Source organism: Microtus oregoni, unplaced genomic scaffold (genome assembly GCF_018167655.1).
Source record: "Microtus oregoni isolate MIOR12 unplaced genomic scaffold, Mior012 000006F_ref0000085, whole genome shotgun sequence".
NCBI classification, from domain to species: Eukaryota; Metazoa; Chordata; class Mammalia; order Rodentia; family Cricetidae; genus Microtus; species Microtus oregoni.
In genome coordinates, this window is record NW_024543065.1 from 7,938,895 (window position 1) to 8,083,073 (window position 144,179).

Below are 144,179 nucleotides of genomic sequence, written 5' to 3' on the forward strand. Positions count from 1 at the left end.
TGCTATGAACTTTCCTCTCAGGACTGCTTTCATAGTGTCCCATAAGTTCGAGTATGACCCTATCCTAGAGCAATACTGACGAATATCTTGCATATCATCATAGAATCTTCATCTGGTGATGGATAGAGATGGAGACAGAGACCCACACAGGAGCACTGGACTGAGCTCCCAAGGTCCCAAGGAGGAGCGGAAGGAGGGAGAACATGAGCAAAGAATTCGGGACCACGAGGCGTGCATCCACCCACTGAGACAGTGGAGCTGATCTACGGGGAGCTCACCAAGGCCAGCTGGACTGTGACCGAAAAAGCATGGGATAAAACCGGACTCTCTGAACATGGCGAACAATGAGGGCTGATGAGACACCAAGGACAATGGCAGGGGGTTTTGATCCTACTTATTGTGCTGGCTTTGTGGGAGCCTGGCCAGTTTGGATGTTCACCTTCCTAGATATGGACGGAGGGGGGAGGACCTGGGACTTGCCACAGGGCAGGGAACCCGGACTGCTCTGTGGACTGGAGAGGGAGGGGGGGGGAGAGGAGTGGGGGGAGGGGGAGAGGGGTGGGAGGAGGGGGAGAGGGGTGGGAGGAGGGGGAGAGGGGTGGGAGGAGGGGGAGAAGGGTGGGAGGAGGGGAGGGGAGGTGGGGGGCTGGGAGGAGGTGGAAACTTGTTTTTTTGTTTATGTTTTTTTTCTTCTTTTCGCAATAAAAAAAAAAAAAGAAATCCAGAATGACTTCACTGAAGTGTTCTGAATGTTGGGGGAAGTAGCAAATAATTGTCCCGAGCACTGGCCAGAAGCATGGACATATGTGCTGTGACTTTCCATAATGTCAGGATTTATTGAAAAGCAATAAATTCACAAGGTTCCGTGGGTTCATTGACAGCAATTTGCCATAAAAGTCTTCCTACCTTGGAAGTTTGGTGGAGGTGAGTGAAAGTTCTTTACTACTTAATTACAAATATTCTCTTATACATAGCACACAGTATGTAGCTGAAGATGGAAGTTTCTGTCCCATCCAAGCCTACAGCCATTCAGTCCCAAATAAACCCACAAGGCTTATATTAATTATAAACTACTTGGCCTATCGCTCAAACTTATTAATAACTAGCTCTTACAACTTGAATTAACCCATTTCTATTAATCTGTGTATTTCCACAAGACTGAGGCTTACTAGTGGGGCATGTTAGTCCTTCAGCAGCTACATAGCATCTCTTTGACTCCTCTCTCTCTCTCTCTATCTCTGTTTGGATTTCCTGGCTTTACTCTGCTAAGCCATTGACCAAAACAGTTTTATTCAAAAACCAATAAAAGCAATAAATAAACAGAAGGACATCCCACATCATCTTCCCCTTTCTGTCTAATTAAAAAGGAAGGTTTTAACTTTAACATAGTAAGATTACATATACAAAGCAGTTATCAAGCAAAAATTATAGTTACAATATGTTGTCCTTTCACATTGGCAAATTAAGGAAAAGACTCTATTGTCTATCCTATCTCTGTGAGTCTGAAGTTTTATATTTAGTCTAATATCTATCCATCTGAACTATACCTCTGTTCATCTAAACAATCTAATATGACAATACATTTGACTATTGAAGATGTCTATCTATTAGTACATAATTTCTATTTCTACATTACATTTTCCAATGAGTCATGTAAGCATAATACCTTAAACAGGGGAAAAATATACATATAAACAAACTGACCTTAAATTTATATCAAAAAACCAAAACCCATGCCAATGTAAAATATTTATTTCTATATCATATCCCCGTGTGTTTCTTTAGAAAGAGTTTGACTGTGACAATCAACCATTTATAATCGACTCCCTTTAAATAAGAACAAACATTTATAAACAATATTTGGGATTTTGGGTGTACTTTTTAGACTACTTCCTGCTGATTGGGGGCACAGTTAATCAAGCCTTTCATGGGGTATCCTATGTGGTTGGTTCATCTCAGCCAGCAGTCCTGAAGCTGTTGTGAATGTTGGACCACCTGGGTCATTGCTTCAGAGGAGGTCTTGTTTGATCAAATCATATCAGCCAGTAAGAAATCCACTTTCCATCCTTTGCAGAAACAAAAGCAGAACCTCTTTTCCAAAGTAACAAGTAACCCTGTAGATCTCCAGACATAATCATAGGTTACAAAAGGAATACAAGTTAGAGACACTGCAACATAATTCAATACATTTCATAAACGGTCGAGGACCATATGGGAGACGTGGTAGGTGGCAGATAGGTGACATATGGTCTACTTGGCCGTATCAACAGCAGGGAACAGATCCAAGCTGGGAGTCCTTGGTTCTTGGTGTACTTAGAATGGTGTGGGTCCATGTCATGGAAATGCTAGATGTCCATCAGTTTTTCAACTCCAGACAAGGAAACTGCACTCTTTATTAGATATGGAAAGCCAAATTTTTCTCGTAATACTTTAATATGCCCACGTGTCCTCAAATTTCACTGTTCTCCAGTAAACTGATAAGGAGGCTCCCCTTTCACCCTCAGGAATAAGCTATTTATCTGTCTTGCTGCAGGGGTAGCATCTGATAAATGATACAGGTTCTAGGTCCACCCAGGGACTACAGTCATCCTTCTTCCTCAAAATGGAGTCAAAGGCTGCTTGTCAAAGGAGCTTGCATAGCCTAGAGCCATGCATAGCCTGAAAAACCAAGATTTTATATAATATAGAGTAACTTAAAGTAGGGCATACCCTGGTCTGAGCAGGATTATTCTATTTAGTAATACAATATTACTCTATTAATACCATTCTATTGAGCAATATTTTCACATCTGGTGATATCTGTGCTTCTGAATTAAGAAAGGGACTTTTTAGTAAAAAAATCTCAACTATTTGATACGTGGAATCCAAGAGATTTCTATTTTAAATATTGTGCCTTTGGTGGGTATATAGTAATGTATTACTTATTTCTCTCCTCATCTTCTTGTTGTGTTTACTCTAAGAACCCCATAGGTAAATCATCCTCTGGGACCCAGGGAGGTGGCTCAGGGGTTATAGGTGTGTATCGTTCTCACTGAGAACTCAAGTTTGGGTCACAGAATTTACATTGTGGCTACCTCACAACTGCCTATAATTTCAGCTTCCGGGAATCCCACTCTCTTCTAAATTCATGGGTTCCTGCACTCATATGCACTTCCTTAACACATATACATAATTAAAACTAAAATCTTAAAACCCCTTCTGTATGCTCAGTTTCTGCAAACTTCTAATCCTTCACAAGTACCCATGAATAGTAAGAAATTCAGTGGGGGCAACTCTCCTAAGGATATGAGTAGCATTCCTATAGTATCCACAGCTTATGATCATATAAAATGACCAGTTCTGCATTGATGATCTCACCTCTCTGATGCCCTAGTCATTTCGGGTTCTAAGAACATATTTCCAAGGGAACCACATGTTATTGTATAGTATAAGTCTAATTGTTGTCCAGAGGAAAATATGAGAGAAAATTTATACATGGGCAAATTGAAAAATGTCTACATTATATGTTTGTTTAAAACCCGAAAAGAGCTAGCATTTAAAAATCTTGTTAGTCCAAATTTAGGAGTCACAGCCTGTGCCCAAACTAAGTTTGGTTGTTCATTCTCAATAAGCCATTTAAAGGGGCCAAATTAATAGTAGAAAACATACAATGGAGATTTACTCAACTTGACCACATTAAGAGAAAAAAGACTTTGCCCCAACCTCACTCTCAAGGTCCTGAAGTGAGATTTAAGATGAGCTCTAAGCCATCCTGGTCAAGGTGTGGTCCCACCTGCTGCTGACTCTTTATCTGGCCATTAGTCTCATCTTATGAGATGGTCTTAAAAGTTGTTAGAGTTCTATAAAATCTCTTTCATGGCTGGTGTCTTGTCTTCTTTCTAGAAGGAGATTCCAATAGTTAGACAGATTGAAACACAATTATCTCCTCAGAATATCTTTATTTCTGCTGTACTGAATAAATTATTATTATTAATGACTTAATTAAATGACTTATTCAGTTTAAGATGCACAGGATAAGAAGGATTTGAAGAAACATAAGAGGGATAGAAAGAAGGTAATATTAGAAGACAACAACCTCAAATTTCCCAGAGCCCATCTTTCCCAAATGACTTTAACCTCTCCATCCACTGTAAGGCTGTCTGCCCTCTTCCATTGTTTTAGCGATTTTCTAGGAAAGTTTTTATGTTCACTGAGATATTTATTACTTCCAGTGAAGACAGGAAAAATCAGAGACTTACCTCATTTGCAATTCACTCTTGAATTTTATTAATTTTAATGAAATTCAGAAGCTTTAACTTATTGTCAGTTGCAGTTGATTGATACCTTTGGCTTAAAGAATGTATGATTTTTCACTTAGTATTTATTTCTTTTCCTTGGAGCAGTTATACCTATGGTTATTTCCATATAAATATGATGGTGATGCATTATTCATGTTTGAAGTTATGACAATTTAGATAAAACACCAAGAGTTTCTTTAGCCAGTGAAAGTCTTGTGAAATTTAAGGCATGATTTCTTGGAATCAGAGAGGAGTGTTAGCTTAGAAGACCTTGTCATCCAAAGACAGAAGACAGGGTAGTCATCATGCTGAGAACTGACTAAATGTGATTCTAATGTCAGTGATATGGAAGACTTATGCCTGCACCTTAGCATTGCAGGATTGCCTTCCCATGTTAACCATCACAGGCCAGACCAGTGCTGTCACACAAAAATAAACATTACAGTTGCCAAGGAAACAGAATCACCTTGGAGATGATTAACACCACTAGGACTAAGAGTGAAGGCTGCAATCAATCATGACCAAACAAAGAGCGGCAAACATTTTTCTAAGGCATAAGAGACAGAGGTTTCTTTCTGAGACCACTTAGAATCATAGCGATGTATTTCTCTGTGAATGTGGGACTACCCTAGAAAATGGCTACACTTCTAACCACTGAGCAACTTTTTGCAAGGCCTGAAAGTGTTTTTGAGGTTTGGTAGAGAAGGTTCCAATTTGCAAACACTTTGGATTAGTATCTATTATGTTTCTTGTCTTTGAGAATCTTTTGACTCCAAATGATCCTATTTGAAGTTCTTAATGCTTGTGGATTTTACAAAACTGGTCTAGCCTAAAAGGACTTTGCCAAAACATCAAAGACACAATACTTTCACCAAGAAAGGTTGGCAGTGGATAAGAAAGCATTGTTAGTCTTGAACAAAAGACTTCATACTTGAATTTAGGTAGGGTGACATATTTTTGTTGTTGTTACATGGTGTACCTTGTAGAGATCAGGCTGTTCTGGCTTCAAAGGACAAGACAATTATTATCAACAAAAAGACTGTCCCAATAATATACTTACCTCAAATTTTAGTGTTAGAGTGAGAGACAAAAATGCAGGTCATTATGCTTTTGCATGTAGAGAGGATTATGTTATAAAAATGTTATTCAAGTTAAATAATGACAAGGATTGTTCCAATTCATGCAATTTGCTTTTTGATACTCCCAACTGAACAAAAAGATGTGAGTATATGTCACGGCCACCCTCGTCCCCGCAAGGATGATGCGACCACCGGAGCTCTTCTCACTGCAGTTTATTCCAGGACTTTATTCACTTTGTCACTTTTCCCCTCTCTCTTCTCTCTCTTTTCTCTCTCTGGGCAAACCTCTTCCAGCCCTTAAGTAGGCATGGGCTGCCAACCCTGAACTGCCAGGTGGGCACTGCCCATAGGTTCACGCATATGCAGGCAGCTGATAATCATTGCGTGATCATAGCATAGGTCAGGCCTTAGCCATCTCGGGAGTTGATTATACATCTCCATCAGGTGTGACACCACGCAGCTCGCTACAGTTCCCCCTTTTGTCTTGTAAAGCCACAGGCAAGAGTAGAGGTCTGATCTCCGTTAGAAATGGAACACGTACTAGTGTTTGTCCAGGTGTCACCCACCCAGAGAACACTAGACCTGTCCGGTGCCTTTTTACAGAGGTGGGAGTTAGACACCAACCCACATGCAATCAGACTTGCTCTTACATCTCTAGCCAAACTTGGGGAGACTGTCCCGCTTCAATGTCCATGAAGACCTGAATGATCATTACTGCATTGCGATGCTGTGAAACCCTTATGTGACAAATGCACCATAGGCATACCAGGGAGGCAAGCACCATTAGCCTGTTAGGGCTCCTACTCCCGCCCACTCCTTCAGATGATCCATGGAGTGATCCAGGAGGATAGCTCTTCTGCCAGGCTGGTATCCATGCGTGTGGAATTTGCAGCCACCATCGTCACTCGCAGCTTTTCCAGTTGTTGTTCAAATTCACCAGACCAATTACCTAAAAGATAGCTAGACAATTCTTTAAATTTTTCATATCACACACAGCCCCAGATACTTCCATTCACAGCCAAGCTGAGCCAATTGCCACAGCCGCGGCTGTGCTTGCGGCAGCAGCAAGGGCAGTCAGAACTGGTAGCAGAGGGGCCAGCACAGAGGAGAGGAAGGGGAGGCAATCTTGCTTTCCCCTCCCTGGCTTTCCTCTGCCTGCTCCTGTCATTAGGAGTGGCTTTGCCAGGACCCCAGCTGCCATACCCCCGTGGCACATTCATTCTTGTCAGCTGAGTGCACGGAAGACACCTTCTCCCTCGTGCACCTCTTTGGCTTCCCTAGCAGCTCAGCTGATCCTGCTTCTGCTCTGAAAGGGCGCCGCTTAAATGTCTTATAGGGAATTTGGACGTTGTCAATCATCTGGCTACTTCCTGCTGAGCGGGGACTTTGATTCTTACGGGTTTTTACTACAATCTACTGCCATTTTCCAGTTGCGTGCTCGGATTCGGGTCGCGGCAACAGCAGGGGAGAGGCAGAGGCTCCTCCCCACCGAGCTGGAAGGTGGTGGCCTGGCTGAGCAGCCGCTCTGACCCTGGTTCAGGTCGGTTGCCCCAGGCTGGGACAGAGGTTCAGGCCAACGAGATCTTACCATGGGTTGTGCTGTGCTTCTATGCCCTGAGGCATCCATGCTGGGAGTGGCCTAGCATTCTGGCCTTGTAGGTCCTCAAGGCAGGTCCCGGTGCAGCTTCGCAGACCCTCAGTGCTGCTTGGCTTTCGAGCCCCTGGAGCTCCTTGACCTTGGAGCCGCAGCTGCTTGTACTCCACTACAAACTCTGGAGATCTTGATAATTCAAACCACATGAATATCACTCCCTTCCTTAGCATACCTTGTTCAGTGGCAAAATCCAGATCTCTACCAGGCTTATCCCAGGATGACACATTAAGATTGCCAGAGATGGCAAACCAAGAGGCAATTGTGTCACATTTAGCCAAAAACCTCTCCAAAGCGCTCCGTAATAGCTCGTTAAGAGCTAGAAAAATCAGGTGTGATGTTGGAGCACCCGTTCTAAAATACCATTCTTAAACCATCCACTTTGGTCGTGGCCCTCACTTTAAACTGTCCGCTTTGGTCGCGGCCCTATTACCCCCACTCTCCCTTCTTCTACCGGCGAGAGCGGAAAACCAGCTTTTTGTTGCGGATCCCCAATCTTTACCTTGAGGATTGTTTGGTGCACCCCTGACTACAGCAAGTTTTGGGCTCCACTGAGAGAGGTTTGGAGGTTCCCTGTATGACTTGTCTCCATACGGGCCACCAACTGTCACGTCTCTACCCTCGACCAGCAAGGAAAAATGCAACACCCGGAGCTCTTCTTGCAGCCATTTTCAGGACTTTATTCACAGCAATCTATCTCCTTCTCCTTCTCTCCTTCCTATCTCTCTCTCTCTCTGAGCAAACCTCTCCCAGACCTTAAGTAGGCATGGGCTGCCAATCCCGGATTGCCAGGTGGGCACTGCCCATAGGCCCACGCATATGCAAGCAGCTGATGATCATTGTGTGATCATAGCATAGGTCAAGCCTTAGCCATCTCAGGAGTTGATTATACATCTCCATCAGGTGTGACACCACACAGCTCACTACAAGTATAGGCTGATTATTAATGATGAGTAAACTGGGGTCTGTAACAGAAAACCCTGAACATCTTTGTTTCATTTAATAAGGAGATTTTCTCTTCACTTCCATCATCTTCCAATTTGGTATCCCGCTTATCAATTTTTACGCCACAACAAGATACCGTGGCTATCATGTATCTTAAGCAGATCAAATGAAGTGCATAATACCATCTATACAATATTCTTGCCAAACAACTTAGCAGATCAAATGACCACATGCAGGATACATGGAAGCAGAGAGTGCATCTCAAGGGGGATTCATAATCAGCTGTGTGCAGAATATGAAAAGGGATACTGGACAAAAGATTTAGTTTCTCCAACAAAGAAATTGAAGAGGAAAAAACAAAAAAGGAAAAGAAAGAACCCAAATGAGATTTAGGAGACATATTAACTAACTGTAAAATGTGAACATTATTTGAATTGTGATATGAAGAAATCAACTGGGACTACTAAGTAATATTTGATAATATTAAAGGATTGATGTTAAGTTTTTGCTGAGACAAATATGATGAAATTAAAAAAGGAGGAAGAGTCTGTGAGATGGCTCGCTGGATAAAGGTATTGCTGCCGAGCCGAATGACCTGAGTTTGATACCTGAGACCATGTGGTAGCAGGCGTTCTCATCTGAACCCCCTCAGATATCATGGCACATGCTCTCTAAATAAATGGATATAATTTAAAAACATGTAAATAAAAAATAATGGAAATGAAAGGAGACACCTTGAAGGACAAATGATGAAATTATTTACAAGTGAAATGATTTGCTTTGGATTAGTTTCAAAAATACAGCAGTGTCCAGTAACAGTGAAGGTGAAGCCTTTGCTTTGTAAAACCAACAGAAGAGACTTTGTTAATTAGCAAAACTGACATTAAAGATGGGTTTCAATATTTAGAATTAAAAATTTAGTTTTTTCTAATAGTGAGCTGGACGTGGAAGAAACGTGATGAATGAGAAGTAGACTCACCAGAAGCAATGGCTTTAATTCTCCATTTGCATGAACAGACCTGCAAGGGCCTCTTCATGCTCATCTTTCACTCTGAGAAACAGTACCTGAGGTTTTATTCCAAACTCTACGTTCAGATATTGGCTTGGAGGACCCTGGTACCCTGGGCTCATGCTCAAATAACCACATGCTGACTACAGGTTAGTCATTCTCCCTGGATGAGCCAGAGGCATTGTGGTCCTTACAGGGAGGACTTTAGACTCATTCTCCCCATGAACCAGGTTCTATGTTCCTCTGCTGTTTCTTTCTGTTTTGAGCAAACTGAGGGCGTTTCCACATTTGGCATGAACTGTGAAAATGCTACTCCTCTGGCTGCTGGAGGTCAGTGATGGGAAACCTGTTTGCTTTCTTCTTTTTTTCTTTATGTTCTTTTTTTATTGAATAATCTTTTATTTTTATTTATTTATTTATTAAAGATTTCTGCCTCCTCCCCGCCACCGCCTCTCATTTCCCTCCCCCTCCCCAATCAAGTCCCCCTCCCTAGTCAGCCCAATGAGCAATCAGGGTTCCCTGACCTGTGGGACATCCAAGGAACACCCACCTTCATCCAGGTCTAGTAAGGTGAGCATCCAAACTGCCTAGGCTCCCAAAAAGCCATTACGTGCAGTAGGATCAAAAACCCATTGCCATTGTTCTTGAGTTCTCAGTAGTCCTCATTTCCGCTATGTTCAGCAAGTCCGGTTTTATCCCATGCTTTTTCAGACCCAGGCCAGCTGGCCTTGGTGAGCTCCCTATAGAACATCCCCATTGTCTCAGTGTGTGGGTGCACCCCTCGCGGTCCTGAGTTCCTTGCTCATGCTCTCTCTCCTTCTGCTCCTGATTTGGACCTTGGGATTTCAGTCCGGTCTTTATTTTCTAATACAGTAAATGTGCATAGACAGAAAACATAAATTTATGTCTTTGAGTCTTCCATGCATTTATTAAGAATATAAGAGGTTCCTTATATTGAAAATTTGAAAGTTATGATTTTATTTGTTGTCATGCTTGCTTTGAGGGGCACTGCAATGCAAAATATTATAGAAGCACATATGTTTTGGAAAATTTGGATTTTTATCAAGTTTATGTAGCAAACTACTTCATCTACTTATTTACAGCTTGTCTACACTGCTAATTAGATGTTTATATTGCCATAGGGCTCTAAGGCAGTGTCTTAGTTAGAGTTTGTATTGCTGTGAAGAAACATCTTGACCACGAAAACTCTTATAAAGGAAAATGTTTAATTGAGGTGATGGCACTTAGTTTCAGAAGTCTAGTTCATTATCATCAAGTTGGGGAGCATGGTGGCAAGAAGGCAGACATGGTGCTGGAAAGGCAACTGAGAAGTGTGGTCTGTCTCACTGGGTGTGGCTGGAGCACATATGAGTTCACCTCCTCAGCTTCTTACTTCCTCCAACAAGACCACACCTACTCCAACAAATCCACACCTCCTAGTAGTGCCACTCCCTTTGGAGGCTATTTTCTTTCAAACCACCACAGGCTGGAACCCTGGCTTCATTATATATGTCAAAAGTCCAAATTTAATTAAATGATTGAATTGGCTTTTTATCTGAGATTGATAAATTGGAGGAGTGCCTCACAAAAAGCTTAGAAAGCTTCTCCCACAAGAGAGGGAAGCAAGTTTTTATAGACAGAGAAAGAACAGAGAAATCATGGACAGACTACAAAGGCAGAATGATCACTTTGACACAGGATTAAAACAGAATTGCCTAAAGTGGACTAATTCTGGCCCAGAGCAAATCTGACTCTGATTTCTCAGGAAGTCTGATAACGCACTTCCAGCTATTGGTACGGAACCTCAGCCTGAGTGATTCTACCCTGCTTTGGTTTATTGAGCCCAATTGGCCTCCTGTACATTTTGTTTTAGACATTTTATTTAACATAACATAGAAGCATGATACTAGTTACACCCACCTGTAACTATTGGTGCTTTAATCAATCAATAAATAATTTTATGGTTATGTGTGAACAGATAAGCTTAACTTTGTTTATGCTAATAAAGGACACCATAAACCTATGCTCAGGAGATGTAGAACAGAAGGTTAGAAGGCAGCAGGGGGCTAAGGGCCAGAAGAGATAGTGGAATCCAGGGAAGGAGAATTGATATGCAGACAATGAAAGCAGTCTGGAGATGTGGGCCTTGGGCACCTCTGCTCCCAGCAGTTCCTGAAAACAGTTCTCAGGCTGCTGTCCTAGGCCACCCTGCTTTCTGGTCTGAAGAAAAGGGTGGTCTAAGGGGAAGTAGAGCCTGCAGGGTGCAGTTCCCCTTATCCCAGCTCGCCAAGCCTCTTCTGGTTCACTGGAGAACAAAGACGTTCATTTCACAGGTAGAGATTAGAGGACTAGAGGGAACATGTAAGCAATCGATTGATGTACATGAGTAATTGTCTTACATTTTTCTTTTGGGAGCTGAGGGGATAGAGGATGGAGGATGACAAAGACTCACCATGGAGACGTGGAGGAGGCAGCAGCAAAGGCTCTGGGCAAAGGGATGCATACTGAATGCTTCCCTGCAGTTGTCTCCACGTTGGGTCTTCAACTTCCTCCCCTGCATGGTTTTTGCAAGTGTGGTTGAGAATAAATGCTACTCTGCACCCCAGAGGTTGAGGATGTCCTTTCTATTGGTCTTCTTTTAAATAAAGAATGATTTTAGTTTTCAGATATTCCACCGTGAAAGCAAAAACACTTTTTGGATATACACAGATCTACCCATTAGTAATGCCATGACCTAATATTTTTTGAGGGTTTGCACCATTTCAGAGTTTTCAAAACTGTTTACCTTTGCTCTTCCTGGCCCAATCTAGCTTCTGTATTTGGAGTCCAGTGTTGGGGCCCTAATCATTTGTGTTATCAGAGGGGTTCTCTGCACCCACACTGCTGGAGTAGGTCACAAAAGCAGGAGGAGGACCCAGGCTAGAGTGAAAGGGATAGTGTCCAGGGTGGAGCAGGTGCTGAAAGCCACCACATTGCCGCAGCCATGCCATGTGGCACAAGGGGATATGAGTTTTTAAGTCTGGCAAGATCCTTGAAGGGTAGGACATTCTCTGACTTGGTTTTGTTTCTGCAATATCTTACACAATACCTTGTGTACAAAGAGAGCTCAAAGGTGACAGAGACAGTTGTTATTCGATTGTAAATTCTGAGGGAATCTTACCTTTTAATTTGCACAGTTTTGTTGTGTGACAGAGTCAAACCCAGCCTATTTTTCCTACTATGACATTGGTCCAGGCTGCAATGACATCTTACATTCTCTTCGTTCTTGCAGTATTTACCCATTCACCATGCGGATCACCTCCGAGTTTGATTCCTAACAGCCCTCCCTCCATCCATTTCTTTGATGCTCAGAAAGTTTTATCACCACCTTGGAGCTGAGTTCCTCGGCCTGATTTTTGAGTCATTACTGGTCTCCATACCGTTCCAACCTCATCTTCTGCTCTTCCCCGGGTCAGACTTGACTCTGTGGCCACCTGTCCCTCCTGAGATGGGTGTGACTGCCTCCAGACTGCAGGCCTGAATCTTGACTGCATTGTCTCTGTATGAGGTTGTCTTTGAAACACTGCCTTAATTCTTTTAAGCCCTTCAAAGGCTACCTCAAATTGTTCTATCAGAGAACATTCTCTCTTTTTAACATTCCTTCAGGGTGTCAAAAGTACGAGTCTCCCTGTCGGCTCAAGTAAAATAAACAAAAACTGTCTGCATGTGCACAAGAAACTCATAGTTTTTTTTCTGCTCTGCTTATGAGAGTGAATGTTTGCCTTTGAAATTTCTATTTTCCGACTTTTCTGGTACCTGGTGTTAGTTCAAATGTGTAAAACTTAATTAAGACCAGATTTCTATTTTAGGTTTACATCCAAGAAATGAAGATAATTTGTATGCACAGGTAGTACTGACATTCCAGCGAGACTAGAGAAGGGAGATATGTCCCCTACTGAACCAAGGACCGTGGAAAATGCAACCCGAAACTCTCTAAATACTACCCAATGAAATGCAAATCTGTCTTTTTATTTCAGAGAGTAGAGGCCCTAAGATTAAAGTAAAAGTATATGGGGCTATAAGGTAATATAAAACTTCAAAGATTCTTGCCTATTCTTTACATATTAAATCCGTGTTTCACTTCAGAAGGAGCTTTTATATTTTGTTTTGAAAATGATATTCATAGTTTCTGAAATTCTTTTCCTCTTTGGTTACAAACTGAAATGAACAAGAACACCCATACGTTGTTGCCTTCTCTAAATCCCAGCAACTGGTTTACACCCCAGTGAGATGCCGATAGCCCAGTCATCCCAGAAACTGCAGAACCAGCCACACATGCTCTCCCCTTATTGGCAGATACTCTGTGGCAAACTGACTCATAAGTATGTGATAATTAAATTTAGCTAGTGTTTTTCACTATAGACTGAAATTCTATCATTACTCACTGACACTCAGCATGTACCAGCACTATGTAAGACCGTGATATATTAAAATTAATTCAGAAGTTTTAGGCTCTCTTCATATAATTCAATGATGTGGATCAATTGACAGTGGCTCTCATTCCAATAGACTCTTGGTTGGCTGTGGGAACAGAAGTAAGAGACCAAAGAGAGCACATATCGAGGGTGCTGTGAATCACACTCCTTTTCTTTCCCCTATCCTCTTGCCTTTCTTTGTAATTCTACACTTGCCATCTCATTGCAGAATGGTCAGTATAGAATGTTACCTCTCCTCCCACTTGCCAGTCAGCAAGCATTGGCATTTAACTGGCTTAACAGAAGCAAACACGCAAATAAGGATTGGAAGGGAAGAGTTCTGATGACTCACAGATGAAGAGCTAACTCCGAAGTGTTTGGAAGTAAGCTATATTTTTAGAACTAGACCAGACCATTTTGACAGAGTTTTGTAAGTATACAGCCATTTTGTGTCATAATTTATGAGTGTATATCTTTGCCAGGAAAAGTGTACAGTAAGAAAAGAATGGCTTATATTAAATTTGCCTTGAAAGTTGCTAAACATCTTTTTGGCAAATATAAAACAACATACAGTATTTACTTTCCAAAGAGCATATAATTTACTTACATTAGCTTGTAAGAGTATGTGGTCATGTTTTTACGATGACAATGGACAAGGGAAAAGTATAGTCTATGTTGAATACAATCTATATCTAATTTGATCTTAGATTTTAATGTCCTCTGCATTTTTGCTATTTGTTTTATCTGACCCTCTTGATATTTTATAACAAACAAATTATAATAAAGCATGTTTGAAAGAGTCTTCCTTCACTCTTTGAGAACTGATGGAAAGTCAATTTGCCTTCCCAGATTAACAGTATAAATTACAGCACACGGTTACATATTTAAAATTTGGAAAAGCTTTAGGGAAAATATACCTAATGGCTGCAGAAAACGCTTAGAAAAAGAAGTGATTTTATTGTTGCTATAAAATTCTCCCAAGAGATTTCAGTGGCTGACTTACAGTTACTGATCAACTTACAGTTGGTTGAGAACTTCAAATGAATGACCCAGTCTCTAGCCCTTAGGGTGACTGACTCAATGAGCTGGCTAATAAACACTGCTAAAATGTGATTTTAAACCAACTAAGAGTATTTTCTCACACTTCAGTAATTAAAAATTATGAGCTTGATTTTATTCCAAAATAAAGTATAAATGGAATGTCTTTTTGCCATGCATGGGTTTTCAATAAGCAAGAGAAACATATGGTGTTCTCTCCTCCTCTCCCATCTTCCAGATTGCACACCCCTTCTTGTTCCTGCCTCCTTCTATACAAGTGATTTATTGAGTATGGATTGAAATGCTTTTCAGTTCTAAGGTTCACACCGAAAGAGTATCATGGTATGACAGGATTTACAGGCATAATCTTCCTGGAAGTATAAAAAAGTTAATATATTAAAACACAAGAAATCAAACCTTAATACAAATGCTAGAGAGTTTTTCGTTGCAGGTTATGTGCCTTCTCTAAAATCAGTCTCTTCTCTACTCCTTTAAGATCCTTACTATCTAAGATGTGTTACTTTCCTCCCAAAATTCTAGATATTTTTCTTTGTCCTGTGTATGGAACTCCAAAGCTAATCATTACTGCACTTTGGAGACATGGTTTAAAAACCACAGAAATTTTTTCATTGATCTAAGTATGGGGAATCAAAGACTGGAAGTTTGGCTCATACTAGGGGTGCTTGCCTAGCATGTACCAGCCTCTACTATCAGTCTACACTCAGTCCTGAGTTCTACAAAAACCAAACAAACCTCAAGTGCTAAAAATCTAAGGTCATAGATGCAGGTCCTAATAGTCCTATTAACTTACATACTCCTCTAAATCCCAAATGCTTCTATTAGCAAATGATTCTGTATCTTGTACTGGAAATGCTGTAGTTTTGACTACAATAGAATACAATGAGCAATTGTGCTGCAAGCAAAGTTTATGAATTTTTGTGCTACACACGCTCCTTGCACCAAGGGGTAAAATATACACTGGTAATGAGAAGGAACCAAAAATACACATTTATTTCAAAACTATTAAATAATTTATAAGACAAGAAAGAGATTAAAGAAATAAAAGCATCTTTAATCATTTCTATAGTAAAACGACCAATGGACCAACCACTTTTCTCATTGCAAAAGGAAGCAATGAGAAGAGAAAAAAATATTCTAAGCTGAAGATGGGGCAGTCTGCAGTTTTCTGAAAACCACCTTATGGGTGTAAAAACAAGAAGACCCTGTCTGGAGAGGCTTCCAATAAATGGTAAACATTTATGTACAAATGCAAATGAGCTTATCTCCTCCCCTTGGTTGACCTAGTTCTGTCACTTTAAGATGTGTTCTTAAACACACCTGGTATGTACATCACCATCATCATGAGCTGAATCGTGTTTCTACCTCCAGTTCCTGTACTGAGACCTCATTGCCCCCAGTATAACTAAGAATCCAGCTGTATTTGGGGACAGTTATGTTAGTTAATGATATGGTTGCACTAGGAAGCAGCTGTTATGGTGGCCCCTAATGCAACTTAACTGTTATTTTTTTAAGAAGGAGGGAATTTGGGTGTGTACAGTGACACCAAGACTGCCCAAGTCCTTTGAGGACAAAGTGTGTTCTCACGCAAATGTGGCCTTCTGAAAGCACAAAGGAGGATCTAAGAGGAGAAGCAAAATGATTGACATGTGATCTCGGGCTTCCAACCTCTAGAACTGTCAGTATTCAGACCTCGTGGTAGCTAATAAAGGACTATGCTGTTATAACAGCTTTAGAAAGCTAACACCCTATCTTAAAACCACAATAACGATTGTGAACTTTCCTGTGAAGCAGAGTTTTTGTCTTGTGCAGCTCTGTGGGAAAGACAACAGAGGGAAACCAATGATTTACTTCAATTTGAATGCAAATCACAAAGAACGTTAATCTTCTAATGTGAGATTAGAAGCAAGGTTCTTTAATAATTCAAGATCACAGTTACGTGCTCTGAAGCCTTGCTATGAAGTATAAAATGTGGTAGCAGAAGTGAGGAGGGGAGGGACAACAGGGTGACTCACTGTAAGAGACAGGGTAACCTTGTTATTCTCCCAGTCAATAGAGAATAAGAGAGACAGTTCTCTGACCAATTTAAGTATTATAGTCAGCGGACGTCTATCTCTGGGCTGGCAAGGACACTGTGGGAGTCCCCTCTGTGTACTGTGATTACCATTAATGAATAACAAAACTGCTTTGGGCCTGTGGTAGGACAGAACTTAGGTTGGCAGGGAAAATTAACGGAATGCTGGGAGGAAGAAGGCAGAGTCAGGGAGAGATGCTATGGAGCCGCTGCCAGAGTCAGACATGCTGGAACTTTGCTGGTAGACCACGACCTCATGGTGATATACAGATTAATAGAAACGAGTTAAATTAAGATGTAAGAGTTAGCCAATAAGAAGTTAGAGCTAATGGGCCAAGCAGTGATTTAATTAATACAGTTTCTCTGTGGTTATTTTGGTTCTGGAAGGCTGGAATGAACAAGGGACCCTCCTTGCAACAGGACACTAACATTTAAAATGTTATAGAAAAAGTATTACTAAACTGGTCAATATTTTCTTTTTAAGGTGTATTATTTTTCTTATTCATGGTATGTTTCTGTGGTATATTTGTGTTAAATTAGAATTGTTTGAGAAAGTAACATAACACTTATGTTTCTCAAGTAAATTTATATGAAAACTCTTTCTTCTGACTTAAAATTAGCTTTATTTCTCCAAATATTTTAAATATCTGAGCATGGGTGCCTTTACAATTAATGGCTGCACTGTATTGTATGACTTATTACGTCAAAAAGTAATACTGCCTACCTTACAGAAGCTTTTGCCTTTTTCTAGAGATTATTATATTTACATTAAAATTATGAGTGCTAAACTAAAAAAAAAAGATATTATCAGTGCCAAAATAAACGTAGTGTTGGTCAGATATTCTATTTAAGACCTTGTTCTACAGCTGTTTCCTCCAGGATGAAAATCATCCAGCTTGAAGGAAAGCTCCTTAAGATGTGGGATGTTAGGAAGGTGAGACAACAGAACATTCTAAGGGGAGATGAAAAATTCCATTCTGCAGGGAAGCTTCTTCAGCTTGAGAAATAAGGAACTCAAAGGTTTCAGGAAATCCCTGAAACTGACCAGATACATTAGGCTCCTCCTTCTCTAAGCCTATGTAAACTGCGAGGTCTGTTGAGAGACTCTCAGACCTGCTGAGCTCTCTCAAAGTGACAGATCAGTCAAGCTGTCTGGAAAAGCAGAGACCAGACAAACTGCTTAGAAGAAGCAGAGACTGGCTGAGCTGCCTCCAAGAGGCTTAGACCAACTGAGCTACCTGGGAAGGACAGCCTTCAACCTGCTGAAGTGCCTGCAGGCTGTGTAGTATGCTATAGGTTTCCAGCTTTTGGGGTCTGTCACCCATGTTGTGGTGGGCTGTGATGTTTCTGCATCTGTAAGCAACCCCTCACTCATATTTTTAAAAGTAACCTAGATAAAACTCACCGATTCACCAAATTGGATTTCGGCAGTGTAGTTATTTTGGTTTGTGTTTCCTCTCTACCTGGGCTATGTAGACATTTGTCTGCTTCTCCCCAGAAGCAGTGTCATATGTACAAAAGACCTTATTCCAGATGTCCTTGAAAAGCTGCTGAAAAAAAACCCTGCAGTTGTGAAAGATGGATTTATGTTATCTTACTGCTGTAACAAATTAGGATAAAGAGAACAGATTCAAACATCACACTCTGGTTCAGCTCTAGAAATCCAAGGTCTACACCCTTTTCACTGGTTAAAGCCAAAATGGCCAAACTTGTTCGTCTGGCAACTGAGGGGAGAATCTGTTTGTTTTGTTCTTGCTTTCTCCAGTGCTTAGAGTTTACCATTCTAGCACAAGCGCCCACTTTCCACTCTTAAATCTGGGACCCTAATGGCTTTGATCACATCAACACCTTTGCAATTTTCCTAAAGCTTCCCTTCCTTCTTAAAAGGACTTTTTTTTTTTAATTGCACAATGCTCCTCCAAATGATCCAAGATAATCCACCCATTGCAAGATCTGTAACCTCTTCCTCTGCTCACATCCATTTTGCTAAGTTCACATTCACGCTCTAGGCATTGGGCATGGACATGCCTTAGGACATGCCTGTTCTTCCTAGAGTGGGTGATAAACTGGAGTGGGGCAGGAAAGGAATGAAGGCTGGAAAAGCTTTCAGATAACATTTCCATGTGGTAATAACACTTAGATATGTCTTCTTACTATGTATTTGCCATGGTGATTCTGAATCCTCTATAAAGGCTATCTCATATAATCTACAAAATCCTGGGACCAGGGCTAGTATTTGACACATACTGATGGATTCATATCAGCAAGTCGGAGAGACCACTCCCCATTCACAGTGAGAATGTGGCGGTGCCTGGGTTTATGCTCTTGGAACCTGGCTGCACCACAGAGCCACTCTGCTTCTACTGCAGTGTCTGCCTTTCCCAGTGATGGGATAATCAATGTGCTTTATAAACACAATAAGAAGCAGTAGATCCTTGCCTAAGAGTGCCAGAACTCTTAGAAAACACTTCATAGTTTACATTCTGACTCACCTGACATCACAGTTGAGGAATCCCAGCTCTGACTGGAAATTAAGAAATAAGTTGACATTGAAAGATTAAGTGTCATGCTTGAGGCTACACATCTGAGGTGGCAAAGATACTGAGAGCATGTTCTGTTTTCTCCATCTACTTTTGACTAAGGATTTTTCATTCAACATTCTACGGGCTACGTTATGGCTGAATCATGTCCCCAGTACCTTGCAGCTCAGATGACGACGATATTTGCAGAGAGATCATTTAAAGAAAGAAATGAGGTTAAATAAGGCCTATGGGGTAGAGATCACATCCAATTTAGCCGGTGTCCTATAAAAAGAGTATACCCAGAGGAAAGGACACATAAGGACATGGTGATAAGGCCACCATCTGTGTGCCTTGGCTCACAGAGGCCCCAGGAGAAACCAAGCCTGATGAGTCAATGAAATTTAACATGAAAAATGATCTCGAGATAAGAAAGTGTGAAAATAACCCAATAACACAAGTGAAGGGACCTTCTTCTAACCTCACCTTGGTCTTGGACAAGTAGCTCTGAAAAGAATGTGAGGAAAGTCAATTTTTAGTGTTAGAATGGTCCAATGTGTGATATTTTCTCATCACAGTGCTAGAAAACTTGTCCACTGCAGTTAGACTACAGGCCTAGAAACCATCTAGGCTGGAAGCAGCTAACCATGTCCAAGTTCCTGGGCCTTCTCATAGGCAGAAATGAAAGTTTGAAATTTTTTTTCAGTATTTATAAAAGCGTGGAAGTCCTATACAAAATACGAAATGAGCAGACTTCCTGGTTGGAAAGATGCCAAGTTAATATAGCAGCTGAGCTGTCTCATGCTAATAGTGACATATGAGTCTGATTAATTTAAATGTGAAGACTATTTATCATTTAAAAAGTTGATTTATTTGGTAAATAAAAACTTGAGGGTTTTTTTTTTTTTTTTTTTTTTTTTTTTTTTATGACAAGACCATTAGGCCTGAAGCGTTACATTCTCTTCTGAGTTGCTTTATTTAGATCTTCCAAGAGCCACACTGCCCAATCCTCTCCATATTTCTGTACCACTTTATGGGGTACAGAAATGCAAATGATGTCATGTGTCATGTTAGGCATGCTGGGAACCACTGTGCTGAAATCAGGGAGTCCTACTAACATTTGTGTGCTGTATGTGGGTATTGATTATTGTTATGGGAAGTCAATATAAGTATGATGAAAACCATCTCAAGATAACAAAGTATGAAAATAACCTAATAAAAAGATCACCTGGGTGTCTCTTTAACCAACAAAAGCAATATTAAAACAGTCAGTGCACTCATATACCACAATATTAAATGCCATCAAGAGAGTATAGCAAAAAGTTTGCAATACATTTTTAAGCAGAAATTACATTTTATTTAAAAATAATAGCAAAGGTATGAAGAACACACATTCTATGAATAACAGAAGTTTACTAAATGTTTTTATAGTAAAATATTGAGCTCAGTCTATTATAACACAAAGGCGTGAGGTTCTACGAAGCAGGGGTACCTCTCAAGAAAGGAGGTGTCTGTGTAAATACAGGGTGGGATTCTGGGGCACCATTCTTATAAATGTACCCCTTTTTGCTCTTCCTAGCAACAGCAATAGGAATGTTCAGAAATGTTTAGGCTTTGGGGAAAAACCAGTAAAATTTCCTGAGTATTCCATCTGACATTTAAATTTTTTTTTAAATTTTATGTGTGTAAGTGCCTATGTGTATATATGTTCACCATACGCATGCCTGGTGCTCACTGAGGCCAGAAGAGGGTGTTAGGTTCCCCCTGAAACTGGAGTTACAAATGACTGTGAGCCACCCAGGTGGGTGCTAGGAATGAAATCAAGGTTCTCTGCAAGAGCAGCAGACGCTCTTAACTGCCGAGCCGCCCTGCTAGGACCCCACTAAACAATTCTTAACACTGTCTTACCTTCCTCGAAAATGTGAAAAATGTCTGATGGAAACACCCGCTTTAGTTTTACTAAATACTAAAGTATTTATTATACTTAGTAGAGCTGATGGGTTAATATATTTGAGAACCACAACCCTAAAACTTTCATCAAGGTCTTTGGAGATAGCATAAGGTTTTCCATCACAAGGTTAATTACAAGGCAGTTTATCGAGTGATAGTGGTATGTAGAGATACGAAGACGTGCCACAGTTAGCTGTTTTCCAAATAATAATAAAAAAAATTGGAGAAAATAAGGCTATGGGAATGAGTGAACCCTCGACAACCGCAGATGGCTAGAGAAAGTTAGATACTAGCAAATAGGATTTACTTTCCTTAGGCAGCATTTTCTCTGCATGTATCAAGACAGAAATTCTACAAACTACATTGATTCATTCAATTTTCAAATTGGTTTACAGAGAAATGTTGATTCTGAGGTTATAACGTTACAACTAATAGCTTTTTGGCATCTATCCCTAAACCATGGCCTTCTTTTCTAGGCCATCTTTTTTTTTTCATTAAAATATCACTTTAACAGAACTGATGTTGAAAAAGGATATACTGCCCACAGAGTTCAGAGGAAGGTTCACAACAGATGGAATAGAAATTTGTTTTCGTTTTAAGTAGCACAAGCAATCCCATATAAAACAATAATTCAGAAAAAAAAATCACATCTTAAGATTGCACTCACCCTCGCTTATAAATACATCTATTGAGTATCTGACCTGAATGGAACACTTCTTGTCCACACTTTGGTACCCTACACTTTCTACACTGGCCACTTCATTCTATGAAGATGATAATCAGCGCTGGATTTAAAAGTAAAGCCAGATTCTTAATATGAATGCAGGTATTTTGTCTTCACGTCAACAAAAGAAACCATGCTTTCAAAGAGTGAAAAAAAAAAAAAACAGAATCCCATGTGATAATCTACAGTATTGTAGGGAAAAGGAACCCATACATACAGCCATCTTCATTACAGAATTAACCAGCCATTTCTAACACACTATCATTTGAATTTAAAAGGCTTACAACCAATGCTTTAAGAAGGAAAACACTGGTAAAAATAGTAAATATATATATCTCCTTGGAAGATGATCTATTATTAAACACTAAAACCTTGTTTCAGAAGTTCCCCGCTTCAAGTTGTTACTCAAAAACTCATCGTGTTCAAAGCTCAGGTTGTTATGGGATCTTGATATCATAAGAAGTTTCTCTTTGTTAGTAAAGTCTTTTTTGATCGCTGTTTGGGGAACCAGCAACCGATCCATTGGGTCCTCTTTGTTCTCCAGTTTCATATACCCTTTGCTGTTACTTCGATCCAGCCGAGGCCAACTCGGGTGTTTTCTTTGTTCTGCCTGCACCGTGAGTGTGGAGGGCCCCCGTTCTAAGTCTAGGGATTTGGAGTGAGAGGAGAGGAAATGTAAGGATGTATTGGATCCAAACTGTCTTCTAGCAGCTCCAGGAGATAAGAGCTGCCCAGTCCCAGGTCCCAGGGCCACAGAGGACTTGTATTGACTCGATAGGGACTCCCCAACTGAATTGTTCCTTGGGAGTAATGTGCTGGAGGCTTGGAAGGACTCACCAGTGCCGGGCATTGGGACCATCAGAGAATCCATTGAAAGATTCCTGGACCTGCTTTTGAGGTTGTCTGCCACCTCCGTGATGCTATCTATGCTGGGTTCATCAATGACACAGTTATTAAGTTTGATCACAGGCAGCGTAAAAGCACTGATGGATGATGAGACAATCGATTTGGTGTCACACTTCTTGGTGCTGCTGGTCTTGTCATCCGTGGTCTTGGATGGAGGTGGATAAAGGCCAAAGACAGAGACTGCGCTGTCAGATAGCAGAGGCGGCATGAGGTGCCCCAGGGTCTTACTTTCACTCAACATCAGCTCGTCCTCCTCCACCGAGCTGTCCACACGAAAGCTGTTCCGCATCCCTGAGAAGGAGGCCAAGGTGGTGGCTGCCAGCCTGGATGCACAGGGGCTGCCGTTCTGCTTCACTTCCGCGTCTCCCAGCAAGCCCGCATACAGGCCGTTGGCCTGCTTCTGCTCCTTGAGTCTCAGTGTGTGGATGTCAATGACTGTGGAGTAGATATCCCTCATGTGGATGATTTTGGTTTCTTTGTCGCGGTTCTCGTGAAGGATGGCGTTGGCACAGATGAAAATGAAGATGCCGATGCCCATGGTGAACGGGCCAAGCATCTTCATCTTGTCAGAGTGTAGATGCCGCTCAAAGAAGCGCACCACCACACCGCCCTGGTTCCGAACCACCTGTGTCTCATTGGTGGACAGAGTGGTCTCCGCGTCGATGACATGCTCCTTCTGGGGCCAATAGCCAAGGACTGCCATGGCGATCCCTATGATGGACACCAGCACTCCGAGAATGAGGAAAAAGCCGGATGGAGAATAAAGCCGGATTTTCCCACGCACCACCACGACGTCAGCTCGCGGGCGCCTGCGGACTGGTTTCTGGTCCTGAGCAGCAGGCGCTGGGCTGAGGTTGACATGTTGCTGGGACCTGGCAGAGTCCTGCCGCTTCAGGGCCGCCAGACCGGTGATGACTCCCCCAGTGGCTATCATCGCTTCCTCTTGTACTCTGAAAAGAAAGGAAACAGTGATCCACTGGTGTGTCTGGGGAGGCTTTGCAAGTCAGTTTGAATACCGTTTAGCCAGGACTCTGACTGCTATTGTTCCACGTCATAAAGACAGAAGAATAACTTTTAATTTTTACAGTTTGGGAAAGGGTTGTGTTGGCAGAGTAATGTGAATTTCCGGGGATTCTCATCTTTCTTCTTCTTGTAGTAACGCCATGTGAGCTCAAGAAATATTTTGTTTTTGTTTAAATAATTTTGTTACCTAATATGTTAAGCTGCCCCTTGGTCACAAGACACCCCAACCCCCAGGCACACACCTTTTCATCATTATTTAGGTCATTTTCAAGAAATGGGGTCTTGGGTAGGAAGACAGGTCAGTTGGTAGTGTCTGCCTTGCAAACATAAGAAACTAAATTCAGTTCCCTCCCCCACCTCCTCAGATCTGGAAGTTGTGGCACACACACACACACACACACATACACACACACACACACACACACACACACCCCACAGAATACTGCTCAGGCCAAAAGCAATTCTCAGACTTACCAAAAGAACACATTCCAAGTAACCATGGTGAAAAATCACCTACAAACCCTTCCTGACAAGCAAACAAACAACACCCCCCCCCAAAAGCCATTTAGTTTGTCTTTAAATTTTTATCTTCCTTATCTCTCTGCTCCCCTGGATTTCTTTGGCCTCTTTTTCTGTCTAATCCCTCCCTTCCTAAGTCTCCCTGTCTCTACACTGACCTTGCTATGTTCAATTTTGGCTTTTCTTCCACCACAGAGTAAATCATTACCCTTAGAGTCCTGCCCTTGGCTACTTGTCTTGACTCTCCCTTGGCATGCATATCCATTACCACATCTTCCACAATGGCCTTTAGGCTGATGAGTCCCCCAGTCTGTATTTCAGACCTTAGCTTGAATTGGATTTCACATTTTCAGCTGGCCCCTGGGGAACACATTCATAGCTACATGACGCTGGCATAGCTGAACTCACACCTACCATGCACATGGCCCCGTTGTCACACCTGGCTTTTTAGTGGAACCATTCCTTACTCTTGGCCCTGTATAATCACTTATTCCCTCCCACCTTTCAACTAGGCTCTAAATCATAGAAATTCCATGACTCATGGCATCTCAGTTCCACCTCTGTATTACGATCCCATTCTTCCCAGACATGCACAGCTATATTAACTATTATTGAGTAAGCTTTCAACTGCTTTCCAGGATTTGGGCTCTTTTTCCTGTACCCGCTAGTTTCCATGGAGGGGGCAGATTATCCCATGGTATACCTTTGCAAGGTACAATAGTGGGAGAAACAGACTTTACTGCCTACAGATTAATCTGGAATTTCAGACCCTACGGGTTTAGTCTCTCGGTTCCTTTTAGCATACACACAACTGAAACCTGACCAATATTTCCTGTTTTTCATTTATACTTTATGTCATGTTATTTCTGTGACTGTTAAGAATGTTTTAGCCAACCGAGTGCGGTAGTGCATGCCTTTGATACCAGCATCTGGGAGGCAGAGGTAGGTGAAATTCTGAGTTCACGGGTCAACCTTGTCTATAGAACGAGTCCCAGGATGGCCAGGGCTACACAGAGAGACCATGTCTTGGAAACAACAGCAAAAGAATGTTTCAGGAAGACCACGTGGACCTAACTCCCATCGGCTCCTGCCTTTGCATACTGACTTCTGGTTAATCATATGCTCCACCGCCTTTATGATGTCCTTCAGCTGACTAGACTCCCATATCCCACACAAGGTTAATTCCTCAAAGCATTTAAACAGCTTTCTAGGGCACTTGATATATATATATGTGTGTGTGTGTGTGTGTGTGTGTGTGTGTGTGTGTGTGTATATATTTAATGTCTGAATTCTCCATGCCTTGCGGTCAAATTCAGTTTTAATTGACACTCTTATTATTCACTATAGAACCTTACACAAAGTCACTCACTGTTCAAGAAATAGTTGCCAACATGATGAGCAAAGAGTGAGCCTTTCCCCAGAATTTTTACAAAATTTTAAAGAAGAAACAACACACAAACAAAAAGCAGCACTTTGTAAGTTGGTAAAATTTCTGTCTTTTTTTATAATAAAGAGTCATCATATGACCAACTTTAGTTGGGTATTTTGAGATTCTCTCGCTCTTGAGAAGTTTCTGAAAGGCATCCAATTTCATCTTCCAGGAGAGAGATGTCCTTTTGACTTACTTATGATTTCTGAGTTGTTCTTAAATAACAGGGTGGTGGACGGTGTGTACTATTTTAGTGAGCTGGCAAGGAGACCCAGCTTGCAGAGAAATTATAACTGGGATTAAGATAGTTTAATGTTGAGAGAACAAACAAGCGCATAACACATTATTCTAGTCTATGAGATTTATCAAAGTATACATACTAAGCTTAGACCCGCTCCCAAACCTTGGTTAAAATAATTTAGTGTCAACCTCTGTTTTCTGAAACCCAAGCTAGTTCCAAGTATTTGAAGGAAACGCTTAGTGTATCTTGCAGACCTCTAGCCTAGCTATTTCCATATGGCAATCTAAGGAAACAGTCGGAAATCTTTTCGAATAGATGGATTTAAGAGAGGAACAGAAATGAGTGTGCATGACTGTCTATACAGCAACCATAGTGAGCTGCATTCCCAAGAGGTGTCCTGGTCTTTGCCACTTGTGAAAAGAGTTCACTGGCACCATCGTCTTCCCCTTCCTGAGGATGGTTGGGAAATGGGGCTGAAAGAGAGAAAATATTCTAAGAAGGAGATAGGAATACAGAAAGATGGGGACTAAAGAAGAATGACTCGCTTCCACGTGAGCAAGCAAGGCGAGCATCCTAGGTTAGGAGGAAAAAGAAAGGAAGCCAATGTATAGAAAGCCAAACCAAAAGCTTCTAGAGCAGGTTGGAAAGAGAAAAAACTTGGTGGCTGTGGTAGAGATCATATCATAACCAAAGTCAATCTGCCTTGGTCAGGACTAAACAGGGACAAAAAGATCCCAAGGAACAGCAAATCAACATTTGGTGACAGTCCCCCCTCACTCGCCATTTAACTTGATTCAAAGCATTCCCACACATTATGACCCTGTCTCAACACTCAAGAGATCCAAACTAGACCCCAGGGGAAAAGCATAGAAGCAAATTTAGTCACTGCTTCGCAGAGCTTGAAACGTAATGGAAGAGCTAATAGACCAGAGGCAATCAGCCAGAGGTCACTCTGGAATGAAAGTTTCAATTACAAAACGCTTTGCACCGGGCTGCATACGGGGAGACAGTGTCTCACATCTATCACTGCGAGAAATCAGGTTAGCGTCATTTCAGGTGGTGTGGAGAAAAGCCAGCAGGCGGGACAACAGAAATACGGCCTTCCCTTTGGTTCACAGCATCCTGCTGCCACGGCAGCCACTATGAAGACTAGAAGAAAAAGGAGAGTTGGGCCTCAGGACACGGCATCGGCCTTTGTTAATGTTTCGCTCCCTTGGGCATCTTCAAAGGAGGTGCTCTAAGACATGAATACCAGAGTCGTTCATTACTTTAGGAAAATCAACATCTACCACTAGATGGATGGAGCTGTTGTTGGAGACAGACTGCAAGATGATGCTAGGGCTGTTCCACTATGTAAGCTGAGACCCTGGGTGAATTTACAGGTATCCCCATCTTTCAATTACAATGCCAACTGGCATTCGGTGTTCAGCAAATGTAAAAAAAAAAAAAAAAAAAAAAAAAAAAAAAAAAAAGCCACCTTAAATCTTCAACTTTTCTGTCCTACACTTATACACGTTTGCTTGCTTGTTCTTGTTTTTTGAGACAGGGCTTCTCTGGGTAGCCCTGGCTGTCCTAAACTTGCTCTGTAGACCCAGTTAGCCATGAACTCAGAGATAGATGCCTTCTGACTGCTAGGATTAAAGGTGTGTACCACCATGACCAGATTTAAATAAATGTTTAAAAATTTACATTACAGAGAGCTTAGGTAACTTGCCTAGGGTCGTACAGAGCTGATACTTTCATACACTGGGGATTAGCATTCCAGGTTTGCTTTCATCTGAGAATGTTTCCCCGTATTTTTTTTCTTACCCTAATTTGGTTTCCCATAATATTTAAAGGATGCTGTTTTCTCATAACTATGACTGGAGCAAGTCATTGTACTTCTCAAATTACAACCTGAGAAAAGCTATAGAGGAGGTGCAAGACTGAATGGGTGACTGTGGCTGAGCATCAGCCTCTTGCGCTTGTGCAGATCCCTCCAGTATCTCCAGCATCATCTCCAGCATCTCCAGCATCATCTCCAGCATCTCCAGCATCCAGTTATGGCCCCAAGAGACCACTCCCCATTCCCGCTCCTCATTTTTAGTATCAACCATTTTTGTCAGAGCCATGATGGGACTCATTTCCTCTGTGATGATTAATAATATTGGCAGGATCTCTTGTTTTAATATTAATATTGACAGGATCTATTTAGGAATCACCTACAAGACAAACCTCCAGCCATGTTTGTGACAGAGTTAGCTGAGGTAGGAGGACTCACTGCAAATGGCAAGTAGCACTATTCCATGATCTGGAGCCAAGAACTGAATAAAGAAGGGGGAGAAAGCTGAGAGCCAGCATTCATTGTCCTCTGCTTCCTTATAGCAGCTGTGCTGTGAACCAATTGCCTCTCTCTGTTGCCACTGTGAAGAAATAGGAAGTCTTGTGGAAAGAAGTGAACTGTCTTCTGAGGCAGCAATGTGGCAGTGTTCGTTCACAGCCTCTGGAGAAATCAGGGTGGCTTCCAGGAGGCAGTGGCAGTTAGTGGCGGCTTTGGCACACCAGCAAGACCTGTCCATGCAGACAGAATCTACTTCTTCCTTACACGTGGGCCTTACCCTAAGATTTTCATCATCTCTCTTGAAGTATGCCTATTATTTCCAATATAATTGACATTATTCTAGTCATATAGTTGGATTCTTATTCTTGTTTAGGGCTTAAAAATTGCCAAAATGGAAGACTTTCTGTCCAAGGGAAGTAAAAATTAATCTATGCCTTCAGGACCAAACACATTACATAAAACTCCATGTGGTACCACAAATGAGACAGATGGAAATATTTTCTGTTCAAGCTACAACAGTTTCAGGACTTTCTTCCCAGTAGAGACATTTCAAATTTTGAGTCTCTCTCTCTCTCTCTCTCTCTCTCTCTCTCTCTCTCTCTCTCTCTCTTTATGAACCTATATTCTTACCAGAGTTGATAGGGAAAGTTCCTATAGGTGACTAGCAGTTCAGTCAGACTGAGTTCAAAACCTAATAGGCTAAAATATAAGTCCTCTTTTCATGTACACACCAGTGGTTTTGGATGTGGATGCTAGACTCTGAGTGTCCTTCTTACATCACTGGTTAGTCATGAGCATCCTCAGAACCCACATAAAAGAGGAGAGAATTAACTCTTACAAATTGTCCTCTGATGCCTATATGCACACACATGCACGTGCATGTACACACACACACACACACACACACACGCACACGGTAAGTAAAGCAATGTAAAAGTAGTTCGGTTAATTATTCAAGTGTGGTTATTAGTAGTCTGTAGGGATTCAAGATGCCTGGAGTCTTCTGCCTCCAGAAACAATCCATTGGTTGCAAAGAAGAGAAGAGTTTATATGAGAGCTTGTTTTCTTTTTAATTAATTTTGTTTCTTCAGATTTACAGATTTATCTTAAAAATACAATGTGAGGAGAGCTCAGCCTGTTCACCGAGTATTTGCAGGTGGATCAAGTTTATAAGGAATTCGTTTAGTTCTACAGTCACCATTCTGTTGCCTTTGGGACACTAGGGTACAAAACAGACAGAATAATGAGGAAGAGGGAGCTCGGGGACACCAGTCTTAGAGAAGAAGCCATAGGGTGATATCATATGACAATCTGAAAAATGTCAGTTGTGTGTCAACAAGTTTTGCACATTCTGGAGACCTTTGCTGGTATTCGTGTTATTTGGTGTAGAACACTGGAACTAGAATAAAGTCCAAGGTGTTCAGAAGATTGGCAGACTGACAATCAAGTCACTAAACATAAAATGTAACACACTGGACCAAGTACATCTTGAGCTCCCAGACAATGCAGCACAGAGAGAAAGCACTTGAAAACCTATATGCATTCTTTGTCAGCAATGGCTCCTACAAAACCAGCCAGCCTGACAAAGCACAAAACACAGGCCTGAACCAATTATGAGCTGTGTGACAATGGCCGGGAACAAATGCTCTCCAAGGACTAAATGCCATGAAGCCCTGGAACACAGAAATCTCCAGGAGGCCACAAAGCAGATCCATAATGAGCTCAGAAAACACCCTGCCAGGACCCAGTGGGAGACACAGTCTGCAGGAACAAAAGGCATTAGAAGCCTATTTTTCCCAAAGTAGAAATAGGATCCCACCCAACATCTGAGCTATTCTAATCTGGACACTCTCTCGAGGAACCCTGTCACATTCTTCACTCACTCTTTCTGGACAGGAAGGTGACTTGAACTGTTAGGAAGGAAGCCACTGCTAAGGACATTACCAATTTACCAGCATGCAGGGTGTCGGCAAAGACGGTTCATCCAAAGAACTGAGGCAATAACGAACACAGACTTCACTTTTTATCCCTCATTACAGAGCAGATATAATATCTGCCCTCAGCAGCATGGCCACCATGATTTGTGGAGCAACAATGTAAAGAGAGACACTAATGAGTCTTAAGTTCCCGTTGGTATTGGGCCTGAGAAATCCAGAACACACTAGTGATGGTTATTGTCCTGAAATAAAGTCTGGAGAAAAAATGGTCATCTGAGCATGAGTTGCTCCACTTACTGCCACACAACTGGAGAAGACACCAGATCAGCAAGCAACACAGACGCATCCATCCTTCTGAGGATGTTGAAGGACTCATAGTCTACAGACAACCAATAAGCCGTCTTTCACCAGAGCAAATTCCCCATGCACAGTAGTATTAAAATGTACCATCCTGTATTAGGCACTAATCCTCTCATGAAATTTTCTAACCTATAATTTTTAAAGCATCATTTTGGCTGGAGAATTTTATTCTCACCACCCCTGAGTAAGATCCAGTCAGAATTGCTCTGAAAGCAAGAAATGAAAAAGTGTGAAGGGAGGCCCTGTGGAGCAATGACAAGACCCAGCTCCTCAATATTTGTAAGAAGAAAATTCTCTAATCTTCGGTATGCAAACTCCTTTAGCACTGAAGGACATACTTCTTGGCTCTTTCAGAGAAGCCACGCAGTTCATGACCGAATAGAAAGCGTACAGAAAGAATGGGGATGTCATAGGGATATATATGACTATTTCTGCTTTTATCATCGCTTCTCCCCTTTGCAATGAAGGGCTCAGTGGTAACAATATGAACTGAAGAGAACACAGATTTTTTAACTTCCAGATTTCACAGTGGATCTCAGTCAGTTATTCCTCATCTATATTCTTTCTTTGTGAACTACTTGCTCTAGACTGAATATTTGTGTGACTATGCCATATATTAACCTCCAACTCCTAAGGCAATAGCTTCAGGAGGGAGAACCTTAAGGAGGACTTTAGGCCATCAGGGTAGACCAACCATAACTGAAATTTTTGGTCTTCTGTCTAAGCCTCTTTTGTATTATTCCAGTAAGGAGTCTAGATAATTGATACAGAAAAATGAGTTGCTTACATTTCCGGAGCTGAGAGGTTCAAGGCCTCAAAGCCTGGCAGAGGTATATGGCAAAAAAAAGCAAGACCATGCCAGCTCAGTTCTTGTGGTTTAACTAGGAATGTTCCCCACAGGCTCAAATATTTGAATGCCTGGCCATTAGTGAGTAGCATTACTTGAGAGAGATTCAGAGGTATAGCCTTACTGGAGTGGGTGTGGCTTTGCTGAAGGAAGTGTGTCACTGGAGATGGGTTTTTGCAGTTTCTGAAGCCCTAGCCAGGCCTAATGGCTTGTTCTCTGGGCTCCACTTTTTATCCTGCACTCTGCCTACATGATGCCATGCTTCCTGTCATGATGATAACAAACTAAATCTCTGAAACCAGAAAGAAACCCCTAAAATTAAATACTTTCTTTTATAAGAGTTGCCATGGTCATGGTGTCCCTTCATTACAACAGAACAGTGACTAAGACATCCTCAATTATACTTCTTCATAGAGTCAACCCTCAAGACTGCATTGAACCTTCAAATCCTCACCTCAGAATGCCATTAACATTGGCAACTGAGAAGTAAGTTCTCAACATATGAGCTTTGAGGGGACACATTCAGACCACAGCATCTTATAAAAGAGACCCCAGAGGACTCACTCATGCTTTCTGCCCTGTGAAGGAAGATCCAGTGAGACCATTTAGGAACTTGGCCCTCACTGGCTATAGAATCTGCTGGTGCCTCCATATTGGACTTCCTAGTTTTTAGAACCACAAGAAAGCTTCTACTGTATATGTCACCTCATTTATAATATTCTTGTTATAATGGCCCCACTGAAGATGTTGCTATGGTAACTCCTGCTAAAAACCCAACAGTACCAAGTGAAGAGACAGTCTTTGTGAAGCTGTCCTGGAGCTTACTTTGTAGACCAGACTGGCCCCAAACTCACAGAGATCTGCCTACCTTTGCCTCCTGAGTAGTGGGATTGAAGGCATGCACCACCACCACCCAGCTCAAATTACTAATTTTTATTGAATCTTGCTAAATATAAGGATCCGTGACTTTATTACATCGCTGCAACATTTTATATTAAAATAAATGTTATTTTATATCATAGATATTTAGCATAGACCTTTTTTCTTGCCTTTTAGTTCCTATTTTCTGTGACACAATGTGTCTTCTTTACTGTCAAGCTCCTAAGGAGATGAAAATGAGGACTGTGCCCAAGTCTAAGCATGTTCAGTGTGAAGCAAGAAGCAAGCAACTCTTGGATAAGCCAATTGACTTCCTCTGCTCTTAGTCACGTGACTCATTTATGGGTTTTCTGTTGGCCTCCCCAACTCAGTCCTCAGTTTTATGCTCACCTTCAAGCTAGTCCGTCAGTCCCACGTGCACTTTGACAGATAGAGACAGGCTTCTTTCAGAGACTATTCACAGCCTTGGAGCCATCCTCTCATAGTTCATGAAGCAGCTCCCTTAAGAAAGAAGTCTGATCTGGAGCTGCAATGGGGGCTCCTCTATTCGACTCTGTTGTATTCATCTCGTTAGAACGATGGAGCCAAGTCGAATTCCTCCTTAACTTCAGGCGTTGAAAGCAAATCTGTTCTACTTCCTCAGCTTCTTTCGTGCTGTTCATCACAGCTTTTTCCCGCAGGGACCCACAGATGAGTCACTGCTGTAAAGGAGGCTTTCTGTGAGGACCTAATGTCCAGGCAAGGTGACAAGATGTCCAGAACTCACACCCCCATCCTAAACTTTTCTTTGTCAGATTTCACCTGGATGTATGAATGCTTGAAAATCCTTACAGTTTATTACAATGTGTTAACTCCAACAGAAAGCAATTCTACAAATTCAACTCACTTCAACCCAAGTTTTAAACATGCCTTCAATCTTGATTTTTTCCACCAAACACTTATCGGGTTATAATGATGGGGTTGGAGAATACATACACTACTTGAATAAATACTTAGAAGTTTTTACATTCTTGATCCTCAGTGATATCCAACCCACAGATGGCCAGAACTTACAATGCTCTAAGAATTTTTTCCTATTGGCTGTAGTGAATAGGAAATTAACCCGCCATTTCTATTTGTAGTAATTGATGAATCAAATTTTTGGCTTCAGCACACACAGGCCTATGAACGCACAAGAACCTAGAAAAGCAGTCATTGACATCCCCCTATACCAAAAACTACAAGCCAAGGGGATGTGTAATTTTATTTAGTAGCAGGAGTTGCCAAGACTTGTATTCACAATATCACTCCCAAGTTGGCTGTGCCTTCAAAATTAATTGGTTTTGAAATGGAGCTATTGACCTGGCTTCAATGTCTTTTGTACTGGAAGAAATTTACATGCTGTTGCGATAAGATATTTAGCAAAAAGCCAACTAATACACATATACACCTGTGCAACACACCACATGGACACATATACACATGCACACACACCACATGGACACGTATACACATGCACTCACACCACATGGACACGTATACACATGCACACACACCACATGGACACGTATACACATGCACACACACCACATGGACACATATACACATGCACACACACCACATGGACACGTATACACATGCACACACACACGTAAAAATCCTGGACTAGTTTTTGTATTTTTTTTTGACTAATGAGGACTCTTTTCCTTCTGAAATATGCATAAGGTACTAAAGTAATACTGTTAAGCATTTCCAATTTAACTTTTATGTTTAATATATACTTTGGTATATTTGGTGAAATATACTGAATCCAACACACTAGAATCCTACACCCTCTGAATTCCTGTGGGGCAAAGCACCCAGGGTGTTCTAGATATAATGATGGAAGAAACTGTGCAGCACAGAAAGTACCAGAAGGATGCAGTTGCCTTTGGGGATGGAAAGGGCTTTTGTTTTCATATCAGGGAGGAAGAAAAACAGAAGGGATGATAAGAACTTCCCAAGCAGGGCATACAGGGAAAATAAGCCATGAGCACAGGCCTAATTAGCTAGTCTGAATTAAAAATGGTAACAGTTTAGCCCCCAGATATGCAGCTGTTTATCAAATCTCCAAGCAGAACCCAGGATTCAGTGGTAGGGACGTCCATTTCCTTCATGGCTCCCCACTCAGCTCTACCTGCCCTTTCAGTGAACTGTGGTAGAAGTTCATTCCCTTCAAATAAGTTGAGGACTAGCAATTGCTTAAAGGGTCATTCATATTTTCTTTAATTTTATTTATGTGTGTGAGTGTATGAGGAAGCCAGATCCACTGGAGTTGGAGGTAGGAATGACTGTGAGCTGCCATGTGGGTGGTGAAAACCCAAATCAAGTTTTCTGTAATAGTAGTAAGTGCTCTAAACTGCTGAGCCATCCCTTAAAAGGGTCATTTTAGGATTTATTGAGATAAAGGTGAAATAAATTTGACTAAACTGAGGCCTACATAGGAGATCAAAGTAAGGATTGTATTAATGATGACTTCCTAAAAACGATGGACTCCAGAGAGAAAGATGTCTGGGCAAATCCTTTTATTACCAGAGTCCACCATCGCACAAGTTCAATTATTCACCCAGAGACTTTGCTGAAAGCATGCGATTTAGAAAGAAGAGTGAAAAATGAGAAATGAGACAGGAACCCAGAATATCTTTTAGGAACTCAACATGCATTATTGTATGGAGGCTTCAGGGCAATGAGGATGGAAAGCCTGTCCCATTTCATTAGGGATCAGAGGTGCTCCATGGTTTACTCAATGTCACAGTCATACAGGAGAAGAGTAAGGTTTCAAATCCAGATTTGGTTTTCTTAAAAGATATGCAATTCCTCTTTCATTGTAGAGCGCATTAACAGGCACCGAATTAGGGAGAGGGAGGCACAGTTCAAAGAAAACATCTAGAGAAGACAGATGAAGGGAAGGAAGAAGGGCTTACGACTATGAATTTAGAACTCAGTGAGGAGAAGTCAGCTATTTAAGGAGAGGCGTAAAAAAGGGTTATTTAAAGAAAGCAGTCCTAAGGATGCCTGACTGCCTCACTCACTCAGTGCTGTGCCCTCTGAGAGTTACAACAGCTGCTGAGGAGGACAGAACAAGTTCAGCTTCTAACCCTTATTTCATGTATATAAAATTATCAGATCTGCACGTGAGAGATTACAAAGCATCCCCAAACGGCAAACACACATTTGGCCAGTGTATGGCTGGAGAATGATACTGGAGAAAGCCAAGAGATGGTGGCACCATGGGACCTCTTCAGGGCCGTATGCATCTTTGCGTGTTGAGGCACAGTTTCTGGGAGCCGTTCTCTCTATTGCTGTGGTTTGGATCATGCATCTCCAAAGCTGAGGATGTTATAAATGGCTGTTGCCTCAAACTCATTGATGACATATTTATACCCAATCAATGTAGAGATTTGATTTTTTTGCTTTAAAAAACATTGTTTACTTATCTAACACACACGCTCACACAGAGGGGCATGCACATATCATGGCACAGATCAGAAGACAACTTGCAAGAGATCAGTTCATGCTTTCCACCATGTAGGCCCTGGAGATTGAGCTCCTCCAAGTCAGGTTTGGTGCAAGTGCCTTACTGTGTTGAACCATCTCTACAGCCCAAGACTTTGTTATTATTTTTAATAATTTGTTATATGACAAGCTTAATGCAAAAATATATTGTCTCACTTGATAGCGATGTTTATATAAAATTTTTCTTCTAAGTTTCATTATTTCAACAAGTAAAAAATCATTTGAAGACAGAAAGAAATGTTCAATAAATACATTGATTGCACAGAAAAAAAAGCAGTGTGGTGAGTTATTTTGTTTATTTGAAATTTTCTCTCTCTATTTCTCTCTCTCTCTTACACACACACACACACACACACACACACACACACACACCACACGTTTGAAGAACAGAAGCCAGATGTGCCCAGCTCTTTATATCCTAAAGTTGATTCTGCACTACAAATTCCCCTACTGTAACTACTGACATCCAGGAGTATCGTTATAGCGAAAATATCCAGATAAGTCGACTAGAAAAGTGTTCCTTTTATCACCTAACTAAATATGATTTTAGTCTTTATGATTTACTTATTAAAGTCCCAAATAGATCACTTAGAGTGTAGCCTTTCCTGTTTTGTGCATCTTTCCTCTAAGAGTGAAATTACTTTCTTTCTACATCAAAATCAATTTAAAAGCTGCAGCCTAAACGTAAAATGAATTTAGAGATTGAACCGCCCAACTAAATGACACAGTTCCTTGTATAAATTAGATGCTTTATGGCTGAAGCGACTCTTGCTCAATGATTTTCAAAAGGCAAATCAACTACTTAGATACTAGGCCTATAAAAACACAGTTGTGCACCCTTTTCAAATGGTCTGCTGAATGAGTCCAAATGTCTTTGCTACAAAGGAATCAATTGTTCACTATTTTTTGAAACGCAGACTTTAAAGGATGTGTCAGTGACCCCCTTGTCTTCCTGTATCTGTTATTCTGGAATAGGGTAATTCCTACACTTAGGAATTCTTTCTTCTCATGAACCAGGGCAGCATTTACTCAGATGCAGAAACAATGGCCTTGAAACAGTGGATAAAGACCTTGGGTCATTCCAACCATTCAAAGCCACACAGAACACTGCAATGAGTGGCTATTATGAAAAGATAAAAAGACAAGTGTTGGCAAGGACGTGAAGAAAAGTGAAGCCCTGTACACTGTTCGTAAAAGTGTAAACTGGTATGGCCATCAAGGACAACATACAGAAAATCTAAAATGAGGAGGAGGATGAGAACCATATTACACAGCAGCATCTCTTGAAAATATATCAGAGGGGAAATGACATCAGTCAGCCACTCATTGTCCACAGCAGCCAAGGAATGGAAACATTTTAAACACCCACTGAACTACCAATGACGAAGGATGAAGAAAACTTACCATGCACACACACAGCGGAATACAGAAGGAAAAACCTTCCGTTCATGAACATATGGTCGAGCCTGAGGGACATTATGCTAGGTGAAATGACACAGAAAGAAGATACTGCATAATCTCCCATATATCCAGTCTAAAAGAGCTGACTTTGTTTCAGAAAGTAGAATGGTGGTGGAGGATGTGAATGACAAAGCAGAAGGAATAGGAGGTGTGAGTCAAGAGGATAGTTTTCAAAATGCAGATGACACTTCCTACTGCATACACACCTGGAGTATAGTATGCATGCACCTGATACACAGAGTAGGCATAAAATTATATATATATATATATACATATGTACCATATGCATGATTTCATATTTATACATAAATAAATATTATATCATATATATGATATATGTAAACCATATGTGTGATATACGTGATCCTACTGATCCTGGGGACCTGATGAACAACAGCAGGAGATTAAACATTATAAGGAAAATAATGTAAGCAAGAGCCCTTTACTGTGCAAGACAACGATCTACGCAACATACCATAGACTGGCTTTATGTACAAATAGATGGGATACAGCATAATGAATTCATGCATTAATAACATAGTTACATATCACCATTATCCAGCATTGTACACAGTGCAGAAAAGTATATACTTTTCTACAGATGGCAGCTTGTTAGCTTTATTTACACCAATATCACCACTAATGGTGCAAGTAACCTGTTGCACCGTGACAAGACATGGGGCTACTACAGTGCCACTAGCTTACAGGAGATTTCATTTCATCGTAGCTCTTTGAGACCACTGTCAATCAAGCATGTGGCCCATTGCTGACAAAAAATGTGATTACTTGGCACATGGCTATCTACACAATTTCAGTTATAAAGCAAAGCTGAGCAAAAACTAGGACCTGAAAAAGAAACAATCACCAGGAAGCCTTGACACATAAGAGGAAGAAAACAATGAACTCAAACGAATAAGGCTGCCCCAAACATATGCCTCAAGATGCCAACACGGGGACAGGCTGAGAGCGCTTCAGAAATGGGAGTTCACAGGCACGGGTGTCACAAACAGGTGTCCCTTAGCTTCCACAAATGACCACTGTGACCACAAAGACTGAGGAGGAAATAACAAGAAAACACACGAACAGAGGACTTCTGGAGGCCCGGCACCGAGAACTCACTGAGCTTGCCCTGGTCTGAGCATAGTGCTTCTGCCTGCCGTGCTTTCTTCCCATTACTTAGAAACTAAGTTCCAGACCTTTCTGGACACTGGGGACAAGACTTAAAAACAAAAAACTGAAGAGTATGTTTAACACACAGTAAATATCTGTAAGGCAAATAAAAAATAGAATTTGAGCTCTCTTAATGGCATTCTAGCCAACAGCACTGTTTTAGAAGGCCAAGTTTTCTCCAACATACATATCTATATATGTAAATATATTTCTCATACATATGTACATATATATATTCAGGGAGATGGATATGTAAATGTAAGCAAAACCCCTTTACCTATTCAGCTGGCTTAGTTGTTTTCTCAATTTAAAATTTTAAATTTTCTTTCTTTTATGGAGAGGTATGCATGTATATACATACACATATTTCCTATTTATATATATTTATATTTCTCTAATACATATATATATATATATTTTGGTACAGCGGTGAGATCTGACTAAGACAGGTGATGTCACTGGGTTTAATGTCTGATTCCATTGCTCAAAGATATAAACGCAATTTAACTCATGAATCCACAAAGATTCCCTTTGTGACCCTGCTCTATCCTTCTTTCCACACTGCTGTATGATAAAACCACCTGGTGAGAGATTGTCCTCACTTAAGAGATTAAACCCAGTGTGGCTCAATTTGTGACCAAAAGGAGTGTGCAAGCCTGAACCCATGCCAACACCTGTGCATTTTCACAATACCACTAACATTCTGAATTGACTAGAAGCTTTGCTCCCAACTCTTAATAGCTGTGACTTCAAAAAAATGAGTGACCTACGACTTCAGAAATTGGTTGTAAATGGGGGATCTTGGACCTCTGTTCCTCACAGGTTGTTAGGAGTTAGGCTGAGTTTAAATGATTTGCAATAGCCCACCAGTAGAATTACTAACTTCAGCTCTGTGCTACTTGCTGAATTATGAGAGGATCTAGCAGGAGTAGGGGTCAGGATATAATAAATTTATATTCACCTTTCTAAGGATAAAACCCTCCTATTTGGTTGAAATAGATGGAAATGTTTCTAAATATAGGACTTATAATGGAATTCATTGTTCCAGGCTCCTCAAACAGTATTAAACAATGATTTAATTTTCTCTTCATGACTCAGAGTTGTTTTCCTTTGTTTTGATTCTGAATATGAGCTATGACATGGATTTCTGCAGTACCCTAAGAGCTGTGTGAAAATTCAAGATTCCTGGAGGAGCTTGTGATTAAGAAGAAGAACCAGGATGGAGCTTAGAAGTAGACAATGTGCTAAGCACAAGTTAGGCCCTTAATTCAGTCAGAAGCCCCAGCATGTGTGTGCATGCATGCATGCATGCATACTCATCACACACACACACACACACACACACACACACACCACATACACATACTAGTAGGCAGTGTTATTTTTCTACCACACAATGTAGTCTGTTTTTCCATGTAATTAAAGGTCTCAGGTGCCAGGAAAAAGCAAAAATGAGTTCACCAGGTCAACACCACCTCTGGTGCTGACTGCAGCTGCCCTTGGCTGCTAAGTTCTCACTTGTAGGGTCTAATTTGCTGTGGTCTGGAAAGGCAATAACCAAATAATGGATGTTGCAATTGTTAGCATTAATTACTAAATCTAGAATCTAGAATTCCCTACGAGATAGGACTCTGGGGAATTACCACAATTACGATAATTGAGGTGGGAAGATTGCCTGTATGGGTTGGGCTGTTTCTGGCTGGTATCCTGGACAGTGTCTGTGGAGAAGTCACACGCATTCACCCTCACTATAGATGGGATGTGACCAGCTACTTCAAGTGCTTGCTGCCTTGACTCTTCTGCCATGACTGTCAGTTATATCTTTGGTGTGTGGGCCAGAATAGCCCTTTCTCCCATAAATTGCTTTCGTCAGAATATTTCCCCACAACATCTAGCAAAGAAACTAATACAGATCCTATGTGAAAATTAAGAGCATGCAAAGCAGAGGTAAACACTTTGGAAAATCATCTATTTGAGGTGTGTGTGTGTGTGTGTGTGTGTGTGTATGTGTGTGGTGTGTTTATGTGTATGGTGTGCATAAGTGTATGTGGTGTTTATATGTGTGTGGTGTGTGTGTCTGTGTGTGTGTGTGATGTGTGAGTGTGGCGTGTGTGATGTGTGTAGTGTGTGAGTGTGGCATGTGTGATGTGTGTAGTGTGTGAGTGTGCTTTATTTGGTGTGTGTATATGTGGTATGTGTGCTGTGTATATATGGTATGTGAATTTGTGTGGAGTATGAGTGTAGTGTGTGTACAAGGGTATGTGTATGTGTGTGGTATGTGAGTGTGGTGTGTGTGGTGTGTTTGTGTATATGTGTGTGGTGAGTGTATGTGTGTGCGATTTGTGTACGTGGGGTGTGTGAGTTTGTGTGTGGTATATGTGTATGGTATGTGTATGTGTGTGTGTGGTGTGTGTGGTGTGTGTGTGCAAGCCATGCACATGTCTACTTTTTGGTGTTGCTTCATCTAATGAATAAAACCTGGAAATGCAGTTATTAGAAGCATTAGCGTTCACGTGATTAGACTTTGGAGACAGAGGTACATTGTTGTAAGAATATAATAAATATCTGCTGTAGATGCCGGCACTTTATAAACTTTCACCTAGATAACCCCTCCCACTTGCTCAGGGCACATAGATATAACTGAGGTTTCCAGCTGAAACCCTCTTTATGTGCTCATACACTGACAAATCAATTTCAATCTATGTAGATAAAACTACTGACATCACCACTACCTATTTGGCTCAAACTTGCATAATTTTATTTTTTAATTCAATCATTAGAATAATTCAACACCAACAATATCTCTGTGAGTTTCAAACCAGTCTTTCACTTATTTATTTTCATCTAACAAATATTTACTAAAAGGCTACTATGGGTTAAGGATTCTGCTGGAAGATTTGGTATAAAAATGACATGGTCATAATCTCTTGAGATCAAAATACTGAATAGAGAAAACAGATTGAGAAAATGATCACAAAATTATATATATATATATATATATATATATATAATGCAAATGTGAAGGTGGCATATACTAGTCGGAGGGGCTTTGAAAGTCAATTTTTAAATGAGCTAGTACAGTGAAGACAGGGAGCAACAGATGTGCCAGTACTCAAGTGAAGGCGGGCTGGATCTAAAGAGATGAGAGAACCCAATGGACTCGGGTGGTTGGGGAGGGGGGAAGTAAGGGGAAGACCCCTAAGGTCATAGTAAGGGTTTTGAACTCTACTTCAGAGACATTATGAGCAGGCAATACACACAGCTGGAGAAGATGAGATTTGCATTTTTTGTAAAAATCCCGCTGTTTTTCTGGTATGGTGGTGCATTCCTTTAATCTCAGCATTCCTGAAACAGAGGCAGGCAGACCAATGAGTCTGAGGCTACTTCTATAGAGCTAATTCCAGGACAGCCAAGGCTACACAGAAAAACCCAGTCTGAAAAAAAAAATGGAGGAGGAAGAAGAGGAGGAGGAAGAATGATAATGATAATAGCAATAATAATAATATGAAGACGAAGGAGAAGGAGGAGGAGGAAGAGGAGCAGGAGGAGGAGGAGGAGGAGGAGGAGAAGGAGAAGGAGAAGGAGAAGGAGAAGAAGAAGAAGAAGAAGAAGAAGAAGAAGAAGAAGAAGAAGAAGAAGAAGAAGAAGAAAGATCCTGCTACTGTATGATGGGGAGGCAGCAGTGTGGTCTTCTTACAAGGACTATTCCCAAGCCTCTCCATTAATCCAGGCATGAGAGATGAAGCAGGCAGTTAGTCATGAGGGAAAGGAGAGTAGAAAGAACACAGCTATTTAGAACACAAAGTAAAAAGACCTTGACATTAAATATGAGTGGTCAGATAGGGGAAGCAGTCAAGATAATGCCAAGGCTTTAGTAACTGGAGAATAAGGGCTTGTTTACTGAAATATGAACAAAAATAAGCAATTGGAGAAGCTTGGTTTTGAATGCTTTTGGTCCTCACATTATTAAAGATTTTCTGAAAACTAACCATATATACATAGACATACACTCAGAACAAACCTGTGATCAAAAGATAAGCATTTAATCTACTGATAAGAAAACTTGTTCCTTAATGATTGCAAACCAAAATCATGTTGATTTTCTTAGTGAAACGCAATCTTTAAAGATCTTTGATTCTGCACCCTGGTGTTAAAAGCTGACTGATGAACGAATACATATTCTCTCATAGCATCGCTTATTATGTAACTCGAAGGAGCACTGCCATCGTGATTAGTACAGAATCCTTATTTGCTTAGACTTTTCTGACACAGGATCTCACTATGTAGTCTCGACTGACCTGGAACTTGCTGCTCTCAAATCTACAGGTGATCTCCTTTCTCTTCTCCTGATCTGGGATTAGGGGCATGTACTAACATACATTGCCTAGTATGTAATAACTGTTATCCTATTAAGAAATTTATTAGTAGGCCGGGCGGTGGTGGTGCACGCCTTTAACCCCAGCACTCGGGAGGCAGAGGCAGGCGGATCTCTGTGAGTTCGAGGCCAGCCTGGTCTACAAGAGCTAGTTCCAGGACAGGCTCCAAAGCCGCAGAGAAACCCTGTCTCGAAAAAACAAAACAAAACAAAAAAAAAAGAAAGAAAGAAATATTTGCTCTGGGCATGGTGACACACACTTGTTATCCTAGTCTTGGGGAGTCTGAACAGGAGGAGCTCAAGTTAAAAGCTAGCCTGGGCTATGTGATATGACTCTGTGTCGAAAGATAAAACAAAAAAACAAACAAACAGACACAAAATGAAAATATTGACCCTCAATGTTGCTAATTCTTTTAAATTTAGTTTTCAAGTGACTCACCCCTGTGAAAATGAGGAATGTTCATTAATGAATCATATAGACACTATACTTCCACACACATGCGCAACACACTAACACACCCACACGTAGATCAAAATACTCCTTACTAAATATGTGCACAACCTCAACAACCCTTCAGGACTGGTCTTATGGACAGCAGAAAAGAAAAGGGGGTTTTGAGACACATAGGAAGAAGAAAGGTTATTCTGTAAGTAAGGAGGAGGTAGGGAATTTATTTGTATAAAAGGAGTTCAAAGGGAGTCTCAATGGGCTTTCAAAGTTTAAGAACTATCATGTTTTGGAGACTCTGACCCCTCCCTGCACCCCAACACCTCACTACTGATACATTTCACTGTAGAGGGCATTCTCCACCAATAAATGGCACAGTTCATGAAGAAGGAAGCTGCTGACAGTCAAGCCCATAAAGCTGAACTGCACTTGTCTGATGGCCTATCCCTTCAGGTTTAAACCAGATTTTTTGTCTCCACAGGTCACAAGAAGAGTGGCCATGTCATTTGTCTCTGCACATCTTCTCAGTCTCTCCAGCCTTGGCACTTTATTACAAGTTTAGTAGGGGAACAGACTATATAGTAAAAGGCTGCTTGTTTGTTTCCTGGCCACCTAGACTCCCAAAACAATCACTCAGAAACTATATTATTTGCAATATTGTTTGGTCAATAACTTAAGCATATTGTTAGCTAGCTCTTACATCTAGAATTAACCCATTTCCATTATTTTACATTTTACCATGAGGCTCGTGGCCTACTGGCAAAGTTCCAGCTGGCAGTTTGCCTCTTTCCCCTCTGGTGACTCCATGGCGTCTCTTACTCTGCCTTCTTTCTCCAAGCATTCAGTTTAGTTTTACGGCCTCCCCCATCGCCTAGCTCTACTCTGCCCTATCACAGGCCAAGCCAGTTTCTTTATTCCTTAACCAATAAAAGCAACACATATACATAAGGACTTCCCACATCAGATTTGTTCCCTGAGGGCAAACCTTTTTTCTACCCTCCTTTACCATTCCTATCTCCCTGGCTCTGTTCCTCTCACCTTCCTGATGCTAGCGTGTGAACACCTAGCTCCATAGAAATCTATTTGTAATGTGTGGTAGACATGGGCTCCCAGTTCCATTGAATTATCTATGAAATAATAAAATCTTTCACCATGACTTCAATTACTGAGTGAATTTGCTAATCTTAGAATCTTTTCTATCTCTTGTCCATAGGCTAGTATAGAAGTTCAGTATAACCAAGGAGGTGGGTTCCTTGGTAAAGGACCTGCCACTGAAGATTGAGAATCTGAGTTCAGATCCCAGCACCCATTAAAGACCAGGCCCTGAAGTATCAACCCTTAATCTCAGTACTGGGGGAGGTAGGAGTACAGGGGTCTTTAGCTAATTTGTCCTCTTCTCCAGATAGCTTGTGAACTCTAGATTCAGGGAGAGGCCCTGTCTCAAAAAATAAAGTGGATAAACTGGCAGTTGTGGTACATGCCTTTAAATCCCAGCACTCACAGTTTGAGGGTATCCTGGTCTACAGAGCTAGTTACAGGACAGCTAGGACTGTTACAAAGTAGCCCTGTCTAAAAACAAAAACAACCCCCCCAAAAAAAAACTAAGGAGGATAGAGAGCCATTGAGAAGCCGTCTTCTACATTAGAAATACATACACACACACAGGAACATGTGCATCCACATTCAAGAACACATATGTATACACATATACAAAACCTAAAAATAAAAAGAAAGATGGAAAGAAAAGAAAAAGAATAAAGGAAAAGTTCAGTATGCCACTGAAAAACAATGTGTACAGAGTAAGAAAAAATAGCCCTCCAAAAACACCTAGATATTTTTGGCTTATTCACTTATTTCATATCTCCTCAACTATATCAGAAATGGCAGTGACACTTTCGTTGTTCACAATTCCCTGGCACAGTGGCTGACACAGTATGCACTCACACAATATTGACAGAGTATAAGTGGGATCCAGGGATTCAGTCTCAGCCTGGGGACTTTACCCAAGCAGCACAAGCCCTCAGAGCTCCAGAGGCTATGAATTCAAGAGCAATGATGAATGAAACACTGCTGTGTGTCTTTGGGTAAGAGAAACTTCTACCCTATTAGTGGAAGTTCACTGGAGAGAATCATTTGAAAATTAGACTACTAATGACTTGCTAATAATAATATGTACATTTCCTTTTCTTCCAAGAGTTTCAGAGTGCTTCATATATCCAGTCTTCTTTAGATAATATAACTTTTCTTTCCTACATTTTTAACATCCCAATTACACTGACATTATCAAGACTTTCATTTAGAAGCTTTTTCTTGTTGTTTTCTTAACAGTAAATGACATTAAACAATTTTTTACTAAGAGTCAAAGATACCCTGATGCAAATAAAAAACAAATTATGCTAGGAGAGACAGAATTTAGTGCCCAAATCGTACTTTCTGGATAGCATTAGTTCTGTGCGTGAAAATTCGAGGCTTCTATTTGGAAGACATAAGATAACAACAACCTAAACAGTTGATGTTCCAAAAGCTTTAGGCGGCAAAATCTGAATTGTTCTAGGTTAAAAAACAAGGTCAAAGTGGCTAATACAGTGGCGTGGGAAGTCCTTCTGTATATGGGTTGCTTTTATTGGTTAATGAATAAAGAAGCTCTTTTGGCCTTTAATAGGACTGATAGAGCTAGGCGCGGGGAGGGACTAAACTGAATGCTGTGAGAAAGAAGAGAGAATCAGGAGAAGCCATGTAGCTCTCACTGGGGTCAGATGGGTCAGAACCTTGCTGGTAAGCCACAGCCACGTGGCCATACACAGATTAATAGAAATGAGTTAACCAAAGATATAAGAACTAGTTAGCAATATGCTTAAGTGATTGGCCAATCTGTGATTTAAATAATATAGTTTCTGTGTGATTATTTCAGATCTGGGAAGCTGGGAACAAACGAGCAGCCTGCCCCCAACAGATTGGCATCCAAACGAATGAGCAGCCTACTCCCCCAACCGTACAGAGGCAGGCAAAAGATGAGGCTGAGGTAATGGACAGAGCTGGTTGCTTGTGCATGCATGTGGCATAAGAATCCTAAGGTTTGTTAAGTGTGTTGAAACACAGTGATGATTTGAGCTGTTATGCAGGCATTTCTCTGATATCTCTGAGGATAATGGATCCCAAAGTGGCAAGGATGGAAGCAAGACTTAGGTGAAGAATTATGACTGATATAGGATTGGGAGAGGGGATGATGAAAAGAACAAACCACATGATGCCGTGAAAGTCTACAGAATGAACCAAAATGAGACTTAGGGGACAAGGGACAGAGAAATATATATATATATATATATATATATATATATATATATATATTCACATACATGCACACACAGACGTGTCTTCACACATGCAAACACACATACACACATAGAAAAGGGAGAAGAGAGGTTAACCAAGGATATTTCCAGAGCCTTGACTGGAGGCAGCTGTGACATTTATTGGGGAAAACAGAGAGGAGGAATATTCATGTTGGGGGAACAATAAAGAAAAGTCACGTTAGGGAAACTGAAATTCAGGTGTGATCTCACTGAGTTTAAGAAGCTGTTTAGAGCTCCCTAGGCCTGGATGTAGAAGGGAGGGCCTTGGACTTCCCACAGGGCAGGGTGAGAGAGGGAAGAGGGGGTGTGGGGGAGCGAGAGGGGATTGGGAGGAGGGAAGGAAGTGTCAATAATTGAATGGGAAAATAAAAATAAAAAAATAAAATAAGGACCTACCACAAAAAAAAGAAGCTGTTTAGATGTCAACCCGGAAGAGTCACGTGGATGCTGGCAACAAACCATGAAACCCAGAGAGTGCCACTTGATATCTACAGTGTGATGACTCACAGGCTTCACCATAGCAAGCCTCTCTCTCTCTCTCTCTCTCTCTCTCTCTCTCTCTCTCCCTCTCCACAACTGAGACAAAGGGACAACCAATACTAGATGTAAGACTTAAAGGTAGTTCCAGGGCCAAGAGCTAGTCAAGAATGTAAATTCCAGAGCACAAGTATATATTCTATACATAAAATATAAAGGCCTATATCAAGAATAAGAAAAAGAAGAGAGGAGGAGAAGGGGAATGAAGTCAGGGGATGTTCAGGGTGGCTCAGAGGGAAAAGTGCGTGGTCTGGCAACCTGAACCTCTGACCCTATATCAAGGTGGGAGAAGAGCACCGACTCCACAGATGATGCTTTAACTTTGATGCATCCACTGTGGCAATGCACTGTCTCCCACACAAACAATAGTAATTGTAAAAGGGGGAGAAGGAAGAAGCAGAAGAATATATTCACAGAAATTCAATGTAATCTGTGGTAGTTAAAAATGGAAATCAATAGGAACCTTTTCAGGAACAGGCTTCTCTTAACCATGTGATCACAGTGAGCATCCTTATCCTGCCATGAACTAAATTATTTGCCCCAACAACCTGAGGATGCAGCACCACACTTATGAGGGTCTTGACAGTCTGAATCTAATAAAAAGAAGCAGTAGAGACACTCAATTCAAGAGCCTTTCTATAAAGTGGACATTTGGGTTTGAGAAGACAAGACAAAGAAAACATTGATGGACATTAGAAGAAATGACCATTAAATGGTTCTAAACTGGGATCCTTTCACTATAAACGATTAGTGGGCCAATGAGAAAAACTCCACTGGAATCTGGGGATTACACGATAGCCCCAGGGTGAGCACTTTGGATCTAGTGCCTATGCTGTAGTTTAGAAGAAAACTTCTCTGTAAGAAGGGGACGGTGAAGTCCTCAGAGCTAAAGACAAGCTGCTTTCAAGTTACCTTCCACTGTTAGTGAGAACATCTTTTCACCATATTCGCAAAGTTTCTAGAAGAAGTATGACATAAAAACACCATTTTAAATAAGTGGCAAGGCTTTCACTGCACACCCCATCCATTCATTCCTACACAGCAGCTACGGACTCGGAACAAACCTCAAGTGTCAATGTCGGATGCCAGAACGATTTTCCAGAACTTCCCCCCTTGAAGCAGCCAGCTATGTCCAAATTACTCTAGTGTCTCTGGTGCTATAATAATACTGATAACTTACTATAATTAAATAAGAGGGTCATGACCCCCCAATTCAATCTTATCACAATTAAGACATAAGTTCATCAGCATTTCTCTTGGGCTTTTGAAGTACTCATTCTTGTCATATCGGCTGTTTACCAGTTAGCTCTTTTTAAACAGGAGAATTTCCTACCTTGATCATAAACACTAAACATGACAGAATTATGGGCTGGTGAGAGTGTTGTGTTGGTAAAGTCACTTTCTGCAGAGTCCAATGACCTGAGTTAGACTCCTGGGCCCCACACGATAGAAGGAGAGACTGGCTCCTGAAAGTTGTCCTCTGAGACCCCTACAAGCGCTGTGGCTTGCAAGTGTCCACATAGATATGCACACACACACACACAAAAGAAATGAAAGCAAAAAATATCTATATTAAAAAATTATGACCTTTTGGTGAAATCCTTGCACCACACAGATTATGACGATTATTATCACAGAAATAGAGGTTTTCCTTCTATACTAAAGCACCTTCAATGTCTTCTCTTTGAATGAAAATTTAATAGAAAACGCCCATGCTCATTATGAAATCATCTTGACTTTAAACAATATTTTCCTACATTAAAAAGTTGAGGCTGGAAGAAGGACTCAGAGAAGCCGAAGAGCCTGAGCACAGAGCTGAGAGCCCCTGGTACCCACATAGACTCAGGCACGGCCGAGAGTCTATAGCCCAGGATTGGAGATGCTAAGAAAGGATATCCCAGGAGCTCCTTGGTCAGTCCGTCTAGTGGAACCATCATGAGTGAGAAATCCTGTCTCGGAGAATAAAGTAGTGGGCTAGGCTGGATAGCTCAGTGGTAGAGTCCTTGCCAGTTCTGCATGAGGCCCTGTGTCCAAACACTAGGACTACATAAATCAAATTTGTCTTACAAAGAGCAAAACTATTTCTAGGGCTGCAGAAATGGCTCAGCAGTTAAGAGTGACTAAAACTCTTATAGAGAGAACCCAAGTTCTGTTCTCAGCACCCATTTTAGGTAGGTGATAGTCATTGTAACTCCAGCTCCAGAATTCCCTCTTCTGGTTTCTGTGAGTGCCAACACACACACATACACACACACACACACACACACACACACACACACACACACACACAAATAAATAATAAATAAATTAATTAATAAATAATGATTGAAACCACATGGCATTGACTTGCACTCTCCACACATGTGTACCTCATACACATGTAAGAACCTTTGCATACTTGTGCCTTTATGCATGGATACACATGAATACACATATATGCATATACTACATGCAAACATGCACACACACACACGCACACTGGAAAAGTTAATGGCATATCATTCCACAGATTTTGAAAATCTGTTTGAGCTTTGTTGGCCCGTAAGCTCGATTTTCCTGCAGTTTCACATGTGCAAGATGAGAAGAAAGCTGTGAAGCCAAAAACCAGTTTGGCCTCCTACCCCTGCCTCCCCACCCCTGTCGTCTCCCCACCCCTCTTTCTACCATCTGGACTACACAGTTTACTGAGACTCTGAAGACAGAAACACCCAAGTGTCTTCCCAAGAGAGAAGATGAAGTTCAAGTCCACAACTTCTCCCATGCATAATTACTTTTTTTTTTTCAAATTACACGATTTTCACCCTGGCATTTTAAGAAAATGTGATGTGCAAATTTTCCTTCTACTGTTATTATATGCCCTGCAACCCATGGAGCAGAGCCTCTAAATACTGGAAATTAACTTTTATACATTCCTGTAATTGGGAGGTTACAGCCTATGTCTAGAACATGATACACTGTTTTCAATTGGAGAGTGAATTATTCTCATAGTTTTATATGGAGCAGAAAGAGAGAGCAAAAGGAGGAGAGGGGAGGCAATGTTTCTGGAGAGGAAACTGTCTAAGAGATCACACAGATTCGCTGTAATTAATGCTAGCCTCTGAAATGCTAGAGCACTGGCTTAACCACCTGCTAGTCAAGAGATATAAAAATACTTTATATTAAAAGAATGACAGGGGAAAAAATCCAATCTGTCTGAAGAGCTTGTTTGCCAACTCTTTGAACTTCTGCCAACTCTGCCATGGGAAGACAGAGATGCATTACTAAGGGAAACCGAGTGAAGCTGGCACCTCCATACTGTTCCCAGAGGCTTGTCAAGTCCCGCGTCTGCCGGGGAAATCTTTGAGAATCTTGCAGGACCAAGGGGTCCAATATAGCCACGATATCCCGAAGTCACAGGCTGAAAATATGCCTGGCTTCATAAAAACAAAACAAAACAACGTTTATCGTGTGAGAAGGAAGCATGCTGGTTTAGAGAGGGAAACACAAACCAGCACTTAAAGCTAAGACCTAAAATTCAAAAATAAACTTTGAACGTGTCTGTTAGGGCTTATGAGAAGCAGATGTCAAGACAGAATTAGAAATAGAGGATTATTACAACGGTGATCAACTGGCCAACTAGAAAAGTCAGCCTGAGGAACAACTGTCAGATGCCACCACGCTCTGTCACCAGCTAGAAACATTCCAGGGATTGTCTGACCCATGAAAATATGCTGGTGGAGCAGGTGATGTGGTACCTGCGGACAGACGACCAGGAACTCCTGTAGCATGTTCTGAGCTGTGTCCCCAGCAAAGGGCTCAGCACAGAAACAAACCAACAATGTAGTTGTTTTTTATTTACAAGCAAACAGGGCTGAGGGCAGGAAATCCAGACGTCAAGCTAGCCCGCAGCCTCTTACACCTGCTCCAGAGGATAGATTTCCAAGCTGCTGAGCTGAGCTGAGCTCCCCACATGTGACCCTGCCTATGCCCTTTCTGTTTCCTAAATGTTACTTGTCATCTCGTTTGCAAACTAAATTAGTTTTCTACTTGGTCGATCTCCCTTTAGATTGAGGACAACTTGAAGGCCACATCTTACTGCTCATCTATGAATTTATGGGGCACCGGTCAGTGGTTTCGGCACGGGAGGATTTACGGAACTGACAATCAAGTGTCATCATGTGAGCGCAGAGGTGACACAAGTCAATGATGCTAAATGACTAAGATAATTACTCCCAAGAGAGTTCATTGAAGCAACAAAAATTTCGTCTTTGAGTAACCTGGGTTATCATTGTAATTCCTTCTTCTAAAGTGGCGCAAATGTAGATGAAACACAGTTCTTGACCACTAGCCATTTTGGTGTAGCAAGATCCTTACTGAGAAACAGAAATTGAGGTTCAATCTGAAGGTCAGCCAGCCATTGGCTCCTACCTTTACCTCAGTACAAAATGGCAATCCTGGTCTAGGAATCTCAGAGTGACCCTGTGTCTGTAATCTGTCTCCTCCCATTTTATATTCCTCTCTAGGGCTGGGATTAAAAGTCTGCATCACTCAGCTTCTATGGCAAACTGGTGTGGCTAGTGGAATTAAAAGTGTGTGCCACCACTGCCTGGTCTGCAAGGCTGTTTTACTCTCTGATCTTCAGGCAAGCTTTATTTATTAAAAGACAAACGAAATAGCACTTCAACCAAGTGTGGTGTTTCACAGTTTAGATCCTCGACGACATTGCTGAGCCAAACGTCTGGACGAAAGGGAACACTGGATTGGACTTTTTCCCACGCGATGTTGCTTCTGTCGCTATTTCAGAAGTTGCTAAGAACACATTTAGGTGTTTTCAGAGGCAAAGCCAAGTTTTCCTCCTTTTCCTGTCCCATCATCCACAGAGATTCATACAGAATTTTGAGATTTGCAGAGCACAGTAATTCTAAGATCCATCCAAGGTATATAATGGAATTTTTACTATTTCTGCAAGAAAAAAAAAAGGCGGGGCAGGAGTTTGGTACAGTAAAATAGGGGATGCTCTGCTCAAAATTGAGAGTACGGTCTCCAAACTCTTTACCGCTACTTTTAATATTTAATAGAGGACCAGATAAGGAAAATAGCTTGCCATGTGCATTGTTAAAATTTAAAAAGCATAGATGACAGCCATTGAGATATCTGAGAAGGCCTATATGGTAGCTAAGATACAGGGACAGTCACAGTGAACTATAACTTCTAAGATTTTAATCTTAAGAGGAAGAAGAAAGATCTTATTTGAGATAGATGCTCAGTTCTGAAGAGGGATTTGTTTGTTTGTTTAAGACAAGAATTTAGGTTTTGGAAATGAGGCCAGAAATGTAAAGTCAAACAAACTTGGTTTTTGTTTGTTGTTTTTGTGAATCAAGACATCATATACAATTATAGAAATTGCACTGTGTACCTGGAAATGGAACAAGATAGAAGGTAAGGTGAGGTTGGGGACATAGACAGGATGATCTCAAGTTTGAGGCCAGCTTTAGTCTCAAATTAAAAGTAAGTTATATGGCTGGGTTGTCGCTCAACGGTAGACTGCTTGCCTAGCATGTCCATGGTCCTGGATTTAATCTCCAGTTCATAAAATAAAAACAGAACAACAATAACAAAAGCATATAATGATGAGTGAAAACCTACTTTCCAAGACTGTGCATTTAGAACACACTCACACTGAAAAACGTTGTGAGATGAACAAATGCTTCTTTGGTACATGTGTGACAAAAAGCAAAGAGGATCAAGGAAGAGAAGCAAAGTCAAGGCATTAGTTGGAGGTGGAGTGAAGATGCACACAGGGACTTCATTACCTTGGCAAGGGTCTAGTTTTCACCTGAATCTTGATCATGTTAGACTGCACATATATTTTACACTACTTCGGTGTATTTGTGGCACAGTCTATGTATTTTTTAAAAATCACATCTGAATGAGACAGAAAGGCTTGACTATGTCATGCCGATGGAAAGGCACCAAGGGGAAATGTTAGACACAAGATCTGAAAACACATGGCTCTGATGGTACCTGTGCTGGAAGAGAAACTATTAATGGGATTCCCCCAATGAACTGATTTTGAAGAAAAGAGTCATCTTTTTCCAGAAGTCGCTGAATGAGCATAGATGAAGATGAGCTTTCTAGGCAAAGACAACCAATAACAAAGTCATGGATGGGTAAATGTGGGGAAGCCACTGCCTAACTAGGAGTAAACCACATGTAAGGCCATCATCTGGGTTGAGAATGGATGTAGGGGCTCCAGACCCCTAGGAGCAACACAGGACCCAAGACAAGACAAGGAGGTGGCTACAATTGAAAGCACACCCTGGCTCCAGAATACTTGTTACGACACCAGTCTATGACATCACACTGTTTACTGCAGCAGCCCAAGCAACCCAGGTTCCTCACAAAACTTAAATGACGATGATTGTAGGTGTAAATTCACATAATTTCCCACTCTTTGTTAGAAGTGGTTGTACTTTAACCCAAATCAAAAATGAACTCACGGAGAGGGCAAAACAGAACTGCTGCAGGAGACCTAGGAAGACTAATGCCTATGTGCTTCTGAAACAAGGACCTACAAAAATCCACACGTGGGTCTGTGCTTTCCTAAAATACAGTATTTTCCTTAAATGCATGCTATCAAAGTTGACAACATTTCATCTGAATTTGCTTCCTCTGGCAATCCTCTGATTATATAAGTGATCATTTCTAATTATGGTGTGTTAAAGTGGATAAATTAGCTCGGCCCCTCCTGTCAGCTTAAATGGTGTGAACAGGGGCAAAAGGGAGAGAGGGAAGAAGTATGATGTTTGTAGATTGCACTAGATTAAATTGCTGATACTTTGGTTTGAAAGTGGCCAAGCATCAGACATATCACATGGATCAATCTACTAGGTCAAAATTACCACCAACAAGTTATTGAAGCACAATAAATAAATAGCACAAGCTTACTGAACAGTGAATGCAACAATTAGGGTTTCAAAGGGTTGAAAAGATCACCCAAGTATCTAAGTATAATCTTTAAAAAGTTCCTATGTGGGTTTATCTACTTAAGAAAAAAATCTGAGAAATATTGACATAGACTACTTGAATGTCGGTTTGTATACCTTTTCATTTACACATGCTGAATCTCAATTCTTTTCTGTTTCATATTTAACTAATCCTCCATTTCCAAGCATAGTATTGCAGTCTCTCCACTGGCTACACAGCAGTTCAACTTTTGCTCCTGGAAAGCTGTTTTTCCTTTCACTTTAATGTTCTCGTACGTTTAATTAATCTAGGTAATAAGCTTTTAGTTGCTTTTTCCTGGGAAACATTATTTTTTGCAAAATACTCTCATTTACAAATATGAATTATTCTAATGGCAGATTGTATTATTCCCCTCCATCACACTTCATAAATTCAATCACTTGAGCTTTCACTTGTTTGTTTTGTCATAGTAACAGAAAAACCATTGAGCATCTTCTTATATGTAAAACTTATAAAATGTAGCCATCAACATACAAAACATAAAACTCCTCTGAAGCAAACCAACCACTCTAAGAACACAAACAGCCAACAGGGACAAATCACAATCCATGACACTACCTGTACTGTTTAGAAGTTTCTTTTTAAAAATCAATGATTTTTAAAAATACAAAATAAATCGCAAATAGGCAATTTACAAAAGAGAAAAAATTTAAAGCTCATAAGCATACAAAATACCTTATGAATAAAGAGAAGCAATAAGAGATCTTTTTTTAAACTTTCAGATTTATACATGAATGAAACTGACACGACTGTACTGGAAAACCATTGGCTGGAGACACAATGAACAAACCTTTTGGAATAATCTTGCAACACTTAGCATTTATCAGATTTATCAACAGTTATCAAAATTGCCAAAATGTGTACATCCCTAGACCCACTGGATCGAATTTTACACCATTTAACACACAAATTTGTTTGAAGGATATGCAAAGAAAATTGTGCCAAGATACTCATTTTGGGCATTAATTGATATAGTAAAAAATAGGACTAATATAAATTAACCGTAATTGGAATTAAGCAAGTTATGGTTTGGTTGAACAATGGAATACCATGAGTCTAATAAAAATGATAATTACTAGCACAAAAAAAAAAAGGCTGGGATGATAGCTCAGTCAGTAAAGTGCCTATTGCCCAAGTACAAAGGCCTGAGTTCATATCCCCAGCACCCATGTAAAAACTGGGCACAGAAGCACAGATCTATAATCCCAGGTCTGGGTTACAGAGATAAGGGGATCCCTGCAGTTCATTGCCCAGCCAACCTAGCTCAATTAGTGAGCTCCAGGCTCATTGAGGCTCTTTCTCAAAAGAGGTAAAAAATAATCAAGGAAGACTTTTGTTATTGATCTCTAATATGTGTGCACACGGATGCACACACACACCACAGGGGGTGAGGGAGAGGGAGAAGGAGAGGAACAGAGAGACAGAGAGAGACAGAGAGAGGGAGAGGGACAGAGATACTCATTAGATAAGTCACTGAAAAGGGCAATATAGATATAGAGGTGACATTGAGTTCAGATGAACCTCCGTACTCCTTACTGGAAATACACAAGTGATAGCAAGGACAATCTAGAGCTCACTGCTCATGAAAGAAGGAGATCCCTGTTGTCTACCTGACTTCCGAAATGGAGAGGCATCAGAGCAAGAGAGAAAATTTCAGCTGGGAAGGGCAACTTCAGAGGTGTGTGCAGGTCACCTTGTTGAAAGACTGCATTTTGTTTGTTGAGACCAGATTTCACTTTGTAGTCCAGGCTGACCTAAAAGTAATTATGTAGTTGAATATGACCTAAAACCAAGTCCAATCTCAGTCCCCAGAGTGCCAAGGTTACAGGTATAAAGTACCACATCCAGCTATTTATTAACCATTTGGTTTTGTTTTCTATGGTATCTGTGTGAGGTTGGCTGATGGAATGGGATAGCCACACAAACACACTAGGCAGAGATCCGGGCTTGGAATCTTTTTGGGGGGGGTAGGGATCTGGGGCGAATAAGAGGGTTGGGATGGAGTAAGGGTAGATATGGGAGCAGGGAAGTATATATCTTAATTAAGGGAGCATTTTAGGGTTGGCAAGAGACTTGACTCTAGAGGGGTTCCTAGGTGTCTCCAAGATGTCCCCGGCTTGTTCCTTGGGCAGCTGAGGAGAGGGAGCCTGAAATGTCCCTATCCTATTGCCATACTGATGAATGTCTTGCATATCACCATATAGCAATGGATGGAGATAGAGACAGAGACCCACATTTGAGCACTGGACTGAGCTCCGAATGTCCAAATGAGGAGCAGAAGGAGGGAGAACATGAGCAAGGAAGTCAGGACCTCAAGGGGTGCACCCACCCACTGAGACGTTGGGGCTGATCTCATGGTCTTGGAATCTTTACATAGAGATTCAACTCCAAGCAATCATCCACACAGGCAACTAGAGGACTAGCTCAATAGAAGAGTGTTTGTTAGTATGGGTGAGAGCTTGGGTTCAATCCCAAACATCACAAAAAAAGAGAAAAGGTTAATATTGCTGAGAGGCAGCGAAAACAAACAAACAAAACAAAATAAAACAAAAACAAAGAACTTCAATCATTGTCTCAGTGGCATAATGAAGAAGCTTATCTTTGTGAGGCTTTCCATGATTCAGTGTAGAGAAAAACCACATTGAGTCTTCTATGGGTCTAAACATCATAGGAAGTTATAATAAAATACTTCTTCTGGTCTAGTGAAACCTGTAAAAACGCAGCAGGATACACATGAACACCTGTCGAAACAGGTGTAACCCAGGGCTCACAGAAGATGTGATCTGTGGAAGATGAGCTCATGGTTACTAAGGAAAATAAGCATGGTTGTCAAATGGTCACTACAGTCAGGAAAGTCCCAAGATAGTAGGACTCACAACCCAAGGGCTGACGGTAATAAAGCAACAGGAAGATCACTTGAAAAACAAATTTTGAATAAAAGAAGAACTAGAGAACAAGTGATCGGGTGCATGCAAAAAGAAACCCTGCAGAAGGAAATGGAAGTACTGCATTATGAAGTCTGTGGTGGGACAGCGCCTCAGAGTCTGCACTGCTAGAGATGGAAATGTAACTGGAAGATGTCACTCAAATACGAAGAATAAAAAGCACTGGGAATAAGAAATGGTGTACTGCATGGAGGTAAATGGCCCTACTGACCTCCTTGGAATTCTAGAAGGAGAAACTATAGGCATAATAAGAGAGAAGAATTCAGAGAGATTATCCTGGAAGCTTCTGCAGCTGATGACAAAGAACTATATTATTAAGCTGATAAAATAAACTAAGTCTCAAGTAGAAATAAGAAAGAGAAGAAGGAAGAGGAAATAGAAGAGGACGGAGGAAGAAATCAAAGAAGAAAGAAGAGAAAGAATGCTCCTACATACCACATAGTGGAACTATGGGAACCAGGAAAAGGATAAAAAGTTAAATACCAAGGAACAAGTTTGAGGACAGACTTGGTAAAATAAACAATGGAGACAGAAGCACAGGGAATAAGGTCTCCATGACATGACGAAAGGGGCCAATCAAATTCAGCATACACAGCTAAACTTCCATTTCGGGGTTGGGAAGAAAGTGACACTTACAGATAAACTAAGGCTGACTTTGTCTTGCACGTCCTCAGGGAGGTAACTATTAAAAGATTTACTTCAGCAAAAAGGGAACTGAGGCAAAGAGAGAGAGAGAGAGAGAGAGAGAGAGAGAGAGAGAGAGAGCTACTTGAAGGAAGAAAAAGGAGGCATGGTAACCAATCATAAAGTAGTAATTGGAATTTTCTGTGAAAACAGACGATGTGACTAGACAGTGAGTTACTAAAGAAAATGAAAGCAAGAGGAAGGAAAACGCTAGGCCACACTAGCGAAAGGACGGAGGGCCTAAGCAGAATTAAACTGCTATAACATCCTTATCTATTATTTAAACATAATATTAGTTAATGGCTCCATCAAGCGACTTTAGCCTTGGGATGCTTATTTGAAATGTATATTTAAAGACACCCACTCAAACAGAAACACAGTAATATTTTTACTTGTGTACCAATAAAAATACATAAATTTCAAAGCACAAGAAAGAAAGAATAATGAAAATCCACCAAGAGGTAGCCAATGTGAAGTCAGCATGCAAAAGGCCCAGTTAACATTAATCAAACCAGAGAGATTGCATTTAGAGTAAGATTTTCCAAAATCACAAACTTAAAACACAAATAACACACAATGAAGAGATGGAGAAAGAATAAAAGTTTAGTTTTAACTTTATACGAAATAAACTTGAGAAATGAAGACATTTTTACAGATAAAAGGGTAATTACACAACAAAAACAATTTCCCATTATAATATAACAGTAAAATAAACCTGTAGTCAACCAATAAGAAAGACTCAAAATACAAAAAAAGGGGGGGGCTATATTACAAAGTTTGATCTCTGGTACTGGTAGTATAAATTCTGTATAGGCAATAATTAGTAAATATGAAATAATTAACATTCTACGTGGAGGTGTAAATGCCATATTGAAGTCCACTGCTCTAAATTTTCAATGTAGAAAATTTGAAACAAATTAATTCTGTAACCTTTGTGTTCCAGGTGCCTTTCTGCTGTGATCAAACACCCAGACAAGAATTATCATAGAGATGGAAAAGGTTTACTTGGCTTATACTTCCAGGCCACAGCCCATTACTGAGGGAAGTCAGGATAGAAACTGAGGCAGAGATTGAAGTAGATAGGTAGGGGGATGCTGGTGGCTCATTCAGGCTTACTCTTGGCTTTCTTATACAACCCAGGGTCACTTGCCAATGGATATTGCTGCCTACAGGGGGGCTGGACCCTCCTACATCAAATAACACCAAGACAACCCCCAGTGAACATGTGCATAGACCAACTTGATCTAGACAATCCTTCAACTGAGGTTCCCTTTGCAAGTAACTGTTAGTTGTTTGTTGACGGTTGATGCCAATTAGAACAATAAGGTTGGGTGATATAATTGCCTAATACCTCAGCTGTCTAATCAGCCAGAGATACAGGAATCTGTCGGGTAATTTACAAGAATAATATTTTGTGAAAATACAGACAGGGGCATATGGAATAGAAACACATGTGTATTCTAAATTATGTGAGACGATTCTCTTAATCATCATATCTACAGATATATAAAGTAAAAGCACCTGTTATATCTAAGGAGGGAAGTGAACCATGGGATAAAAGGAAGGATCTAGCATAGTACATTCAGTACTGGTCTGTTTTTTCCTTAAGAAAAACAATGCTTTTATATAGGAATATATTAAATTAAGTCTGAGTGCTTCCTCACCTCTGTACATTTGAAAATTTTCCACTATTAAACATCGATGTTAATAGATTGAAAAACATATAGCAATCCAACTTTTGTTAAATGCTACAAAAGGAATCAAGTTGCGTTAGACTATTATAATACTGGATTTTTAAGTAAATGTGTATACATGATTTTATATGTCTAGCTTTGTGTTTTAAATATTAAAAAAAGGATATGCTCACCACTGGAGGATGTCGTCGCTCAGTGGCAAAGCACTTTTCCAGCACGCATGCGGTCCTGTGTTCAATCCCCATTAATGGTAAAATAAACTAATTAATTAAAGGGAAAAAGCTGCGCTCACTATGTGAGTAACCAGCATCCAGAAACTATTGCTGATTTTAAAAATTTTTATTTTATTTATTTATATGTTTCTAGATTACCTGACTCAATTTTTGAAAGATAGGTATTATTTTCACAAAAATAAAAACCCAAAATTGATTTGTTTTTTCTTGACTCTTTATCTAATCAATTTGGAATATTCTCAGTTTATAAACGTATTTGGAATCCAAAATAAGTATGAGATTTTTCAAGGCTCTAATTAAAATATCAGTAAATAGAAATATATAAACTGTTTGGAAGAGGGATTTTGGAAATTGTCTGATCTCTTGAATCATTTTACCACCATTTCAGAAACCCCACTACCTGCAGGGCACAACAGAGCTCATATCCATAAAAGCAGGAAGCACTAATTTCATAAATGAAAAGCCGGAGAGCAAACGTTTAAGTTTTAGCTGACACTTTTAAACAAAGAGAGAGAGAGAGATATTCAACATCCAACATCCTTTCTCATTATTTTCATGCTCACTCCAGGCAGAAAACTGGAAACGTGAGTGCTAAGACTTAGCCACTGCCTTCTCCCTGACAAGGTGGTTATGTATCTAGGCCCTCTTTTGAACCACCCTCGTGACATGATTATCTTAAGTGGCCAAAATGCTACTCCTGTCTTGGTGTTTCAAACTACCACTGAACGTGATGCCTGCCTTTAATTTGATGAGGCTTCCTTCCTGCGTGTGTCCCTTTCCTGGGTCAGGGAGATGGGCTCAGCCTCGGCTGTCCTCATCACAATCAACTAGGCCTCCCCCAGTCAGGTCAGCCAATAGACAAGTCATTGCTATCAGTAGAAAGTTCATTGCTGTTTTTTTTTTTTTGTTTTCATTTTATTTATTTTTTTAAACAGCACTTCATATTGACAGTTTTAAAAAGAACTTTTAAAAAGTTCCTTGAGTACTTAAGGTCCTCAAGCAGGACATGTGATATTTTTAGTGTCTCTTGCACTCAACTCGGCTGTTTGCATAATCATTCCCTCCGAAGAAACCATGGTGAGATCCGTTCTTCCTGCGCTTGCCTTCGCAAATCTGCTATTAATGTTTCAGAGTGAATAATGGAACAGACTGTCCACGGCAGGTGATTAGAACTGCTTTTCCACAGCCTTAGAAATTACAGATTGATTTTGACATGTTTCAGCTGGCTGACATTTCAACTAAAGGTTCTATCTACTTAGGAGAGGGGAGAGCTACTCAAGTGACCCTTTTTCTGGGCAACTCAACCTAGCTGCAGTCATTAAAACGAGTCTGCCCAGCGTGGCTCTATGGCTCATTTGAGTTTCTTTCTGTATGCCGAAGGAGAGAGCATTTAAGGCAAGGGTTTCTGAAGCCCAATGTGTAGAAAGGAAGATGATCACTATATATTAGCCCATACATATTTACCGAGTACCTGCTACTTTTAAAGTATTTAGACACATGAAAGTTACCCAAGAGAATTGTCCGTGATTCTGACTTTGGCTAGCTGTGTATTCTTGGGAAAATCATTCAGCCATTTCTCCTCAGTTTCCATGGCTGGGAAAGAAAGGCAATGTGTTACATGATCTCTGAAACTCCATCCTTATCCCAGTTTGGGATGCTATGTATCTCTCCAGGGCCTTGGGACTTTTGTGAGAAGGCTCGTACAGCGTGGCTTCCTTCACCTTGTATAGTAACCTCTATTCCCGTAAGAGCTTCCTTCTTGGGCCTCCTGGATGCTGGAGATGTGAATCTGATCTTCAGTGTTTTTCATGTACCTTTTGACATCTTAACAAATGCAAATTGGATACCAAAAAGGTAAATTAGCAAAGGTGCTCTCAGCCAGGCATGGAGAGAAGAGGAGAATCCTTTGCCAAAAAATGTCCTCCCACATAGAAAAAAAGCTGGTAATTGGAAGTTAGAGGAATCCCCCCACCTCCCATAGCAGGTTGTGCGGAGGTGGGAGCCCCTGCCATTACCCAAGCCTCTGCCAGAGCAGGAGTGGAGAGAGGAAGCTTCCTCATCTTTGATGTGCTGACTATTCTCAGGGCTCTCTTCCAGTTCCCCTGCAGGCAGGATCCTGCTGGCAGAAGTCAGTATTCCCTTCTGAAGGAACGGAAGGGAATTTCGAGATGAAGAGTTGGGAACCAGCAACTCCTAGCAGTCCTTGAACAAGGCTCCTTCTTGGATATCTGATCCTACTGCCATCCCGAGTTTTCAGTGTCAAGGTCACAATCTGAGGCTGGGGGTGGGGTGGGGTATCTGAATCTTTCAGACTGGTAAAAGATTTCTGAGAAACGGACAAATGTTTATTTCAAATCTTAATGATGGCTATGAGAACACGGATTCAAGAAGAGTGAATTGAGTCACTAATTTTATTTTTTATATATAAACAGGGCTCTGTGTGGCTATTTCACATCAAGAAGGAAGCAGTGCACAAGCGGGGGAATGGAAACTCACCTGTTATTCTGCTCTAATGAAGAACCATGTGCAGTAGTAGCCTGTGAGATCCAGACAGGGAGAGGGGTCCTCATTCAGAAGGCCAGATGAGAATCTCATAGGTAAATCCTGCATGGAGATGTCAGTGCAACCTTCATTTTACTCATTTTTTGAGACAATGGCTTCGATATGTAAGACAAAGGTGACCTTGTATGTCCACCTCCAGATGCTGGGATTACAGGTGTGCAGTGCTGGGGGTAGAATTCTGGGTTTCACGTACGCTAGGCAAGCTTGCTAGGCAAGCTCTACCAACCAAGGACATTCTCCAGACTACCAAGTATAATTCTAGAAATATATTCACTTATGTGGGCAAAATGGAACATGTTCCTGGGACCAAAACCCAGCTAGCTCTCTGACGAAGCCGTAACAAAAATGTTAGGAGTGCACGATATGATGTTGTAGTCCTCTCCTCAGTGTTTTTATTAAAAAATAAAAACAAAAACAAAAAGGCTGCAAACTGCTTCCCTGCTTTACATGACAAGTCTGAAAAATAACCTACCGGAGAGAAGAACTCTTTTTTTTTTTTTTTTTTTTTTTTGAGAGAAGAACTCTTGAGACCATTGTTCTAAATAGCAACCTGTCGCAACATTGTGTGCATATAGAGAATGACAGCGCTGGGGGCAGTGTGATCCCCGGCAGTGCCATCTGCTGAACGTGATCTCTGCATCCTTACATGCAGGTGCACTGGCGCCAGAGGCCTAAAGACTGATACAAAGCAACAGCTGCCCGCAGTGCAGGGCTTCTCGCTTACCTGGTCACTTCTGGCTTACAAACAAAGGCATCATCCCACTGTTGAAAAATTCTTTAATCTCAATTCCACTGACACTAGGTACACACCTTTGAAAATGGCACTTTATGGCTGGGATTGATTTTTCTCCCCCTTTGGATGTTTCTCTCTCAAGATCATTTTCTTTTAAACTGAGGGATAGTGAAAGGGAGTAGCATGGCTTAATATCCAACCCTCCTCACGCTCCTCCCCTTATCACCTCTAGGGCCGCTCACTCTCTACTATAGCTGATCTCACTGGATCTCTGCCCCCGTGATCCCCTGTTCTTTCCAATATGAATGTTTGTATTGTCAGTGCAATGTGCCATTCTGTTGTCTAATTCCATCCAGACATTCTACTCTGTCGTTCCTCCTTTGCGTCAGGTTATATCACCTGGTTCAGTCTCATAGAATCCCAGCTTTATGCAGTTATGATTAGCTATTGATTGCCAGCTATAGAAACCAAATTGAATGAGATGTCAAGAACCCACAGTTTAGTAAGACAAGCACAATCAAGGGGCACGAGTTATGCAGGGTGAGTGTTAGAGAACACAATTCGCAGCAAGTGTCAGCACCATGAGAGAGCTAATGCACTGTGGAATGATGAAATCAGTGAAGGGTGAATAGGTGCTGCCTCTAGGATGAAGCGATGGTAGAGTTCTATCTTCAAGGTGAATATATGTGAGCCAATGTAAGACAGAAAAAAAGGTAAGAAGGAATGCTGGTACAAAGGAAGGAACCCTGACTGGGACTTGAGTTGCTAAGGCATGCTGGGATAGTATTGAAGGTGGGGCCAAATATTGAGCAAGATACAGGTGAAGAAAGGAGTCTACATTCGGGTCCACTGGAAACCAATAGGAGATATTAAAGAATACCTCTACTCAGCCAAGACAAAATATAGGCAGAATGGATACCGAGAGATAAAAGACAGGCTAAATGGCTACTGTTCTAACCTTGGCCTTCACGAAGCCACGGTACTTGAGATGAATAAAGATTTATTTATTGGGTTAAAGTCACAAGTAGGATGTGTTCAGTAGGGATTCCTTATACAGAAGAGAGAAATGGTGAGGATAAGGTTAAGAAGTGGTTCATGGGTATCAGATTAAAACATATTTAAATAATAATCGTGCTCACCACAAGTTGGACACTGTTTTATAGGTGAGTCACTCATATCACCTCATGTATGTAACTTGTATTGCCTAATTTAATCTTCATAACAACACAGAAAGACCATTACCCATATGCCTAATGAGGAAAATAAAGCAAAGAGAGCAATGTCATGGAGTTAGCATGAGTGGCAGAGAAACAACCTGACATGAACACCCTGCACCATCCCTGGGAAGAAAGAACACCGGAGAAGGCAAGGTGATGCTTATTTATGTGCATTGAAATACCCCAGAGTTCTCTAATGGCAGGAACAGGAACATCTAAGCTAGAAGCACATATCAGAGGATCCTGCAGTTCTAGGTGGCTGCTGCGGTCCCTGTGAAAGGGTAATCTGGGCTAATAGCTTCAGCCTTGAAGACTACAGTCTCAGGCACTCGGGCACAGATTACCTTCCACTTTGAAAAACACACAGCATATAGTTCTGTTTGATAATGGGACATGGGGGCGGTGGTGGGGAAGAGACAACCTGATCTGAAAACATGTGGCATTCATGGCCTCAGGAAGGACACTTAATACCTGGTTCAGAAGAAAACCAAAATCCCCAGCACAGCATGGACCAGTGTGCTTGCTATAGCCAGGTAGTTCTGGAGTATCTCATCTTTTCCCTGTTTCTGTGTGTGTGCATTTTAATGCAGGTGAATATGCATGCAGAGATGTACACATGTGGAGGCCAAAGGTCAGCTTTGGGAGTTCCTTCTCGGGAGCTGACAATCTTGTTTCTGTGAGACAGACTCTCATGGGTCTAGAGCTCCCCCATTAAGCTAAGGCAGACGACCAAGGAGCTCCAAGAATCTGTCAATCTCTATCTTGCCAGGTCTAGGATTACAAGCGCACACCACTATACCTGACCTTTTTCTCTTTTGTTTTTCAGTGTGGGTTCTAAGTATCAAAGCCAGGCCTCGACTCTCAGGAAAGCATTTCACCTGTCCAATTACCTCCCTGGCCCAGCATGTGAGATTTTTGAGTCTCATCATGTAACCCCGCTGGCCTTGAACTCACAATTCTCCTGCCTCTGTCTCTTCAAGGCTGGGACAACAGTTTTGGCCCACTATGCCTAGCTTCTTTCCACGGCCTTTATATCTCTGCTATGCAGGAGCAGCGGCTGCAATTCCAGAAAGACCCAGGGCTACACTGCAGGCTGGCAGTTGGGTGTAAAGGGAACATAGGGAAACCCAGATTGCCATCACAAAGCAGTGACTGGCTGCAGCATGCTGTGATCTGGGGGATTCTGCTCCCAGAAGAATCTAGGCAGAGTCAGAAGACTTACACAACTTGGGGTGAAGCACAGCTGGTGTCTACGAAAGTTCAGCTAAGCACGTTATGATGTAGAAGACAGGACCCTACAGCAAAGCCTTTCTGGGGGCAAACTCTCAGTAGTGTGGCAGCTGAGAAACCCTTAATGAAGGTAAGCTGACAGAGACCTCAGCAGGGAACAGAAAGTCGAGATTGCCGTGGGAGATCAGAGCAGGCTCACAAACAGTGGAGCAGACTCTATGAGAAGCAATCTGCCAGGCTAATGAGTGGGTACCCGGTTTTAGTGGATACCTGCTCCTTACTGGGAAGTATTCTTTTATTGTCTGAGCCTATTATCGGTGTTTATGAAACATAAATACCACTGTATGCAATGCACTCCCCTCTTTGCTATCTAAGAGGAATCTTTATGAAAAGAACAGGGTTTGCCCCTTAAAGAGGATCAAGAACAGCACTGCTAGTCAAGCCTTCTCACCTACTTCATTATTTAAACTCAAGCCGTCCGAGGAAGCAGGCAGTGTGCTTTGTGCTTTGTAAATTCAGAAATGACTTCTTGAGACTAAGTGGCACTTTTCTCAGACCCCACAGAGTGACTCTGAACCCTCCTCACTCTCACACTTCCGATCTCTGCATAACAACATCCTACATAATGCATGCTACACCATCGGGAGATAGGAAAAGGCAGTAGCCATGAGACCAAAGTGTAACACATTCAAACTGTAAGTAAAGTTTGGACTTGCAGAGGCTTGATTAAAACGCCACAGCTGGGAAAGGGGGCGATGAGATTGTCTCCAGGACCCAAACCACAGAGATAAACAAAAACATATGACTAACAGTCCTGTGAGGCCATAGGTTTCACAGTCAAGGAAAGCTTCATTACAGTCAGTTCCTGGGGGGGGGGGGGGGGGGTTAGCCCATTTCACTCTTTATGTGCTTTCAAAAGCTGATGCTGATGAAGCAATGAAGGTGAATCCTCACGTTGTTTGGTTGGCAGCTTCGCCCCAGCCGCTAACATCCTCATATCCAAAGAGTCTGGAATGTTTGGGTTGGGACTTCACCACAGCTCCTGGCATCCACATGTTCAGGAATCTGTCATGTTTGGGTGGAGGGTTCCATTCCAGGCCCCTCCTCTCAGAGTTGCCTCAGTCCAGACTCCACCTCCAACAAAACAAGCCAGAGAGACTCAAGACCACTCCCACAGGGTATTTAAACTGCCCCCAAGAGAATGAACTTGTGGCTTTCCAGTTTTCCTTCCTGTCTCCTCTCTGGGGACTGGAAGGTCACCCGGCAGTCCATTAAACCTGAGCTTTTCTAATTTGGTTTGATTTGGTCTGATTTGGATTATTGTGTCAATGGAGAGATTTATCAGGGTGTAAAAACTTTTCACACGTAACCAGAGTATCCCAGAAATAGAGACACTCCTCTAGCTAATCTTGTACTTATTGAACATCTAAGCAGAAATAACTTTTATTAGTAATTCTTGGGTGCCAAGAAAACAGGTTTACATGACTCAATCTTCTTAACTATACATTTGTGAATGTATGTTTTTGTGTGCACATATATGTGCATGCACATAAATGCCACAAGATAACCTTTGGCTTCAGATATCTATCTATCTATCTATCTATCTATCTATCTATCTATAATGTATCTATCTATATCTATCTATCTATCTCTATCTATCTATCTACCTATCATCTATCTATCTATCATCTATCTATCTATCATGTATCTATCTATATCTATCTATCTATCTATCTATCTATCTATCTATCTATCTATCTATCTATCTACCTACCTATGAGACAATGATCCTCATTAGTTGGTAACTCACCAAGTGGCCTATACTGGTTGGCCAATGAGTCTTTGGGATCCTCCAGTCTCTGCTTCCTCAGCACTACAATTACAAATGTGAAGAAAGTTCAACTTTTAAAAAATGTGGGACAGGGGTAAGAGGAGATGGGGAGAGAGAAGTGAGAAGGGGAGGATGGGGAGAGCTTGGGGGAATGGGACAGTTGGGATGTAGGAGGAGTGGATATGGGAGCAGGGAAGTATATATCTTAAGGGAGCCATTTGAGGGTCGGCAAGAGATTGGGCTCTAGGGGGGTTCCCAGGTGTCCAAGGAGATGTCCCCAGCTTGTTTTTTGAGCAGCTGAGAAGAGGGCGCCTGAACTGGCCCTATACTATAGCCACTCTGATGAATATCTTGCATATCACCATAAAACCTTCATCTGGCGATGGACGGAGATAGAGACAGAGACCCACATTGGAGCACTGGACTGAGCTTCCAAGGTCCAAATGAGGAGCAGGAGGACAGAGAACATGAGCAAGGAAGTCAGGACTGTGAGGAGTGCGCCCACCTATTGACGGTGGAGCTGATCTAATGGAAACTCACCAAGGCCAGCTGGACTGGGACTGATGGAGCATGTGATCAAACCGGACCCTCTGAACGTGGCTGACAAGGTGTGCTGACTGAGAAGCCAAGGACAATGGCACTGGGTTTTGATTCTATTCCATGTACTGGCTTTGTGGGAGCCTAGTCTGTTTGGATCCTTACCTTCCTAGACCTGGGTGGAGGGGGTAAGTCCTTGGACTTACCACAGGACAGGGAACCCTGACTGCTCTTTGGACTGGAGAGGGAGGGGGAGGGGGAATGAGGGGAGAGGGAGGGAAATGGGAGGAGGAGAGGAGGTGAAAATTTGTAATAATAATAATAATAATAAAAAAAAAATAAAGAAATGTGGGTTCTGGAGATGAACTCGGGTCCTCATGTATGAAGGAAACACCTTTTAAAATGAGTGAGCCTAAGTCCCCAGCATTGTCTTAAGTTTATTAACAAAGAACTACAGAAAAGTTCTAGGACTTTGATAACATTAGACATTCATTTCATGAATTGAGCTTCTGGAATCTTAAACCAAGCCCTCTTACTTAGCATAACTTACCTGGAAATATAACTGAGGCATTTTGAAATTTCTGAGAAAATCTGAAGTTCCACGAGTTGCTCAGAACTCTGAGAAAGTTTTTAACTGAATGAATCTCTCAGACTCAACTGCTGGCATATTTTTACTGGTAAATTTCTACATATAAAAGCGATAAATAGTTTTTCAAAATTATAAAGTGTTCTATCATTCTTTCTCTTAGCTATTAAGTTTATAAGTCACTTTCAGGTTTGTAACACCCTTTGCGTTCCAACAGTTTCTTTTTTTTTAATTTATTTATTTATTAAAGATTTCTTCTCTTCCCCGCCACCGCCTCCCATTTCCCTCCCCCTCCCCCAATTAAGTCCTCCCCCCCTCAGCCCGAAAAGCAATCAGGGTTCCCTGTCCTGTGGGAAGTCCAAGGAACCCCCACCTCCATCCAGGTCTAGTAAGTTGAGCATCCAAACTGCCTAGGCTCCCACAAAGCCGGTGCGTGCAGTAGGATCAGAAACCCATTGCCATTGTTCTTGAGTTTTCAGTAGTCCTCATTGTCCGCTATCAACTGACAAAGGTCTGATCTCCAAAATATATAAAGATCTCAAGAAACTAGACCGTAAAAAGCTAACCAACCCAATTATAAAATGGGGCTTTGAGCTGAACAGAGAATTCTCAACAGAAGAACTTCAAATGGCCAAAAGACACTTAAGGTCATGCTCAACTTCCTTAGCGATCAGGGAAATGCAAATCAAGACAACTTTAAGATATCATCTTACACCTGTCAGAATGGCTAAAATAAAAAACTCCAATGATAGCCTGTGTTGGAGAGGTTGTGGAGAAAGGGGTACACTCATCCATTGCTGGTGGGAATGCAAACTTGTGCAACCAACAGTTTCTTATAATATGGTGGTGATACATATGGTGGTTGAGGGAAGGGGCTAGTGTCCAATGAAAACAAAAGTTCTGGGGGTATACATATTCCCTGGGAAGCAGCCTTCCTTTTCCAGAACCTTTACAGGAAATATCACTTCATGTGGTACACTGAGGATCACATGGAGACATACGAAGTACTGAACAACATATGAGGAATAAACATTAACAAATGTAAGCCATCTTCCTTTGTTGAGAGACATAATTTGAGTTGTAAAATGGTATTAACTATACACAGCCCAACCTACTAGGAAGGTCATCTCTCAGAGAGGCCACCAGTGCACAGTATAGCCAGCTTGCTGAACTGCAGTGTGTTCTCTGCTCTGTATTTTCTCTGCAGTGTTGTGACCTGCTTCTCCTCCTCACCCAATGGAATGAGCAGTGCGAAGTATCTCACCCTTAATCCCAGCACATGTCTTCACAGTGTTTACCATGAGTGACACGGACAGAATCTACAGTCGGGATTCTAGTCAGGTGTGGCAGGAAAACATGCCCTGGGCTGAAATTCAGGAGAGATCTTACCTCACTCTGCCTCACTTACATCTTGTTGTGTGACTGAGTGCCTATTCTAAATCTCTCTCTCTCTCTCTCTCTCTCTCTCTCTCCCCCCCCCCCCCTCTGTAAGGGAATGGAATTATGAAAGCCTGAGGTCTGTGCAAATCGACTTGAATTAGAGTGTCTAAAGATGGCAGCACTAGGACTATCAGGAGAAGAATGTACCTTCACACTCTATTTTATACTTTACACAAGATGCATTTTATCTTTTATTTGCCAAGTCATTACTCCAGAAATAATAAAAATCTTTTCTCTGAGTCTGTATGCCTTTTTCCTTAATTATAGCTGGTGCTCAAAAAATTATTTCTGCACAGTGATGTTGTAGGTATCATAAACTATGTGGTTTTTTCAGTGGTTTATGTAATTCCCATAAATTGGATATCACATATTTCTATGAGAATACCCTAAAGCTTTCCATTTTTATACCTAAATCTTGGTGTTTACAACTGAATGATTCAAGAATTGTTTGAATCATAGGGCTATAAATACATAGTCCTCATGCAGAAGTGAGTATGTGTTGTTTCTAGTTACAAGATTAAGCAAGATTAGCAAACTGTGCCTCTCATCCAAAGAATCAGAAAAAGAGAAAAAAAAGGATAGATATGTGAACATAGGTTATGGACTACAATGTATGAATGAAAACACACATGAGCAATAATACACACACCACATCAGTGGAAATAAAAACATGAATAAGCAATGAACTGTCATCCTCTGAGGACAGGTCTTATGGTCTTTAACTAAAGACACCGAAAACATCATATTGTGTAATTCATTCTGGACCTATCAATTTAGAAAACATTCATGGAGCTAATATACTAAACTTTAATTAAGGCATGTCATCTTTTCGACTGATTTTTCCTTAAGGCGGGAGATTTCAGGTCCTATATTTGAATAAAAATAATAGAAACCTCCTCTCCAGCAGAAACAATTTAAGTTCTTTTCACATTTCCCAGTTTCCTGGTTATATTAAGTAATTACTGTACTGCTATGACCAAAATAAATGACAAAAATAACGTGGGACAGGAGTATTTATTTTTGGCTCACAGTTTCAGAAGAGTCACAAACATTATCACTTGGCCCCAGGAACTTGGACAGGACATTGTGATGTCAGCAGGGGCATATGACAGAAGTCGGTTTTCCACTTAATGGCAAACCAGAAAGCAGAGAGCAAGACAAGAAGTGGCCAGGGACTCCCAAGGAGGCATCCCCAAGTGGCTCAGTTCTAGCTACGCTTCACCTCTTTGCTTCTACAGCCTTCCGAGGTAGTGCCACCAGGCGGGGAATAATCAGCTCAAATATGCCTGGAGCATGAACTTCATATTCAATGGGTAACATGGATCAGACCTGTTACATGCCTAAACCCTCAGCTATCGTATTTGAGGTTTTGCTGTTTTGTTTTAGATTATTAAGCTAGGCTCAAAGGATTGTAATGCCCCTTAGTGCTTAATTTAACAAAAACCAATGTATTCTAATGTGTTTTCTCCCTCCTTTGTAAGTGGTAAGTGCCATTCTCCACTCAGCTCTCACATGTATAATCCAAACACTGTCACCTAGCAAAGGAAAACTGAGAATCAGAAACTAACCTATATATTTTCAAATCCCCAAAACATCTACATTGCCATTCTTATGTTCTTTCCGACCTCCACACAGGCAAGCCAAATCCCACAATCTTCCCAAAGGTCTTCCCTCACTCCCAGAACCTGACAGAGCTCTAAACTGCTGTAGTCAGGGAGCTGAAACTTAAATGTCCCCAAATGCAACTACCAGAGAGTTCACGACTGACTAGGCTTGCAGGAAACACACATCTGAGTGGAAACTGCGTCTCTCATTTTCAGTCTAGAAATTCTCTGCAGATTGGAGCTCAATGGACTCATCTAATATCTTCAAATGCTTGGGAAATCATGCGGCCAAGCCAAATAATGAACTTCAAACTGAAAAGGTAAAGGATAAGTTTTAAGGATTCTACTCAAACATGAACGTTCACTCCTCTCCAAAAGCATTGTGTGAGTTTTTAAAAATGCCTTTAAACATTTTCCTGTTGTTTCCCTACAGACTCAAGGGCTGGGAAACAGACCCAAGCAGAGAACTTGTCACTCTTTCTCTGAAGTATCTTGGTGTGCTGTCCCACCATCTCAGTGTAAGAAAGGCGAGCTACCACATACAGCTAAGAGTTAGAGGGGATAGTAAAGGTCCTGTGAACCCTAGAAATGGGTATCTTCCATCTCCTTTCTCCAGAAGCACTGCCACACAGTTCCCAAATAATTCAAAAAACTGTTGGTGAGTGAGCGAATCCCAGCACTGCTAAAAGGCTTCAGAGTTAGCAAGGTTCTCTAGGAATGGAAGGCTGGGAGTGGTGTTGGAACCTTTCCAGGGGTAGGGCTCGCAGAAGCTACTGGTGAACAGCAGGGAATGCTACCTCTTAGCAAATTAAAGGAAAAAAATATATATACTAATTAAAAGAAAATTTGTTTTTTAGAGGTTTCAAATTCATATCTAGTGATGTAATTTTGTTGAGTTTATAAGGAGTTTTTGTTTAGAATGAAAAAAATAACTTAATGTCAATTCACCCCACCCCAACACACACACACACACACACACACACACACACACACAATTATTTTTAAAGACCTATGGTTCTTATCTGCCCTGGGTATTGATATTTTTTTTAAACTTTCTTTTTTTATATATATATTATTTATTTATTTATTTATTTATTATGTATACAGTGTTCTATCTGTGTGTATGCCTGCAGGCCAGAAGAGGGCACCACACCCCATTACGGATGGTTGTGAGCCACCATGTGGTTGCTGGGAATTGAACTTAGGACCTTTGGAAGAGCAGGCAATGCTCTTAACCACTGAGCCATCTCTCCAGCCCCCTGGGTATTGATATTTTGAAAATACGAGATGGGGTCAATTTTCCACTCTTCTAAAGAAAAACAGAAAGTGGCACGATGGGAAGACTTCTTGATGTTTACCACTGGTCTAAAAAGTTCCTAATTCCCTTGTGCCAGTCTTTATGGCTGACAATAACACAGTTGCCTTTAGCGACTCTACCATTAGCTTAGAAGAGGTGTGCCTTTAGGGCAATCATCTCTCACAGCAGAGAGGACCACAGAAGCTCTTATTCCTGCTCCAAGTCAACACTACAGGGTCCCATTTTATTAACTAAGCCATCAGAGCATTCAGGTGTTGCCTAGTGGCTCTCCCAGTGGCCCCAATTCTTTCTCCATTGTCACAAGGACACTACTCCCTATGCTAATTCTGGGTTTTAGAAATCATTTCTCTTTCATGTACAGGGATGTAGTTCCCTCTGAATGCAAAGTCCATAAATCTTTTTCAATACTTTTTTTCTCTCTCTTGAAAGAAATGTCAGTTGTTTTCTGACTTAATACATTCTCAGATGCAGGAGAAATAAAGAATAGAAAATTCTAGACACTTCAAGTTTAAGTGTGCTTTTATAAATGTAACAACAATTGCCTTCAGAATAACAACATGGTTCTAGAAAAATGGGGTTTTCTTTCTCAACAAGGGATAATTTCTCAACTACCCATTTTGAATTTCAGAGCATAACCAAAAGCCCAATGGTAGACCTTAAAAGCTCACCTGGAAATTCTCCCATGTTTACTTACAGCGATCAATAAATATATATACACATATATATACATATATATATGTGTGTGTGTGTGTGTGTGTGTATATATATAGTATTATGTGTTGGTCAATGCTCAGACTCTAAGAACAGGTTTGTAAAAGAAAATGAAATGAGGGACCCTGGGTTACTAGGTCAGAAACCTCTTTTTACTTCAAGAACACAGTGTGATTTTAAAATCGCAGAATAGCATGGAAGATTCGTTTTGTATTTTTTTTCCTTAGACAGCAAGCTTTTCTGTAAGAGCCTTCCTTGTCTTTGGGTGGTGGGTGGAGGAGGAAGGACAGGAGGCGCAGTCTCAACTGTGCTGACAGTTCTCTCTGCATGCACACTGACCTGCCGAGGTGACGATCTAGTGCCAATCTGTAGCACAGGGGACCTGGCACTACTTCACATTAAAAGTATTCCTTGCAAGGAACCCTGAATGGGAGAACAAGACATCTGTTTCAATTTATGAAAGAAATGGTCTCATAAATTCCCAACAATACACTCCATTTAGAATCCAAAGGAACTCTGACAGATTAGCAACAGAAGAAACATTACAGAGGGGACAGTAAGATTGGAAGAGCCGGAGACCCAGGGACACTTGCTGTGAGACCGTGTCTTCTCTTTAGATCAGGGAAGCTGTATCCACAAAATTAAAGCAGCTGCCTACACAAGAGCTGAAGAATGACACCAATAACATTCCAATATGTATGGGGAATACCACAAAACTCCACCCTTAGATGAAGAACCAAAGGCAATTAATGATTGGGTAAATCAGTCTTTCCAAGACAGTGAGTCCCCCAACTAGTTGTCCAATTCCAAACGGTCATCCCTAATAACATGCACATATGAGCAACACTAAATGGGCTGAGCAGGTTTTATTTTTATATTGTAGATATACAGTTTTATGTATATATGTGTTACATATAATATATGGATTATATACATAGATATAATATATATATATGTAGTGATAATAAAGGAAAAGAGAAAAAATAAGACTTTTTTTTTAAAGTTTATAAAAAGCCACCACGTGGTTTTGAGTCTCTGAGGCCCTAACATGAGGCCAGGTTGTCACTCAGCTATGGAATCCAGTGTCCCAGTAAGTAGCCCTGACACCTTTGCCTCTAACACAGAGGTTACAGTGTCCCCTAAGCTAACCCATTGAGAGTGTTTATTACATGATCTTGTAAATGACATTCTCCCAAGTGCATGGGAGTCATGGTGGGGAACAGGTTCTTAAAAAGCGAGTCCCTCTCCAGAGGCGCAGGACTCTGTTTTCACACCCCTTTCTTCCTTATGGATAGCCAACATCCCTGGATGGTCGTCATGAGATTTTACAAGTGGACAAGATGGAGTGGCAGATAAAAAGCCTCTCAGAAACCAGTGCTTCACCAAAGTACTCCAGATGCAAGCTGTACTATCAGAAGAAAAGCAAAACCAAAGAGAAACGAACACTTCCAGGCTTTGAAAAGAAACACACACACACACCCCACAGAGAGAGAGAGAAAGAGAGAGAGAGAGAGAGAGAGAGAGAAAGAAAGAAAGAAAGAAAAAAAGTTCCATCAGAAAAATTTAGAGGATAGTTGCATGTCCACAGCCAAACTCACTGAAGCTCATCTGATCATCACTTCAAAGGTTTTCCTTGAGTTTAGAGAGAATACATACATTTAATAATGAATGCATCTAAGCAGAATGCTGCTCCTTTCTGAATCAAAGAAATGTACGATGAAAACTTTGAGTTGTCACGAGAATTAATATTCCTTCTCACTAATTAAAACAGCAGGTGGGAGGATATCACATAGCCTATAGAGAGGCATGCTTTAAAAACTTTCACAATCAGAAAAAAATTCCCTAATGTGACAAATGCTTATAATTTACTAAAAACACCAGTATTCATGAAGGATACATGGAGTTCTTATAAAAGCTGATTCAATCTAATTTATATTTAAGGGTTTCTTCTTTTCTTATATTATTTGAGTAAATTATTCTCATGGATTTCTCTTTAATCATTTTCAGTTACCAAAAAATTACAAAGAGAAAAAATAATCTGTATTTTAAGTGCCCACTACTTGCTGAGATTCATTTGATTCGTTAATCAATACAGAAATTCATTTGATGTGTTAATCAATACAGAAAGACAGAAAGAGAGAAAGAAAGAAAGAGAGAGAGAGAAAGAAAGAAAGGAAGGAAGGAAGGAAGGAAGAAAGAAAGGAAGGAAGGAAGAAGGGAGGGAGGATGAAAAAGATAAAACTAAAAATTAAAAGAAAACTGGAAAAAAAGAAGCCTGGAATTGCACATATGACAGCTCATAGTTTATTGATCAAAGGCACAGGAAGCAGTCTGGGCCTAGAACCGAGTTACAGCTAAGGAAGCCAGATCTTCTGCTGTCACAAGGCATCTGGGTGTTCCACTAGTAGGCTTGTAATGGTGTGTTCAAGAATGTTTCAAATTCCTACAAAGAAAGGGGCTGGCTGTCCACTGTTGCTGGCTCTCCTGGGAGGCTGACTCTCCAGTGTTGCTGGCTCTCCTGAGGGGCTGGCTGTCCACTGTTGCTGGCTCTCCTGAGAGGCTGGCTCTCCAGTGTTGCTGGCTCTCCTGAGGGGCTGGCTCTCCAGTGTTGCTGGCTCTCCTGAGGGGCTGGCTGTCCACTGTTGCTGGCTCTCCTGAGAGGCTGACTCTCCAGTGTTGCTGGCTCTCCTGGGAGGCTGGCTCTCCAGTGTTGCTGGCTCTCCTGAGGGGCTGGCTGTCCACTGTTGCTGGCTCTCCTGAGGGGCTGGCTATCCACTGTTGCTGGCTCTCCTGAGGGGCTGGTTCTCCAGTGTTGCTGGCTCTCTTGAAGGGCTGGCTATCCACTGTTGCTGGCTCTCTTGAGAGGCTGGCTGTCCACTGTTGCTGGCTCTCCTGAGGGGCTGGTTCTCCAGTGTTGCTGGCTCTCCTGAGGGGCTGGCTGTCCAGTGTTGCTGGCTCTCCTGAAGGGCTGGCTATCCACTGTTGCTGGCTCTCTTGAGAGGCTGGCTGTCCACTGTTGCTGGCTCTCCTGAGGGGCTGGCTCTCCAGTGTTGCTGGCTCTCCTGAGGGGCTGGTTCTCCACTCTCCTAATGGACAAGCCCCCCACTGTTGCTGGCTCTTCTGAAGGGCTAACTATTTACTGCTGCGGACTCTCCTTTTGCTTTGCCGACATCCTTAAGCTTGCTGCCTCACAGACCCTCCATCCTCAAGCTGATGGGATGGTACTGCTAACTTCTGAGGAACCACAGAGGGAAATTCCTCAGCATTCAATGTTTTTTCTCTGCACTACTTAATGTTCTTGGTTGACGTTGATGGGTCCTGAATCTTGAAATAACAGCACCTTTTCAGTAGCTGCAGAATCCTAACGAACCCTGTGGAACTACTCTGCTAATGCAACTTAATCTGACAAATTCAATAATCCCTTTGACAACGTCTGGGGGCACAAGGTGTCATGCACTCAGTGGTGTGTTGTACCCAGTTTTGAAGAGCACTGCAATGCCTCTAGTGACTGGCCTCCTGATAGGCACAAAGGGAGTATGGTGGGGGTCTGGAAAACCTGGTCATAACTGTATGGGTCAATGATGCCAAGAACACCGAGAAATAAGTTCCTGGAGCTACGAGATGGAGACCACCATTTGTCCCAAAAATCAATCACTCATTTCAATGTTGATAGAGTAGAAGTGGCCTCTACTTAGTAACTACACTGCCAATAATATCACTAGGAAGACCATTCTTTTTGCACTCTTCGTTCAACTCTTCCTATTGTTGTAAAGGACAATTAGGTCTTATTTTTGCTCATTACACTCCCAAGTCTATGACAGACACACAAGGCAAATAAGTTTCTGTCACTGTGCATAGATAGGCCTATTGGTGTGAGCACAGGGCAGTATCAATTCTCCAAAAGGAGGTAGGTGAAGACTCCCTAGAAGAACAGCTGCGATTGAAGATGGATCCAGAAAATAAGGGGAAGGGGAAGGGGAAGGAGGAGGAGAGGAAGATGAAAAGGAAGAGGAAGAAAGGAAGAAAAGAAGAAAGGAAGGAAGTACGTACGTACTAACTCAGTAAGAATTTCCCAGCCAGGAAATACATACACACATAGTGTCTGTGTGCAGAGCAGAGTGTGATGGAGGAAGGTCATTGGCTAATAAAGACACTGCCCTGGCCCATTTTATTGGTTAGAGGATAGGTGGGAGGAGTAAACAGAACAAAATGCTGGGAGGAAGAGGAAGTGAGCTCAGAGACTCGACCGCTTTCCTCTCGGGAGCAGACGCCTGAGAGAGATGCCATGCTCCTGGCTCCTGGGCAGACGCACGCTATGAAGCTCCGACCCAGGATGGACTAGGCTAGAATCTTCCCGGTAAGACCGGTTCTCACAGATTATTAGAGATGGGTTGATCGGGATAACAGGATTAGCCAGTAAGGGCTAGGGCTAAAGGGCCAAGCAGTGATTAAAAGAATACAGTGTCTGTGTAATTATTTTGGGCATAAGCTAGCCGGGCAGGCGGCCGGGGGTGCTGAGAACGCAGCCCTGCCGCCCCTATTACTACAAGAGTGAATGAAGAAACACAGAGCCAGGAGTAGGGAACCGTCCACTTCAAGGCACCCACCACAACCCTTTACTTACATGACCTTTTATAACGCCCCCATCAGTCCTTCCAAAAAAGTTGCCAGAGGTCACAAGCTAAACAGGATCTTGGGAAAGTGAAATCATTTGCCTCTTAGAAGATCATGCTCAAAGTCCTCTGGTGATTTTCAGATTATCCCTGGCAATGGACTCTTCCTGCAAACGAAGATCTTGAGAACAAGCAACTAGAAAAGTCACGAGTGAACTCGATGCTTTTAAAACCATCTTTGAAGGAGCACCACCCGGGTAAGGCAGCCAAGTGGCAGTGGATTTTGGAAGCAAGAGACTGGAGATACGGTCCATTCAAAGGCAATCAGGAAGACTGGCTAAGCAGCCTTTCCATATTAAACTGCAAATTGCCATTCCTCAAGTCCTACTATGGTACCATGGGAGCTCAGTGATGAAACCAAAGATGCTCGTGTAATCTTCAGGCTTAAAAACTTTAATGATAACCTTTTTTTGTCACAGAGAGGAAAAAGGATTGTTAACTATTTTCCAGATACACTATCAAGTCCTTATGATTGTCTGGCATAGGGCAAGGCTACTCAAGGACTGTCCCTGACTATTGTTACAGAAGACTGCTCTCATATTCTTTTTTTAAAAAAAATATTTATTTATTTGTTATGCATACAATATTCTGTCTGTGTGTATGTCTGCTGGCCTGCTCTCATATTCTTGAAGCCACTGTATTTGAAGAAAGTTCATCACTGCTGGCACAATAACTCAAGGCTGACTGATGGCCACCCTCCACCTAACTTTAGCAATGGGCATAGATTTCTAAGAGGACATCAACTTCCACAGACACACAAGTCCTTACTCTTCTAGAAAAGAGCTCTGGTCCCTGCCTCAAGGTTCATCTTCAGGATTGCTTAGCAGATAGGAACAGACTTCAGGGGAGAAAGCAAAAATTTGGGGAGGTTAGAATCAAAGAATAGAGAGATTGCCAATGCAGCATGCCAAGTCTAGTGCTGCCTTACACACTTCTCTGCTGTGGTTCTTTCATAACTATGGGCACTTGTGCCAGGAGAAGACCACTGGTCAGTTTCTCTCCCAAGCACCTGTGCAAGACAAGAAAGGTGCTAATGGTTCCACCAAAGACTAACTGATCAACAAAAGACCTAAAGCAGTTAATTCCCCCAGACTCAAGATCCAAGAACACTTTTAATTTGTGTGTGTGTGTGTGTGCGTGTGTGTGTGTGTGTGTGTGTGTGTGTGTGTGTGTGTGTGTGTGTAGGTCACAGGTTGATACTGGGTGCCTTCTGCCATAGCACCTTTTTAAGGTAGTTTCTCATTGAACCTGAAACTCATGGAATCAGCTAGGCCGGCCAATAAGCTCCAGGGATCCATTTATTTTCACTCAGCTGACCCAGAACCTAGGTTGCAAGCACATATAGCCAGGCTTGGCATTTATAGGGATCCAAACTCAGTCATGTTTGCAACAGATGATTTTACCAAATGAGCCATATCCCCAGCCTCACTTTAGGCTTTTAAATCATAACTTCAGAGAGTACTAGGGACATAATAAGCCCTATTAAGTGCTTTGAAACTTCATTGTATAAATTAGGTTAGTTTATAAATTTCAATATTTTAATATCATAAGTTTTTGAAAAACGGATAGACTATATTAGACTATTAGAGCGAATGTAAAATAAGTGTAGCTAATCACCTCTAATTGACAGTGCTCACACATAGACTTTCAGTTTCTGTACATTAGTTTCATGTACTTCTGGTGGCTCTTCCCTGGGTGTTTTCCTGCAGGAAAATGAGAACAAGAATATGATGTTCCCTTAGAGTTCCCCATCACATGAAGTAGAGTAAGCAGAGCTCCAAATGGAGATGCTCAGCCCAAGTTCATCAACACGTTCCGTTTCCATTTTAATGACCTCAAATGCACTCATGCTAAGTCTTCTGCTAGCTACACAAGCCTTTCTCTTTGAAATTATCTACTCTCCTTACAGTGTCCTAGAAAATCAATATTCTACTTAGAAATGCTTAAAAGGCTATTGGGTTAAAAACCCATGTATCACAAAAACAATACATTAGCTAATAATAAACATTCAAATGCTTTAGAAACTACAGCCCTACTACATTGGAAAGAAGTGTTCGGGTTCACAGTAGGAATGAATTAGTGACCAATGTGAGTGTAGAATTGACCTTCAGATATAAAATGATATATTCTGTCATCATTTTATATCTGTGTGCCTGTTCTATTTTAATGGTGTCTACCACAGGGGCTAAAACAAAAAGACTTGTCAGTGACTTCTACTCACATTTTGTTGAAACTATGGAAGACCACACCACAGGCTATAGTAGTAGATTTAGTTGGAGAGGGAAACAGTACCAAGTCATCACAAACAAAGAAACATGTATAAACAAAACATGTATAAACACAGCTTTATTACATGACAGCAGTCATGTATCTTTTACTGATGACATCAAACCCATCTTTGCTCCTACCCATCCAGAAAAAAAAAAGTGCTCGAAAACACACTCCTAGGCTTAGTCTTATTCTATGGCTTCATTGATAACTACACCTTCCTGATGACTCACTGTTATGTCTCCGTGATGAGTTTCTCATTTGTGTTCCAGACTCATCTGTCCAAACACCTATCTTCTTTTTCCTCTGTGCTGCTTCATTGGCATCTTACATGTAGTGTGTTCCAGAATGGACTCATGAATAGAATTAGGAAGCCTTCTTCATCTCTGGCATGTACCACCTTCCCTACACTTGTATCAAGACCACGGAGTCTCCTGGACCACGGTTCTGTCCGTTATTGCTGTCTGCTAGGGCTGCATCCAAAGCCCATCCCTTCTATCCACTTCTCTGCAGCACCACTGCCACCATGGGTGATCGGTGTGGGAAGCTACTAACTCCTCCTGCATTTCTTTTTTTCTTCTTCTTCTTTTTCACTGTGAAGCGCTGGCTATCCCAGAACTCACTCTGTCTACAGACTACCAGACTGGCCTAGAACTCACAGAGATCCATTTGCCTCTTCCTCCCGACTGCTGGAATTCACAGCATGTGCCACCATCACCCAGGTCCCTCACGCATTTGTTTTCGGTGCTCTTTTACAACAAAATTTCCAGAATATGCGTATTAATTACTTATCTCATTGCTGTGACAATCCCTGACCAAAGCAACTTCTGGGTTTGCTTTAGCTCATGGTTGGAGGGGCAGTAGATGAAGTCAGGGAGGCCACAGCAGCAGGGGCAGCAGGAAGTTGCTGACACTGCATTTGAAAACAGGAAGCAGAGAACAATGAATTTCTCCTATTATACAGTTTGGAAAGGCAGCTCCCAGGATGGTGAGCTCCCAGAACGGCCCACATTCAGGGTGAGTCTTCCTACCTCAGTAACTCTCTACAGAGAGGCTCCGAGGTTGACTTGCGAGGTGTTTTTGTGTGTTTGTTTTATATTATCAAGCTGTCAATCAAGATTAGATATTACATGCACCTTAAATCAGTGCACATCATTTCTCCTTTCTAAAAGTCTTATGCTGGCCTTAGAACTAAGCATTAGATGTCGCCACTGCCCTCAAAAGACTCCAGATGAGTCCTTGACTTCTTTACACCACTCTCTTAGCTCATTCTGATCCAGGGCTTTCTCCCCCTGCCCCCCCCCACCAAATCCCACCAACCTCCTTTCTTTCTGAGCTCTCCTGTGTAAGATCCCCACTCCACCTGCCTCTTTTCTTCTCCAAAGTCTCAGTTTCCGTCCCAATCTCAGAGTGTTTCTAGGGAGTCCGTCTCTGGCAGATCTCATGGTACTCCTCATATTGATCACATCATTATTTATGGTTTGTTATTCTTGCCTCTACTCCTGAACTGTATAAGCTCCCTGCCCATCAGATTTTTCAAGCACTACCCACAGCCATGGCTGCAACCCCAGGAGCTCTGTCTGGGTCTCTGTTGGTGAAATGAACACTGGTGTAAGGTAGTTGTCCTGGGCATTTCTCATGGTTTCTGAAGAGTCATTAACTTCAGTCTAAATGTCAGGTTTTTTTTTTTCTTTCCTAATTCATGCCTGTCACCCACTGAACTGGAGGACAATGATTAGGAGAAAGGACTTGCTGGTGGCATGTTCCCCCACTTCAGTTGGGAATGAAGGCCTTTGGAAAAGCCAACAGGAGCCCCAAATTTCAACTTTCACACTGTCTGGGTGTCAAGGCACACTCCTCAACCTACAACACAATTTCGCTCACAAGCAAACGAAAATATCATCAATTCAGCAGTGTCTCTGGGCTACTCTTGCTTCAAGATCTTTATCAGCATGTCGCTCAGTGACATTTTGTCTAAGAACCTTGGGGTAGAGCTCAGACCCATCTGGCAGGACAAGAAAGCCACAGGCCGACACGGGCTTCCTCTTGATGCATGGCTCCCTCTGAAGCTGGTACCAGCTGTGGGGATGGAGAGCAGAAGAGTTTCTGCTCTAGATGAAGATTCCAGGGTTGTTCCTCTGGAGACAGCCTGTGGTTCCCGTCTGGTTACAGCAGCCTCAGTGGATGCCTACACAGTTCTGTGGCACTGGTCTCCAAGGACTTCAACATTCTAAGACAACTGCCCTCTGACACTGTCTCTTCAGCAACTCTGCACTCCCCGCCACACTGTCTGAAATATGACTCCCCAATATATCCTAACAATTTCTTCCTCACTTCATTAGGGTCTCTGTTGCACGTCAGACCTCACAGTGATCTCCCTTCATAGGTTAACAGGATCCCATCACGATGCTTTCTGTCCCTAGACCCTGTTTTATTCCTCTCCCATTATAAAAAATCACATATGTGCTGTCTCCTCCAGCTGGAATAGAAGGGTCATAGAGAACTTGGCTTCCTGCAGCATTTCCAGAACATAGGAGAGTAGACGGTGAATGCGCAGAATAAAAAAGCAAAAGAAAACACGAGTGACCCTCTGATAGGAACTGACAACCAAGCAGGGCTGAAACTTCAATCCCGAAGTTAGAGAGGATGTGAAGGACAGGGTGGTGGGGAGACTTGGGGGCTGTTCCCCTCTAGGGATCCAACGTACAGCCTTGTAGAACGAAGATGAAGAAAGGGCTAGGCATGCAGGCTTGTGAATAGCAAGAGTCCCTGGGTCTGGTGAGCATGCCAGCTGCTGCCTCTCCTGTCAAATGAACCGATCAGCCTCTGGCAGCCATGGCAGGGGATCCCCGGAGTAATACCCACAGAACAGCGGATCTGGGCACAGGTGGCATTGTTATCTGGAGAAGGGTGCCCTGCGTGGCCCCTTTCACATATCTTCTGTAAGACGACTTTTAAGATCACTTAGCAGACTCGAAATGGCAACAGCGGAGAATTAAGCCACATCTTCTGCCACTACTCCTCCTTTTTAGACTTAGACTCAAGGAGTCCTGTGTGGCATCTTGTTCTAAGTCTCAGTCCTGCTGAAGACATGGTCTCAACTGGTGGTTCTTGAGACCGAGGTCCTTCGACAGAAACCTCTTAATCTCCTCGCACAAGTAGAGTGGGAAACACTTAGTATTCGCTCAACAAATAGCAGGTACCGCCTAAGTCTATTTTAACACATCTCCTGAAAGACACTGAGCTAAATATTCATTAAGAAACATCACTGATTATACTGAACCCTCCTTTAACACTCGGGTCTGCAGGTGTTAGCAGAGACATTTTAACTAAAGGTCAATTCTAGGATTGGGAATCTCAGAGGATAAGTAATTTCCACATGTTGAGGAAGATATGACAGGACCACGTAATGCTAATGGAAACTTTTTTAAGTTTTATTTTCATTTATTTATCTTTGGGTTTTTGCTGTTTGCTTGTTTGAGATATGGTTTCTCTGTGTATCTATGGTTATCCAGGAACTTATTATGTATAACAGGCTGGCCTTGAATTCACAAAGATTCTCCTCTGCCTCCCAAGTACTGGGATTAAAGACATACAACTCCACATTCGGTCCCTAAAACCTTTTTATAAATATGGATTTCCCAAGGTTTCTATTCATATAGATGTGAAGAAAGACCCATGGAGTGCTGATTGTTTCTGTGTGTTACATTTTTATTTTCAGTATTTTAATTTTTGACATTTCGATTGCACTTTCCTGTTACTATGGAATTCAGAGTATAGTTAATGGATATACATGTTTTAAACAATGGAAATACTGTATCTTAAGTGTGAGTTCATATTCCACTATGATTTTTTCTTGCAGTATAAAATATTTTATATAGTTAGTTTGGCAAACATTTACAAAATGGGTATAGTACACAGGCATCATGCTAGGCAAAGTTAAAAATAAATGTTTCACATTATTAAAAGCTCTGTGACATGTTGAACCATCCTTGCATCTCTGAAATGAAGCATACTTGGTCATGGTGGATGATCTTTTTGATGTGTTCTTGGACTTGGTTTGCCAGTATTTTATTGAGTATTTTTGTATCAATGTTTATCGGTGAAATTGGTCTGTAATTCCCTTTCTTTGTTGGGTTTTTGTATGGTTTGAGTACCAGGGTGGCTGTGGCCTCATAGAAAGAATTTGCCAGTGTTCCTTCTGTTTCTATTTTGTGGAATAACTTGAGAGCATTGTTGTTAATTCTTCTTTGAAAGTCTGGTAGAATTTTGCATTAAAACCATCTGGCCCTGGGCTGGCTGGCTTACTTACTTACTTACTTTATTTACTTATTTATTCATTTATTTATTTATGTTTTTGGATGGTAGACTTTTAATGACTACTCCTAGTTCCATAGGAGATTTTTTTTTTTAAGATTTTTCCAGTTTTGTGGAGTATAGGCAAGGGGAACACTCCTCCACTACTGGTTGGAGTGAAAACTTATATAGCTACTTTGGAAGTCAGTGTGGTTGTTCCTCAGAAAACTGGGAATCAATCTACCACAAGACCCAGCTATACTGCTCTTGGGCATATGCCCAAAGGATGCTCAATCATACCACAAGAACACTTGCCCAACTATGTTCATAGCAGCTTTATTTGTAAGACCTAGAACCTGGAAACAACCTAGATGTCTCTCAACTGAAGAATGGATAGAGAAAATGAGGTACATTTACACAATGGAGTATTACTCAGCTGTTAAAAAACAAGGACACTATGAAATTAGAAGGCAAATAAATGGAGCTAGAAAAAAAAATATCATCCTGAGTGAGGTAACCCAGCAGATAAAGACAAACATGGTATATACTCACTCATAAGTGGGTATTAGCTGTAAAATAAATGAGAAATCCTGCAGATGAAGAGAAAGGAGTGTAGGAGCCAGAGGGCTCAAGGACACTACAGGAAGGCTCACACAATCATCTAACTTGGGCTCACAGAGACTGAACTGACAACAAGGGAGCCTGCATGAGATTGTCCTAGGCACTTTCCATATATGTTACAGTGGTGTAGCTTGGTCCTCTTACGGAACTCCTAACAGCGAGAACAAGGATTGTCTCTAACTCTTTTATGGGCTTTTGTGACCTTCCTCCTTACACCGGGTCACTTTGCCCATGATGAGGTGCTTAGTCTTACTGCAACTTGGTATGCCATGTTTTATTGCTACTCCTAGGAGACCTGTCCTTTCCTGGATGGGATGGAAGAGGAGGATATGGGGGCATGGAGGGGTGAATGGGGTAGAGGAACTGGGAAGGGAGCAGGGGGGAGGCTGTGGCTGGGATGTCAAATAAATAGATGAACAAAAAAAGCTCTGTGGTAGACTTCAAAGCTAGTACATTCTACTGAAGCTTTATTTACATATATACCAAATATGCATACCTATTCACTTATGCTAATTTATACATTCTGTCTATACTTAACTTGGAAGGTGAACATTGCATAACTAATGTCTCCAGCCACAGAGTGAGGCACAGTTCTTCTTAAACATAACTAGTGATTATAGAAAACTCTCCTGAACAATCGCTGCTTTTGCTCCTGTCCCGATAGTCATGATCACAGCGAGGTACCATTTTGTATTCTTTCCCTCAATTCCTGTGTTTCATTGCTCCACTGTCACAACCCAAAGCACACCCTTACCCTGGCTTCCCAATGATCTTTTATAAAATCTATACCACTCTTCTCCGACACAGGGGTGGGCCTCGCATTGTCTCTCAGGTCTCAACTCAGATGCTCTAGCTGTCTGTCCTGACCACAATTTTGTGAGATTACTTCTTTCCTCTAGCCCTTCCTACTGCTTGAGACTGCTTTGCCTATTTGTGACCGCTACTTCCTCCATGGCAAAGGGAAGTTCAGTCACCACTTTCATTTTGCTCCCTTCCCCATCTGCAGGTGCCAGCATACACTATTGATAGACTCACTTATTAATTAATGAACTTCCTGTTCAGTTCATACTTACTGCTTTATGTATGCTATCAGAACCTTCACATCTTATCACTAAGAGAATAATAAATATATAGGATATGCCTTTCTAGACAGATTTCTGTATCAGCAGTGTATAAGAAGATATTCAAGCTGGGAGATGGATTACTTGATTAAAAACACTTGCTATCCAAGGATGAGGGGCTGACCTTGATTCCCAGAACCCACATTATAAATACTGGGCACAGTGGTGCATGCTTGTAATCCCAGTCCCAGAGAGGTGGAGCCAGGTAGATGCCTCGTACTGACTGGCCTTGTGGCCTAGTCATATCAGTAAGCTCAAGGTTCAGTGAGAAACCTTGTCTCAAAATACAGGATGGATAATGATTGAGCAAGACACCCAAGGCTGATTTCTGGCTTTATGGGTATACTTGTGGAACATGTAAACACATGAACACACATGAGCACAGTAAGAGGACTCACATGTAACAAAATGGCACCTACTGAATAACATTCTCTAGGCAATTATTTCTCAAATAGACATAAATGATTTTGTCCACAATTGATTGAAGTGTATAAGACAGTTATGATATTTTCTTTTGGAAGAAAACTAAAACAATCTTTATTTAAGTTGCAGATTATTTTATGGGAAAATGGTAGCTGTTGGCAAGATGAAATTGACATTTAAAGCCCACCTCAGAATGATGGACATAAAAAGCTTAATACTTCTCATGTATAGTCTTAGGCAGTGTATCAAAAGAACAAAAAAAAATCTATGGGGGTTTAAGTATATTCCAAATCACCTCTTCTTACGATAAAACCCAACATTCACATCTTAAAAGTCAATGCTATATCATGGTTGGTTTTTCTTTGGAAATGTACAGAATTAGAATCTTCAAAACTCAGCCTCATTGTTTGTTTTCTCTTGGGGAAAGTCAGTGAGCAGAAACAGTCATCAGGGAAGTCCTGGGTGTCTTCACATCCTTCCTCCCAGGACAGTCTTGCCCCAGTCATGTGCAAGGCACTCAGTCAGGAATAAAAAAACACAGGCCTGCCCTCTCTTGGTCCCAGCTTTGTGAAATTGTGTGGTCATAAGCACATAACGCAGGGTCTCCTGGTTAGCTTTAACCGTAGCAGTTTGACACAACCTAGAATCATCTGAGAAGAGAGCTTAAGTTGAGAAATTGTTATGTCTGTGGGGATTTATTTGTTAATGAGGTAGAGGGTCAAGCTCACTGGTCATCGTCATTGGGCCAGCCTCTCTGTGGTCATCACCATTCCCTGGGCAGATGGTCCTGACCTATATTAGAAAGCTACCTAGCTAAGCAGGAGTCTGAGTGAGCCAGTTAGAAAGCAGCATCTACCACAGTTTCTACTGTGTTTCCTTAGCTGTGAGGTCCTTGGTCAGAGGCAGTGCTGTGTGCAACAGGAAGCTGGTTTGGCTTCAAGTGCCTGCTTGCATTCCTACCCTGATGTCCTTCCGTGATGGATTGCACCCTGTAAGTGGAAATAAATCCTTCCCTCCTCTAAGCTACCTTCAGTCAGGGTGTTTTATCACAGCAACAGAAGGAAGCTAGCACACGGGACATGGTCAGAATAGCACAATGTCCTGGAAGACAACACCAAGGATACAGAGTGCAGGTTCAGGTAGTGGAACCCTCAGCCTCCATCCCTTTTATCACAAAGAAGGTGAGATTACTTACTTTCAAAAATTCATTTTCCCATTCATGCATTCCTATTTGGTCAGAAACACTTGTAACATTTTTAGTACAGTGAGAGTCTCACCACAGTGTTTGATAAATCTATATTCTAAAAGAACATATTTGATAATAAAAGAAAGAAATCTACAATTGACATGTGCTATATATAAACTTGAAACCAAGGTTTGTTTTTGTTTAAAAACAATGAATGAGGTGCTGGAGAAGCGGTGATGAGCACTAGTTGCTCTTGCAGGAGATTCAGACTCAGTTTCCAGCACCCACATGGTGGCTCCCAACTGTCTGCAACTCCATTTCCCGGGGATCTGATCCAGTGCCCTCTTCTAGGCTCCTCAGGTACTGCATATGTGTGGTGCACAGACAAACATGGTCACAGGCAAACATCCATATATTTATATTATATGTATATATATATATATCCCATATACATATATATAATATACACACATGCATGCAGTTGCATGCATGCACACACACATATCATTAAAACACAAACAAAAATCAATCAGGTAGGAAGGGCGTGGTGAAAGGCATGTCCCTCCTACATCAATCACAACTTCACTTTCTATGGTAATCAGTTAAATATTAAATATCAAGAGTCTTATAAATGTATAGCCTCTCTTGTAATTATCCCTCCACATGTTTTACTTAAATAATCTACTAAAATATTTTTAGATTTATTAATGTACATAGGTTTGCGCATGTGTAAGTGTGTGCGTGTGTGCATGTGCTTGTGCGTGTAAGTACCAACAAGATGGCTCAGAGACTAAAAGTACTTGTGCTTAAACATGAGGTCCTGAGTTTGATCTCTGGTGATCATAAAGAGGCAGGAAAGAATTTACCCTAATCTTCATATGAAAACCATGACATTCATGTTCAGATACATACACAGAGAGAGAGACAAAGAGAGAGAGACAGAGAATCTATATCTAATAGAATGCAAACTAATGCATAACATTCTTTTAAAACTAAGGAAATAGTCAAGTCTGATGACACACCTTTAATCCCTAAACTTGGGAAGCAAAGGCAGGTGGACCTCTTGTCTACATAGTGAGTTCCAGGCCAGCCAGGGTTACAGAGATTAGACCCTGTCTCAAAGAGAAAAATAAATTATCCTGCTAGAACAAAGGTTTCACCAAAGTACTATTTATAATGCCAAATGTTTGGAAATAGCCTTGAGGTCCATGTAGAAGGGTATGGTTAATAAACCATGACACACACCATGTAACCCAATATTACACAGACATTATTAAAGTTGCCCAGAATTTGGAAAGTATTAAACACATAAGGCTAAGCAAACAGTACAGGTTGTAATATTAAGTATGAAAAAAACTCATTAAAATGAGGAGAAGAAAATGCCAAATGTTCCGGGTGCCTTTGGGTTATAGGATTATAGTTAAGATTTCTCCATAGATTTTTAATCCTTAATGTGTTTCCAAAATTTTAATTAAGAGTATGCTTTACTTTGCAATTAAAAGCAAAAATAATTCTTCAGAAGTAACCATCATGTTATAAATATGTGTACATGTGTATGTTCTCTGGGCCCATCTGACTCTCATTACTAATAAAGGCAAAATGTGTCTGACACTAAAAATCTGCCTAGATGGAGGACTGAGGGATTTTTAATTCACGCCACATATCAGCCTAAAGATGCTGAATTTTAAAAAGGAAACGTTTTCTTTTCAGCACCTCTGGAATTAGTTTTACTTGGGTTTCATAAAATTCCAATATTCTTCTCACTCGCAGCTTTAGTTTGCAATTGTTATTTATGTGACTCTCTTACGAAGCTACGGGACTTGGTCCCTTACCTCAAGAACCTCTTAATCCAGTGGGAGAAAAATATGAACATTGTCTGACCTGAGTAATGACAAAATATCCCCTGATCATTCAGTATTGAATGATTGTTACTCTGTGTGTGTGTGCGCGCGTGCGCGCACACGTGTGTTTCTAGGACAGAGGTTGATATCAAGTGTCAATTGTTTTCTATTTCCTTCCATATTATTTTTTGAAACAAGGTCTCTCGTTGAACCCAGAGATCACCAATTCGGCCCACCTGGCTGGCCAAGCAAGCCTCTGGGATCCTTCTGTCCCCGTGCTGAGACTGCAGGCATGATCGGGATACAAACTCATGCTTGTGAATCACATTTCACTGACTGAGCCATCTCCTCCATCCCAACCACTGCTTCTATTAACGCCAGGGTTTGCTTCTCTAGCAATAAGCATTATGGAGACACAGAGGCACAGCGTTATCCCCATCTCAATCTCCATTCCCGAATCACTGAATGCCTGAACAGCAGCCAAAACCATGTCAGTGATGCCCAACCCTCCCTTACTGAGACACCTCACATTCCCCTGTGCACATTCTCCCTCTTTTTAATGAGCGGTAAATAATTTGTTCAACCCCAGGGAAGTTCCTGGGGATTTCTGACTGCAGAGCACCAAATGCCCTCTTTCTTCTCCCGCTGCTCTTTTCTCTTCTCTGCTCATGCACAGTCCCACACTTCCCTCCTGCTGGAAGCCTCTGGTGTCTGACCTGCATTTCAGATGCCCTATTCCTTTCTGTCGTAGCATTTATGCTCAGCTGTTGCAACTGTGTATTTCATAACGCTAGCCAGTCCTGCGTTCTCCGTTACTACGAAAAATTCCTTGAGCTTCACTTTCTGAAATAGATTATGAGATTCTCACAAATAAGTTACTTTCATAAATCTCATGACTTTTCCTACACACACGTGCATGCGTGCACACACACAGTGGATTGCACATACATCTAAATTGATAAAACTTTCTTTTGTGTTTGTTACAGAATGCCATTATGCCATTCATATTTCATAGTACAGTCTTTCAAGCAGGACCTTCGGTGATACTAGAAGGTTCCCATATCTACTATACTCAACATGTCACTGGTTGCTTTCTCTTCTCTCAGTCTCATTCTCTGTGTCTATTTCTTACTTTCCATCGTTCTAGGCAAAACATCTATATGTCTGAAGGTAACCTCAGACCATGCAGACCATGGCCATTGGCAGAGGTTTTCTTCTCTGTAACTGAAAGCAGTGACTAAAACTAACCTCTCAGGCATCTAACCTGCTGGTGTGTTCGCCCTGCAGGGTGATAGGAACTCTCTACTGGTGGGAACGTCCTATTAGATAAATGTGTTTTGAAAAAAGCCAAACACGGTCCTGCTGGACAACTCTTTACATGGTCTGCTCTGATCTCATCCTCACGAGTCTTAAAGGTCAGCTCTTTCGTAACCAGATGTCCGCAGGACTCCCCATTTCTCACTCAGACTTGAAGTTGACCTTGCCCTGCTAGGACCAGAGTGACTCCCTAGTGATTTCCAGATTCTGACAGATCTGGGATTTCGTGCCAGTTCCTTCAGATTCTTGTCTGGCTCCAGGGGTTCAGGCAAACAATATTAACCTCTCTGACCCTCATACCTTGGCTCTAAAAGGGATGTAGATCGTTCTTACACTTCCAGGACTGTAGTGAAGATTTAGTGAGATCATCTATATATAAGGTGCACGGCAAACACATGGCAAATGTCAGCTTCTCTTTGCACATAATGGCTGACAACTCCCCCGCTCTCTGAGAAGATGCCCATTCCATATTCTATTGATTTGCCTTGGGAAGATTTTTATAGTGGAGCCATATGGTCAAGTTCCTGTTCTCAGATCAACAATCAAACAGTAGCCTGTTCCATTGATCTGTCCACCTGTTCACTCTTCCGGTTTTGCCCCCATCCCTGACTCTTCCTATTATGCCAAGTCCCATACCAAGAATCTGTGCATGCGAGTACTTGGCAGGAGCCTCACCATGGCACCTGTCTGACAGGTCTGTGAGCAGGCACACTTGGCAACTGAACGACACTGATGTCTGGTACTCGGATTGCATATTAGAAAGTCTACCAAGCCTGCCATTCCATTTGGCCTATTTCAATGTACCGTGACATTGGCCTTGAGCAATGATATTGCACAGACTGTGGCTATTAGGGCTTACCACTTAGTGCTCACAAAATTTTAACGTGGTTATTTGCCTCCCCCAGCTTTTGGTTTTCTCACTCTAGAAGGCTTTTCAGAAGCTTAAATAATGTAATGACTTAAAGCATGCTCGTAGCAGTTTAGGGCCGAGGGGGGGGGGGTCTGTTGGTAAAAGTGCTTGCTGTCATTTATGAGCACGAGAATTTGGATCTCCAGCACCCGTGTAAAAAGCTGGGTGTAGCAGCATAGATCTGGAGCCCATGCTAGGATCAGGAAAGGCAACAGAGACAGGCAGATTCTTGAAGTTCCCTGGCCAGCCAATCTAACCAACTGGTGAATAAAAATTCAGTGAGAGACTCTGCTCAAATATTAAGCTAGAGAAGGTAACCGAGGAAGAAAACCCGATGTCCACCTCTGCCTCCACACACTTGCACACCTGCACACCAGACTTGCCTATGTGCAAAAGTACACATCGCTGTGTAAGTGAGAACAAGTACACATGGTAACAAGTGCATTGTTTTTATCTGGAGCATCATTTGCTTTGTGGACCACTTCTCTGTGATCTTCAGGGAACTGTCAGTCAAGAAGCAACCCTCGCCTTCCCATCTGACCACTACCAAAAACCACACATAGGAAGAGCATGGCACAGATTCTATCCCAGCCTACCACAAAGCACTCTTTACCATACTAGGGACTGATGCTGTGGCTACTGAAGCCTAGCACCTCAGAATCCTTCCGAAGAAGTATAAAAGGGACTTGAAAGAAACGGGATCTCTCTTCCTTACAGAGGCCAACTCAAAAGTATAGGTTTGGAGCTAATGAAAGTGACTTTCTCTTCACAAAGAAAGACCTTGGGATAAAACTGATCCAGAGAGAAATGGGGGTAAGAAATGAGAGGAAGAATCTAGACAAAGTCATGTGCATCTCGGGTTCCACCAACAACTGAAGCAAGTTCCACTTTTAGACTTTCCGTTCACATCAGCCAGCAAATTCTTTTCGACCTAATCTAGTTACATGTGCATATAATCAAATGAATCCTTGAGGAATCTCAAGGGGAGTGATTGGCAGAGGGATTGGACCATCCTCTACAACATGCTGTTCAGAAGGAGGTGGTAGCAGATACAGCAGGAAGGGAGCTGCAGCTCCCCCCTCCCCATCTTCCTACTCCGCTACACTCCTGAGTTTTTGTTTTGGTTTAGTTTTTCTGTATAATTTCCTTTCTGGTGATAAAGTTTTCAAAGAATGACTTGTTCCTACACATGCCACCAACAATGCCTTGGTTCAAAGATATATATAGTTTATATATATCTTTATATATATAAACTTTATATAGTTTGTGGGTATTCCTTTTTTTTTTTTTTTTTACAGTACACTGGGAGTCCTTGGAATAGTCTCATCAAGGACCCAGTGATAAGTAAATCCCCATTCAGGAAAGGGGAAAGGAAAAAGAGGCTGAGGGAGGAGAAAGCATGAAACAGGAGCCACCAGACTAAACACCATTGGTCAAAATCCAAGGCATCCCAGATGCTCTCAAACTCATAATTACACATTTTTGTCTTCTAGAATATAAATGATTTTTCCCCAAAAAATTCAAGCCTCCACTAAAGTCAGACATCAGGCTTACCTCTCGCTTCCCTTTTACTCAGAATTTCCAAGGCATGCTTAGCTTCTCTTCTATCGCCATCAGTTCTGCGGAGAGGCAGACGAGTGCACTTTGCTAGCATGTTTTGTAGCACCAGGCTGGCCTCCATCACCTTTCTGCTCTAATTACCTCTGGAGGTTGTTAGGAAAATCAATTGCTATTATTTGCGAAAACTAATGGACAACCATCAAAGACCGAGTGAAAGTTGGTGTTTGCACTTTGATTTTCCTGTCAACTGGGATCACCATGATGGAGCACATGCCCCAGGCTAGACTGCTTTCATTTCCAGCTGTCAGGCATTATCCTTCCCCCACACCCACGAAACTTATATCCCGGCTCCCTCCAGCCCTGACACTACAAGCCGCACACCCTCACATTCAGATTTTTCTCCCATATTCTTAATTCCACCAGAACTCATCACGTAGCATTATTTAGGAGAATGTAAAGGACTCCAATCAGAGGTCACTCCGCAGAGGAGGACAACAGGAACTGGAAAGGCCAAACAACTTGTCCGATGCTACATTATCCGTAGCTAAGTCAAAATGACAGCTCCCCAAGCAGTGCCAGTTGGGATCTGCTTGAACTGCTCCGGAGCCTGCACTTGACTCCTGGTATCCACAGACACCCCAATGCTTGATGTCTCCTGGTGTCCATAGATACCCCAACATTTGATGTCTCCTGGTGTCCACAGACACCCCCACACTTGATGTGCTTCAGACTGGGCTATGTCTACCAGTCTCCTCCTCACCAGCCTAGCTCCTGTCTCTGAGGCATGACCTCTCACCAAGCGCTCATTGGCCTGCAGAGTGTCTGGCTATGTATCAGACACTAACAGACAACGCCCCCCTGCAGTCCAGGGACAAGCAGATAAACTTGATACAACTGCAAGTCTCATATTCCTGGATAGCATCAAGGATTCATCCCATCTCAGGTTCGTTTTTCTTCCCCTTACACAACTTCTTTTTCCAAATATACTTCTCTTGATAACTACAGCCTGTGCCGTCTCCTATTTAGGGAGAGGAACACTACAAGAAATATATTTTTAAACCACCTCGTATTTGAAATTCTACGTTCTGGATGATAAACAATGTAAGAACTTTTGACTTCCTGAGAACACTTCCTTTTTTAAAATCTCATTTTTAAAAAGAAATGCAAAAAGTGACATTTGCTTGTTTTTGTTCTTATTTCCACAGGCAACATATGAGTTTCTTTTTCTTTTTATTGACTTTGGGTGAGAATTAGTGTAGCCAATCATTTCAGATTCTCTCCTCCCAACGTCAGTTGTCTTTCTAAAATGTGCAATGAACCATTGTCAAAATCTGGAAACTTTGAAAGTTCAAATGTAGCAATCCGACTCTTGGCACATTTAAAAGCATATCTAAAAACTGCACTACCATAAAAGTGACAAGGACAGCAATCCTTCCTCACCAGGGGCTCCTGAACATCCAGTTCTTTCTGGTTCTAAGCATCATATAGATACTTTGTACTTACCTAGGCAAGCCTCAGAAGCAACAGGTTAAGTTACTCTGTGCCAGTCCCCTGGAACTAACATTCAGAACCTTCCTACGTACCAGCTCTCTTACGGAAGGCTTTCCCAGCCTAGCTACAAAGATAATTATGGCCCTGGTTACAAATTATCTCATAATTATGAGATATCTGGTAGGGTTGTTAAAGAAAAGTTATAAACACCCCGGTATCCATTTTTAAAATTCAAAATGCAACATTAAGTTGTTAAAGCATGGGGGGGGCAGTTTCCACTTAATTGGAAGCACTGGCTTTTCTTTCAGAAGACTGCTTGTTCCTCACTGAAGCTGTCTGAAAGGCAGGGAAGTACGAGCAGATGCTTCAGTGGGGGGGACCAGCAGTGTGGAAATTAAGTGAGGCTTAAAAAGTTTCAAAATACATTCTCCTTTTCAGCAGAATGATAAAATGTCCTAGTAGCAACAGTCAAGTCAGAAAGGAAAGGTCATTTTATGTGTTTTCGTCGGGCAGCAAATGGTACACCATTAAAGGAATCAGCTTTTGTGCCAATGGGTAACATCTACGAACAAAAAAAAAAAAAAAAAAAAAAAAAAAAAACTCTACGAAACTTGGTTTGACTACAAAAGGAAATTGTTCGATACAAATTGCATTTACCGATTCCTGAAATGGTTTCTGCTGTCAACCACTGAAGGTCGTCAGAAGAAATGATGGTAAGAAGGCAAGCCAGGCATATTTAGTTTTGAAATACACCAGACTAAGGTGTACAGGGACTGAACCCTGTGACTCAAATGTGTCTGCCCATGAGACCAATGAGCACAGGAACTGATCGGAGCTACTTAATTGTATCTAGGTATCTACCTTTCTCTCTGACATTATCAATGCTTAGCCGTGAACAAAGAGTCGCTTAACACACACAAACACATACACGCATACTCACGCTCACACACACATACTCTTCAATTTTTTTTAAGCAGCAAACACAGAATGCCTGCGCCTTCATAACACGCAGTGTTGGTGTGAACAATCAATTATTGCAAAACAATCAATGAAGCAAACCTTGTGAGTTCTTTCACTAAAGGCAGACAGACTCTGTTGGGAGAAGAGTCGTGCAGTACAGATAATTGTCTCTCCTCTTCGTTTTTCTTATGTAGACAAGACCACACTGAAATACTGTTCTAAGAACCCCTGCCCACACTTTGTTCCTCCATAGATTTACGCCGTAGACATCCTCACAAAGAATGCTGACTCTGGAACCTAGACAAAGGAGGGTGTAGCTCGAAGGAGACAGAGACCCAGGCACTCGCCAACTGCTCACAGGCTGCCCCGCACCACCTCTCCTGTGCTCCAGGGACCAAGAAGTCTGGAACTGATGGCGGACTTGGTTCATTCCCCAAACTTTGGGAGTCACTGTTTCCCCTAACTCCGCAGGCTAAAGCGGAGGGGAGGACAGTGGGCTACAGAAGCCCAGAATACTGCTGCAGGGTTTGCCCACCCACCTCGGCAAGTCCTTCAGCGCCCTGGTGGTCCCCTCACCTGTCCTGAGCGCCGTGTCTCGGGGCTTCGGTGGCCTCTCGGGGTTCTTCGCTCCAACAGCTGTCGCGACGGTGTGCGCCTCTGGGGACCAGCGTGGGAGGCGGCGGGGTCGGGGGCGTCAGGCGGAATATGGGCAACCGCGGGCAGCCCCGGTCTCACACCCCATCCTCGCGGTGCTCAGGCTGAGGACGCCGTGCAGTCACCGCGGGAGGATGAGTCAGGCAGGGGTGCGGGCGCCCTGACTCGCGCATCTGGGGGACGCGGCCGCCGCCATCGAACGCGGGGAGACTCAGCACCCCTGCCCTCCCACAATACCGGTGGGACACGACTAGCGAGGCCAGAACGAGAGGATCGCAACTAAGGCGTCTCTGCCGCTGCCCAGAAAGACAAAAGGAACACGGGGCTCGAGGGAAAGTTTTGGGATCGGTTCCCTACGGATTCCAGCTCCTGAGCTCTCCCCCACTCCCAAGAGGAGGATCGGGGGCGAGGGCGGGGACGGGCTTCCCGGAGCGTCGCCGCCAGCCGGGGACCCAGACGGTGCCAATCGCACCGCCGCCCACGACCCGTGGGAACTCCGCGGGTCCTGCCGCCCCGTGGTGCCTGGAGCTGGCTGCAGGATCCGCCCCTCTCCTCCCGGACCCCAACACAGCCGCCCCCCTTTCTGGCTGCAAAGTTGCACTTCTAGAACCAGGATGGCGCTCACACAAAACCCATCTCGGAAACAAAGTATCTCTACGAAGAGCTCGGCTTAAGCAGAAGGCCGGCAGGCGGAAGCGGACACACCCACTCGCCTCTCACCCCCGCGGGAACAGGAGCCGGAGATTCCCCACCTCTCCTGTCCCAATAAGAACTGGGGGTCCCCGACCCACTCCGTGTTTTCTGGAAGCAGAAGCCATAGGACCCTCGGCCCCACGCCCCTAAGATGCTTTCTTATCAGATGCAACCTGGGTGGGTCGGGGTCCCCCTGGCGGCTGCACAAGTGCTGTGCTCACAGAATCAGTCTTAAGACCCTCCCCTCCCCCTCAGGGATATTACAAGCCCTGAGCCCCAAGGGGATAAAACTACTTTAGGATCCTGGGAAGTTAGATCCGGTGGAGCGGACTAGTTGGGGAGGATTCTGGGCATTGGGGGAGGGTTGGAGGAGGGACACAGGGCTGAAATGCATCCTAAGAATTAGAATGACTGAGTCTGAGATTCAGCTCCAGATTTCAAATCTAAGTAAGACTTCAAGTTACCCAAAATTATCAGTGAGTAGAAACCGTGTTTTATCCATAGAATAAATTAATAGTTACCTGCAATTCTGCAAGAAACCAAAATGATGACTCTGGCTGAAGGTCAATTCAGGAAATAGAGTTTCATTCCCCAGCTACCGCATTGGAGCACACCAACCTTAGCTAGGCTATGGTTTTGTAAACCAGTGAGTTCCTTGGATGTTTTTAACTCATAGGCAAGAGGCAAATATTCTGCTGTGCTATGTAGCTATTGCAATGAGTCATCTACTGATCTCCTTTCTTAGCATCCATGCCAAAGGAAAAAAAAAATTCTACATTCAAAAATAAATGATGTAACGCAACTCCTAGAGACCGGACAGGTCGTTAAGGTGTCAACCTATGGCAACGAGGAGAGACTGTAAAAATGGGCAATGGAAGGAAAAATCTTCTTACATCAACTAAACAACCCGGAGGTTAAATACTTTTGTAAAATTTCACGACCAATGTGCTTTTTAAACATTAAAGAAGATGGGATGGGGGTTGGAAAAATGAGTCACCTTGCAAACCATCTGTGGTTTTCTTTTTCTCCCACCTTCATCTAGTAGTCTTTGGCCCAAAGCCATTAGCTCAGTTCCTTTAAGTTTTCTAATCCATGTGTCAAGGAACCCTATTAAGAGGGTGAACCTACTAAGCTTCTACCTCTTGTAAAAGAATGCCTTGAATCTTTCATTCTCCTTAAAGCTCCCAGGGGTGGACACTTCCCAGTAATCCTTCCTGATATGCCAGGGGATGAGTAACAGGTTCTTACTCTTCCAGGGAGCTCAATTAATGTGATACACTATCTAAAGCATACAATGAGACCTTTAAAATGTCAATCCTGGCATTGTAGGCACCAAATGGCCAGGGAGTCCTCAGATGGATGAAGAAAGACCATGGGAGAAGATTGAAGCTCATTCTTATCACCACTGATACTTATATTCCAATCATTCAGCCAAATAATAATAATGACTAAGTGAGATTAACAACTATAAATGATTTAAATGCACATTTAAAATAATTACTATTAGAAAGCTTCAGTAGTAAATTGCCCTGAAAATTGAGGATTATCTGCAGTTCAATAGTTCAAGCAACCCCCAAGATATAATCATCATTTCCTCTCTCGCACTTAGTGTTCCAGGCAAGCTCAGATAAATTATTTAATCTTTGATAATGGCCAATATTTTCCATCTGAAAAAGGGTCCAGTGAGCATACCTTGTCAGTAATGGATTTTGGACTTAGCGGCTTTATATCCACTTTGATATAATGGGTGGGAATCAACTATTCCCAACTTCTCAGAGTAAAAGCTGCCAGTGTTCCACACGCAATTATTTTTGTGAGTGTGTCATTCTGAAATGTGTAAGTTTTCATTAGAACAAGTCCATCCTAAAAGATCACATGGGTACCGAGTAGAGAGAAAGTACTGCTCTCTCGAGTTGGTTTAACTACCCGAAGGACTTTTGAATATCATTCCTCTTTTTCCTTGAGTAGAAAAAAGTACCTGATGCTGTTATGAGATATGTTAAACTAATATATATTAGATTCTTCTGCCTTGTTATATGCTCAGCACATTTAATTGAATACACACCCACTCACCAAATGTGTTTAATGCTATGGTAACAAAAGAAAGAACTTTCCCCGCTCTTAAGAAGTAATGAGAAAAAAATGTCTAACTACAAAGGTCAGAAATTTCACTCAGTACATTATAAATACTCAAGCCTGATGAATGAAAAGAAATGTTTAATGAAATATGGAAACATATATTAGAATGAACATCATGACCATTGGAATTTTAAGATTAAAAATTATGCATATGTGTGAGACTATTTGCATATACACCATTTGTGTACAGGTGCCCATTGAAGTCAGAAAAAGAGGCCAGGTCACAGGAGCTACAATTACGAAACACAGTTATAAGATGCCCAACATGAGTCCTCTAGAAAAGCACCAAGTGCTTGTAACCACTGAGCAATCTCTCCAGCTATTCACGGGTATTTTTAAGTAAATCAGGTACAAGACTAAGAGAAAAATCATTAGACAGATTGGGTGAAATTAACCCTTTTTTGCCACCAATGCTGACTAGACTGTCCTCAGATCTAAGAAGGGGGTCCTCGGCATGAAAACGAAAGCACCGATGGAAAGGGAATTATTTGCTGGACTTTTGACTGAACTACTTTGACCAAAGTGTGGAATAGATTAATAGTCTGAAAGCCCCTGCACTAAACCACTGACAGCCGAGGTTTCATTTCAAAGCAGGAGCACGGACAAATAAAGTCAAATGAGAGAATGACCTTTCTGATTCTATCCTTAGAGATGCAAGTAGAAGGAGAAAGAAAAAGGATAGTGGGAATATGTATCCTAATAGATTGCGTTCACTCAGTTTCCGCTTAACTCTGAATAGTGCTTCCTCAAATTTTTGTTTTTTACTATATCTTGTTGACTCTTGCTTAGAAGGGTTAGAGCCTCAGGAGCTACTAGCACTCAACAAACGTGCAATCAAGAATGCTACTTCCTCTCAAGTAGATGCTTTATGATGTAAACACCATGGTAGTTAGACACTTTATAAGTTTAACATTAGTTCTGTGCTAGATAATAAACTGATCGGGTTTTCTTTTTGTCTGAGGACACAGAAACGCCGAAGGGGCACATCTTCCAGTTCTTTCCTCTAGGCAGACATACACTTGTATGAACTGGACAACCATCACATGGCCAGCAGCAACCCAAGTAGTTAAAAGAAATCTTGATTGTGTATTTTATGACTAGATTCTGGTCACAGAAAATAGAGCACTGACACAAATAGCGGATAACTGTGGGGCTAGCCACGTGTTGTGCTGTCCGTGGTCCTGAACCAGGCCTTGTTGGTTGGTGTCGGGCACAAAGTGTGATCTGTCCTTGACATCATTGGATGCAGAATGCTGAGACCTCGGGGGGGGGGGGGGGGGTTGAATAGCATAACTCTGCTGAACTGCATTCTGCAAACCAGCAATGGTCAAAAGTGATTGGTTTGGCTTGCACATCAGAATTTGGGAAGTGCTGGATTAGGACACAGTCCATTTGCCTTACAGCTTACTTGTATATGTCATCCTTCATTTCAGCCTTTTCCAGAATTACAGACCAAATGCTACCACTTTTAGCTACATTCTAATTGATGCTGGCTGTGTGTTATTCCTCTGGAAGCATCCAACAACTAGATCAAAATCTCAACTTCTACTGACTAGCATATATTTTTGGCCCCATTTATAAAGTTCTAATAGTTGTCATATGTTTTCATGACCTGGCTTTGAATATTTCATAATAATAAAATAGCAGTTGTAGCTTTTTCAGTCTTGCATTTACCCGATATTCAACACATCTCCTGGTCACATGTTAGCACCACTTCCTGGATCGAGGCAGGACAAGCTTGCAAAAGGAACCACACACAAGGTATATCCTTCAACTTACTGTGAAAATAACTTAGTCTTCACTTTCTGATAAATCAAATACAGGGCTTCCAATTAGTTCATACAACAAAAATTTAAGCCCCACCCAATTTTCTTTTATCTGGGTTTTTTTCTGCTTGTAATTATGATTTAGAGCAAGAAAGATGAGGTCATTGTTGGTATAATTACATTAGATCTGTTTTTATTAAATAAAAATAAGATGATTTGGTGGCTTGAATTTCCAAATGCTTATAAATATCTGGCTGTCTTAGTTCTGCTACTGACAGAAATTGTTACACACATATAGCTGATTTTGTAAACAAGCAATCATTTCTTCTGATGTATAGATCCTAATTAAGCCACAATGTTGATATAATAGAGTACAGTTTAAATTGCACCATTAAGGATATCTCAGAATACCCTTTTACACATCTCTTTGGGAACATGAGAAACTATTGACACACTCGTTTTTCAAAACAACCTTTAAACCCAATGTTATGTTCTCCTACAGTAGCCTTTTCATGCCCTTTGAGACTAGAGATCACTGCTCCCTGAGGGATCCTGGAAACAAATATTGATATGAGAACTAGAGCTAATGTAGACTTGAGCAGGCCAGATCTTATTTGGGGACTTATATTTATCTTTTAAGGCTCCTGGCAGATACTTGCAGAATGTCTATGTAAGGTCTTTCTTGTTCTCTTGATGCTTAATTTACGAATGAAGCTAATTGCCTGCTCAACATCACATACCAAGCTAGGTTATGGCTTTAACCCAAGTCTCCTTATTCAGTGTTCAATGCTTACTTGATATTTATAAAATATGGATTGCTTTAAAGCCCAGGTAGAAGAAAGAAAAACCTTAGCATACAAGAATAAGCATTCCCCCAGGCTAACCACACAACATTTCAAAGGAAACTGCCTTGTAGCAGAATATAAAAATATATACAGAGTTTCAGTTTTACGTTAATCATTCATTAGTTTGGAGAGTATTTTCCTCAAATACCTGTATTTTCCCTTATATATGTTGTGGTATAGTGAGTTGAACATTTCCAAAAGGCAAATCATTTCCATAAACAAATACATCATGAAGTATGCCTTAATAACTACACATAATGTTGATATAAGGTAAGGGTTGCTGGGTTCTCTGATTGCACAACAATCAATCTTTATTGTGCATTTGATTGGATTAAAAAATTAGAAAAGAACACTTTTGCATGTGGTTGAGTGAGGGAGTTTCCCTAAAGGATTAAAAATTTGTGCTGAGTGTAGGTAGCACCATTTCACAGTCTGGTAACCTAAACTAAATACAAAATGAACAGGAAAAGGTCCGCTAGGAACCAATATCCCCATATCTCTGGTTCCTGACTATGAATGTAACACTTCAGTAACAAGTTGCCTCATCCTCTTGCCATTGTGCCTTCTCCACTATGATAGATGAGATGCCTTTAAACCATGATGATGGACCAGATGCCCAAAACAGACTTTTTCTCCCTTAAGTTGCTTCTTGTCAGATATTGGATCACAACGGCAAAAGAAATAGCGAACACTGTAGAATTAGGGGTCAAAGGAGATTTCCAAGGTATAAGAAGATCTCACTTCAAAGGCAGACAAGACTGACTTTGAGATAAAAGGACATAACAAAAAGTGGGCAGATAACTGAACTCAAAGAGAAGAAATGCGTGTGCAGTTCCAGAGGAGAAAGCAATGGGGCAAGTTCAAAGGTGTGACAGTAATGACTGGAGAGTGAGGATTTAAGCCAGGAGTGATTGCATAAAGAGGACCCTGAAATGGAAGGTGGGGACTTGCTCAGAGGGAGCCTTGCCTTTCAGGTTGAGGAGTGTGGGACATTCAGGGAATTGTCTCGATGAGCTCTGATAGCAGTGTAGTGGATGGATAGAAGGGATGAATATTTTTATAAAGAAAGATGACAACTTGACTTAGGGATTTGAAAGCAGAAATGAAGAGGAATGATACAGATGAAGACTAGGGAGCATTTACTAATTATGAAGAGTATGAGATAATGTCCAAGTTTCAGGTTAATATCTCAACTTCTGTTTATTTACTTATTTATCTTTTACTCTTCCTGAACTGTAAGCATAGACTGCTCATTTGTTCCCAGACATTATGACCCAAAAAAAACCACATAGAAACTGTATTAATTGCAACACTGCTTGGCCAATAGCTTAGGATTCTTATTAACTAACTCTTATATCTTAAATTAACCCATTCCTATTATTTTATATCTTATAATGAGGCTGGTGGTTTACCGATAAGGTTCCAGGGCTTCTGTCTCCTTTGGCAGCTACATGGCATCTACCTGACTTCACCTTCTTTTCTCCTCTATCTCTGCTTGGAATTGCCACCTTGCTCTATTCTGCCCTGTCATAAGCCCAAGCAGCTTCTTTAATCATTAGCCAATAAAAGCAATACATATACAAAAGGACTTTCCACACTACTGAACACACTCTACACAATGTCAATAGAATCTATGCAAGTCAAACAATTCATGATGCTTCCTATACAGGAGTTCCATAGGCAGTGTGTTACAATGTATCTTTATGTTAAAGTGAAAATGCATAAAGGATGCTTTAAAACTTATAGTTGAGGGTTTCCAAGCTTGATAATCTTTACTCGTCCAAGTCTCAACACTGGCCACCTTCCAAGATGCATCATCACTTTTTTTGAAAACGTTGCACCTATTCATTGTTGTTTTTCTCTGTGTGTATGCTCCTATCACATTCAATTGTGAATTTTAGGATCCTTTCATTTTTTCCTATTGGAATATAATCATCATGGTTTCTACCTTCACCATGCTTTGCCTGAAGGCATGATTTTACCTTGTAAAGTCTCTTTGAGGAGAAAGTGTCATGTTTTAACTGTACAAAAATGTTTATGTCAGAGTATGTTTGCATGTGTGTGAGAGAGAGAGAGACAGAAAGAGACAGAGACAATGACAGAGACAGAGAGTAAATGTGGTTACAAGGATGTTCCAGACTCAAGGTCAAGAGTGAGATGCAGAGCCAGGCAGTGATGGCACGCACCTTTAGTCCAACACACAGAAGGAAAAATCAAGTGGGTCTCTATGTGTTTGAGACCAGTCTTGTCTACAAAGCAAGCTCCAGGACAGCCAGGACAGTTACACAGAGAAATCCTATCTTGGGGAAAAAATAGTGGGGGAGTGGGAAGTGGGATTCAGGAAAATGCAATTTAAACTAATTAAAATGTACTTTTTCTTGCTTGTCTACTCCAAGCAAATACTGAGTTTAGACAATTTGGCATTTTAAAACCTACTAAATGGCTTGGTGATCGCTGAGTTAACTACTATCTATGATTTACCTAGAGACAGACTTAGAAAATTTTCCCAGCCTTTTTACTTAATTTATATATGTTAAAAAAACTATATAAATTTTTAGAAAGCATAACCTTAATAATATGGATTATTCTGAAAACTTCTTCCCTGAGGTCTAAGATTCACAGTACCTAAAAGTACTGGGTAAGCTGCCAAGTGAGGGAAGCAGTCAATAGTTCTGTCTTGTTTTGATGAACTGTAGCAATGGCCAGAATGGAAAGATATTCCTAAAGGTACAATAGTGGCACTCAGGTTTCGGCAGTAGCCAACAGCTTTCTCATTGGACTTAATAAGGCCAAGTCAACCAGGGGTAAATCTTGCTTGGTACTCGAAACCTAATTTCTACCTGGGACAAGTGAGGCCATTGATCTTAGACAAGAACCCACTAAAAAGCATAATTCCCAACTGATTTTTTTTTTTTTTTTTTGGTTTTTCGAGACAGGATTTCTCTGTGGCTTTGGAACTAGCTCTGTAGACCAGGTTGGTCTCGAACTCACAGAGATCTGCCTGTCTCTGCTTCCCGAGTGCCAACTGAAATCTTTAAGTTATCTTTATACCCACAAATAATTGTAACTCTGACCCCCCTGTCAGAGGTAGTGACCAACTACCGCTGTGGCCCAATCTCACTAGCTACATCTGCAACACAACTATTGCATGTATGGCTCAGGTAACATTTTGAAGAGGGACTAGAAAGACTGTAAGATTCACAAAACCAGGAATTCTGCTGGGATATTGTGCCTCCTAAAAATGAAAGAGACATTTCACCAGTGAAACCTCAACAAAATGGCTGCCTAAAGAAGACCTGAAGGATGAAGATATATTAATGTGGAAAGGGAAAATGTCATGGGTTTTCATTCTCAGACAAATAACAAGCAATTGATGATTCATGATAGAGAGAATTAATCTCTTCCGGAGATATGTCCCTGAAAGAGTTTTCTAATGCAAAGTGGTCTGCCTTGAAATCATATATGCACAAACCACCTTAGATAAACTCAGAAGGTTGTATTTATATATTAATGCACTTATATATATGCAACAATAATAACAAAAAGATGCAAAAGTAATCCAATTGAAAGAGAGTGAGGAAGGACATAGGAGAGGCTGGAAGGAGGAAATATGGAAAGGTTTGAAGAGAGAATAAAGAAAGGGGAAATGATGCAATTATATTTTAATTTTAAAAATTTTAACTGCAACAATGTGAATCAATGGGGGTAATACAATGGTGTATGCTAAATCATAGAAATTCAGAAATAATAGAGTCATGTGATGCTTAACAGGAGTCACATGTTCTCTAAAAAGGCATTGTTTAGGCGATTTTGTTGTGTGATCATTACTAAGTACTCTAAAACAAACCTAGAAAGTCTAGCTTATAGTACACACCTCGGCTATGTGGTCTCACTTGTTCTTCCTAGACTGCCTCCCTCTACAGAAATGCTACCATGATGGGGACTCTAGGCCATGACAAAACAATGGTAAACATTTGTTCATCTAAATCTACCTAAACATGGGGGAAGCACAATAAAGGTACAGTACAGGACTCCCTTTTTCACTAGGGCATTTAACATGAGTAGATTTCACAGGAGCAGAGTGGCTCTGGGTAAGTCAGCCAGCCAGGGAGCAGAATGAACATGAAGGCACGGGGCTGCCTGGATGTTGTAGAGGCCATCACCACACATCCATACTCCACTGAACTCACTAACATAAGTTCTCCTGAATGGTGGCTTATGGCAGCTTTTCCATAAAACTGACATTTCTAACTTTTGGGCTCTTTCTGTAACAGCTTGAAATACAGGTGCATTGCTGAGGTATGTGAAAATGCCTTCCTTAAGCCTTTATTCATGCTATTTTTAAAAAAAGATTTTATTTTTGAATTTTTTGGTTAAAAACCAAGACACAAACATGCGTGTTGCCTAGGCTTCCATGCGTCTGGAGGATCCTATTGCTGTCTTCCCTCCCGACAGCCTTTCTCAATAGAAAGTCTTCTGGGTCAGGGACACACAGAGCTAACACCTAGAATCCCTCCTTGCAGGACCAGCCCATGGCTCTTGAAAAAGAGTCACTCTTCAGAAACAGGTCCATGATGACGTGCTTCGTATCCTTCATTACGTGTTTTCCTGTAGGCAAGTATTTTACGTTGGTTAATAAACTCCTCCACTGTCGAGGTTCAGAGTCCCTCCTTTTAATCTGTTAAGAGTGCGCGTGTATGTATGTGTGTGTCTCTGTCTCTCTTGTGTGTGTGTGCGCCCATGTGCAGTTGTATACACACCAAAATATGAGTGTGGAGGTCACAGGACAATTTGCAGGAGCTGTTTGTCTCTTTCCGCCATGAATAGCAGGGATCCAATACTGGTCAAGGGCCTCCACAGCAAGTACTTTAACCTTCTGAGCTACTTCATCATCCCAGACAGTCTCAGATTTTTGTAAAGAACTTGTTGAATAGCATACAAGTTTCAGCTAAGCCTTTCACCGTGGGTTTTCTTGGGAACTCTTCCTTTTCATCTGTAGCCCCTTCCCTTTTTTCTGTCCTTCATCTATGGGAGCACTAGGTGGGTAGGAATTTTCAGCTCTGTTATAATCCTATGGGGTTGCTATTGCAGCTGCAGTTTGTCATTGACTAAGCACTGCGTTGCAGAGGGCCACATTTTTATGTATAGTTCCCAGCACTGGTATTCAGTGAACAGAGAAATGAATTGCCTTCTCAGTCATTTCACATCTGCTAAATAGACCTGAAGAATGAGCTGAGAAATAGCTGCCTAACAGGATGAAGATCCTGGGCTTAATATCTAGCGCTGAGAAAGAAAGAGGAAGGAACAAAAGAAGGCATAAGAAGGGAGGGGTCAAGGAAGGAGAAGAAAAATGGGATGGAGAGAAAAAAAAGAGAAAAACCTGTTTATTTGATTATTTTCACCCAGAGTTTCATTTTGTGTTTTCATAAATACCCATCCATTGAGGGGCAAAGAGGTTAGATACACATATATATAACAATAGATTTAAGTATTGACTCTATTAAAAATACTATAGTAATTGAAAAATGGGCAGGTATCAAAGGAGAAAATTTAGGTTAAAAAAAGTCATAAAGCATCTTGTATGATATGATTCCATCTTTTAAAACATGTGTGAATGTGTGTGTGTGTGAGTGAGTATGTGTGTATGTGTGCATAAGATATGCTAAAAGACATACAAAACTATCAAATGACAATGTGGTTAGAAAATTGGAGGGTGAGGTGGTTCTTTTACATACGTGTTTGTGTATGTGGTATGTGTTGTTGAACATATGTGTGCAGTGAAGGGTAGAGGAAAGCTTCAAGTATTGCTCTTTTAGTGCCATCCACTGTGTGTGTTGAGACAGAGTCTCTCCCTCTATTCTGAATCTCACCTACGAGGCTGGGTTGGCTGGACAGTGAGACCCTAGGGACCTGTCTACCTCAGCTTCCCCGGTGCAGAATCCTAAGTGTAGACTCTGAGGATAAAACTCAATCCCTCATGCTTGCATAAAAGCATTTTGTTGACTGAGCTACCACCTCAGTCCATAACATTTTTTGCTTTTTTTTTTTTTTTTTTTTTGAGACAGGTGTAACAGCGCTGGGTTGTCCTGGAACTCGCTTTGTAGACCAGGCATGATGTGGGATTCCTCTCTGTATGCTGTGAATACCATTGTCTAATAAAGGACTGTCTTGGGCCTGTGCAGGGCAGAATAGAGGTAGGCAGGGAAAACTAAACTAAATGCTGGGAGAAAGAAGGTGGAGTTGGGAGACGCCAGGTAGCCATCACTAGGAACAGACATGCCGGGAGTTTGTCAGTAAGCCACAGCTATGTGGCAATACACAGATTAAGAGAAATGGGTTAAATTAAGATGTAAGAGCTATCCAGTAAGAAGCTAGAGCTAATAGACCAAGCAGTGATTTAATTATTACAGTGTCTGTGTGGTTATTTAGAGTCTGGGCAGCTGGAAAACTAAAAAGCAGCTTCCCCACAACACAGGCTGACCTCAAACTCACAGAGATCCACCTGCCTCTGCTTCCTGAATGTTAAGATTAATGGTTTGCACCACCACTGCCCTGCTATAACTTTTATTTACATAATTTTCTTATCAGTTTTATAGTGGTATTCTCACTTTTATAATTAACATTTAAAAGCAAAAACCAACGTGAGCCTCTTTCCTCCTGTCACCAGTGCAGCAATGGGAGAGGTCCTAGAGACCAATGATGAGTTTGAGAAGTTACCCCCAATCTAGGCACAGCAGCTCATGCCTGTCATTGCAGCTCTTGAACAGCTGGGGCAGGGGGATTACCATGAATTGAAGCCCAACTGGACTGGTTGCAGAAATCAGACCTTTGAGAAATTAAGCACCACTCAGAGAGCTGAGGAATACAGGTTCAATATGCCCATGAATGCTCTGAGAAGCCCAGATCCATGGTTTCTTATGCCATTTATAGACTGAAACTCTCACCTTGTCTGTTATTTGATGGGATTGAATTTTGACTTACAAAACTGAGGACCACGAGAAGGAAATTTCTGTAGCAGGCATGTTTATGGAAGTGGGGCAGATAAGGTTAAAATGGCTGCAATGCCAGTATCTGTTTGTAAAAATAAAGAGAAGAGGTTTTAACAGATTCAAGAAGTTTGCTTACAGAAGTAGCGCACAGCACCATATGACTCTTAGCTATAGATACAGCAAAAACTTTAACTCAATCAAATCCCTCATCATCAAGCTCCATAGAGAGTTCCAGACCAGCAAGGTCTACAGAGTAATACCCTATCTCACACACAAACAGAAGCTAACTTCCGTATTGTCAGAACACTTTACAAGTCTGGCATGATTATACAAGTATGAACTTTAGAAGTACCTTTCACTTTATGATTTAACAGCAAAAAAGCAAAATTGAATTTGTGCTGAGGTCTGTAGGCTGAATTGAATCTTTCCTGAAATTTCTCTACATGTGAGAGTATTTTAAAGAATTTTCTAGAAAATGCAATCAACCCACAGTTTTATTGTGTTTCTTCCCTTCCCCCTTGACAGGAAATGAATTTTTCCCTTCATATAGTATATTTTGATTATGGTTCCCCCTCCCTCTACTCCTCCATTTCTCCTTATCTCCCTCCCCCCTCACCTGCCTCCACCCCCTTCTTGTCTCTCATTAGAAAACAAGTAGGCTTCTAAGGAATGATCTATAATATAATATTATTAAAAATAACACATTGGAATAGTATGAAACAAACAGAAGGAAAAGACGACAAAAGACACAAGTAATAGATATAGACAGAGAGACCCATGAAATTCTCATGAACACCATAAAAACACCAAACTGGAAGCCAAAAGATATCACGGAAGAACCTATGTGCAGGGTTATACGCTGCCTCTGTTTGTGTGAGTTCATATGTGCATTGTGGACCACACTGATTTAGAAGGTCTTGATTTCGTGTGTCCTCTGTCTCTTACAATATTTCTGCCTCCATTTCCATAGATTTCCCTGAGCCATGAGAGAAGGAATTTGATGAAGACATCCAATTTAGGGCTGAGTGTTCCAATGTCACTCACTCTGCATAATGTCTGGCTGTGAGTCTTTATATTTGTTCAGAACTGCTGCAGGAGGAAGCTTCTTTGACAATGGCTGAACAAGGCACTGATCTGTGAGTATAGTATAATGTCTTTAAGAGTCATTTTATTTCTATGTTCTTTAGTAGAACAATAGTATTTAATTTTTGCTTAGGTCCCTGGGCTATCTACTCTCTGGTTCTTGGTCATTGAAGCAGTAACAGGTATGGGTTCCATCTCGTGGTGTGGGCTTTAAGTAAAACCAGGTATTAGTTGGTTACTTGCACAGGCTTTCTGCCACCAATGCACTAGCATATCTTGCAGGTAGGACACTGTTGTAGATCAATGCATTTATAGTTGAGTTAGTGTTTATGTTTCTCTTTTAGTAGTGTATACAGTAACTTCCTATGCCAGAGATACAAGAGCATAGGGGTGAAAGCTCTATGGAGCCAAGGGATCTTTTTGACTAACTACTCAATTAGTTGTAACTCAATCCTGGTACTGGAAGCTTTGTTTGGTGACAAAAGATGTCCAATTGAGACTCTGTCTCCCCATTATTTGGTAATTTCATAGATTGTCTTCATAAGTGTATATATTTTAGGAAGTTTCTTCTGTATTATTTTTCCGTACTACCACTTTATGGCCCTTAATTTTAGCCATCCCTCCTCGTATTTTCTTCCTCATGTCCCTCTCCTTTTCCCCTGCCCACTCTATCCTCCTATTTCAGTCACCCTCAGCTATCCATAACTATCTATCCCCCTTTCCTTGGGAGCTCTATCTGACCCCTGTCTCTTACTCTATACCTAACCTCTGTGGTTTCTGTGAGTTGTAGCTTGGTTATCATTGATTTAACAGCTAATAGCCATATTTAAGTGAATACATATCACATTTGTCTTTTGGGTCTGGGTTACTTCACTCAAGAATTTTTTCCTAGTTCCATTTACCTGTGAACTTCATTTTTTAATAAATGAGCAATATCCCACTGTGTAAATATACTTCAGTTTTTTTATCCATTCCTTTGTTGAGGGATATCTAGGTTATTTCCAACTTCTGGCTATTTTGAATAAAGCAGCACTGAATGTGTCTGAGTGAGTGTCTCTGTGGTAGGATCAAGTGTCCTTTCAGTATATGCTCAAGTGTGGCAAAGAGCTGGATCTTGAGTTAGATTGACTCCCAGCTCCCAAGGAACTGCTACACTAAATTCTATAGTAACTGCATGAGGTTACACTTTCACCAGCAATGGATGAGTATTCCCTTTACTCCACATCCTCACCAGCATGAGCTGTTATTTGTTTTATTGATCTTAGTCATTCTGAGAGGTGTAAGATGAAGTCTCAAAGTAGTTTTGATTTGCATTTCCCTAATAGCTAAAGATCTTGAGCATTTCTTTAAGTGTTTCTCAGCCATTAGACTTTCCTCTATTGAGAATTCTGTGTTTAGATCTGTACCCCATTGAAGCATGATTAACAAAAGCTCAGGGTCGAAAATTGGGGTTCAACATGAAGACCCAAAAAGCAAAACAGCCAGCCACTGGCTCTTACCTCGACCTCAGTCTGAAATGGCAATTCTACCACCTGAAATCTCAGAAGGAGATTTCATGTCTGAGAGCTATCTCCCCTGTGTTATATTCCTCTCCAGGATTGGGATTAAAGGCATGCAACAGTGGGATTAAAGATACATGTCATTGTGGCTACTGGAATTAAAAGTGTGTGTTACCATAATCTGGTCTGTAATGCTGACCAGTGGGAATGTTTTACTCTCAGATCTTCAGGCAGTCTTTATTTACTAAAATACATTTGAAATGCCACTACATCCAATTTTTAAAAATTGGTTTCCTGATATATACTTCTTGAGTTCTTTATATGTGTTGGATATTAGCCCTCTATCAGTTGTGTTGTTGGGAAAAATCATTTCCTATTCTGTAGGCTGAGACTTTGTTGGAATGATAGTGTCTTTTGCCATACAGACCCTTTTTGAGTTTCATGAAGTCCCATATATGAATTGTTGATCTTAGTGCCTTTGTTAATAGTAGTCTCTCCAAAAAAATTTTTTTCCTGTGCCAATGAGTTTAAGATTATTATTTACTTTCTGGCCATCAGGTTCAGTGTATCTGTTTTTATTTTGAGGTTTTTGACCAATTTGGAGGTTGATTTTGTACAGGATCATAAGCATGAATCTATTTGGATTCATCTACACGTAGAAATATAGTTTAACCAAACCCAGTTTTGATGATGCTGTCTTTTTTTTTCTAGTATGTATTTCTGGCTTATTTATAAAAAAAAATCAGGCATCTGTAGATGAGTCGATTTATGTCTCAGTTTTCAATTCCATTGATCAACACTTTGGTTTTTGTTCCAATATCCTTGCTGATTTTAGTACTATTGCTGTGTAATAATTTGAAATTAGGGATGCTGATGCCTCCAATAGTTCTTTTATTATTTGGGAGTGTTTTTAGATATCCTGCATTTTTTATGTTTCCCTATAAAGCCTAAAACTGTCTTTTCAAAATCTATGAAAAATAGTGTTAGAATTTTGATGGGGATTGCATTGAATCTGTAGATTGCTTTTGGTAGGATGGCCATTTTTGTTATATTTATCCTTCCAATCAGTGAACATGGGAGATCTTTCCATCTTCTGATATCTTCTTCAATTTATTACTTCAATGTTTTAAAGTTTTTATCATACAAGTGTTTCACTTGCCCAGTTAGAGTTACCAAAAGATAGTTTAGTTATTATTTGAGGCTATTGTAAAAGGTGTTTTCATAATTTCTTTCAGTCCCTTTGTCCTTTGTATATAGAAGGGCTGTTGACATTTTAAAGCCCATTTTGTGTCCAGTCACGTCCCTGAAGTTGTTACCAGCTGTAGGAGTTCCCTTGTGGAATGTTTAGGGTCACTTATGTATACTGTCATACCATCTGCAAATAAAGATACCTTGACTTTTTCCTTTTAAATTTTTATACCTTTTATCTCCTTCAGTTCCATGCAGCTCTAGCTAAGACTTCAAATACTGTATTGAATAGCTATTCAAGAATGGGAAGCCTTGTCTTGTTCATGGTTTTAGTAGAATTGCTTTGAGTTTCTCTCTATTTAAGTTGATGTTGTCTATGTCTTGCTGTAAACTACCCTTATTATAATAGCTATGTCTCTTGTGTCCCTAATCATTCCAGAACTTTTATCTGAAGTAGTATTTGATTTGTTTTCAAAGGCCTTCTCTGCATCTAATAAGAAGATTATGTGGTTTTCATCCTTCATTCTGTTTATATAATGGATTATATTTGCTGATTAATGTTGAACAATCCCAGCATCTCTAGGATGCATCTACTTGATCATGTTGGATGAGATTTTTGATGTGTTCTTGGATTTGGTTTGCAAGCATTTTATGAGAATTTTTGCATCATGTTCATATGGGAAATCGGTCTGTGATTCTCCTTATTTGATTGATTTTTATGTGGTTTGGATATCATGGTAACTGTGGCCTCATAAAAATGAATTAGGCAATATTGCTTCTGTTTCTATTTTGTGCAGTAATTTGAGGGGTATTGGCATTAACTTTCCCTTGAAAGTCTGATAAAATTCAAGTTAAAACCATCTGGCCCTGAGGGCTTTTTGTTGTTGTTTGTTAGCTTGTTGTTTTATTAATAGACTTTTCATTATTGCTTCTATTTCACCAGGAGTTCAAGTTTTGTTTAAATTCCTTATCTGATCTTGATTTAACTTTTATAAGTGGTATGTATCAAGAAAATTATTCATTTCTTTAAAATTTCCAATTTGGTGGAGTAATTTTTAAAGTATGTCCTTATGGGTCTCTGGATTTCTGTGGAGATTGTTGTTATGTCTCCCTTTCATCTCTAATTTTGTTAGATTAAATCTTATCTTTCCTCCTTTTATTTAATTTAAATAAGGGTTTGCCACTCAAATGGATTTTTTTCAAAGAACTCTTTGTTTCACTTATTTTTTGCATTTCCTTGCTTGATTGATTTTTTCCTTTTATTGATTTTAGTCTTCAGTTTGATGATTTTTTTGATATCTAATCCTTTTGTGTGTGATTTCTTCTTTTTTCTAAATCTTTCAGGTATGCTGTTAAGTTACTAATATGAGATCTCTTCATTTTTTTATGTGCTCACTTAGTTCTATGAACTTTCCCTTTAGAGTTGCTTTTGTTGTGTAATAAGTTTGGATATGCTGTGTGTTCATTTTCATTCAATTCTAGAAAGTCTTTAATATCTTTCTAAATTTCTGTCTTGACCCAGTTTTCACTTAGAATAGAGTTGTCCAGTTTTCATGTGTTTGTAATCTTTCTGTTATTTCTGTTGTTGTTATCTACTTTTAATCTGTGGTGGACAGATAGGATGTATGGTTTAATTTCAAGTTTCTTATATCTGTTGAGACTTGCTTTGTATCTGATATGTGTTCAATTTTGGAGAAAGTTCTGTAACATGAACACCAGGCTTGTTGGGGTTTCTGTCCTGCCCAGTTCCCACAGCCAGCAAGTCCCAAAGAAAACCATGCAGAGATCCCCATAAGTTATAAAACTGATTGGCCCATTAGCCCAGGCTTCGTATTAGCTCTTATAACTTATATAGCCCATTATTCTTATCTATGTTAGCCACATGGCTTGGTGCCTTTTTCAGTGGGGCAGGTCACATCTTGCTTCTTAGGTGGTTGAGACAGGACTGGGAAGAATGGGCTTCCTCCTTCCTAGAATTCTTCTGTTTTCATTGCCCCACCTCTACTTCCTGTCTAGTTGACCCGCCTATACTTCCTGTCTGGCCAATCATCATTTATTTAAAACATGATTGACAGAATACAGACAATTCTCCTGCACCAAAGTTCCATGTCCTGTTGAGAATAAGATACATTTTTTTTTGTGTGTGATTGAGTGAAATGTTCTGTTAATATATATTAGGTTCATTTGGTTTATAACAGCAAATAGTGCCAGCATTTTTGTTTAGTTTTTGTCTAGATGATCTGTCTATTGGTGGGATTATGGAGATTGAAATCTCCCACTATAGTAAGTGAGCGTCAATAAGGATTTAAAGTACTTTAGTGTCTCTTTTACAAACTTGGGTCTTTTATGCTTGGTGCAGATATGTTAAAAATTTTAATGCTCTCCTGGTAGGGTTTTCCTTTGATAGCTTCCATCCCTGTCTCCTCTGATTCATTTGGTTTATAATCTCCTTTGCCAGATATTAAAATGGCAACACTTGCATGCTTCTAAGGTCCATTTGTTTGGAATGTCTTTTTCCATCTTTGTTGCCCATGTTAGCATCAAAGACAGACATCACCACTGGGCAAAAAAAGATGGAAAAAAACATTCCAAACAGATGTACATTTAGCATTCTGATTATTCTGCGCTGAGGGGATTTCTTTTCTGGTGCATGATATCTATCTGCTTTTCTGTACGCTTCTTATACCTTAATAGGCATCACTTTCTTTAGGTTAGGAAAATTTCTTCTACAATTTGTGAAAATAGTTTCTGGGCCTTTGACCTGGGGTTCCTCTCCTTCATTTATTTTATTATTCTTAGATTTTATTTTTTCAAAGTGCCACAGGTTTTCTGTATGTTTTATGCTGTAAATTTTTTGTTGTTGTTTGTTTTGCTTTTAGATTTAGCGTTTCCTTTTACAAAGGTACTTATTTCTTCTATAGTGTCTTAAATGTCTGATGGTGATGTTTGCTTCTAAGAGTCCTGTTTGGACAGGAAGCCTAGAAGACAAATCAAAATAGAAAAACCCTCAGGACTGAAAAGACAAATGCAATTGAGTTTTAATTGACGTAGATCATCGTGTTTCCTCTTAACATTCACCATGTCGTGCTGTCCGGTGCCTCATGGCAATGATTCTGTAAATATCACCAGGGTGAGATTCTTCTGTTTCTCCTCACACATTTTCAGCCCTGATCTTCTCTTGCTCCTCTGACTCACACTGCTCTTCTGTCCCTGAGCCTTCCATATGCCCTTGTCTCGTTGGATGGATCCCTGAGCTAAGCACAGTCTCCCTCACTCTGCGGTGGGTTTAGCATTTTTTAAAAACATGGCATTTCCTAATCCTAACTGTGTCGAGCAACCAGAGCCCTCGCCGCTAGAGAAGAGCACATGCCTTTTCCGTGCTGTGAAGACAAATGAACAAGGAGAACTGTGCCAAGGAAGAATGGCAGATGTCCTTCACGCTTACCGGCAGGCGTCACTAGTGTAGGCTGCATCGTGCATGGCAATGTACACACAGCCTTCAGTACCTTCAGCTGACAGACTGTGGGGTGCAAAGTGCACCTCCTCTTGGAAATCACATGAATGGCTGCTGAGGACACCAGTGTCTTTGAAGATGGAGCTCTGGTTCTTAGCAATTCAATTCCCAGGAAAGTGTGGCTCTGGGGTGCCTCATGTTCAAAGAGAACTGATATCTGAGAGATAACTGCCAGCCTATGGAGTGAACATGTTGGTCTTATGCCTTGGTATTGGTAGGGTTTTAGGCTAGTTATTCTGATATCTCTGGACCACACCTTTTACTCTTCTTTAATCCCTTTCTCTCCCAAAGGCATATTTGAGCTAGCTGGCATATAAATAACTAGAAGGCACTTAAGACAGTCAATATAATTTTTCTTATAAATATAATGATGATAAAAATATGAGCTAAAGAAAGGGCAGAAGCCTGGATGAGAAGATGTATGTATGCCTGTCATCCCAGCTGGTCTAGAGGCTGAAGCAGTGGAGTTACTTGAGTCCCATGAGTTTGAGGACAGTCTGAGAAGTTGTTGAAAACACTGAGTCAAAAAGACAAGCAATTAAATTAAAAAGAGCTCAGGAAATCTCAGTTGAGCCCTTGGTGTGTGAAGGCAAATAAATGAGTCAAAGCGGTGTCATTTAGAACTGAGCCTTTATTTCCTAATTATGAAGATGGAAATTGAGATTTTATTTCTGGAAACCCATTTTCAACTATAGAAATAGAAAAATTAATAGCCAAAATCATATGCGTGAAACACTGCTTTTCCTCTCCAGGGTTGGCAATCCTCCTGGATAGAGAAACAAACAAACAAACAAAAAAATGGAGCCAAGTAGAGACTGGATCCTCAGCTTTATTGACGGTTGTGTAAGCACATAAAATGTTTGCAAAAACTACGTTCCTCTGGCTCATGGCCTTCTGCTTCCTTTTTCTCTACCACGAGGTCTTCCATCGCAAGCAGTTAAGATGAAGTGGAAAGAAAAGATGGCTGCAGAGTAGACCACTGGCCTTTCAGGTGAAAGGATTTACTCCTGTGCGTTCATTCTTTGTTTTTAGACCATAAAACATGAGGCAATGGTGGCGGAATGCATCAACTTCCTACTTGCTATGTTCAAAATTGTTCAGCAGAGCCTGGAGGCCTGGGTCCATGATCTCAGCTACGAGGGGAGCTAACAGGAAGATTTTAAATGTAGGGCCTGTTTGGCTGTGGAATGAGTTGAAGTCCAGCCTGGCTAACTTGGTGAGACCTTTTGTTTTAAAAAGGACTTGAGAAACAGCTCTGTAATAGAGCACTATGATGCCCTAGATCCAATCCTTCTGATAGAGAATAAGAAAAGTTCGGAAAATAAAAAATATAAAGAGCAGAGAGCAGAAAGGAAACTAGAAGAAGGGTGAGGCTTTGAACTCGCCAAGTCTCCCCTGGCATACTTCCTCCAACAGTGCTGCTCCTCCCTATAACCTCCACAAACAGCACAAGGAGTGTTCCGGTGCCTGGGTGTTCCAGGGGTCATTTAGCATACAAACCACTGCAGTGCCTCTCTGGAATAGAAAGTTGTAATGATTATGAGGATTGGTCCTCACTAAAGGCAGGGCTCTGCTTTGATAAGAAACTCATAAGATGCAGATGATTCCAAAACATAAAGTTTAAAACCATCTATTCTGTTTTGTTCTGGAAAAGCCTTGTGGGCAAGAGCCCATTACAATGATATCTGCAAATTCCTTATCCTGGTTCCAACCTGGGTATGATTCACCCAATGAAACCAAGCAATTTTTTTTTAACAGAAACTTATTCACAATTACAGAGGCTGGGAAGTTTGAGATGGGGCACCAGCGTCTGTTAAGGAACATCCTACTGCATCACTACGTGAAGGTAAGTGGGGAGAAAGGAAACACAGGAGACTCCCTCTACCAAGCCCTTTCTAATAGCATTGATCTATTCCTGAGGACAAAGCACGGGGAATCGAAGCACGGGGAATCAAGCTTCAACGTGCCTTGGGAAGTAGATAAAAACATTCAAACAGTGTGTGACTCGCACTTAGGTTTTAATTTTAAAAAGAAAGAAAACTGTTAAAAACCACCTTAATGGGCTTTTACTCATAAAGCCTTAAGATCCTTACTCATTAGTATATTTCTTTGGCTCAAGTTGATCGCCCTTTCCTACATAAATCAGCTAAATTAATTTTTAATCAAATCGTTTTCTTGCTTGAAAATTTCAATGGCTGCCAATTGTAATAAGGTTTAAAAGGGAAAAAAAGGGAAAATCAAAACTCTCAGCTTTGCAAAACAAGCTACTATGTTTTCCCCTTTCTAGCCTTCTTGAAGCCTCCTTGTATTCCTAACAGGATTGCCTTGCCAGGGTTTCTGGAAATGCAAAGCATTTGGGGAGGTACCGAAAGTTTTGGAGTCTGTATTTTAACATTTGTTTATTTTCCTCTTGAGCTCACCATGCTCATGTGGAAAGTCAGGAAACCTGATCTATTTCATATCATCTGGGGAAGGCTGACAATTTCTCACCTCCCCACTAAGGGGAGGGGATTTTAAACAGTTTATTCATTTACTCAATCAGTTAACAGACACCAAGGGCCTGTGCAGGAGTAGGGGCCCTTTACCAAGGGATTGAAAGATATTCCAAACCCTGCTTCTCTCTGGGGTGCCCATTCCCCATGTTGCTATCTCCTCCAAATCAATTGTATTCATAGTTTTGTCTAAAAGCTGTCTTCGGCTGGGGAACTCTCATTCCACAACACAGACCCGGTTCTATTCTCTCTGAGGTAACCCTTCTCCTTCCCAGCTCCCGACTGAGGAATGCCCTCGCCAGCAGTACACAAAAATCAATTACAGCAATTCTAGAAATTATTAAATTCCACCTTCATTTCTAAAATTCTGTCTTCCAGAATTTTCCTTGCACTCATTTTAGAAAAGTTTTCTCCTAGTAGAGAACGGTCAAGACCCCACTCCCAAATCTCTAATGTGGTTGAGATGTTCAAGGCTTGGGATCTACATTGCTTCCTAAAACATGATTAGTATTCATTTCTGTCTTGGTTACTTTTCTATTGCCATGACAAAACATGGTGATCAAGGCAATTTAATCTGGATGCTTGTGGTTCTGACAACTTAGAGTTCACGACCAACATGGCAGGGAATACGGCAGCAGGGAGGCAGGCATAGCACTGGAGCAATTCCTGAGAGCTTGCTTCTGATCCTCCAGTACGAGACAAGGAGAAAAGTAACTCAGAATGGCAAAGGACTTTGGAATCCTCAAAGCCCACCCCCAGTGACACACTTGCTTCAAAAAGGTCATGCCTTCTAATCCCTACCAAGCAGTCCCACCAACTGGGGGCCAAGCATTCGGATATATGAACCCCTGGCAGCCGGTCTCCCGCAAACAACCGCAGTTTCCCTTCCTTTCACATTTTATAAAGTATCTTACCGTTTCATAAGACTTGAATGTTTTTACTGTTGCAATTCAAGAAAGCTAGTTAGCATCTTATTGTATGTCAAGAACACTTAAGGTTGATTAAAATGTTGAGTTACATGTGAAGTTTACTAGGTAGCTAATATTGAGTGTGAGAATTATTTTTCCTTTGATAATAGACTCTTGCATTTTCATCAGAATGCAGAAATTTATTTTCCATATTATAGAAGCCTGACTAGATGATTGCATTTTGGGTTATTAAAGACAGAAAATTCTTTGAAAAAATTAATTTGTCATAATTTTCATAGCCCAAAATTGGTAATAAAAAGATTAACTTTAATTTTAATAGCTAAATTCATGAAAACAAGTCAAAGTACAATGCTTCATGTGCAGGTTGCTTAGCAATTACATTTTATGTTTTTTTATATTAATTTTCTAAAAAGCTCCTTCTCAGTTTATGCATGGCAGATAAAAAGAGCTCATTTATGATTCCAAAACAATTTGTTCCTGAAGTTTGTAAGCAATATCTTGTTAAAAGGAAAGGAAAAAGTTCTAACGCCTTCAGCCTGAACCATTCTGTTATTCATTAGACACAGGGCCCTTTGAGAATCTACTGACAGTGATGCTACCTTATCTTAAAAAGACAGATACAACCATCGTCACAATTATTTCCATGTTTGTGGATGGTTCACTGACAACCTGATGCCTGTCTTTGGACCATCCATTTATCTGTATGCCTAAAGCCACACTATCCACAGGCCAGAGAAATAACTGATGTTAAGGTCAAGAGATACGTCTATGTTTCTGCTTGGAAGGAATTCAGCACTGTCTTACCAAGGTCAGTTTATTGATGGAATTATAAGAATAGTTTATAAATATTTGAACTTTATGGAGCTAAATTTATAAAGGTGTTTGGATGTGAAAAGCACAGGATCCTATATTTTAAACTCGAGGAATCTGGTCAAAGTAAACAGAGATGACATAGTCTAAGGTTGTCCTTCAGACGTTCTAGAAAGACTCCTGACATTGGTGTCATTGACGTTGTGTGTTTAACAAACTGCAACAACATCATAACAAACTTCCCCTAAAGAGTTCTGTACATCAGGCACCGACTTCAGGACACCATTCATTCCTCACGCACCAGCAAATGGGAGCTACTTCCTGCTGACAGAGGTCTCACTACACCGTATCCCTACTGTTCTTTCCAAGGCTATCACAAACCCAATATGCTCATTCACTTTTATGTGACTTGAAATTTATATGTGTTTCAATGAAAGAAAACTTCAACTAGCGAAAACATACTTCCTTTACTTTTTTTTTGTTCTTTTTTTTTAGAATATTTTTTTTTATTCTTTAGAAAAGGAGAAAAAAAAAAACAAGTTTCCACCTCCTCCCAGCCTCCCATTTCCCTCTCCTTCCTCCCACCCTACGCCCCCTCCTCCCACCCTTCTTCCCCTCCCCCCACTCCTTTCCCCCTCCCTCTCCAGTCCAAAGAGCAGTCAGGGTTTTCTGCCCTATGGTAAGACCTAGGACCTCCCCCCTCCGTCCATATCTAGGAAGGTGAACATCCAAACTGGCTAGGCTCCCACAAAGCCAGAACATTAAGTAGGATCAAAACCCCGTGCCATTGTCCTTGGTGTCTCATCAGCCCTCATTGTTCGCCATGCTCAGAGAGTCCAGTTTTATCCCATGCTTTTTCGGTCACAGTCCAGCTGGCCTTGGTGAGCTCCCCGTAGATCAGCTCCTCTGTCTCAGTGGGTGGATGCACCCCTCGTGGTCCTGACTTCTTTGCTCATGTTCTCCCTCCTTCTGCTCCTCATTGGGACCTTGGGAGCTCAGTCCAGTGCTCCAGTGTGGGTCTCTGTCTCTATCTCCATCCATCACCAGATGAATGATGATGAGGCAAGTAAAACCTAATATTATTTTGTATTTTGTTCAATAAACCTGTTAAGTATGTTCTCATGAAAGAAATTGGTGGACAAACTAAAGATTGAATTAAAAACAGCAACAGCTAGATATCTGATGTGCATCTTTATTCTGGGTTATTAAAAGGTGACCATTTTGCATTGTGTAACGGTCAACTAGCTTTTAAAAAAATCAGTGTATGTGATAGTCTGTGTTAAAACAAAACAGTGATAGATAATATTCATTGTATCATTAAAATATGAGAAGCCTCCATCCCTCCATTCCTTTCTTGACTCTCTGTTCTTTCTTTCCTGACAACAAACTGTCCAACAATATATCAACATTAATAGCGATTGCTTCAGGCTCCAGTGTGAAAAAGCTCGGTCATTTCAAGGTACCTAAACTTTATGTACCCCATGAATTGGAAGCCATTTAATGTCTCTAGCCTCTCTTTTTGTCCCCAGGTGGATTTCACACCAAGGTGATGTGCTCTGACTACACTGCAGAAATCTTGCATCTCTGCAACAAGCAGCACTGGAGGCGCCCAAGAAACTGAAACACTCAAGGCCACCTTCCCTTGTCTTCAGCTTGCCTCTCACGGCCCAGCCGGACAGCAGAAAACTTCACACCAAGGAGTTTGTGGAGAGGAAGAAAACCTTAAACTGACATAAGCAAAACTATAATTAGAACATCCAATTTGAGAAGATTGAGTTTGCTTCATTTTAGAGTTTCTAAGAATTGTTTTGTAGAATTACAATATGAATATGGTGAGGTGGGCCAGTGGTTACTGTGCCTGCTGCCAAGACTTGAACTTGCTTTGATTATTGTGACCCAAATGATGGCGGGAGAGAGTCTACTCCCACAAATTGTCTTCTGACCTCCATATGTACATTGTGGTATGTTCATCCCCTTACACAGATACACACACACACACAGTTAAAAAAAAAAAGAAAGAAAGAAAGAAAGAAAGAAAATCTAACACCCTGCTCTGCCAGTCTGCCAGCCTAGGAATTAGATTTTTGTTTTCATCATTTGAAAGCAGGGATGTTAAAAATATCTCCAAAGTGGATTTTTGATAATTAAAGGCATAATCCATGCAAAGTACTCAGTACATTGAATTAATACATGTTATCTTTTATTTTAATAGCCATCGCACAATAATCTGCTGACACAGATATATGATTGATAATGTTTGTATATGCAAAATCTATTGCTGCTAATGCTGTCCCAGTGGATAAATGAGGGAATGAATCTGAATCTGATCTGCCAGAGCCAGTGACACAGATTGAGTACAGTGCTCCAGGACACAGGAAGACTCCAGATGTAATTGTGTTATTGGTGGTGGTTGGTTTGGGTTTGACTGTCACATTTCTTAATGGATTTGTCCTTGTGGAGAGTTACACACATTGAAGAAAGAGTTGGCTGGTTGGCACAGAGCTGGCCTTGACGTTGGTCACACACTTTTCTGTTTTGTAGATGCATCCGTGTCTAAGCAAAGGAAATCCACAACTTTGGCATCCTTTTCACTCTTTCTGAAGCATGACAAATCCACTAATCGACTGCCTGCTGACCACTTGGCTCCTCTTTGGGACTAGGAAAGCCAACGTGAGAAAATTGGCAGCTGAGAATCCAACCCTGCATTGTTATCTGGCATTGGCCCATCCCCTGAAGTTGGGACACAATGGTCTTTGATGATGCCAAGTGGTTTTGTAAATGTTATAAATATTTCAAATGGAAAGAGTGATTGATAAATGGCATGAGATTCTTTTAACATAATGTACATGTACTTCCTAACCTATGGCAGACAATTTGCCTCTGTCTGTTCATCTTTCATTGCCTTTCTTAGAGACCACACTGATGAACAATATGGAAATGGCTGCAGAAGGAGCAGAATTTTTGTGGTTTTTTCCCCAGTATCTGTTACACACTGCACGTGTGCTTTTGAGCAAGGAGGAAGAAACAACATGGTTGAATGTCTTTCGTGCACCTGTCTCTGAGTAAGATTCCATGTGTGCACGGCACTGATAAACCTTCCCAAGGTTCTGAATAATCACCCAGAAAGTAAGTTGCCCAGGATTGCAGAACCAGTGTGTCAAAGAGTTAGAAAACTAACTTAGTTCTGCCGATTCCAATGCTTTGGTTGTTCTTACCATTCCGTGCTGTCTCTGGAAGTTGGCCTGTGAAATAAAATAGATGAATTAAATGAAGTATCAATTTTTTCGATACAAAATTGATAATGCAAGATCAAAATCCAAGGTCTTATAGTTTCCAATCTTTCCTCCCTTTCTTGCTCCCTTCTTTCTTCCCTTCCCTCCTCGCTTCTTCTTTCATTCTGTCCTTTCTTTAAATTCTAAAGAATTTTCTTTAGGAACATGTTCATGCCTTTTATTCAGAAGTATTTGCCATTCCCTGCAAAGAAAATCTGTTTAAATGTGCTGCCCACCTCCCTGTCCCTGGTAGAGTTCTACTTCCCAAGATATTAACGTGGAATAAAAAGCAAAAGGCATTTCTGAAGCTCTAAGCTCTTTGACATTCTTAAGATAACTATACCATGAGGTGATCAGAGAGAAATCTGTGTTAGTGGACTTAAGTGGGGGAGGCTTTCTCCAGAGAAAGAAAAGGATGGTGTTCTATATGTGGTACCCTGAGTGTAGCTCACCAGACAAAGCCTCAGAGACATGGCAGCATATGAAAGAGCCTAGCTGTCCCTCTGAAATCCCAGAGACTGGATACCAAACACAGACATCATAACCTTAGAAAAGAGCCTGGCTCGTGACATGACAAGGAAGTACTGAATGACACAAACTTGAAGCAAGATCATAGATCGCAGCTTCTTAACATGTGCACTGTGACCTCATATGAAATTCCACAATTGAATTAGGGCTGGCAAAAATTTTGATGACAGCAAAAGGCTTATGAGCACAATGTAACCTTGGTTATAAGCATGCTAATGGTCATGTCAATCAAACAATCAGTAGTAATCCTACTCAGCTGTAAATCCTATAAACCACAAAAATGACAAGCCCAGCAAGTCAGTCCCAATAGTTCAATAGTGGTACTTTTTATTTTGTCTTGAGGGTAACCAGCAGCTAACTAATTGAACTTACGGCTCACTCAGTAAGAGAGGGTTTATGCGTAGTGCTATAAACCTAAGCAACTACCTGTAACTAGTGATGAATGCCATGGCCCCTATAGGAGAATCTATTGTTGCCATTTTCCTAAACCTGTTATTATTCCTAACTGCATTCTAAATACTTTTTTTCATACCCACAGATAAGTGTAGCTCCCATGATTCATCAAAACCAAACCAAAACAAAACAAAACCTTTCTGGAACAAAGGGTACTATAGAGAAGGATAACTGACCAAAATACAGAGAAAAGGTGATGAGAGGTACCAGTCCCCAATTAATACATATACAACATGGTTTACTCTGTAAGGTCAAGGAGCATGGGGGAAGAGGAAGCTGAAAGACTGTAAAATTAAGAGGATCAAAACACCTATTGTGAGATAGTGTCTTCTATATAAGATGGGATGCTGCATCCATGATATCTCAACAATACAGTTGCCTAAACAAAACCAACATAATGACTACACCAACATGCCAACATGGACAGCGGAAATCTCACAAGGCTCCACCACCCTACCTCTGTATAAAAAGCTGGACAGTCAATGGCTGCTAAGAAATGGAGAATCAGTTTCTCCATGGTTGAGCTTCCTGATAGGTAGCCTAATCTCCAGTGGTGAGCCCTAGCATGTGCATGAAAGCAATGCTACATAGACTCAGTAGGTTATAGATTGTGTGTGTGTGTGTGTGTGTGTGCGCGCGCACGTGCACACATGCGTGTGTATGTGTATGTGTGTGTAAAACAATAATGATTAATGAAGACAAGGGCTTGAATTTGGAAAAGAGTATGTGGTCATGGAGAGGATAAAAAGGAGGAATAGACGTGATGCAAATAAAATACTCAAGTACAAATTCTCAAAAAAAGTTTAATTTTAACAATTAAACATGCAGTGAATCAGAAGTTTCTGGCAGTTCTCACTCCTGTTACAATCTACAATTTACTACAAGATCACACAAGATGCATTCTTTGCACCATATATGCACTTATACATACACACAACACCAACAACTGCTGCCCCAAATGCTTTGGCCCAGACTTGAAATGTTGGATGTTATGAAGTGCAGTGTTCTTACAGTACATACAAAGTTTTCTGCTCCGACAGAAAAATAATGGTTTAATTTAAGAAAACAAAGATAGTAATTCTTCAACACCTATCAAATTGTATTGCATTAAAATATTAGATTATAAAAGTTGCTCATCAGTCAGGCAGTGGTGGTGCAAGCCTTTAATCCCAGCACTCGGGAGGTAGGTGGAACTCTGTGAGGTCGACGTCAGCTTGGTTTACAGAGTGAGTTCCAGAACAAGCTCCAAAGGTACAAGAAGAAAACCTGTCTCAAAAACCAGAGCAAATAAGCAAACAAATAAACAAACAGCAACAAAGATGCTGATTGAGTTACTGATGTAGATTTACTTTTTTTAAAAGTTAGGTAAATTTTGTCTTGACATTAGAACAGAAATCAACCCCATTATAAAATGGGGCACTGAGCTGAACAGAGAATTCTCAACAGAAGAAGTTCAAATGGCCAAAAGACACTTAAGATCATGTTCAGCTTCCTTAGCGATCAGGGAAATGTAAATCAAGACAACTTTAAGATACCATCTTACACCTGTCAGAATGGCTAAAATCAAAAACACCAATGATAGCCTTTGCTGGAGAGGTTGTGGAGAAAGGGGTACACTCATCCATTGCTGGTGGGAATGCAAACTTGTGCAACCACTTTGGAAATCAATGTGGCTGTTTCTCAGGAAATTCGGGATCAACCTACCCCTGGACCCAGCAATACCTCTCTTGGGAATATACCCAAGAGAGGCCTTATCATACAACAAAAGTATATGCTCTACTATGTTCATAGCAGCATTGTTTGTAATAGCCAGAACCTGAAAACAACCTAGATGTCCTTCAATGGAAGAATGGATGAAGAAAGTATGGAATATATACATATTAGAGTATTACTCAGCAGTAAAAAACAAGGACTTCTTGAATTTTGCATACAAATGGATGGAAATAGAAAACACTATCCTGAGTGAGGTAAGCCAGACCCAAAAAGAGGAACATGGGATGTACTCACTCATATTTGGTTTCTAGCCATAAATAAAGGACATTGAGCCTATAATTAGTGATCCTAGAGAAGCTAAATAAAAAGGTGAACCCAAAGAAAAACATATAGGCATCCTCCTGAATATTAACCTTCATCAGGTGATGAAAGGAGACAGAGACAGAGACCCACATTGGAGCACCGGACAGAAATCTCAAGGTCCAAATCAGGAGCAGAAGGAGAGAGAGCGCAAGCAAGGAACTCAGGACCGCGAGGGGTGCACCCACACACTGAGACAATGGGGATGTTCTATCGGGAACTTACCAAGGCCAGCTGACCTGGATCTGAAAAAGTATGGGATAAAACTGGACTCGCTGAACATAGCGGACAATGAGGACTACTGAGAACTCAAGAACAATGGCAATGGGTTTTTGATCCTACTGCACGTATTGGCTTTGTGGGGGCCTCAGCAGTTTGGATGCTCACCTTACTAGACCTGGATGGAGGTGGGTGGTCCTTGGACTTCCCACAGGGCAGGGAACCCTGATTGCTCTTTGGGTTGACGAGGGAGGGAGACTTGATTGGGGGAGGGGGAGGGAAATGGGAGGCGGTGGCGGGGAAGAGACAGAAATCTTTAATAAATAAATAAATTTAAAAATTTTTTAAAAAGGAACAGAAATGGACCTAAACATGCTTCCACTCCTTTATACTATGTATTTATGCCAAACAATCTCTCAGTATTAAGTCACAAAATCCAAATATCAGTCAACTCAAATATCAGTTTAGATGATGCTCCATGTCTGCAGCTCAAATGTTCATCGGGATTTAATTCTTTATATACAGATAAACAAGCTCACCCATCTCACTGATAGACAAATTTGCTTCCATCTTTTATAAACGGTAAGGCTCTCTGGTGATCAAAGAATTGTTATAAACTAAATGTCTTAGAATTTATCAATAGTAAATGATATATACAACCTATATAGATCCAAGATGGCTTAAAGATTTCTCTGATGAAAAGGGAATTGCCAGTAGAAAGGGCTTAAGAAGCCCTGGGGAAGGAGAGTAGGGTGCACTGGAGATGCAGGGCTCTTCCTGCACATGTCAGGACCACACGGTGAACACTTCCCTGATGCTCTGCAGCATGGCCCAGCTTGTTCTCAAGGAGCAGGAACTTAGAGCAGGCCTGATACTGACTTAAAATAATAAATAAATAAACGTGGTATTTCCTGCCACCAGTTTGCAGGCTGAGTCATACCTGCATAAATCTGGCTATGACTCAAGCCTGAGTGTGGTGCATTTGGGAGCTTTATTGAAACCTATCTTTCTTCTGCTTATAATCACTCCCAGCATCCCCTGCCCCTTTTCAAGATGCAATTCTAAAAGGATTAAAAATGAGCTCCTCAAAATTCTATATGAAATTAGAGTCAGCCTCCAGTAGAATTGTTAATAGCTTTGTCTTTTTTTTTTAAACAATCTAATTGCTAGTAGTCATTCATGAGGCAAGCAGACAGAGAAAGGTTATGATATGCAGTGCCATTAATTCATACCCAGTTACAAAACTTATTTCATAATCTTACTGGGGAGGCTATACTTGTGATGCAGTTCTGAAATCTGGATCTTGACTTAGATAGTAAAAACATAAATCTTTTTCTTATTATATGTACTTCCTAACATGTGCATAATAAGTCTGCTTATGTATTAAATATTATAGTGAAATACTTTGAATGCTAAAACTTCTGGAAAGATTCAGGTCACAGTCTTAATACACATCAATACAAAGCCCCAGAATTTGCTCCCTTGCTCTAAGAAAATACTGGTTTGTACTTCAGGACTCTAAATCTTTTACTCTTTACATGCACACACACACACACACACACACACACACACACACACACACACACACGTATGCTTGCATACATACAAATACAATCTTCTGAGTCCACTTAGTGTTTCTTGTATGTATGTTAACAGCTGATGACTGGGGGTTGGCTAGCCAATTGGAAGTTTGTCTCTCGAAAAGACAGATCCTCCCTCTGTCAACAGTCATTGATTGTATGTAGCCCTTCATCTAAGTGTAGGATCTTGTAAGATTGCCTCCGTCCACGTTGCCGTGTCAACCAATGTTGTCTTTGTGCTAATCTTGTTTAGGTGGCCATATTGCTGAGGTTGCATGGGTACAGCTTCTCTGTAATATATAGAAGATGCTGTCTAGCTGCCGGTGTCCTGGTCCCAGGCTTTTATAATATTTCTGTCCCTTTTTTCATGATGCTCCCTGAGCCTTGGATGTAGGGGTTGTGTTGTTCATGTGTCAGTTGTGTCTGGGCACCCCATGGTTAGTTGTTCAATGCATTTTTTTTTTGTTTTTCAAGACAGGGTTTCTCTGTAGCTTTGGAGCCTGTCCTGCTCTTGTAGACCAGGCTGACCTCAAACTCACAGAGATCCGCCTGCCTCTGCTTTCCGAGTGCTGGGATTAAAGGCATGCACCACCAACACCTGGCTTGTTCAATGCGTTTTGACCAGTTGTGAATTTATTTCTGTAATAACCTCCATTTGCTATAAAGAGAAACTTAGTTGATAACAGGCTAGAGCTACACCTATTTATTGATATAAGGATAAATATTTAAAATGCAGTTAGAGGAGCTGGAGAAATGGCTCAAAGATTAAGAGTACTGGCTTCTCTTCCAGAGGACACGGGTTCAATTCCCAGTCCCACATGGCAGCTCACAACTGTCCCTAACTTCAATTCCACAGACATACATACAAGCAAAATACCAATGCGGCTAAATAAAGATGGGTAGATAGATAGATAGATAGATAGATAGATAGATAGATAGATAGATACATACATACATACATATATACATACATACATACAATAAAGTTAGAAATTGTGCTGGTTTAAGAAAGTGCCAGTAGTAGATTCTTGTCTAGGTTCTGTAGTCTCACTGGCTACACATTTGCCTCAGTTTATAGTATCAGGCATGGGTTCCCTCCAAATGAGCAGCTTCTAAGTCTAATGAGATGGCTGTTGGTTACTCTCAAGATATAAAAAAAATTATTGTGCCCTTGAGGATATCTTGCCATGCTGATCATTGCTGTGGTTTGTAGGCTTTTCTCCCTCATCAGATTGCAATTGACTTTGGCTATTAGAAAAACTAGTCCTCAGTGAAGAGACTTCCAGGTCAGTTCCAGAGCCAAGCCTTACCTTCAAGTCTGGGAGACAACCAAGGGCAATGGAAATGCTCTATATTGTCTTTGGAGTCCTTAGATTCCTCTGACCAGAAAAAGATAAAGGTTTTCCAGGCCTACATCAGTGCCTCTCTTTTCCCTTTTACCAAAAAACTTGGTTCTAAATATCTATCCATCCCCTATGAGCCTTTGGGGGACATTTACATTTAATCTATTGTAATTTGGAAATGGGTATCCATGAGTCATTCATCTTGAAGTAGAGTTAATCAATGCTTTTGTAAAAACATCTATGTAAATCATTATTCTAATTAAGAATAATTGAAGACATTTTAGCCAATGTTCTCTTATAATTCTACTAAAATGTACCTATTTAGGTTAAAAATAAACATGATTAACAGAGATTCAATATGAGATTTATGACACACATCGACTTATATTTTAGTGGTACAGGTATATTGTGCTTTGATTGGTGAGAAGATGATCAAGTATTAAAGGAATTGCACCAGCCATGTGTAAAATCCTTCCTTGGTACTTCTATTTATTATTGCAACCAGAGGGAAGAAAATGCCTTTAAGCACGAAATCTATGCACTTCCCCTTAATCTTACCCAATCCTCAGTAAGTAGCACCCCTCTACAAATATAACCACCAAGAAGAAAACCATAGAGGTATCAACTCATGCTTCTTTTCCCTTTCCTTCTGCTTCAAATTCCTGTCACCTCTACGGAAAGATGGTCAAGCCTGCTTCACCTCTGCCCACCTCCACCATCATGTTCTAAATTGTGTTTGGATTGTTCCTGTATCCACTGAACTGATCTCTTTCTCACACTTCTATATCCTCATAGACAACTCTAAATGGCAGTCGGAGATACTGTTAAGAACAAATTGAATCAAGTCGCGTTAGTTATGTTGGAGAACTTCCCACTTACTTCATCTCAGCAACTTCATTGTTGTTTATCTTTTGTCACAAGCCAATCTTCTGTTTGGTCCGGTTTGTTAAAGTGCACCAGTACCCTGTGCCTCCTTTGGGCTTATTTTTATTGTTTTCTTGCCTGGCATAATTATTCCCTAATTGTTGCTGGGGTTATACTACTTTGATGGCTAAATACTGTCTCTATTATTACCTACAAGAGGATTACCTCACCCTGGATCTGTAAATACATACATGCACAAATAAAATACACAAGCATTTCTATTATTATCATTACAATTTTTAAAGAGAGAGTAAACTATTTTGGAGCATAGTAGAACTTGATATGTGTTATATACTTATTGCATCCTTAGATTTAAAAAAAAAGTTTTTCTTGAATTTCTTACCCCCAAACATTATTTTCTGTTTATAAACTGATACTGTCTTCTCTTTATAATTATTTTATGTCTTATTTGCCTTTCTGGTATTATTACTTTAGGCAAAAACTGTTCAGCCATGTTGACAGTTAGTCATAACAGCAAACCATACTCTATTGATTTTAACAGAAACACCTCTAATGTGGCATCAATTACAGCGATATCTTTACTTTGGGCTCCATTCACACATTTACTGTTTCTTCTCATAAACTTAATGTGTTAATATTCTGGATTTGGCTACATGATCCTTTTATATACAACTGTGGCTTGGTTTAATTTATGCTCGCCGTGACTCCAGTTTGCTTTCAAAGAAATAACCTATTCATTAATTTGACTTCAGCAAATTGCTAAACTCCTTTATATTGTGTTCATTATATTATTAGTGTCAGTACCAGAAAATAATCTCATTTTCAGTTTCCTAAAAGCAGAAAATGTGGAGGTGATTTGAGTGTTAAGTATGATATGCGTGTGGTGTATGTTTGTGCTTGGAGGGACATAAGTGTGCTATTTTACACATGTGTGTTGTAGAATATCAGTTGAAGATGTATTACATTAGCTTATGCTGTGGAATATTTGTCTAATGATACAAAGATGGGCTGCATTCTTTTATGTTGTATTTGTTTATGTCTGTGAACCTGTGTTACTTTGCCTGTCTAAAACACCTGATTGGTCTAGTAAAGAGCTGAATGACCGATTGCTAGGCAGGAGAAGGGATAGGTGAGGCTGGCAGGCAGAGAGAATAAATAGAAGGAGAAGAAGATAAGATGGTGAGGAAAAGGAGAGAAAAGAAAAAGGGAAGAAAACACCAGGGACCAGTCATCCAGCTACATAGCAGTCATGAAGTAAGAAGTAAAAAAAAAGGTACATAGAATAGAGAAAGATAAAAGTCCAGAGGCAAAAGGCAAATGAGATAATTTAAGTTAAGAAAGGCTGGCTTGAAACAAATCAAGCTGAGGTCAAGCATTTATAAGTAATAATTAGCCTCCTTGTGTTTACTTGGGAGCTGGGTGGTGGACCCCCAAAGAGTAAAGAACAAAGAGTTAAAAAAAAAGTTATTCATGTGGGTGGCAGAAGGCAAACTGGGGTGCAGGTCCTTGCCTTCCACCTTATTTGAGGCAGGATGTCTTTGATGGTCACTTTTTTTTATTTCCTGAACGTTATACTCTGTGGATGTCATCAAACCCAGGAGATCCCAATTCCATGTAGGATTGTTGGATTATGAGTGTACAATACTGCACATGGCTTTTTGTCAGTTCAAGGCATTCCAATGTAGGTCCTTACAACTTCATAGCAAATGTTCACCAATTGATCCATCTCCCTATTCCTAGAAAAGGTAATATATGGGCTCTATGGTTGAGATGTTGAAAGATTCTTTTTCCAGCACCCCAGTGTGCCTTTGTGTCTTTACAGAAAAGGTTCAGTTGTGCGTTTTAAGATTATTTTTATTATTTTTAATCATGTGTGTGTGTGTGTGTGTGTGTGTGTGTGTGTTTGCACGAGTGCAGGTGCCAGTAGAGAGGCATTGGAGCCCCTGGAGCTGGAATTACAGGCAATTGTGAGCTAATTAACACTAGTGCTGGGAACCAAACTCAAGTCCTCTAGATGTACAGCATGTATGCTTAACTACTGAACCACCTCTGGCTATAGTTCCAATTTTCCCACTTACAAGCATCTCTCTAGAATCTGCCTTGTATCTAGGTAGCACTCTGTTTTCCTCTGGGAGAACCTAACTTTCAGGTAGTGTAGTAGGAACTGCGTGCTGCGTCCTGGCTCCCTGCTAGCTTTACCCGAAATAATAACACACAAATTGTATTCTTTTAAATACTTCTTGGCCCATTAGCTCTAGCCTCTTACTGGCTAATTCTCACATCTTGATTAACCCATTTCTAATAATGAGTGCAGCACCATGAGGTGGTGGCTTACCAGAAAGGATCTTAACCTGCATCCATCTAGGAGAGGAGAGCTATGGCATCTGCCTCACTTCCCTTCTTCCCAGCATTCTGTTCTGTCTACTCCGCCTACCTAATTTTCTGTCCTATCAAAGGCCAAGCCGTTTCTTTATTAATTCACCAATGAAAGCAACAGATAGACAAATGACCCTCCTCCATCAAGGTAGCTATCCTACAATTATTCATCTTTTCTGCCCTTATTACAGTTACGGGAGCATTTTCCTTTGGTTTTTAAAACTCCATCCTACTACCCTTCAGGACTTCATGCTGAGTGTTCCTTCCTTGAAAGTAGATAGCAAAGATGTCAGGCTGATATTGTCACATTTCCAAATGAGAGTGGTTTCATAACAGAGGCAAGTGTAAGCAGCAGAGGCAAACCCTACCAGCCATGTGTAATGCTGTTAATATCTATATTTAGCCATTGGAAACAAAGCGATGATAATGATAGCAGCTACCGTCTCGGAAGATCAGTGAATTATGGCCCGACAAACTCAAACAGATGGCAGACACAAGCTAACAGTGATCAAAGTAATTAGATCACTGATCCATCCATAGATAGATACATAGAGGGATGAGAACTGAAGTCTGGATGCTCTTCCTCTCCCATGGACACAGAGAATCAAGGCCTTTTTACTTACTATATTAGTTACTGTCTCTGTATAGCTACAGTCTTGTTGCTGTGCCATAATATTTGAGAACGGCTTCTTCTGGCTCACAGTTCTAGGATACAGTCACTCATAGTGGGGAAGGCATGGCATAGGATAAACTCACTCATAGTGGAGAAGGCGTGGCATAGGATACACTCACTCACAGTGGAGAATGCATGGCATAGGATACACTCACTCATAGTGGAGAAGGCACGGCATAGAATACAATCATTCACAGTAGGGAAGGCATGGCATAGGATACACTCACTCACAGTAGGGAAGGCATGGCATAGAATACACTCACTCACAGTAGGGAAGGCATGGCATAGGATACACTCACTCACAGTAGGGAAAGCATGGCATAGAATACACTCACTCACAGTGGGTGGAGAAGGCATGGCATAGGATACACTCACTCATAGTGGAGAAGGCACAGCAGCAGGAGAGCAAGGGGCAGGACATGTGCATCTGTCAATCAGGAAACAGCAATATGGATAACGGTGTTCCTCTTGCCTTCCCCTTTGTATTCATCTTGGAATCCTCCCTCATGACCACATTCAGGGTAAGTCTTCCCTACTCAGTTGAACCTTTCTAGAAACAGCCTCACGCACGCACGTACTCAAAGGTGTGTTTCCATGGTGATTCTAAATCTTCCTCAGCTAACAAGATTAACCATAATACCCTCTGACACTCTCAGCCTTGTCTTGTGTACTCCCAACCTTACGTTTATTTCTCTTTTGGCCTGGATTTCTCCTTATCTTACCTCTTCAGATCTCAAGTGATTTTTCTGTATTTTATTCTGACAATCCCCTCACGTTGACAAATCAGGTCAATGGTCTAAATAGAATCCTAGCAGACAAGCCTTTATTTGGATGACTGGAACAAATGAAAGCCATTTTGGTAGTTCGGGTATGGCAATTCCGGAAGCGAGTTTGGTCCTGCAGTATCTGTGGTGTTGGTTCAGTGTGGTGGGCTGACAGGACCAATAGCTGAGAGAGAAAGGAGGAAAAGGCAGTTTGAAGCAGATTCAGGACCAAGGCTGGTGGTGCCTTTGAGTTAAAGACAGAGGTTAGGCTTCTAGGAAGGAGCGTTGGCAAGGACCTCATGGTTGTATGGCTAAAGCTGTCTTTGTGAAGCCAGCAAACATAGCACAAGGTTATGCAAATGCTGTGATGTGAATAAAATTGGGGCAAGAGTGCCCTACGCAGGAGGCAGCTGTTTTAAAGAGAACTAGTCACCTGATACTGAGGTTTACCTCAGGGATGTGTGTCAGACCTGTAGCATGGAGCAACAGGTGTATTCTAAAACTGTATTTCCACAACAGACTCAGAAAGTCAGCATAAAAATGAAAGCTCTGAGACAAGGATGAGACAGAATACATTAGAGGGCCAGCGCTCTCTGGGATGGCTCAGATTTAATCACAGTTCCTGGGACCCACAATGCTCTCATTGCTTTTCACTGTTGACTGACCCATTATCTTCTGTTTAATTACTTTTCATTTGCATCTTCCTTAATTTACATCTTTCTTTTGTCCTTCCACATGTGCATACTGCTGTCATAACACGAATATTACAATCCTGTCTTCCTTATTAATCCGGGTGATTCAGGAAGAATCTTGAAAGGACTTGACATGCAGCTAAGTTCTAGACACATAGCCTCCAGCCTGGCAGTTATTATAAAATCAATTCCACATGGATTATAAATATCACCTACAACTTGAGAAGTCTGCACTATGTCTCATACCAGCTTGGTGATGTAACTGATTTTCATTTTGATACATTTTCATGATATTTTACTACTTCTAGGGTATTGAAAGACTCCTCTAGTTTATTGTCCATTAATGTGTAATATTCTAGTTCCTAAATATAGAATGTCATCTCTTTCAATCCAAAGTTCGAGTTCCAAAATCCCGACTTCCTGGAGGAAATGAATTTCTTCTAACAGCTATGAATTTGATATTTAATGATAAATTAAACATAATTAATGTAGTTCTGGGACTGGAGAGCGGTACTGGCTCTTTACTAGTGATATTCTTTGAGGTCAACTTCACTCTCTAATCTTAAATGACTTTCTTATGCTGCCTGCTCTGTATCATAGGGATAATGATATTTCAAGGCCGTACTTAATTTTCCTAGTGAAATCCTTTGACTGGTGTTTGTCCATCCAAATAAACTTTGTGTTCCAGGAGCTGCAGATTCCCTTGAAGGAAAGAATATGTGACTCAGGAACCGAAGGTCATTTAGTGCACGATTCTGAAGCACAAACTGGGAAGCAGCACCTCATACAAAGTCAAATGTTTTCCTTTGCAAAGAGGAGACACATGATGACTTAGAACAGAAATATCTCTTTAGTGAGTATAGACATGAGCCTTTAAAATCAAGATAAATCAAAATTTCTAAATTTAGATGTTACAGCTAACTACTGCAGTATTTCTTCCAGATTCACCAGGGCAGTACCTGTGGCCATTTGACTCATGAGGCAAGTAGACATTCATGTTATAGTCTATGGGACTCATTGGTAACCACTCCTAGGGTAGGAAGGTATACAATGTTTATAGCCAGTGGCCCTAGACACAGTAGATGCATCTATATCAGAAGAAATGCTAAATTTCTACACTACCCAAACTATTTGTTCATTCCCTAAGATGAAGAAAGTGCAAACATTTACAGATTTGCTGTGTCCATTGGGATTATTATAGTGTTTGAAAATCAATTCCTACTCAGGAGCTTAGCAGAAAAGGCAGAGAGATAAACAATAATATAGAATAAAATGCAGTGGATGCAGTCAGGGGAATACATAGAAAACAAAGGTACCAAAGACAGAGCTATTGAATGCAACCTGGCACTCCAAAAAAGAATTACTAGAAACTGTGTCATGAGAGCCAAGGAGTAAAGATGAACAGTGTTTTATAAACTAAGAAAAGTGAGTAGGCCATTCTAAAGAAGAAAATATCATGGGTACAAGCATAAAGGCAAGAAACTATGTGAATGCCAGGAAACAGAATCAGCTCAATACTAGTTGAGCAGAATACAGAAGGAAGGAGTAAAACAAAGTGAGACCAAATATAAAACCAGTGAGCGAGATAATGAATAGGGTCAGGAAAATTCAATTTTGGAGCCAATGCGGTGAGAGATAGTGAATGTTTAAGGTTGATCTTGCCATAACAGAAGTGGAAAGGAGATCCAAGTACTCATGATCTTTCCATTTCTTGGATGCTTGCTCTGCCCTAGGGACAGAACTGGCCTCAAAGTTTGCAAAGGACTCACCTTCTTGGGAGGCACTTGAAATCAAATAGGCAGAACATGCAGGAAGCAAAGAGGAGGGTCAGAAACTCACAGATACGGAAAGCAAGAAAATGAAATTAGCACAGGTACACTTTCAGATTTCAGAGGAGATGTGGTCCATTCTCTGCAGTTACTACAGGGGAAGAGAGTGGTGACAACTTCAGTTATGATCAAACTGGGCTTGTTGCACTTAAACTACAATATTTAAGGATCCAGACAATGAATTGTATTTTTAAAAGTGAGCAATGCATAAGCCATGTACCTGAGGGTTGACTTTGGCTCTCTTCAAGAAAGCTGGTCACACCTCAACTTTGGGTGTGTCTGTGAAGGTATTTCCAGAGAGACTGAGATTTGAATCAGAGGACCAAGCAAAGATGGCCTCATCAACGTGGATGAGCAATGTCTCATGAGCTGATGGCTGATAAAGCAAAAGCAAGTACAAGCCCCACCCCCTCTCCTGGAGATGGGACACCCTTCTATCTGTGAGGGTTTGTTATTGACCATTAGGTGACATCACCCTGGCGAATTCTGTGCATGTATTAAAACCTTCTACTCTGAACATTTTCAAAAACTATTTTTCTTATTTTAGCTCCAGTTTTTTTTTCATTATTAGTATTCATTGTATTATTTTAATTGTGTACATGTGTGGTAGGGTATGCAAACATGAGTGTAGTACCTGTGGAGGCAGAAGAGGTTGTTGCAGCCCCTAGAACTGGAATGATAAGCAGTTGTAAGCTGCGTGACAAGGGTGCTGAAAACTGAACCTGGATCCTCTGCAAGAGCAATGTGGTGGTTTGAAATGGTCCCTAAAAGGAGTAAATCTCAGCTCCTTCTTTCTCCAGTACCATGCCTGCCTGCATGCCACCATGTTTCCCGCCATGATGAAAATGGACTAATTCTCTGAAACTGTAAGGCAGCCCATTTAAATGTTTTCCTTTATAAAAGTTGCTTTGGCCATGGTATTTCTTCACAGAAATTGAAACCCTAACAAGGACAAGCAGTGTGCACTGTTAACCTCTGTGTCATCCTTCTGGTCTCAACTCCAGTTTCCTTAAAGGATGATATTTAGATCTTCTGAATTTAAGAATTTATTTGACATATAAAATAGATTGTTTATTTTTCTCTGAACCTAATTTTCTGGACAATCAGACTTCTAACCAACTTTCCTAAAAGAACAAAAAACAATTTCAAAGAGAGAAGAATGTGCACAGAATATTTGTTCTAATAAAAAGGTTAAGAATAAAATCTTATCAGTAACAATAAAACAGATTGTTCCAAAAACAATTATACTTTATTGAAATTGATACAACCATGCAGCAATCGAGACTTCCAAAAGTTTTCCTCGCTTATATTTTTTAAATTCAAAGTTATTTTTAGAGTCCTCTTCTTGAGAAAATATCCTCCCTCTCTCAGCACCCATTCATCTAGAGGTAGGACATTGTGAAATTTCCCCCATGTGCATGTCCACTGGTGATGTCATTACTCAGGTCGTGTTCAGCCAATCGTATTGTTGAAGTTTCATGGTTGCAGCTTCCCTGTCATGTCTAGATGACACTATCTTGAGGCAGATGTCATGGGCCTCTGAATCTTACAATCTTTCCACTCTTTCTTCATGATGTTTCCTGAACCTTAAGCATCTAGCTTGTGTTATGGGTTGATTCTTGTCCCTTGTTCTCTGCATTTTGACTAGTTGTGGACCTCTGGAATAGTTTTTATCTGTTGCAAAATGAAACTTCTTTGATAAGGGGTGAGGACTACACTTATTGTTGGTAATAGGTTGAGTATTGAGCACATAATTCGAAATTAGTATAATTTCTACTACCAAATGATGGTAGTATGTTCTCCCCTAGGATCTATGACCTGTCTGGGCAGTTAGCTAGGTTATCAGGCACAAATGTCCTCCTATTCCCTAATAGGCTATCTCATCCCAAGTGGTCAGTCCTTAAACACATGCACATTTGAGCAACATTTAATGGATTCGGTAGGTTATGTGTATTTATGAGTGCTTGTGTAACAATAATTATAGAAATAGAGGTCATGAACTTGAGGGGGCGTATACAGAAGTACTGGAGGGAGAAGAGGAAACATGGATAAATATGGTACTTATGGTTCAAAATTCTCAAAAATAAAAAAATATTTTTCTTAATCTTTTAGTAGAGGAAGAGATAGCTCATTGGTTAAGAGCACTTGTTGCTCTTGCAGAGAACTGAGCTTTCGTTCCAAGCACCCACATCAGGTGCCTAACGACCATCTGCATCACTATTTCCAAGGGATCTGACCAGCTCAGGCACCTGCATGCATGTATGCACACTCAGGCAAACACACATAAACCATTATGTAAACAAATAAATAAATCTTTGCCTATTTTATTGAGCATATTTTTGTAGTAGGTTGTAATTTCATAGATGTATTAACATGTGTTATGATTGTATCAGGGCACTTAGCCTTTTTATCTTCTTGCATCTTTCATTTCTTTATGGAGAAGCTCCAAGCATCTCTCTTCTACCTGCTCATAAAATATATAATAAGTTATTGTTAACCATGTTCTCTCGAGGAAGCCAGAGAACACTGGCACTTATTTCTCCTGCCTGCATTTCTGCGCTGGTTATCTGGCCTCCTCTTCATCCTGACCCCTTTCGCTTGCTGGCTTTGAGTGGCCACTGTCCTGCACTCTAGGTCTACGGACTCGCCACTGTCCTGCACTCTAGGTCTACGGACTCATCCAGGTTCGGTTTCTGCATACATTTCTTATCAAGAATACCAAAATTAACAAAATCTTCATATTTATGTATTTTTGACAAACTGAAATGGCACTGTTTGGGGAGTGATGGGAGAACTAACTGTAAAGGTCTAGTCTAAAAATAAAGAGGGTTACCCAAACATCTCAAAGGTACTTGTAGCTAAATGTGCCTACCCCCTTAAATGAGAATTTAAGGATTCAACTAATGATTCTAAACAATCATCCTAATGTTTAACAATATTTGCTGCTTCTACATGTTGATATATTTTATTTATTCGTAAGGATTTATTATTTATTGCTACTATAGTATTTCTATTTTTAAATCCTGCAAAATTAGTATGTTCCTAAAAATAAATGTTCCAGGGCGTTAAATGCCAGAGCACATTTACTAACTCACCCCTATTCATCTCATGTGTACCCTCATATTTCAGTTCTTTGCTCATTTATGCATGATTTAAATATTCGTTAATCATAAGCTGCATATCCTGCACTTAAAGACACACGGGAAGGGGGCCACAGTGCACACTTTCTCCCCTTCCACTCTGGTTGGGAAACCAGCTCCAAATACGGTGCCTGACCCTTATGACAGCAGTCAAGGTCTCCTTTAAATACAGCAATACTCCATTACTGATAACAAAAACGAAGTCGAGAGTGGTTCGGTAACCTTGGCCGAGTTTGCATTGCGCAGCTGCTGAGTAATCGTCCCAGAAACAGAAAAGGAAAGCACAAAAGGCAAAAACGTCAGTGTGTCTGTCCTTGCGCAGACGTTCAGGCAAGTGCAGATAAGTAACATAGTTCGAGGTGCTGTTCCTCAGCAAAAGTTTTTAATAGCTTTTAACAAGAAAACACCAAGCACCCAATAAAGAATGCGAATCAGTCACTAGGAAGTGGGGCTCCTGGAGTCGAAAAACTCCAACCGAGGCCTCGGGAAGCCTGGCTTTTGTTAAGGTTTGAGAAGGAGGTACCGAAGCCGTGTTCTCTCATTGGCCTGTGCTTTACAACGCCTAGCATACGAATGCACAGCACTTGCAGGAGTAATCATTTTAGCACATTATTACATTGATGATGAACAGCAGACATTATTTGGTGTTTTGACTTTTCATAAAACGTTCCATTGTAACTGCTTGTAAAACAGGTCTATTTTATGTCAATAGCTGTTCTCATGACTCTCACTGTTTGACTTCCCATCTATTATTTCACGAACATTTTCTATTGTAAACTTCTAAATGTCAAACGAAAAATCAGTAGCTTGAAATTCAACACTTCCATCTTCGGTTCACCAGCAAGTCGCGACCACACTGCCACCTAGTGGCCTCTAGCGGCGGCTTCCGCAATGGACAGAAATTCTTTTCAAACACCTCAAGTTGACACATCTCTTAATTGGTTCTGGTTCGGTTACTTGGAATACACAGCTCATTTTTACCACGCAGATGATATTGTGGGTGACTATGAAGTTTCTAGTCTGCTCACAAAATGCCGCCATGGAGCCAACACCTTCCGTGTATTGTTATTTATTGTTTCAGGGGAAAATATTACTCGTGAATTTGTCTGCTTATGATAGCAGCCATTTGCTATTTTATTGTTGCCAATGGTCTTTTGCAGATGACTATAAAGATGCCCAGTTAGGACTGCAGTTACCCCCACGGCTGGTGCGGAGAGAGTTTACTTGAGCTCATTCATGTAGCTGAGTCTAACAGTCCAGATGCTGCCTGGCTGTTGATTGCCTTGTATACCTCCCCATATATCAGCCCTGTAGGTTTCAAGAAAAATGAGTGTAGAAGGCTAGATGAGTTTGCAAGATGGAACCCTGTCATGGCATTGCCACCCTCTCAGCCAGTCCTATTCTGTTACTAATCATAAGTCACCAAGCCCAGCTCAGAATCTCGAGAAACAGAATCCACAAGGTGGAGGGCCTGCTGGGGTTTGTAAGGCAAATGATGTGAGATGCGGGTCCACAGTGCAGTAAGGGACAGGCACCTGAAGAAGAGTATCCATGTGTAGGGATGTGAGAACATGCATACTGTGAGACAGGAGCATTCTCTCTGTGTGTGGAGAAAAGTGTGGAGGCCAGTTTGCCTGGAGGCCAGAGAGCAAGGAGTAGGCAGTAGAAACTGAAGTCGAGATACCTAGAGGACAGATGCTGATCTGGTTTCTATTAATTAGACCAACTTGAATTTCCATAAGTGGAAACATACTTGCATGTAGGTGAAAATTAGCTTGATTAGTTCAAGATTTCTCTTTGTTGTTGAGTTTATTAAAAACCCATTGTTCTTCATGTCATTGTCTCAGAGCCTATTCTTCCACCCAGCTGCTTCTATTCTTGGGTATTACAATAAAAGACTCAGGTTATCATAAGTATTCATTTGTAATTATCTGTGTCAATATGTTCTCATTTAATTTTGATAGCTACATGAAAAGTGTAGCTACATCAAACATCCAGTATATTATCTTTCTAAAAATGGATAACTGTTTTCCGGACGGCAAGAGCATTCACTGTATGTACACGGTCACCACTCAATGTTGAGTTTCAGTCTGCACAGCCTCCTCTAGCCCTTGCTATGGTTAGTTTTTTTAGTTATCTGAGTAGATGATTTAATTCCATTGTCAGACAGATATATCTTGATACTTTATCCTTTGTGTTTATTATCCTTTTTCCTTTGTTGTCTTCTAATAGATTGGTTAAATTTAACAATATTCTATTTTGGTACCGTGCTGTAGCTTCTGGACATACTGGTTTTTGTTTTTTTGTTTTGTTTTTTTTTTCTCCTTACCTTTCTGTTTGGAGCATTTCTGTTCTTCTATTTGAAGTTCACTGATTTTATTTCTTTGCCATTTCATGTCTATAAATACCTTGAGCTCCCTTACTATGATTTTTTGTTTGTTCATCTTTATATCCCTTTATTTGCCTTATTGTCCAGCTAGTGGACAATATTGAAAAGAAGTAAGGATAGTAAACAGCCCTGTATTAATTGTTGTTTTCAGTGAGATTACCTTCAGGTTTTTCTCTTTTAGGATGATGTCTGCTGTGGGTTTCTCATATATATATTTTATTATGCTGAGGTATGTTCCCTCCAGTCCTATCTACTATTTCTAGGATGTTTATCATGAAGGAGTGTTAAATCTTGTTAAAGCTTTTTCTGCTCTATTGACATGATTATGTTATTTTTGTCTTTAAGTCCATCTATGTGGTTTATTAAATTTATGAAATTGTGTATTTTAAACTATACTTGAATTTTCTGGACAAAGCCAACTTGGTCATGGTAGACAATCTGTTTGATATATGTCTGTATTTGGTTTGTAAGTGCTTTATAAATAATTTGTGAATCTATGTTCACCCGGAATAATTATTCTTATTCTTCTCCTTCTCCTTCTCCTTCTTCCTCCTCTTCCTCCTCCACCTCCTCCTCTTCCTTCTTCTTGTGTCTTTACCTGCTTTGAGCACTAGAATGATACTGGTTTCATAGAAGGAGTTTGGGAGAGTGTCAACTATGGTTTTTGTCCTGCCTGGTTCCCACAGTTGTTAAGTCCCAAAGAAATCATGCAGAGGTCTAAATTAGTTATAAACTGATTGGCCTAGTAGCTCAGACTTCTTATTAACTCTTGTGACTTACATTAGCCCATTATTCATGTCTGTGTTAGCCCTGTGGCTCGGTACCTGATGTAGGTAGGCCTTCTGTCTATGTGTTATTTTCATTGGTTAATAAAGAGACTGCATTGGCCTTTTGATAGGGCAGAAAATTAGGTGGGCGGAGTAGACAGAACAGAATGCTAGGAAGAAGGCAATGAGGCAGATGCCATGGAGCCAGCCGCCAGGTCAGACATGCTGAATCTTTCCAGTAAGCCACAACGCCGTGGTGATACACAGATTATTAGAAATGCGTTAACCAAGATGTGAGAATTAGCCAATAAGAGGCTAGAGCTAACAGGCCAGGCAGTGTTTAAATGAATACAGTTTCTGTGTAAAAGCTAGCCAGTGGCTGAGAGCTGGGTGGTGGGAAGCGGCCCGCCTCATCATTACAAATGGCGCCCAGACGTGGATAACTGAATCCAGGGAAAGCCTGGGAAAGAATAGAGTAAAGCATTACACAGAATTAGTTAACATTCCGTGTCCTTCATTAT

General features: G+C 41.0%; 1 protein-coding gene across 3 annotated transcripts; it reads right to left on the bottom strand.

Moving 5' to 3' along the window:
* Nucleotides 1-20,405: 20,405 nt before the first annotated feature.
* On the bottom strand, nt 20,406-97,417 carry Tmem200a (transmembrane protein 200A). Of its 3 annotated transcripts, none has more exons than XM_041653290.1 (2): nt 96,614-97,417; nt 20,406-23,594 (listed from the first exon to the last, which is right to left on the bottom strand). In XM_041653290.1, exon 2 carries the CDS (start codon nt 23,576-23,578, stop codon nt 22,103-22,105), a length of 1,476 nt encoding a protein of 491 aa, XP_041509224.1. In that variant the 5' UTR covers nt 23,579-23,594; nt 96,614-97,417; the 3' UTR covers nt 20,406-22,102. The 3 variants fall into 3 exon arrangements, with proteins under 3 accessions (XP_041509224.1, XP_041509222.1, XP_041509225.1); XM_041653288.1 differs by having other exon boundaries at nt 96,651-97,416; XM_041653291.1 differs by lacking the exon at nt 96,614-97,417 and adding an exon at nt 96,174-96,290.
* Nucleotides 97,418-144,179: the final 46,762 nt, after the last annotated feature.

Coding starts and splice junctions, on each gene's coding strand:
- Tmem200a (XM_041653290.1), bottom strand. CDS start 23,578: ATGATAGCCACTGGGGGAGTCATCACCGGTCTGGCGGCCCTGAAGCGG.